Source organism: Lithobates pipiens, unplaced genomic scaffold, assembly GCF_037356315.1.
Source record: "Lithobates pipiens isolate NorthernLeopardFrog02 unplaced genomic scaffold, aLitPip1_a1.2 Scaffold_1, whole genome shotgun sequence".
NCBI classification, from domain to species: domain Eukaryota; kingdom Metazoa; phylum Chordata; class Amphibia; order Anura; family Ranidae; genus Lithobates; species Lithobates pipiens.
This window is the reverse complement of record NW_027507685.1, coordinates 206,929,747-207,073,925: the sequence shown is the minus strand read 5'-3', so window position 1 is coordinate 207,073,925 and position 144,179 is coordinate 206,929,747. Positions and strand designations below refer to the sequence as shown.

Here is a 144,179-nt window from a genome sequence, read left to right as displayed (position 1 = left end):
TTACTCTATATTCAGTCAGTGCAGGCATTGTATTAATATGTGTGTGTGTGTGTGTGTGTGTGTGTGTGTGTGTATATCTATCTATCTATTTATATATATATATATATATATATATATATATATATATGTATATATATATATATATATATACTGTATATACACAGACACCTCAACCTGCAAAAACTCTTTTCAGGGAGGTGGCGCTTTGTGCCCACAAACGCACCCAACCCCTCCCCACCCTCCAACCCCCGCGGCAAAATATTACTTAAACCATATAATAATAGATTTTTTTACATTTTAATTTGTTTTAAAAAAAAATTCACAATGCTTTTTTACTTTTTTTTTTTACACTTTTTCATTTTTTAGAATTTACAATATTTTATTTTTTATTTTTGGGGGGCTTTGGTGAGATGTCAGGGGTCTAAACAGACAAACTCGCTCATTGTGTCCTATTACTATTTCCCCCCACAGCTGGCGGAAGAGGAGGGAAGCCGGTTACGGGGGACAAGGGGTGGCGTAGAAGGGCACGGAGGTGGATGGGGGAGGAGTACACAGAGAAGCTGGGGATGATCGGTGCAACGTTTTCCTGTCGTAGCATTTTCCTGTGTAGCTTTCATTTGTAGCATTTTCTGTGCAGCTTTCATTCATAGCATTTTCCTGTGTAGTTTTCATTCGTAGCTTTTTCCTGACGTAGTATTTTTCCTGTCGTAGCATTTTCCTGTGTAGCTTTCGTTCGTAGCATTTTCCTGTCATCGTTTTTCTTTTGTAGCACTTTCCTGTCGTAGTTTTTCGTTCGTAGCATTTCTGTTAGCTAGTGCTCAGATCCAGGGTCTGTCACATCTACGGATCCATACAGCCTGAGGTTTTGTTTCAAATTGATTGTCGTCTCACAATCTTCTCACCCGTATACCATACGTCATACATGCATGTTCACCATTACACCTTTACTACTACCTCTTTATCCAGAGTATTCCGAGGGCTTCTACCAAGGGTGGGAAGGTTTCATAGGTTTATGTCTCTGGATTTCGCTGCATATTGCCTCTGCAATTTGGCCATCTGCCAACACTATCAAGTATCCATCAGGTGACCAGCATTTCAGGCCCTACAAACTCCTGTCAGTCTGTCCATTTTTTGCAGCTCACCATCTCCAAGCCATGATAAAAGTTATTCAGGGTAGTCAGGGATGTTCTCTTAGGCATGGCTACCGATTACCGGCCAGGTTTTCGTGGTGTTTCAAACTTCCCGTCTCCTAACCTTGGCGCAGTTAGTGCTCTAGGCAGTTCACTTTTAGTACGCTTACAACTTCCTCATAATTAGAATAGACGGACAAGCCAGGGGTTCATGGTCTCATTACCGTACCACAGTAACCTTCTCTGCAATCTCTGATCAGTTCTTTCTCCCTTTCCCATGCATCCTCTCACTACAAACAGTCCATTCTCATGTCCAAGTTTACCTTCCAAAATTAGGCTTGAATTCCTAAACCCTTTTCTGAATTTTCATCAGGATCGGAGGCAACTTTTGTAGGTCCCGAACAGGGGGTCCCTTTCTTTTATCATCAGGTATATGGGGTGCTGGAGATGCTGTTTTAGCAGTTACATACAGAATCCCCTTTTTTGTAGTCATCCGGGCATTCGCTATTTTCTGGACTGATGGTTGTTGCTGGCCCTTCATTGAAGCTTTCACATCACACCTACTTTGTGTCTCTTTTTTCCCCCTTTTAAGCATACTAACCAGCTAGGCCAAGGCACACATTTCCAAGTGAAGACTCTGACTACAAGTTAGAAGGCTGGCTGCAGGCTAGCCTGGATTTGTAGGAGGAGTCTGAGGGCTATATATCCCTCCTCCTCCTCTATCAGATCCTTGTTGGCTAATTTCTGGGTTCCCAGCCACCCCTTCCCCCATACTTTCATAATTTCATTTACATATTCATTCAGGGTATGCCCTCTTTTAGGCATACTGACCAGCTAGGCTAAGGCACACCTCAGGTCTTGGTAGTTAGGATTATCATATTTCCAAGTGAAGACTCTGGCTGACTATATATATATATATATATATATATATATACACACACACACACACACACACACACACACACACACACACACTCTGCAGTGTAGCCTATATCTACAGTGCATTTTGTGGTGTACTGTTTCTAATACACTTCAGGTGGTGTACACAGTATCTAATACAATGTGTACAGTTTCATCTACACTTCTGGTGGTGTACACAGTACACAATACATTGCAGCTGTAGTACAGTTGCTAATACAGTCCAGGTGGTGTACACAGTATCTAATACAGTGTGTACAGTTCCTACTACACTTCTGGTGGTGTACATAGTATCTAACACAGTGTAGTATGGTGTTGTAAAACAAAATATACATCATGTCCGGAAGCCCACTAAAAGAGGGCAAGCAGCCTCTGTGTCTACAGTAAACAGCGCTGATCATGGACATGGTGCATCCTCTGCAGGTAGCCGTGGGGTATGCTTGTGCTTTTTTTCTGCTGGCCGTGTTATTGAGCCAGAACAAGCAGAAGAGTTGGTGAAGTGGATAACAAAGCCATCCTCCTCCTCCTTATCCTCTGTCACCCAGGCTCAGAGTAGTTTGCCATCCAACGCAGCTGCCAAAGCGGCCTATTCCACCAGCTCCTTGTCCACAGTCACTCCTTCCATAGCCCCAACATCATACATGGAGGAGTCCCCAGAATTATTTAACCACAGTGTCAGAAACATGCAGCTGGAGAATGAGCAGCGATTTGAAGGCTCTAATCTTGGTTCCCAGGTTGGGGAAGAGAGTAACGTGAGCCTAGAGAGAGTGGGTGCTCAAGAAGGACAAGAAACTTTCAGTCATGTTCCCCCCCAGCTGCAGCATACTGCCAAGTTTGCTCCAGTGATGAGGAGGGAGGGGATGATGAGATCACTGACTCTACGTGGGTGCCTGAAAGAAGAGAGGAGGAGAAGGTGGAGGCACAATTCCAAAGAGGCCGGATGTCCTCTAGGGGGCAGCTTAAGGGCAACCACCCTGTTGCATCACACCGCAGAGCTCCACAGGTATTGGGCGCTTCTGACTCCCTGCTAACTTTTAAAAGTTCCTTGGTGTATGACTTTTTCGACACGTGTGCAGCAAATCGCACTGTTGCTGTTTGCAACCTATGTCTGAAGTGGATCAAGCATGGCCAGAACAGCTCCCAACTGTCCCTGATTTTGAGGGACCATCCCTGATTTCGAGCAATGTCCCTCTGTCCCTCATTCCTCCTCATTTGTCCCTCATTTTGTTTTGATCTATATAGATGTATATAAAATACACTTTTTATCTATAAAAAAGTGTTTTCCAGCACCAAACCTTTCATCTGATTTCTAAATTGCTGCATTTGTAAATTCCAAAAGCCAATATAAAGGAATAGTAGTGGTAAAAAAAAGCACTTGTTGGTTTAACAAATCTTGTTTTTTTGTATAATTATCCATTAAGGGGGTGTGGCCAGGGGTGCGGCCAGGGGTGCATCCTATGCCTGCATACTTTTGCTGATAGGTGTCCCTCATTCGCATTTCAAAAAGTTGGCAGGTATGTATACTATGTGCACATCAGTACTTCACGGCTCACCCTTTTTGTTCTAAATCTTAACCACTTCCTGACCGATGTATGTCGGCAGAATGGCACGGGCAGGAAAGGCGTACAGGTAGATCCATTTGTAATTGCCGCCCTGCCGGTCGGGACCCCCGTGAGTCTGGACGCAGGTCCCGCAGACTCGATCACCGCGGGGATACCCGCAATCATCTCACGGGGAGGCTGAACGGGGAGATGCTGATGTAAACAGCATCTCCCCGTTCTGCCTAGCAACAAATGACACTGATCTCTGCTCCCTGTGATTGTAGTGGAGATCAGTCTTCACTAACACACAGCCCAGCCCCCCAAAATTAGTAACACGCCCCTAGGACACACTTAACCCCTACACTGCCACCCCCTGGTTAACTCCTTCACTGCCAGTGTCATTTACACAGGTATCAATGCATTTGTATAGCACTGATTGCTGTATAAATGACAATGGTCCCAAAAATGTGTCAAAAATGTCCGATGTGTCTGCCAAAACAATAAAAATCACTGATTGCCACCATTAAAATATTAACCACTTAAGGACCAGGCCTCTTTTTCAGACTTGGTGTTTACATGTTTAAAACAGTTTTTTTTGCTAGAAAATTACTTAGAACCCCAAACATTTTATTTAGTTTTTTTCTAACACCCTAGAGAATAAAATGGCGGTCATTGAAATACTTTTTTTCACACCGTATTTGCGCAGCGGTCTTACAAGCGCACTTTTTTTGGAAAAAAATCACTTTTTTGAATAAAAAAATAAGACAACAGTAAAATTAGCCCAATTTTTTTTTATATTGTGAAAGATAATGGTACGCCGAGTAAATTGATACCCAACATGTCACGCTTCAAAATTGCGCCCGCTCGTGGAATGGCGTCAAACTTTTAGCCTCAAAAGTCTCCATAAGCGACATTTAAAAAAATTTACAGGTTGCATTTTTTGCGTTACAGAGGAGGTCTAGGGCTAGAATTATTGCTCTCGCTCTACCGATCGCGGCGATACCTCACATGTGTGGTTTGACCACCGTTTTCATATGCGGGCGCTACTCACGTATGCGCTCGCTTCTGTGCGCAAGCTCGTCGTGACGGGGTGTTTTTAAAAAAAAAAAATTTTCTTATTTATTTTAATTGATTTTATTTATTTTTACACTGTTTAACCACTACAGATCCGCGCTATTGCCAAATGACGGCATTAGCGCGGACTTACATTTCCGGGACTACGTCTATTGACGTCGTCCCGGATACGAGCGGCCTGCGCGCCCCCTGAGGGGCGCGCGCGGCGCGCTCTGTGATCGGCGAGTCCGTGAGACTCGCCTGATCACCGATCCGTGCAAGGGGTCGATCCCGACCCCTTATCACGTGATCAGCTGTCAGCCAATGACAGCTGATCATGTGATAAAACGGAGCCGGAGAAAAAAAAAGCCGATCACCGGCGGCCGTGATCGGGACATCAGTCCCGATCACGGCCAGCAATACAGCTGACCACCTGCCCCCTGCCAGTGCCCACCTGCCCACCGCCGTGCCATCCTGAATAAAAGTAAGTGCCCCCCATCAGTGCCCCCCATCAGTGCCCCCCATCAGTGCCCATAGTGCCTACAGTGCCACCCACAATGCCACCCACAGTGCCATCCAGCAGTGCCACCAACAGTGCCACCCACAGTGCCCACAATCTGCCTCAAAGGTGCTGCGACCCAGTGCCGCCCATCAGTGCCGCCCATCAGTGCCCAGCAGTGCCGCCCATCAGTGCCCAGCAGTGCCACCTATCAGTGCCACCTATCAGTGCCCATCAGTCCCATCTATCAGTGGTACCTATCAGTGCCCATCCGTGCCACCCATCCGTGCCACTTATCCGTGCCACCCATCCATGCCATCTTATCTGTGCCCATCTTTGCCCATCAGTGCCGCCTTATCTGTGCCCATCGGTGCCGCCTTATCTGTGCCTATTAATGCCGCCTTAACTATGCCTATCAGTGCCCACCAGTGCAGCCTATCAGTGCCCACCAATGCAGCCCATCAGTGCCCACCAATGCAGCCCATCAGTGCCCACCAATGCAGCCATCAGTGCCGCCTAATCAGCGCACTTCAATGAAGGAGAAAAATGACCCGTTTGCAAAATTTTATAACAAACTATTAAAACGTGATTTTTTTTTTTTTTTTTTTTTGCATCTTTTTTTGTTTGTTTAGCAAAAAATAAAACTCCGAGCTGTAACTAAATACCACCAAAAGAAAGCTCTATTTGTGGGAAAAAAATGATAAAAATTTCATTTGGGTACAGTGTTGTATGACCGCGCAATTGTCATTCAAAGTGCATCAGCGCTGAAAGCTGAAAATTGGTCTGGGACTGAGGGGGGTTTAAGTGCCCAGTAAGCAAGTGGTTAAAAAAAAAAAAAAATGGATCACTTTTATTCCTATAACAAGGAATGTAAACATCCCTTGTAATAGAAAAAAGCATGACAGGTCCTCTTAAATATGAGATCTGGGGTCAAAAAGTCCTCAGATCTCATATTTGGGCTAAAATGCAAAAAAAAAAAAAAAAAAGAAAGAAAATCTGACATTTAAAAAAAATATACCTTTAAGAGGTATGGGTGGAAGTGACGTTTTGACGTCGCTTCCGCCCTCCTATGGTATAGAGATGAGTGGGGGCCATCTTAGCCTCACTTGTCTCTATGCCCAGCTAACGAAAGGACCCGATCGCCTCCGCCGCTACCGACGGCTCCGGTAAGCGGCGGAAGGTGCGGGAGGGCGGCGGGAGGGGGGGTGGCACCTCTCCCGCCGCCGATAGCGGTGATCTCGCGGCGAATCCGCCGCAGAGACCACCGTTATCGTACAGCCGACCGCCGCCTGAAGAGATGGATATCTCGGTTGTGGCAGCAGCTGCTGCCGTTACCGAGATATCCCTCTTCAAAAATAGGACGTATATTGTCGTGCGGCGGTCGGCAAGTGGTTAATAGAAATGCCATAAAACTATCCCCTATTTTGTAAACGCTATAAATTTTGCGCAAACAAAACAATAATCGCTTATTGCAATTTTTTTTTACCAAAAATATGTTGAAGAATACGTATCGGCCTAAACTGAGGAAAACATTTTTTTTTTATATATTTTTGGGGAATATTTATTATAGCAAAAAGTAAAAAATAATGCGTTTTTTTCAAAATTGTCGCTCTATTTTTGTTTATAGCGCAAAAAAATAAACCGCAGGGGTGATCAAATACCACCAAAAGAAAGCTCTATTTGTGGGGAAAAAAAGGTCAATTTTGTTTGGGAGCACCGTTGCATGACCGTGCAATTGTCAGTTAAAGCAACGCAGTGCCGAATAGCAAAAAGTGGTCTGGTCTCAAGCCAGCAAAATGGTCCGGTCTGAAAGTGGTTAAATATGATGGCAAAGCAATTGTTCTATGGGCATCCCATATTTCCTTTCCACCAACCAAGTTATATCCCCTAATAAATAAAACAAAACAATGCAAATGACTGTTCATTGTCTCAGAAGTGATAGATGGAGGTCTGGCAGCGGGGGGACATGGTGGATGTTAGTTACTAGAAGCAACCAAGTGCTACAAGAAAGAAAAGAAAGAATGGCAAAGAAGAATGGGCAAAAATGTTATTCTCTAGATGTGCAAAGCTGGTAGAGACATCCCCAAAAAGCCTTGCGGCTGTAATTGCAGCGAAAGGTGGTTCTACAAAATATTGACTCGGGGGGGGCTGAACATTGCTTTTGGTGTCCCATTGCTGACCACTTCATGTTCTACTGTTCAAGATACTGTTATGCGAAGTAGCTAGAAAGGGAAGAAGGTCTTCACACTCTTGTAAGTGTTCTAGAGTATTCCACAGCTTCCTCAAACCTATCCAGGTTACTGTGCAATACATTTTAAAAAGGCAACCCCTACCAGACTGTTTATTAAGCCAAAGGAGTCAATGTTGCCATTTGCCTATCTGCTGTTACACAGAAGGAAGGGAATCTGGAACCAGTTTCGGGACAAGGTCATCCAGCGCCCAGGGCAAAGATGCCAAACTGTGCCCCCCTTTCCCTTAGGGTTAGGGTCAGGGTGCCAGCTACCCCTGCAATAAACCATTACGCCAGGGGCAGCCATCCCTCCTGCCCACCCCTTGTCCCAGCCCTGTCTGGAACACACATAATCATCTCCTGAGGGGGTAGTGCTACACCTTGAAAGCTAAGATAGGATTTTCCTCACTTTGGAAAAATATTCCCTCACTTATTGTTGAGTTTACTGGAGAGGAAGTAAAAGCAAATCTCACTTTGGGCCCATTTACAACTTTGCAGTGCCTTTAATGCAATTTTAACACGTTGGATTAGGGTAGCCTATTGAATTGAATGGGCTGCCTAATGCACCAAAGAAAGGCGCATTCTTGGCAGCATATGTTAGGACATTGTAGTACAATGTACTGTTCCATTATGCACATTCAATGGTAAGGTGTATTGAGGTGCTATTCAGAATGAATTGGCAGCACAGCACCAATACATGCAATGTTCACACATTACCGCAACAAAGCAATTTAAATCTTGCTTAGTGAGACACAGATGGCAAAAAAAAAATAAAAAATGGCTCTGAATATAGCAATAGAATTGATTTAACTATTCACTATAAACAAAAATAAATTAATTAAATAGAATATCTTCACTGATGGCTAAAATAGGGTAAGCCTTATTCCGTGTATGGAGTAGGTGAACTGTAATGCCGCATACACATGATGGGAAATTTGGCCAGCAAAAGACCGATGAGAGCTTTTGGTCGGAAAATGCGAACGTGTGTACGCTCCATCGGACTTTTGCTGGTCAAATTTCGGCCAGCAAAAGATTGAGAGCATGTTCTCAATTTTTCGGTCAGAAAAAGTTCCTATCCGAAAATGCATTTGTGTGTATGCAAGTCCGACACGCAAAAACTCACGCATGCTCATATTCAACTACGAGACGGAAGCTATTGGCTACTGGCTATTGAACTTCCTTTTTCTAATCCCGTCGTACGCGTTGTACATCACCGCATTCTTGACAATCGGAAATTGGTGTGACAGTGTGTATGCAAGACAGCTTGAGCGAAATCCCATCAGAATTTCGGCGGAAAACCTTCAGAGCTTTTTCCGCCAAAAATTCCGATCGTGTGTACGCGGCATAAGAAACAGTACACTATTCATCTATAAAAACTTGCAAAAACTCTGACAGAACAGTAACAATAACTAAGTTGGCAATCTGCCTCTTTTATTTTACACATTATTATACTTAGGCTACTTTCACACTGGGGCGTTGCGGGTGCTGGCAGTAAAGCAGCGCTATGTTTTAACCCCCGCTAGCAGCCGAAAAAGGGTTAAAACCACCTGCAGCGGCACTTTGCAGGCGGGTTTGCAGCGCTGCCCCATTGTTTTCTATGGGAAGGGGTGCTTTAGGAGCGGTAAATACACCGCTCCTACAGCGCTCCAAAGATGTGGCTTGCAGGGCTTTTTTGACCGTCCTGCAAGCGCACCGCTCCAGTGTGAAAGCGCTCGGGCTTTCACACTGGAGAGACAGCAGCGGCTGTTTCAGGGCACTTAGCAGGCGCTATTTTTAGCGCTGTAGCGCCTGAAAAGCACCCATTGAGAAAGGGGCCTCAAAGTCAACAACATGATGTGAAAGCGGCTGTGTGCTGGCACTGGCAGCCCCGCTACTCTGGGCCACTGCTGACTATGCATAAATCTGTCCCTAAACACAATTCAACATTACTGGATACAAATCACTACTGCTACGACCACCACTGAATGAACATCCTTGACCACTGGACAGATAAGCACAGCTCTAGTCCTGTTCATTTTAACACTGGTTGAATTTAGATAATCCTGTCCAAAAGTACCTATTGGCCAACACATCACAGATCTGTTACAGTGTACTACATTGGACACCAGTCACAAAAATTCATTTCGATTAAATATATTTATCAATAGTCTCTAAAAGCTATGAATCCATTTTTGTGTGTACCAATGCCTTTCCAAACCCTGGTATTACCTAGTACAACATACTAATGACATCACTGTGCTGTGTATAGCCTGTGCAGAGGGAAAAGCTGTGGGAGAGACCCAGCTGGCCCCATCCACTAGAGGCTGCTTGCAGCAAACAACCGGAGGGGGGGGCGGATTCAAGGCCAGTCACCCTGCACAAGTAAAGAGAGCACCAATGGCCGGTCTTTATTACAGGAAGCTCCCACACAGAGGCAACGTTTCACACTGAATTACTGCACAGACCTGAAAGAATTACACAAAACATGCCAGCATGCACAAGTTTCAAATATAATAGATACTTGCATTGAGACAATGGGGGTTATTTACTAACGGAAAATCCACTTTGCACTGCAAGTGCACTTGAAAGTGCAGTTGATGTAGATCCGAGGGGGACATGCAAGGAAAATAAAAAACAGCATTTTAGCTTGCACATGATTGGATGATAAATTCAGCAGAGCTTCCCCTCATTTCAGATCTACTCCTCAGATTTAGAGCCACTGCACTTCCAAGTGCACTTGCAGTGCAAAGTGGATTTGCCTATCGTAAATAACCCCCAATATTTGCTTTACCTGGAGTTCAGCTCTAAGCCCTTGTACACACAATCGGACATTCTGACAACCAAATCCGTTGGATTTTGTCCGACGGATTTTGTCCGAAACTGTTGCATACACACAGTCGGACAACGTTGTCAGAAAATCCGATTGTACATAACGTGATGACGTTATTTTGTTACGACGGGACTATGTTCAGGCTAGTAGCCAATAGCTTTGGTCTAGGAATTTGATCTGAGCATGCGTGGCACTTTGTCCGTCGGAGTAGGCTATAGATGATCGGAGTATGTCCGATCGGAGCAGTTTGTCGGAAAATATGTCCGGCAAGTTGGAAAATTTGGTCCGACGGATATTCCGACAGAAACAGTCCGATGCAAACCACACACAGTCGGAATATCCGATAACACGCTCCAATCGGACACATTCCGACGGAATCTCCGACCGTGTGTACAAGGGAAAAGTCTGTACAGATAGTATATTTCAGTTTTTCTTAAAGTGGTTGTAAAGGCTGAATGTTTTCTACCCTAACAACTTTAGTTCCAAAGATTTACCCCCTCCCTTCCTGACCAGGTACGTTTTTGAAATACGGCACTGTTACTTTAACCACTTCAATACCAGGCACTTTCGTCCTTTCCTGCCCAGGACAATTTTGAGCTTTCAGTGCTGTCGCACTATGAATTTTCTTCCCACAAATAGAGCTTTCTTTTGGTGGTATTTGATCACCTCTGGGTACATTTGATGGGGGCTGTGCTGATAATCCCTGTCAGTGCAAACCAAGGAATGCAGTTTATTGGCACTTCCTGGTTCACACGATGATCAGCTGTGATTGGTCACCGATGATCACATGGTAAGAAGCCTCTGTCAGAGGCTTCTTATCATGATCGGAGTGTCAGGATGACACATCGCACTCGCGATCGCCGAAATGTGCGCCCACCGGCATGTTATCCTGCTGGACATCATATGACGCCCAGGCAGGATACCAGAACCACTTCCCGGCCGTCATTATGTTATAGGCCGGGCGGGAAGTGGTTAACTTAAAATTGTGCAGTCGTGCGATGCTGTACCCAAATAAAATTTGTCCTATTTTCACCACAAACAGAGCTTTCTTTTGGTGGTATTTCATCACCTCTGCAGTTTTAATTTTTTGTGCTTTAAACAAAAAACAACCAACAATTTTGAAAAAACAAACAATATTTTTTACTTTCTGCTATAAAAGATATTCCATAAAAAAATGTAAAAAAATCTAATTTCTTCATCAATTTTAGCTAATATGTATTCTGCTACATATTTTTGGTAACAAAAAAAAAATCCCAATAAACATATATTTATTGGTTTGCTCAAAAGTTATGGCCTCTACAAACTATGGGTTAGATTTATGGAATATTTTTTTACTAGTAATGATGACCTATAGCGGGACTGTGATATTGCGGCAGGACAAATTTGACACTAACTGATACTTTTGACAATTTTTTGGGGACCAGTAACACTAATACAGTGATCAGTGCTAAAAATATATCACTGTACTAATGACACTGGCTGGGAAGGGGTTAACATCATGGGGGTTAACTGTGTGCCTAGCTGGTGTTTTGCTATAGTGGGGGAGGTGCTTGTACTAGGGGTAGTCATAGATCCATGTTCCTGCTTTGTAGGAACTCTAACCAAAACCACATGAGAGCAGTAAAACCTAACAAAGGTTCCAACTTATCCTCATGCAATCCAAGATTTTTGGGATGAAGTTAGTCTTCATTGATGAAGTACAAAGTATAAACAGAAAAGTCAGTGCTATTACCCATATAACACATAGATAGCAGAGCTCCCAGGTGCTCGATCCACAGCTGCCTCAGTAGAGTAATGTGGAAAAAATTATCCGCACTCTGGTTGTTGCTCTTGAAATTTCTTAATTTTATTGATTAGCCACAGTGGACAAATGCAGATTAAGTCAGGTGACGCGTTTCAGCCTATAAGGCCTTAGTCATAACCACCAGTCTTTAAGGTACACCTGCATCATTCTAAACCTAAACTACCAGCAGATATGAAAAACAGGCACCTGGTATGGTTCTACTTTTACCTAGCTTGTAGGATTCCCTAGGACCACCCAGAGCCTCATTAATGCAAATTTTGACCACAACATGGTCCCTTCCCAACTCACTACTAGTCCCTCTGTGTGATGTTTGGCCTTAATGACCAACAGTGAAATGCAGGAGGTAGTGGGGGGTTGCCAAGTTCAACTTGATTATGTACAAACAGTATCTATAACAGCCTTTCTCAACCCTTTTAAGACTGGAGGAACCCTTGAAATAACTGTCTAGTCTCAGGGAATTCCTGCCTATAATTACTATATCTACCGCTCAAGGTACATTAGTGTGATGGTCAGTGGGAAGAATGGTCCTTATATTTTTTGTCATTAGGAAGAATTCCCCCTTAGGCCGGCCATACACAGAGACAGCTAAAAACATCATGACTGTCAGTGGTTACATATCTGAGAGGTCAAAATTTCTCATAACTCAACAAAACCCTAGTAACCTCTAGAGGAACCTTAGGGTTCCACAGAACCTGGTTGAGAAGGGCTGCTTTAGAAGCTATGAAGCAGTATCAGTTGACACTTCTTCATTCTTGCTTCTCACATCTGCTAGCGGTATAACATTTAGGATGAGCTTAGGTGTACTTTACAAAATCCTTCATTCTCATATTCAGCAATACATGACCTATAGATATGCGCATAATACATTGCTATGTTTTATACAAAGGCAGTGCAGCCTCCTCTCAGAACATCTTCTCTGGTCCTGATGATCATGATACAGTATAACTATGTTTGGAACACCTTGCTTTGAACTGAGTAATCGTATCTCACATTCAGCATACAGAAGAGATACTTTGAAGTATTTTTCTGTTCCCCAGCATGAGACGAGGAATGGTGCACTTGTTAAAAATCAAGGACAAATGTTTAAGCGTTGCAAAGTGTTCCCAGACATGCCTTGACAGCTCTGATGAAAGGTACGTAGTGGGTACTTTCTGTGTTGTTCTGTATTTACAAGCTCCATCAGCAGGCTTAGGAAGGGTAATTGTCTATGCAGATCTCCACAGTTCTGGAATATATGCTAATGTATACATTTAGTGAGTGCTCTCAATTTATCTTTTTGGCATTTATTGCATTGTACCTTTGTTTATGTAACCACAGACGTAACATGATTACTATCTAATAATGCCGAGTTACAGATTTTAGGGGACCAATAAATTTTGTATTCTGATAGCTTGTGTAGCTTGTGATGTAGTTAATTCATATATTGAGTGCCTATAGAGTGCCTCCGCTATTCTATTTATTATCATTATTATATTTTCTCCTAATTCTCAGTTTTATCATTATTGCATTTTCTCCTAATTCACATAAAGGTCAAGCTGCCCCCCAAAAGTAAGGCAAACTATAACTTGAGCAGTTGCAGCAATACTTTAAAAGAAGTGACGTTTTAAAGCATATCGAAACCCAAGAACAAAAGTTGATCGTAATGCAGCTTACTGGTCCTTATGCCGCGTACACACGAGCGGATTGTATGGCGTACTTAGTCCATTATACAATCCGACGGACAATCCGTCATAGTTTCCACTGAACGGACTTGACCACACACGGATACACAAACAGTCCGTCGAAAGCTTGCGCGATGACGTGTACAGCATGTACGACGGGACTAGAAATAGGAAGTCCAAGACACAGCAAAGCACCCTTCCGCTGTGTAAATCCTTTCTGGGCATGCGCCATTCTTAGTCCGTCGAACTAGCATACTGACGACCGTATTGTCCGCTGAAACCAAAGTACGACGGACAGATTTTTGGAAAAACCGAAATTCTTAGTACTCCGGACTGCACGCTGAAAAAGTCCGCTGAAGCCCACACACGAGCGGATTGTCCGCTGAAATGTGTTTCAACGGACTAAGTACGTCAAACAGTTCGAGCGTGTGTACGCGGCATTAGATACACTATATTACCAAAAGTATTGAGATGCCTGCCTTTACACGCACATGTACTTTTATGGCATCCCAGTGTTAATCCGTAAGGTTCAATATTGAGTTGGCCCACCCTTTAGCCCCTTACACACTATCAGTTTTTCTGCTGAGTTTTTTCTTCAGGTTTATCAAAACCATGTAGTGCAAGGGCCTGCCTGATTACATACAAACTGAAACTCCTAAGGTTTGACCTCATATTATATGGTTTTGGTAAATCTAAAGGAAAAACTTAGCAGAAATAATGATAGTGTGTATGGGGCTTTTGCAGCTATAACAAAGTCAACTCGTCTGGGAAGGCTGTCCACAAGGTTTAGGAGTGTGTCTATGGGAATGTTTGAACATTCTTCCAGAAGCGTAGTTGTGAGGTCTGGCACTGATGTTGTATGAGAAGGCCTGGCTTGCAGTCTCCGCTCTAATTCATCCCAAAGGTGTTCTATCGGGTTGAGGTCAGGACTCATTGTGAACCCCACTGTCTCACTGCCTAACCTACTAGAGAAACTATCAGCCTACAGCCAAGTCACCAAATTCCAAATTAATTACACCAAATCAGAAATCCTGCCCGTTACTGTATCTCCAGAGATGGCCTCTGCCGTGAAAGGGTCATTCCCCTTTACCTGAGCGTCTTCCTCCATACGATACCTCAGCATACACCTCACGGACAACCTAGATACCCTATACACATACAACTATATACCTCTACTTAAAAAAATCAGTATAGATCTAAAGTCATGGGACAAGGAGACCTTTACGAGGATGGGCCGCACGAACGTCATTAAAATGACAATCTTGCCCTGTATATTTCTCCTGCAGATGGTGCCTGTCCATCTACCCTCACGCTTCTTTAAGGAGCTTCGCAGCCTTTTCATTCGGTTCATATAGAGAGGTAAGAGACCACGATTAGCAATGGCGATGTTGCAGCGGTCTAAGCGAAATGGGGGTCTGGACCTTCCTAACATCTACCAATACTATCAGGCAATTGCGCTACAATGTATTCTCAACTGGAGGTTTCAGAAAAGCTCTAAAATGGGGGTGCAGATGGAAAAGGTCATTGCGGTTTGAAACTTAGCATACGCTCCCTGGGTTCCAAAGGGGGCCCTTCAGAGTGGGTATCCCCGTTGACTGCACATACCCTTAAGGTTTGGGATAGAATGATCAAGGCCTTTGCTCTGCCCCCCCCCCAACTTTGCCATTGGCCCCCTGCCCCCCCCCCCCACTGAGAATAATTACAAAATACTTTCATGGTGGTATTGTGTACCGGTGATCCTGTCTAGTATCTATCCATCAACTTCGGATTTGTGCTAGAGGGGTTGTAGACAGAGAGGAATGCTTCTCCACATATGGTGGTATTGTCCCATACTGAAACCCTTTTGGACTATTGAACTATGGATGGTAAGCATATTTCTGATGGAATTGGGGTGGAGATCCCTGACTTACCAAGGCACTTCCTTCTTCACATCCCCCCCATGCCTCTATTACGCTATAAACATAGTGCTCTCCCCCACCTGCTCAACGTGGCTAGATACCTAATCCCAATTTATTGGAAAAGTCCATGCATACGGAGTGAGGTGGAATGGATTGAGAAGGTGGGGAAGTGGAGGGGTGGCTGGCCACCTGCAGGGGTACCCAGAAAAGATTTGACCCCACTTGGGCACCTTGGAAGGACTAGACTTCTGGGATATTCCCAGTCTCACGCAGCTTGGACATGGCCTTGCTAGCATTGGCTGACCCCAAATTTAAGCAAATTAGCTCTGATGAGCCGGAACCCTTTGGGTGATGGCCCCTTGGTGGCAGAACCTAGCTAGACCTCGAACCAGGTATGAACAGGTTTGAACACAGCGAATGAAGTGTCCGCATTGAGTGAACAATAAGTTGGATCCTTATTATTTCTGTTCATCTGCATCACAAGTTTAACAATATGTAGTGGGTTCTGTCCCAATTGGGATACTGTTTGATACTAACGGGGCCGTCCTGCCACTTCCCTTTTGAGGGAAGGGGGGAGGTCTTCAGGGATCGATTATCCAGAACTAAGGAGGACCCTTATTGGTTTACTGGTCCAAGATAGGATCTATACTGCTCACTGGTTAACGATATAGTATTTTGTAAAATGTTAAAGAAGATGACTAATTTAGTTATTTCTCTATGTTTTATTACTTCTTCTTTATATATATATATACATATATATATAAAACTATATATTGACCCCTAGTGGAGTTATAGTTTATTTCAGCCCCTCTCACTGTCATATTTGCTGGACAGATCGGGGGGCATCTAAATGTGGAGAAAGTTGTAGATGAAGGCATGTGAACTTAAAAAAAACATTCTGATTGGTCACATTGATGGCACTTACCAATCAGAATCGTTCTGGTCTGCGGGGAAGAGGGAAAAGAGTGGGGATTTAAATCCTTGACCTCTGGAGCAGCTGCGGGAGCACTGATAACTCAGCAACCTCGGAGGTAAGTACAGTGGGGACTGGTGGGGGAGGGTCCGGTGTTAGTTCACCTTTAAATTTTTTCTGTAAAGGTGAACTAACTCCTTAAGTATATCTATAGCCAAAGTTTTTTGGCTATAAGAATTATAGTCATAATACTCTGGCCACTCCCCTCCTTTAATGTGTGCCTCAAGCTACCTATGGGATATTGTAGTAGGCACCTGCGATGCATACAAGCACATTATGCACACAGTTTACTACGGCTTTAAATGTAAGCCATCTATGCCCATCTTTAGTTAGGAAAGATTTATAAATTATGCCACAGTTTGCTATGGCTTTAAATGTAAGCCATCTATGCTCGATCAACTTGGGTACAACCAGCATGTTGGATTTTCGGCGCGCGATTATTGGCAGTGGCTATAACCACTATCAATAATCGCTGTGTTCTCCCGGCAGTGATGGCTGTATATGTATATATGTATATGTATATTCTATACAATATTATTTTTACCATTAATGGGGAATTTCAGTTTGATGATAAAATATAATGATACAATTATATAGGTATATATGTTATTAAAATGTAATTTTCATTTCAATCTGAAGTCGCTGTAATTTTCAAAAACTGGTAATGCATGATTTTTGATGAACACTGTGACGGAACCGATCCCACACTCCGATTGAGTGCTTCCGTCAGTATACCGCTTCCTAAGTCTGAATATAGATATCAGATATTCCAACCGCTCACAAGCACAAAACAAGATGACACTTGCTTAGCTGCTCAACATGGCACAGATTATAGTGGGGTTCTCATTCACCCTGTGCCCCTTAAAATCCAGGGCCCATAATCAGTCCGCAAGAGGCTCGCATTCAGTCCTCTCAAAAAGCCTGTGTCCTGGCTAGGTCTGTCACAAACACTATGGGTTATCTAGGGAGATGCCACAGCAGTAGCTGACTGCTTTGCAGCTGACTTTCCCTGATTGAATCTGGGGACTAAGCATCCCGATAAAGGATGAATCATTGGACTTTACATTTGATCTACTGATTTCTGTAAACAAAAGGCTAAGCAGAATCATATCAAAAAGAGATTTCAGCTCCACCTTCTGACGTAAAAAATACAAAATATTCATATGCAATATTTTGAAATATACCTTGGAACAGAAAAATATTGAAAAAAACTGTAATTTTTTATCCTTACCATAATATATTAATAAAACACAAACAAAATATATACAAAAAACCATTGAACATTCTGCATGCACACTCAGGAGCTGGGAGACGGTGGGGGTCATTTACTATAGCGCTGTAGCGCTAATTACCATGAATTAGTGTGATGGTATTTATTATAGCGCTGTAAAAAAATACTCCAAAAATCAAATTTACTATAGTTCCCTGAAACCAAATAGGGCCCAAACCCTTACTCTGCTAAAACCTGGGGTAGTGCACATGGAAATAAGGTTTAGAGCATGATATAATTGCCTAGAATGCACTTTTTATTATTTCCAAATAATCATAATTTGAGCCCAAAAAATGTGATATGTGTACCAACATCAGAAATCAAAATGTAATTCCCAAAAATTTGAGGGTAATATCACTATTCTGCACTGACCCACAAAGAGCCACCAAATATTGCAAAATACATCAAGAAGAATAACTCTTGTGTAATGTAATTCCATCACCTGTATGTCCAAAGAAATTCTGTATTTATGTGTATTTATTTGTAGGAATTGTCTAAATTGTCCTTAGTATATATGAATGTGTATTAGCCCTTGTACACACGGTCGGAGAATCTGTCGGAATCAGTCTTATTGGACCGTGTCGTCAGATAATCCGACTGTGTGTGGTATGCATCGGACTGATTCTGTCCGAATCTCCGTCCGACCCAATTTTCCAACATGTTGGAAATATTTCCCGACCAACTGGGCCGGACGGACCTAATCCGATCATGTGTAGAGCATTTTCATCGGACCAAGTGCCACGCATGCTCAGATCAAATTCCTACATCAAAGCTATTGGCTACTAGCCTGAATGTAGTCCCATCGTAACGAAATTACGTCATCACGTTCTGAAAGATCAGATTTTTCGCCAACTTGGCCCGACCATGTGTATGCAACAGTTTCGGACACAATCCGTCGGACTAAATCCGACGGGCAAAATCCGACGGATTTGGTTGGCAAAATCTCCGACCGTGTGTACGTGGGCTTAGGGACCTTAGATTGTAAGCTCCTTGAGGGTAGGGACTGATGTGAATGTGCAATGAATATGTAAAGTGCTGCGTAAATTGACAGCGCTATATAAGTACCTGAAATAAATAAAAATAAAATAAATAGTAGGAGGTGCTCACATGTGGCAACTCTGTGGCTTAGAGGCTAGAACTTATGCTTAGCATCCCTGAGTGTTTCATAGTTTCATAGTTTCATAGTAAGTAAGGTTGAATAAAGACACCAGTCCATCCAGTTCAACCTGAGTGAGCCACAATCCAAGGTCCCCATTCATATTCTATGGACAATTTTGGACAGAAGCCAATTAACCTACCTGCATGTCTTTGGAGTGTGGGAGGAAACCGGAGTACCCGGAGGAAACCCACGCAGACACAGGGAGAACATGCAAACTCCAGGCAGGTAGTGTCGTGGTTGGGATTCGAACCAGCGACCCTTTTTACTGCTAGGTGAGAGTGCTAACCACTACACCACTGTGCCGCCCGAGAGTGTCTGGGTTCAAATCTCAAACAAGCTGTCTAAATGTAGTAATATATAGGAGGGTTCCACCACCATTGTAAATCTTTCAAGATACACTACCTAGCCAAAAGTATTGGGGTGCCTGCCTTTACACACACATGCCCCTGGAAGACGTTATCTCTAACGAAACGGCGTAGGGAGGAGCGGCGTGCTGACGTCACCGCGATCTATGCTGAACCCGGAAGCGACGGGCAGCGTTGTATGAAGCCGGCCGGCAAAAGCTTTTATTGAAAAACGATTACTTTTTATATCTGATGTAAGTGCAGCTCTTTTTATTTTATTAAAATTTTTTACTATATCACACTATGGCGATTCCTCTTGTTTATGCATGTGCTGGGCAATGAGCGGTGTGGCCGTAGGAACATACCATCCACTTGAACAGAGCGCTTAAAGAGATACATCCTCCATGCAGTCCATGTTCAGAGGGAGCGATTTATTAATGGCGATATCTGATCTCTGAGATGGGATCAGTATAGCTGGTAAGCTTTAGTATTGTTGGTGGTGGAAAGCCTTTTCTCTGCAACTTTGATGACACTTCTTTCCATTGGTGCGGTGTGATAAAACACGGTGGAGATGATAAGCAGAATTTCTGTTGACCGGGAAATGGACTAATATTTGAATATTTATATATAGATTCCTTTGTCTGTATTTTTGGATCTCATTTTTTAATTTCATTTTTTCATTTGTTTCACACATTGTTTTGATTCATTATAGCGCAGCTTTTTTTGGAAAAATTAACATGAACTTTAATGGCAGCCCAGTCTTAGTCTGTAGGGTTAAAATTTGATTTGGCCCACCCTTTGCAGCTAGAACAGCTTCTAGGAAGTCTGTCCACAAGGTTTAGTGTGTCTATGGGAATGTTTGACCATTCTTGCAGAAGCGCATTTGTGAAGCCAGACTTGCACTCTGCTCTAGTTCAGCCAAAAGGTGTTCTACTGTGTTGAGGTCAGGTATCTGTGCAGGCTAGTCAAGTTTCTCCACCCCAAACTCACTCATCCATGACTTTTTGGGCCTTGCTTTGTGCACTAGTGTGCAGTCAAGTTGGAACAGGAAGGGGCCATCCCCAAACCATTCCCACAAAGTTGGAAGCATGAAATTGTCCAAAATGTTTTGGTATGCTGATGCCTTAACAGTTCCTTTCACTGGAACTAAGAGGCCAAGCCCAACCCCTGAAAAACAACCCCACATCAACCCTTCCACCTAATGATTTGGGCCAGTGCACAAAGCTAGGTCCATAAAGACATTGATGAGTGAGTTTTGGGTGGAGGAACTTGACTGGCCTGCACAGAGTCCTAACCTCAACCTGATAGAACACCTTTGGAATTAATTAGAGCAGAGACTGCGAGACAGGCCTTCTCATCCAACATCAGTTGACCTCATAAATGCGCTTCTGGAAGAATGGTCAAACATTCCGAAACCTTGTGGACAGCCTTCCCAGAAGAGTTTAAGCTGTTATAGCTGCAAAGGGTGGGCCAAAAGAATTTTGGACCCTTTTACTAAGACTGGGATGCCATTACAGTTCATGTGCGTTTTAAAGGCAGGCGTCACAATACTTACAATAGGCCAATATAGTGTATATTGCTTGTGACACTGAACATGGCTATGGACTTAGGGCTTGTTCACATCACAGAGATGCAGACAATGTGTGTGAGGTTACCTGCTGGCTAAGTGGGTAGTAATTATGTCTAGCAGCACTGGGGTTTGCTGGTTCAATTCCCCAACATGCTAATGCTTGTGTTGAAGTTTATATTTTCTTCCTATGAGTTTTTTTTTTTTACCACAAACGAAACACAAGCTGGAATTTTAATTGTCTCCTGTCAAAATAGTCTCTAATGTAAGAAAATTAGTTTTGGACTTTAGATTGGAAGCTCATTGCAGCCAGGGACTGATGTTAAAGGGGTTGTAAACCCTCGTGTTTTTTCACCTTAATGCATCCTATGCATTAAGATGAAAAAACACCTGACAGTCACCAGCCCCCCAGGCCCCCCGTTTTACTTACCCGAGCTCCTTCATCTCCTCGGCAGGGACGTGCTGTCCCTCTCTCAATGGGGTCCCGGCTTTTGATTGGATAGATTGATAGCAGCTGAGACATTGGCTCCCGCTGCTGTCATTAAAATCCAATGAGGCATGCGCCAGGGGTAGGGGCCGAGTCTGGCATTTGTGTTTGTGGACGCAAATGCTGGACTCAGGAGCGTGCCTGCAAGGTAACCCCCTTGGGAGAGTGCTTCTCCTAGGGGGTTATCTGATGTGGGGAGGAGCTGCGAGAGCCACCGGAGGACCCCAGAAGAGTATGTTCAGGGGCCACTTTGTGCAAAACGAGCTGCACAGTGGAGCTAAGTATGATATGTTTGTTATTTTTAAAAAATAGAAAAACGATCCTTTAAAATCATTTTAATGTTTGTTAGCACTAATCATGCCCAGGGACTTGGACATTTAAAATTGTAGGGTTTACGCTGCACAGGTATCAATGCTTAGAAAATTGCTACTTTGTTTATGTGCATGCAAATGGACTTTGATCTTTGGCCTGTAGTTGGAGATTTGATCGCCGTCATGTCCGGTTCCTCTCTCCTCTCGCTGTATAACAGCTGTGGAGAATTGCAAGTAATGAATTCAGCTGGTGGATAGTCAGTGTTGTATGTGTCAGCCCTGGTTCACATTGGTGCGATTTGACATGTCAAATTGGTGGCAATTGCAGCTTTCTAATTGGTGTGGTGCCACAATTTCCAAAAGTAGTTTCTGTACTTCTTTTTGGCGACTTTGCGTGCGATTTTTATTGATATCGGTGCAGAAACCTGCACAGATGTCTCTGAAATTCCCCCTACAGTTGGGACTGATATGCGATAATGAAATCATGTGAGTTCAGCTGATCTTGCACAATTTCCTCCCGCTGTCGATGTGAACCAGGGCTCAAACTGGGCCTTTGTAATTCAGCTTCTGCTATCCCAGGGACACCATTTCTTATTGAATTCCCTTAAGTTTACCTTCAAATATGATTATATGTAGAAATACAGATTTGCATATCTGCAAATATACAAAAACAAAAAAATTCGAATTGTGGTTGCGATCAAATATTCGAGCTGCAATCAAAAGAGCGTAGTTTCACCTTCTGACCCGGAAATTAGTCATTGTAATCACCCGGTAGTTCCTGTGCTGGTCAGGATCTCCATCTAGGTGGAGATGGCAATTTAGCAAAGAGGAGGTGCTGTTCATTTGCCGGGTAGGTGTAGGATATGTACTTGTGCTTACTAAATGTGGGGGGTGCATGTGGTAGTTAGATTTAGTGTGGATGGGGTTCATTGATTTGTTTGGCATCACCACACATTTGCTTCCATCCCATGTGCACACATCACTTTCATAGTTGCCAACTGTCCCGAATTTCCCAGGACATTTCCAGGATTAAGACTCTTGCCCCAAATTAATTTTGTCCCGGGAAATTTGGTTTGTCCCCGTTAATTTTGCCGCCGGCCACTAGAGGTCCGCGGCCGGCGGAGATAATGTCTCCGCCGGCCGCCATTTTAAAGAAGACCAGAAGCTGGTCTATAGAGATGCTGCGACATCTCCAGACTCACTCTGACTGGCCCCCGACATCCTCCAGACGCCGTGACCGTCGTTGCCGCGCGGAAAGACATAGACTCTGGCAGCGGGGGTGGGCGGCGCCGCAGTTCAAACTCTTTCCGCGTGGCAACGACGGTCACAGCGTCTGGAGGATGTCGGGGGCCAGGCAGAGTGAGTCTGGAGATGTCGGGGGCCAGTCAGAGTGAGTCTGGAGGATGTCGGGGGCTAGTCAAAGTGAGTCTGGAGGATGTCAGGGGCTAGTCAAAGTGAGTCTGGAGATGTGGGGGCCAGTCAGAGTGAGTCTGGAGATGTGGGGGCCAGTCAAAGTCTAGAGGATCTGTTGGGGGCCAGTCAGAGTGAGTTTGGAGTATCTGTCAGGGGCCAGTCAGAGTGAGTCTGGAGGATCTGTCGGGGGCCAGTCAGTGAGTCTGGAGGATGTCAGGGGCCAGTCAGAGTGAGTCTGGAGGACATCGGGGGCCAGTCTGGATGTCGAGGTCACGGCTTCTGGAGGATGTCAGGGGCCAGGCAGAGTGAGTCTGGAGATGTCGGGGGCCAGTCAGAGTGAGTCTGGAGGATGTCGGGGGCTAGTCAAAGTGAGTCTGGAGGATGTCAGGGGCTAGTCAAAGTGAGTCTGGAGATGTGGGGGCCAGTCAGAGTGAGTCTGGAGATGTGGGGGCCAGTCAGAGTCTAGAGGATCTGTTGGGGGCCAGTCAGAGTGAGTTTGGAGGATCTGTCAGGGGCCAGTCAGAGTGAGTCTGGAGGATCTGTCGGGGGCCAGTCAGTGAGTCTGGAGGATTCAGGGGCCAGTCAGAGTGAGTCTGGAGGACGTCGGGGGCGAGTCTGGATGTCGAGGGCCAGTTAGAGTCTGGATGTCGGGGGGGCTAGTCTGGATGTCAGGGGGGCCAGTCTGGATGTCAGGGGGGCCAGTCTGGATGTCAGAGGGGCACCAGATGTTAGGAGGACTGATGGGGACACCAGATGTAAGGAGGGGCTCCGCTGATGGAGACACAGATGTGAGGAAGGCTGCTCTGATGGAGACACAGATGTGAGGAAGGCTGCTCTGATGGAAACACAGATGTGAGGAAGGCTGCTCTTATGGGGCACCTGATGTAAGGAGGGACTCTGCTGGGGACACCTGATGGCATCTGGTGGCAGGCAACGTGGCTAGTGACACGCTCATGGCTCCCATTGATTCTCTATTATGGTGAGTTGAATGATTTCATTTTATATTACAATGTAATAATATAAATAATGCGCTTCAATCATCCTGACAACATAACAATCATGACGCCAGGATAATTGAAGAGCTAACACAGGGTATTTGGAGTATCTTTATCTGCTGATTGTCAAACTCTGGAAAACACATATTGCTATTGTGGTGTAGGATCGGGGGCTGCTGTCCCTCCATCCCTCCCTCCCCCCCCCCCCTTTCCCTCTCCATCCCTCCCCCCTTCCCTCTCCATCCTGCATTCATCTCAGACTCTAACCATACCGTTCGAGCCACGCCCATGTAAGCCCCGCCCATTATTTTATGTAAACCGCGCCCATATCTTGACGCCGCGCGCTGCGCACGTCGCATTTTCTCCTTTCCCTGTGCCACGCCTATAGCCGCATGCCCCGCCCCCTAATTATAATACAACTCCGGCTACTGCCAAAAAGTGTCCCAAATTTTTTTTTTTACAACGTTGGCAACTATGCACTTTCTGCACTTGTTCTGCTGATGTTAATCAGTAAGGACTATGCAAGTATAAATGAGAGCTCCTTTCTATTAAAATATATATGACTTGTTTCACAGTTGGGCGACTTTTCCAGCGAATTTGGACCTCCGAGTTGCATGACAAGTTGTACCCAGTAAAACTAAATGATAACCATTCGTATGTGTGCTACTTCAAGTTGCAACAACTTCAAAGTGGTCCCTGTACTACTTTAGTGTGACTTGAGGCACATAGGGTGCAATATTACACAGGCATTCCCAGAAGTTGGGGCCAAGTTGCAGCAGCAAAGTGGCAGCAAAATAATGTGACTTTCAGGTCGCAGCAGTGTGAATGAGATTCATGGTCACTACCTTTGAATTAGGCCCTATTCTCACTTGTGCATCCTGCAAGTGGGTCAAATTCGTCCCTGCATGACTTTGGTTTGACTTTGATGCAACTTGAGGTCCATATACAGCAAGATTACACAGGCATTGGTCGCACAAGTGCAAATGGGGCCTAATTAAAAGGTGTTATCAATGAATCTCATTAGGTTCCTTTCACACTTGGCTGACTTTTCATACAACTTGAGGCCCATAAGGCCCCTTTCACACTTGTGCGACCTGAAAGTCCTGCGATTTTGCAGCGCTTTTTGCCACAAATTTGATGTGATTCGAAGCAATGCCATTGTAATCTTGAGGTCTATGGATGCAGGAGTCACAGGACAAGTCGCACAAGTGTGAAAGGGGCCTTAGGGCCGGTTCACACTGCTGTGCTGTCCGACATTGGATGTGATTTGCCCCACACTGCAAATCACATGCGATATCTGTGTGATGCAAACTCAGCCATACAGATTGTATGGTTGAATTTGCATTGCATTTGGACCAAACTCGCACAGGACCCTTTTTTGGTCCGCAGCAGAATCGGATCGCATGGATGTTGTCTGAATTTGCAGTTCGCTCTATGAAATGCAAACTGATTTGGGGGTGTCATTATCTTTCTTCTGACACTCCCAGCAGTTTGCATATGGCAGTGTGAACTGCCTGCGAGTTGTATGCGATGCGGGAACCCGCACTGGATTCACAGGGTTCTCGCATCGCTCCAGTGTGAACTCGTTTGTCCCCTCCCTTTCCTGACCTGTCAGGGTGCTTGCTCGGATAAGGGTCTGGAATGGATTTTGGGGGGACCCCTACGCCATTTTTTAAATTAAATTTTAATATCCATACCAGACTTAAAGGAACTGGTATGGACTGGTGGGGGGAACCTACGCAGTTTTTTTCTATTTTTGTTTTTTACTATTTTTACTGAATCTGCAATTCCTTACAGCCGCAAGCAATTTTAAATTAAATGCTTTCCTTTAGAAATGTTTTGCTGCGGTACAGTAATAAACATGGGAAAGGTGTGCTACTTTACAGGTATACTATAGACACCCCCCAGGCACGATATTTAAAGGCATTTTTATTTAATAAGCATTATTAAAATCACTGCTCCAGAAAAAATGTCCGTTTTAAAAAAAAATTCCCAATTGATACATGTCCCCTGGGGCAGGACCCAGGTCCCCATACACTTTTTATGGCAAAAAACTTGCATATATCTTCAGTGAGAACTTTGGATTTTGAAGGTTTGAGCCCCATTGACTTCCACTATTCTCGCATACGTGATCTGACAGGCATGTTTGCCGGCAATAGCACTGCTTTCCATTTGCATTAGCGCCCAGTTTCTAAGAGTTGAAGTCTTAATTGGGCGCTATTTTCTGGGACTGCAGGATCATTTTTCAGCACTATAGTATATGACCCCCAGTGTGTAAAACTATGTAGGGCAGCAACTGTCAGATGTCAGGTGATCCCTCACCCCTGAGACTAAGGCTGGGTTCACACTGCTGCGGTGTACGAGATCGGATGTGATTCGCACCGCACTGCAGTGCAAATCACATGCGATCTCTGTGCGATGCGATTTCAGCCATACAGATAGTATGGCTGAATTTGCATCGCATCCGGCCCAAGCTCGTACAGGACCCTTTTTTTGGTCCGCAGCAGAATCGGATCGCATGGGTGTTCACACCATGCGATCCGTTTCCTGTCCGAGTTTGCAGATCGCACTGCGATATGCAAACTGATTTGGAGGTGTCATTAACTTTTCACTGACACTCCCAGCAGTTCGCATAGGACAGTGTGAACTGCCGCGAGAGGCATGCGATGCGGGAACCCGCAGTAGATTCGCAGCGTTCCCGCATCGCAGCAGTGTGAGCCCAGCCTCAAGCTGAAGAGGTAAACACAAACAATGTAGATACAACTAAATGACAATGCAAAAAATAAATCTTTATTAAGCCACTCTGCATATTTTAAATATTCAGATTCTTGCATAAGCTCAGTTCTGACTTGTTCACATTAAAGATATAAAAGGTAGCAGAAGCACTAAAACATTACAGAAATAATATCAGCAGGAGTCCATGGTGGCCGATCACATGACCAAATGTCTGGGTATTAGATCACATGATTTCTACAGAGGATGAGCATCAGCGTTCTAATTGGGCTTTCTTTTGCCGTAACAAAGATCATGCAATCTAATACAAACAGTTCTTTGCATCGATCGTAAAGCCAACTGCTTGCAGAGAATGGTATTACAACAAGTTGGAAAATCATTTTTACCTACATCTCAGCAAACTTTACCTAACATGCTGCAATTGTCTTTGGGTTCTACTGTAGAATTCTTGTAGAATTATCTGAAAAAATGTCCCTTGGAAGACCAACCTCAAGTCCATGTCAAACCAGTGTTCATGTTGCTGCCAACACTCTGCCAGTAACAGAATGGCTAAGGGAGCAACAAGAACACTCAACAGTTCCTGTAGCATGTTTGCTCTTTTACTGATGAGCAGCTTTTTGGCCACCAAGGGAGCAGCGTCACTGAAGCTGGTGAGCTGCTGCCACCAACCGGTAATGTGATACGGCCCTTAGTGCACACATGTCTAACATAGTGGTTCTCAACCTTCACCTTACATAGGTTCATCAAATCAATGTCAACAGTTTGGTATTTATGAAAGCTATTTTATCTAAGGAAAGTTTTGAAAACAAGGCCTGCTGGGGGTACTTGAGGACTCAGGTTGGGAACTACTGATCTAACAGAACTGTTCGCACCCCGTAAGTTGGGATACTACTGAATGATTTCCCTAATTGTGACAAATTTGTCCAAGGCTACATCCGCATTTACAATACCTTACGCAGCCCATAGACAATTTAATTTTCCTTACTTCCACAATAAGTGGCAGGAAAGATAATCGTTTGATTCCCTCATCAGCATAGTCAGTGTCAATGGGGGAATCCCTCCCGCAGCACTATTGTGTTCTGCCAGTGGGGGGGCAGCCTGCCATAACAGAGTGATTACTGCTAGCGGGCAGTAATCACATGTCAAAATCTGACTGGCTGGTTGTACCCAAGTCGATACATGAATCAACTTGGGTGCAATCAGCCTGCCCGTACATGGATTTGGCTGAACAAACCAAATTTCGATCCATATATGACCAGCTTTAGGCAATCATGTATGATGCACCCTTCTATACAGACACAACTCCTTTTTAACCAAATATGTTATAAATGATAAAAAAAGTCTTATTTGAAGATGGATACTTTCTGTGCATGGACCCCACTGTATCCTACTTACCCCCTATAGAAGTCTTTCTCAACCCTTTTAACACTTAAACCCTTAAAATAACTTTCTCAACTCTGGGAGCCATTGGTAACAATTACTATATGTACAACTCATGGTACATTAGTGTGATGGTCACTGGGAAGAATGCTTCTTACATTTGTGTGGTCACTGAAAAGAATACCCACCTTCCTAAAGCCGCGTACACACGGGCGGACTGTATGGCCTACTTAGTCCGTCATACAATCCGACGGACAGTCCGTCATACTTTCGAATGAACGGACTTGACCACACACGGATGCACAAACAGTCCGTCGAAAGCTTGCGCGATGACGTGTACAGCACGTACGACGGGACTAGAAATAGGAAGTCCAATACACAGCAATGCACCCTTGCGCCGTGTTTATCCTTTCTGAGCATGCGCCATTCTTAGTCCGTCGAACTAGCCTACTGACGAGCGGATTGTCCGCTGAAACCAAAGTATGACGGACAGAATTTCGAAAAATCCGAAATACTTAGTACGCCAGACTGCACGCTGAAAAAGTCAGCTGAAGCCCACACACGAGCGGACTGTCCGCTGAAATGTGTTTCGACGGACTAAGTAGGCCATACAGTCCGCCCGTGTGTACGCGGCATTACAGATACCTAGAATGATCATCGGTGTCAGTGATTACTTATCTGAGAGGCAGAAATTGCTAATTTCTCAAGGAACCCCTAGCAACCTTTGGAGGAACTGTAGGGCTCCACTGAACCTTGGATGAGAAAGACTGCCCTACAGAGCAAGAGCAGATGTCTACATGCTGCTAGATCTATAGAGAGTCTTGTCACTCCCCCAAAACTTATGTTGTATTTAAATGTTGCCCACTCTTATGCTGGCAGTCAAGGCTCAGACCCACAAGTGTCTTTGTAATTATGACCTTAATCTTATTCCTTGGCCACCTTCATGTGCTTGGGTTGTGCAGTCATGTCACTGTCAGCGGGAGGAGCTATGTGGCATTAGCGTTAAATGATGTTAAGCAAGGGCGCTTAATAAATGTGCCACATCTGTCCAGAGGGGATACAGTGCCTGACATATGGATTACAAGGGATTAAATAGAAGAGATTTGTATGGGCAGGATTAACCCTCTAGCGCGTAGGAGAGCTTTTAAAAAGCAGCCACTTGACATTTTTAGGCAAGATGTTGTCACAGGCTGTAAAAGATGAACAAATCCATTAGGAGTATGTGTGTTAAATTCTAAAGGGCAGGTCACTTAGAGAAAGACATTGAGGGTTTGATGAACCCTTCAGAAGCTTGCAGTGTTTATCAACAGCAGTGCAGTATGGTAAAGAAAGGGTTAGTAGCAGCAGCACCAGCGCAGCATCTTTTGCTCCCTCCCTCCTTTGCTAGCAGAGAATCAGAGACACAGAGAGAGGAGAACAGAGTACACAGCAGATCCCAGCATCTAGGTATGTGACGGGGACCCACACACAGGTGAGGAGGGGTGAGGGATGATGAAGTCTGGGTTCTCTTGGACTCAGTTGGACTTGGGCAGAAAGACTAGATATGTATTCTTCAATGTTCTGCACAGTCTTTATATTCTGCACTTCTTGACCCTACTGATAAAGGCAAGACTTGTTCAGTTAACTCTCAGTTTGTTCCTGACTGTTAATCCTTCATTGTTGAGTTTAGCTCTAATATTTAAAATGTTAACTCCAATATCCTGCATTGCTTACATACCTCACCACCGCATACAATGTTGTCATACTTAACCACTTCCTTCTGCCTTGAATTATATTGTAAGATCTTATAGTTTTTCATGTGACCACTACTTACTCCAGCTCCAAAGACCTGCCATGCCACGCCTAGCCCTTATATATAAAACCTAATTGTTAAATCCTCCAATTTTACATCTGACTGTTACATCCACTTAATTCACTGGAGTATATGTTAATTAATTCGTAGATGCTGTACTTCAGTGAAGAACAGCCAGGATTTCTTAATCCAGCTACTTAATTTTATTACTGTTCTGCCCAAGCCTTACACGGATTCCAACTTAACTTCTACTGTATATTTTGCAATATGCAAGACCATTATATCCATCGGTAGTCCATTTAAACCATTTAAAGATGATCCTATTATCCTATGCTGCGATTCTTAGTATAGTGGTTTTGTCTACCATGTATAGAAGTTATCATACTTCCTAAATTGTGTATGTTTCTTAATTGTGAACTCTTCATCTTGCAAGTGTAGGTATTGTCTACCTCAACCCTATATATCATCCACAGTTTGGCCATTTAAATGTATTTGTTTGCTATGTAACACAATCCATTTTAGTCTTCTATGCCCTAAACAAAACTCATATCCCAACCTATAACTAATAGCACTTTTTTTTTTACACCAGCAATTAGTAGATTGCGTACAATTTATCTACACCCAACATTTCTTCTGCTCATCCATTTCACAACCTTATGGTTAGAAAGATTTTATCATCTGTTGTTTTGTAAAGTATATACGGCACTTGACGTATAATTCATGTGTATTCATGTAGATTATCACTCTCTACAAGGGTCCGCGCTGTTTTTGAACTATACACGTCTTAGCCTAGCTCCCGGTATTCAGCACCTGCTCAGATGTCAGATTCCTTGTTACATGTTAAACTTCAGTTCCTCCTAAGCGTGCTCTTGTCAGTGTATCTGTTCCGTGGAGCTCACTCTTGTTTCATCAGCCGTTACAGAGTAGGAAATAATTGTCTCTTCCAAGGTCACAAATGGGGGACAACTGAAAACAGAAGCAGAATTAGGTTTTATTGCAAGAGTGTCAAAGCTGTTGATTCATAACGGTCTTCTTCAACAAGGGGTGATCATTCTTTTGTATTATAATCTAATAATATACAGCTATGTATGAATCAGACAAAGGCAAAGATGTCACAATCTGCTATTTTGCTTTATTGGGTTAATAAATGATCATATGTGCTTCGCATTCCATAGTTTCATATCAATTTATCTTATATTGTACACATCAGTCTTCATTACAATGATATACTGAATGTGGTAATGGTAGACCTTTGTGTCATTGCTGGCTAGAGGACAATAATAGTGTTGTATTGTGCTATTGTCTCAGATTTGGGATTTTATTTTTTATCTCCAAATGTGTTCTGTCTGCTCAGTTATTCCACTCAAACCCCTTAACTATCCTCTGTGAGTGTGCATTTCTTCAACCTTCTTTATTTCATGGTGTTTTCCCACTTTTTCCTGATGATCCCACTTGCAAATTCCATCCACCATCAATGAGTAAGCCTTAATTTGCATAATGTGTCTTTCCAGTCATCCCAGAGTGTCTAACAGCCAACAGCCACCCTCTCTGAGTGTGCCTTCACATCTTTGTTCTCCAATTAGCTTTTACTCAAGGAACATAGTATAGCAACCCATAGCAACCAGAATCTTCTTTACTGGTGTCAAACTAGTACAAATAAGATTCACACTGGTTACTATGGTTATTAAACTTTGCACTTGGTGTTTTTTATACCTTGCATTGATTTATTGAATAGGCTGGAGTGTGAAGCTTAAGACTTTCAATTATAGTCCATCCCTTCCCTTTCCATCATTATCATTGATGCTTTCTTGTTCCCTTCAGTGAGATTGTCACATCAGTCGTTTGCAAATGTTTTACTCAAAACCAGGAACCAAATACACTAAGCCTTTCTCAACCAGGGTTCCATGGAACCCTAGGGTTCCCTTCTGGAGGTCGTTAGTGGTTCCTTGAGCTGTGAGCAATGGGGAATTGATCTTCTACCTTCACAGACTATCACTGCAAGGGAAAATATCTACAGTAAGCACTCATTTTAGAGACACCAACATTTTTACTTTTTGCATTTGTTTTCTGTTATTATTATTCATTGAATTTCCAAAAATGTTGTTGCATAGAGCAAGAGAGTCTAAAAATTATCTTACCAGGGTGTCAAATATGCTAGGTATGCCATATTACCTATTTTTATACTTAAAATGTTCTGCAATTTAGTGGCCATGCTGATGTACCCGAAACTGTAGGTGTATATATATATATATATATATATATATATATATATATATATATATTAGCAAGGATACCCTGAGATTCTAAAAATATTTCAAGGTTTCCTCCAGAGTAAAAAGGTTGAGAAATGCTGCACTAGAGCATGCCTTCCCATTTCCTTTTCTGTTTTAATAAATGCTTATGGATTTTCCGTGCTTAAGAGGCAATGTTGTTGCGAAAGACAGCTGGATAAACAGGTCTCAAACAAAGATTCAGACAAATGAGTTATTATAAGTGGAGGTAGAAAGAGAAGGGCACAAAAAATATTGTTTTCAGGCAAATGTGCAGTTAAAATTGAAATAACAATAATAATTGGAAAAAAACATGACACCTGCAGTTGGGTTCCAGCCAATAAGAGAGTCGATTCAATAATTGCAAGAGGTTTCATGGATAAACATGGTGCTAAGTTAAAAGAAGGAAGTTGACCCCAGGGTAGCAATCTCATCTCCAAATTCTATTTACTCAACCCTTTGAGTGTTTCACTCACATACCCCAATCTACTTGAGTGTCTCTGCTTTCTAGCGTATCTTCTGCCTCTTCATTGCCCATACATCCACTTCTTAATAATCCTGCTTTTGTTTTTCTGAATATGTCTTCTAAATCCTTCCCAAATGATTCTTTCGCAGCCAACAGGAATTTTGGAAGTGCTTCTTTGCTTGTTTTATTGAGTGTGTCTTCCCAATGCTTGCCAAGTATTTCACAGATTTTCGATAGAGAAAATGGAATTGCTCAGTGTTTGCATACATTTTTTTTTCAATAAGCTAAAAGATTTCCACAAGCAATGATGAATGCTTGTAAAGGTTAGTTATAGCTCACAAGGGGACCCGTAGTATAAGTACAATGCTGACACTATCCCATGTATAGACAGGCTGTAACTCAGAAATTATTGAGCCCATCAAATCAGCATGACAACTTGTATTTTTAGAGGAGGAAGTCAGCAAAGGCAGTCTACATATTCTTTCAGCACAGGTTTCTTTATACACAATGCATGTCTGGTATGGACAAGCCCTCCGTTTATATATTTAAATTCTCCAGCTTCTAGTATGTGCTGCCTTCTCCACATTAATTAAAGTTTCATCACATCATATGAGTGTGCCACCGGGGCTTCAGTTTATTATGTTTCCCTACAAGCCTGCTTTACACTCATTGAGTTTGTCTTGATCTTCTTTGATTACTACATTATAATTGATAGAATTAGTAAGGTTAATTTAAACCACAACATCCTGGTATATACATAATTGGTAGGGAAAGAGGCACTGATCATCAAATTGGAACAATTTTGCCAGCAAGTGGTAAGTGGTAAGATATTAATACTGAATTTCGGGGCTGCAGAGCTTGGGAAGTAACTCATCGTATTTTTATACGAGACAAGACATCTCCTGGTGACACAAACTACCATCTGCCAATGCATCTGCCTGCTCTCCATCGCACCCATCACCCTTCACTCAGGTGTGTCATCATATAAGTGTTCCTTATATTATTACAGGGTGTCAGTTGTCACCTTCTGTCTATATCTCTAATATCCTACCCATCTCCCACTATTATTATTTATTGAGTACTTAATCCCCTCTCATTTATAGTGACTCAGATACTTGTCATTCCTCTGTACTCCTACTCTCTCTGCTCATTTTTTAGGTCTTTATAACATTCCATTATTTCATATATTCACTAGATGACACTTGGATTGTGTGTTTCTGATGAAGTCATGTGTACATTATCGTTCCTTTATCCAAAAATTATTTATTAATTTTTTTATTCTTAAAAGCAATTTATAGCTTTACCCCTATAAAAGTCTAAATTAAAATAATATGTTGTAATTTTTATGTTTTACTGCTATCTGACTGAAATAGAGGACTTTTCCTTAAGGTTTAAAAAAGTCTGCAGAGTACAGTACTGCACAGTACTGCAGAGAGCCTCTTTTGACTTTGCAAACAGCCACAGGCCCACTGGACAGGGAACCCACCAAGATACTTACAAGTAATAGACTTTGAACCTTAATAAAAAAAAAAAAAGATATATATATATATATATATATATATATATATATATATATAGTCCGTAGAGTTCAATATTGAGTTGGCCCACCCTTTGCAGCTATAACAGCTTCAACTCTACTGGGAAGGCTGTCCACAAGGTTGTGAGGTCAGGCACTGATGTTGGACAGGAAGGCCTGTCTGTCTCGCAGTCTTTGGTCTAATTTAGCCCAAAGGTGTTCTATCAGGTTGAGGTCAGGACTCTGTGGAGGCCAGTCAGGTTCCTTTACCTGAAACTAGCTCATCCATGTCTTTATGGATCTTTCTTTGTACACTGGTGCACAGTCATGTTGGAACAGGAAGAGGTCACCCATCTCACAAAGTTGGGAGCATGAAATTGTCTAAAATGTCTTGGTATGCTGATGCCTTAAGAGTTCCCTTCACTGGAACTAAGGGGCCAAGCCCAAACCCCTGAAAAAACAACCCTACACCATAATCCCCCCTCCACCAATTGATTTGGACCAGTGCACAAAGCAAGGTCCCTAAAGACATGGATGGGCGAATTGGGGTGGAGGAACTTGACTGGCCTGATTCCTGACCTCAACCCGATAGAAATCCCTTTGGGATGAATTAGAGTGGAGACTGTGAGTCAGGCCTTCTCACCCAAAACATCAGTGCCTGACCTCACAAATGTGCATCTGGAAGAATGACCAAACATTCCCATAGACACACTCCTAAACCTTGTGGCCAGCCATCCCAGAAGAGTTGAAGCTGTTATAGCTGCAAAGGGTGGGCCAGCTCAATATTGAAACCCTACAGACTAAGACTGGGATGTCATTAAAGTTCATGCGCATGTACAGGCAGGCATCCCAATACTTTTGATAATATAGTGTGTGTGTGTACTGTATGTATGTGTGTATATATATATATATATATATATATATATATTAGCACCCCAATATGTTTTAAGCAAATAGTGTTACCATTTTAAACATTGATTGCAAAAAATAGGCTGTATGCAGGAGCAATTAGTATTGTATATAGAGATTTTGCAGCCTGAAAAAATAAATCTTTGCATTCAGTATGTATACAGTACTGTGCAAAAGTTTTAGCCAGGTGTGAAGAAATGCTGTAAAGTAAGAATGTTTTCAAAAATATACATTTTAATTATTTACTTTTATTAATTTACAAAATGAAAAGTGAGCAAACAGAAAAAAAAATCGAAATCAAGTCAATATATGGTGTGACTACCCTTTCACTTCAAACCAGCATAAATTCTTACACTTGCACACTTTGTACACTTAAACATGAATGACCAATTTTACCAAGCAGATGTTAATGGTCATAAGTTGTTTTATGTAGGTTGAAACACAGTCATTAACTGAAACAGAAACAGCTGTGTAGAGGGCTTAAAAGTGGGTGCGAAACAGCCAAACTCTGCTACTAAGGGGAGGTTGTGGAAGACAGTTTCATGTCACAGGTCATACACCATGGTAAGACTGAGCACAACAACAAGATGCAAGGTAGTTATACTGCATCAGCAAGGTCTCACCCAGGCAAAGATTTTAAAGTAGACTGCGGTTTCAAGATATGTTTTTCAAGCTATTTGAAGAAGCACGAGGAAATGAACAAAATTGAGAATTGTAGACACAATGGTTGGTCAAGAAAACTTAATGCAGCAGATGAAAAACAATCATGCTTACTTCCCTTTGATATCGTAAGAGCTCCAGCAGTGCCACCAGCACAGAACTATCAGAAACCAGTGGGACCCAGGTACACCCATCTACTGTTTGAAAAAGTTTGGCCAGAAGTGGTCTTCATGGAAGAAGTGTGCACAAAAAGCCATACCTCTGACCTGGAAACAAAGCTAAGTGACTCAACTATGCACGAAAACATAGGAACTGGGGCGCAGAAATCTGGCAGCAGGTGCTCTGGACTGATGAGTCAAAATGTGAAATATTTGGTGGTAGCAGGAGGCAGCTTGTTCACCAAAGGGCTGGAGAGCAGTACAATAATGAATGTCTGCAGGCAATAGTAAAGCACGATAGAGGTCCCTTGCAAGTTTCGGGGCTGTATTTCTGCAAATGGATTTGGAAATTTGATCAGGATCCAACTTGTCCTCAAACTGAGAAATACAGGCAGATACTTATCCATCATGTCATACCATCAGGGAGGCCCCAAATGTATTCTGCAGCAGGACAATGGCCCTAAACATACAGCCAATGTCATTAAGAACTATCTTCAGTGTTATGAAGAACAAGGCATTCTGGAAATGATGGTTTGGCACCCACAGAGCCCTGATCTCAACATCATGGAGTCTGTCTGGGATTTAAGGCAGCCTACATCCACAGAACAGATGTTTGAAACAATCTATCTGCTGAGTTCCATAAAAAACTGTGTGCAAGTGTAAATAGAAGAACTGATGCTGTTTTGAAGACAAAGGGTGGTTACTCCAAATATTGATTTGATTTGGATTTCTCTTCTGTTCATTTACTTTTAATTTTTAATTGATAAAAATAAATTTTTAACACATATATTTCTTAATTTACATCATCTCTTCATACCTGCCAGACATTTTTGCACAGTAGCACAAATACACAACAATGTTAAACCACTTGTATTTCAATGCAGGCATCTGGCATGCTTCCGTACCCTGGCAAACATATAAACCTAAATAAGTACAGGGGTCCTGGAGCCACTAGAGGCACAGGTACACTTTCTTTTTTTTCCTTATTTAACCTTGTGAAACGCGAGAAACATTAGACCAATGGTTTAGAGTGCCCCGGCCTTTTCTTAGGTCCTGTCAATGTGAGAAAGGGTGGGGACACCCAAAACAGTCATTCTAATGTATTGGCCACAGTAAACCATGTCCAAGACAGGGACACCCAAAAACAGTCTAACCGGGTTTTATTTAGCAAGGCAGAAAACACAGTTTTTTCGTTTTATTTATTAATTTATTTGTTTATTTTTAGTGTTCTGTCAGTAGTCAGCCCTTTCTTCAGGCAGCAGGCTCTCACAACAAAGTGAGGGGGAGAGAGGTAAGGGTCTGTGGACAGCCGTCTAATATTGAGGTCTGGCTACCAGTTAAGTTTTAAACCTATGGATGAAGGTTTTATCCCACCCAAAGCTCTACAAAGCTTCTGGGTTCAGCTATCTGTCTATCAATACTTAGAAACTTTACCCAATATTAACAGTTCTGAGACCTAACTCAGCTTTTTGAATATAGAAACTGTCAGATAAACACAAGATCTTTTTTTTTTTATATATAAAGGTGAAATTTTGATTCAGAGAGGTGCTGGAACCACTAGAGGAATCTTTGTACAGGATCAGTTAATATCTTTGAACAGCCTCAGCTTCGATGTAGAATATTGTAAACCCTCCCTACTGCAAGAAAACATTCATTTTGTACCCTTTAGGGGTTTGTTTCATTTACAGAATATACATGTAAAAAATGACTAAAGATTTATTATTGATGGGTTATTGTATACTAGCTGAAATTGAGCTTACAGTTTAAAGTAAATGTTCTATTCGGCGTCAAAATCTGAGCACATTCAAGGAAATGTATCGTCCATTTTTACATAAAAAAAAAAAAACCCTGCCTAAAGAGCAGGCACCGACCACAAGGTGTCTATTGTTACTTTCACCAGCCAATAAAATCTCCTCCATTTGCTTCCCTCATTTAGCTTCACTTTGTTACATAGGGTCTGGGTTTCCTGACCTCTCAGTTAAGCACTACCCTGCTGCCATTCCACTGCCCAATGGGAGAACTTCAATGACTATTAAAGACTAATGCCGTGTACACACGACCAGACTTTTCGACAGACTAGGTCCGATGGTCTTCCCAAAGGACTTTCGGCGGAGGTCTGACAGACTTTCCGAACGAACGGACTTGGCCACACACAAGCACACGGATTCGAACGTGATGACGTACGACCGGACTGAAATAAGGAAGTTCATAGCCAGTAGCCAATAGCTGCCATAGCGTTGGTTTTCGTCCGTTGGACTAGCATACAGACGAACGGATTTTTCGACCGGACTCGAGTCCGTCAGAAAGATTTGAAACATGTTTTAAATTTAAAGTCCGTCTGATTTTTGAACAGCAAAGGTCCGATGAAGCCCACACATGATCTAATTGTCCAGCGGATTTGTTCTAATTGTCCGTTGAGTGTACGCGGCATAAGAGTGGTCTAAAAAATGTAACCCTAGCCAAACCTCTAGACCCCCCGTTTTTTCCTGCTGTGGCAACCAATATGCTCTTGGCTGTAATAGTAACTGGGATGTCTCTAATTTATGGTGTAATCCTTATGGACGACCTGTACTGTGGAATCTGTGCCCAAAAATTGGCAGGCAGAGGGCAATGGACTAATTAACAGTATTGCCTGTGGCATCTGATATTTTCCTATTACTGACTTACAATGTTTTGTACATGGTGTCTGTGTGGAAGTGGCCATCCTGGTATAGTCAGCAAGGTGAACAGTGAGCATTCAACTATGGTCTGTAAATGGGAACTTATTTATGCTGTTGAGGGTGAGGTTGCTGGGCATTGTATCCAGAGTCTTCTCTTACTGGATAAACTGCAGGCAGATGGGCAGGGCTTAGTACACAAATCTGGGAAGTCAAGCCCCTAGTAACAAAGGGAAACAAAATCAGAGAGGTGCAAAGAGGATCATCTTTTGTCTTATTAATAGGAAAAATCCTGCAATGCTTTATCTTAGGCAGGATGTTTCACATAAAAATTTACAGTGTATGGCAAAGGACATCTACACCCAATAACAAATATGCAAATATTGCAGTTTACCAGTTCTTAGACTGGGTTTCTGCATTTGTTTTCCTTGTTTTCAGGATTGTTTCTTTTAAATGTTTCCTGGTGATCCTAACAGTAACACTCTTCCCATCCTAGGGGATGGTGATTATTATGTAGTTCACAGAGGTGAACTGAGAAAGACTAATAGCAATGGAATTACTTTACCCAGAAAGTATCTGCCAATCATGGATAGTCTAACACCCTGAACAGGGAAACAGCACATGAAAGGATCTTTTTCTTTATTAAAGTGTATGTAAACCCTAACAATGAGCTTCTCTTACTTTGGCCCCTTTATTCTGTTAAATATATCATGGAAAATATCTTGTTATATCTATTTGATTAGTTAAAAAACATTTGATCTTGCAAGTGAATTTAAGGAAAAAAAACTTGAATAAACAAAACTAATGCAGCCCCACCACCAGAGGTTGGAAGGACCAGAGGTTGTGGAGGGTTATTTGAGCAATGGCTAAAGCCTACTACACACAATGAGAAAATCAGACGAGAAACTCAGTTTTTGAAACAGATGTACAATAATCTGATCATTTGTACACAGCTTTTCAAGAGCTGATCACAACAGTTCATGAGAAATTATTTAAAGGGACAAACACAAAAATGTTTCTTGTAGGATACCAGATTGTACGATTTTCATTTAATCAGCACAGTATTCGTCTGGAAAAAAAATTGGAAGACCAAGACCACGCAGGCTCAGAAATGAAAAAATACATTACAATACAATGCAATACATTACATCACTTCCAAAGTTGTATTCTGTCATATGAGAATTTTTCTAACTTGAGTGACGACTTCATTTTTGATATAAAACCAGCATGAAAAAAATCAAAACAAAAAAACGGACAATCATTGGTGTGATATTCTCATTGTGTGTATGAGCCTTGACCTCCCATTTGAGGGCACATGCATAGTTCCAGGGCCATTGCAACTTGGCAAAACCAGCAGCATGACACAAATTATATTTTTAGCTGTAGGCAAGGTTGGCATAACCATTGTAATTCTTCCCAGTAGCAAAGACAGGAGAGATCCAGAACACTAGAAGTACAGTCCCAGGTGATAACTAGAAAAAGGAGCATAGAAACAGTCAATGGGGATGTATTAGCTACAATAGAGGCAGCCACTGCTGAAGAGGTAGAAGACACTTTGTAAAAGGAAGGGAAGAGGAAGCAGTGCCATCTAATTGTAGCAGATAGGTGTTTAATAACAGCAACAAATAAGCAACTCACAGAAGTAGCTGGCCAGGGACGAGTGGTTGGAGTTCCTACACACTGGGGGACCAGGTGGAAGCTCAGTAGCTGGTATACTTAGATGGCACTGCTTCCTCTTCCCATTATTACCAGTAGCCAGCACTGTAAGATGTATTTTCCCACTAACGCCTATTGAACGGGTTTTAGCAGGAGTTCCCCAAGACCTGAAAATAATTTCAAGGGTTCCTCTGGGGTAAACATATTTTGGCTTGTAAGCTGCATTATATTATTATTTGTGGATTAAGATAAGCAATCCCACATGATATTCGAATCAAAGAAAACTAGGATCTCCACACATGGTATTTAAAAATATGAAAGGATAAAATACATGTAAAAGTGTGAATATAGCTAAATATAATGTAGATGAAAAAGTTAATTTCACTTTGTATATTCTTAAACTGGAAACCAACTATATATATATATATATATATATATATATATATATATATATATATATATATTTTTTTTAAACTAAATTTAGCAATAGTGAGTAAACGTGTAAGTTGCCCTATAATTCTAGAATTATCATGAGTACAAATGGTAGAGACTGATGATCATTTTATAATTAGAAGACCATAAAAATGTTTGTTTCAGTTGCTAAGTACTGCTGTTGGTTTTGCTGCCACCTTCAAACCTACGTGCAGTATGGCTCCTTGCTGGTTTGTTACTGAAAAGCATTTGGCTTTGATATACAAACAAGCATTTGAACATCGAACTCTAGTCCATATGTGTTTACTTAGCTATTTGGAAGGACAGAGGTCTGTTCCAGATCTTTGTGGTCTCTCCTTTTACAATCCCTTCATAGAACCATCACACAAGCAGCTTGCTCCACATTTTAGCTTACGCTGATTATTCTCTATTTTTCTGTTTAGTCCATGTCACATATTAGCTCTCAACATTCAAAAATCACAAACCTTGGCGGGAAGTCTACTTTCTAAAGACCTAAACAGCGGGCCGTCTTATGTAGTATCAGGACCATAAGAGGGGTCAGATGCCCCCTGAACATATAAACATACTCCTATATTACCTGGGAAAAAATTTAAGTGGTCATTTGAGAAACACACATATAAGTTTTCATCGTATAATCAATTTGCTGAATGTTCCAATTACCAGCGTAGATAATTAAATCAATTCTCTTGATTAATAGATAGATAGCAGATAAATGCATTAATGAAATGTAGCACCACCCTCACCCCAAAGCATACAAGGTACCTCAGAGGCGGTGTGGGCAAGCATTTCCCCTCAGGGTTTAGTCATTGGCAATATTGGAGCAATATGAACAGAAGGATGCCAGTCATTATAAGTGCAAGAAATTGAGTTTATTGACTTTTACTCAACAATTCTGGGAGAGAGATCTAGGGCACATGATACCCATAGACTTGGCATATTCCAGATGATGGAAGAGAGAGCTAGGGCACAGGATACCCATAGACTTGGCATATTCCAGATGATGGAAGAGAGAGCTAGGTCACAGGATACCCATAGACTTGGCATATTCCAGATGATGGAAGAGAGAGCTAGGGCACAGGATACCCATAGACTTGGCATATTCCAGATGATGGAAGAGCGAGCTAGGGCACAGGATACCCATAGACTTGGCATATTCCAGATGAGGGACAAAAATTACTTACAGCCTTCACAGATGCAAGACCTTCAGGCCCACCTGAGGGTGGGCTCCTAAGCTCCTAACTCAAAGACACTATTTGGCTTAGCTACAGACTCCTTAGAGAGAGAGTCTACCACACTTCAGTTGAGGACCAACCTTCTGCCTAATATCTCAGATTCTCCAATGTTCCAACTTGACTGAAATCCCTCCATGGTGCTTCAGTCTGCTTTTTTACCATACAAGGCTTCGAACCTAGGGTTTTATCCAAGCACATGGTCACCTCCCTCAGACAGCAGGACACCCATATACATCCTTCCCCAGGCCGGAGGCCCAGGGGTATACTGACTTTCCAAGGTCATTCCTGAATACTATTACCCTCTTCTAGCCTGCACCACTGGCAATATACCTCCTAGTGTTTGGCCAGCGAGATATAAATAGATACCTAACAACTTTTTGGGATGGGAACAAGGGACACCTATTACCAAAAGTATATAACCATAAGGACACACACCCTGCCATGCCCCCTTAAAGGAGAATTATACCAAAAAAATGATTAGTTAAACCCACAAGTGCTTTTTTTTTACCACTACTATTCCTTTATACTGGCTTTTGAAATTTACAAATGCAGCACTTTAAAAATTGGATGAAAGGTTTAGCACTGGGAACAATTTGAAAAGATAAATAGTGCATTTTATATACAACTATATAGGTCATACCAAAATGAGGGACAAATAAGAAGGAAAGAGGGACTTTATTCAAAATCTGGGACAGTCCCTCATAATCGGGGACAGTTGGGAGCTATGTATATATTCAAATTCCCCACCGCAGGTAGAAGCAAACAATAACCAGAACCCAAGAGAGACCCAAGAGACGATCTATTAATCCAGCTCAGGCTGACTACAGCCTAGCAAATATTTCATTTAGATAGACAGTCCTGTTTAATGTGGAATTTCACTTTCCCAATCAACATTGACCATTTTTAATCCTCATGCTGCTAGCATTGGTAAATAGTTAGGAAAGTATGTCATATTTACCGTATTTATTGGCGTATAACACGCACCGGTGTATAACACACACCCCAAGTTTAGGAGGGAATTTTAAGGAAAAAAACCTTTAGGAGGGAATTTTAAGGAATAAAACCTTTAGGAGGGAATTTTAAGGAAAAAAATAACATTTAAATGCCCATCAATGCAGCCTTATCAGTGTCCATCTGCAGCCTTGCCCAGTGTCTATCTGCAGCCTTGCCCAGTGCCTTTGCAGCATTGCCCAGTGCCTTTGCAGCCTTGCCCAGTGCCTTTGCAGCATTGCTAGTCTCTTTGCAGCATTGCCCTGATTTAAAATTGGCACCGATCTCCGCTGACTGAGCGGAGAGGAGCGAGCGGGGCCGAGATACACAAAGCCGAGTGTACTTCGGCTAGACTCGGCTCTGCTCACAGTCTCGCCCATCTCCACTGATTGCGAGAGGAAATGAATGAGCGCCGCCGACATACAGAAAGCCGAGTGTACTTTGGCTAGACTCAGCTCTGCTCACAGTCAGGGGCGGGACTCTGAGAGGAGCCGAGTCTAGCCCAAGTACATTCAGCTTTCTGTATGTTGGCGGCGCTCGCTCCTCTCCTCTCTTCTCGCAATCAGTGGAGGTGGGCGGTACTGCGAGAGGAGCCGAGTCTAGCTGAAGTACACTTGGCTTTGTGCATTTCGGCTCCACTCGCTCCTTTCCTCACAATCAGCGGAGGATCGGCGTATAACATGCATCCACGATTTTCCCCTGATTTTAAGGGGGAAAAAGTGCGTGTTATACGTCGATAAATTTGGTACTTGTTTTAAAGTTTGTTTTTTTACATTTATTTAATTACTTCCTGGTTTCCAGGTCTAGGCAAATGATATTATACATCCCAGGAGTCTTCAGGAGGGAAGGAGGGTAAGATAGGTTTTCTTAGCTAAGCACACCCTCCTGCCTGCATGCCTGAGCTAAGGGCAGATGGATACCAGGAAGTACATGCTACATGGATCACCTGTCCTTACTCAAAAGGGCCATTGCCCAAAATGCTAAGGGGGTGTTTTTCAAAGTGATTTTTCATCAAAATAAAGCATGGCTGGATGGGGGAGTTTGCTTTGAATATTATAAATTAATTAAAAAGTGTTTTGGTTTGTGGTGCTCAGATACAGTGTAGTTGCACTTTAAAGGAAGGGTGACTACAGAAAGGAAAGGATAAAATGTAAAAAAATAAAATAAAAAAATAGTCAAGAGAGTAAGAAAGAACAAAAGGTAGAAAGTGGTAGGGGAAAATGGAGAAGGAAGGAAAAGAAGGGAGGGGAAAGAATTGAGGAAGGAAGGTTTGGAAGGAGATGACAAAAAGGGGTCTAACGAGAGAGAAGGATGGAAGGAAATGAGGGAGGGAGGAAAGAAGGGCATGAAATGAGTGGAATGGAAGGGAATGGAAGGGAAAAAAAGAGATAGAATAAAACTACCTAGGCAAAAAGATACATAAATAAATGAAGGAAGGCATCATAAGAGGAAGGACAGAAGGGGAAAATACTGGGAGAGAGAAGGAAGGAAGGAATATAAGAAGGGTGAAAAGGAAAAAAAGTGAGACATTAAAGAAGTAAAATGTAAGTAAGAGGGGAAGAAAGGAATGAGGGAAGAAAGGATGGAAGGAACAAAAGGAAGGAAGGAGGAAAGAAAAGAAGGAAAAGAAAAAGGAAGGAGGGAAGTAAAGATGAAATGAAGAAAGGAAAGAGGGAAGGAAGAAAAGAAGTAAAAGAAGAAGGAAGGAGGGAAGAAAAGAAGTAAAAGAAGAAGTAAGGATGGAAGAAAGGAAGGAGAGAAGGAAGGATGGAAGGAACAAAAAGAAGGAAGGAGGGAAGAAAAGAAGGAAAAGAAGAAGGAAGGAGGCAAGTAAGGATGAAAGGAAGAAAGGAAGGATGGAAGGAACAAAAGGAAGGAAAGAGGGAAGGAAAGAAGGAAAAGAAGAAAGAAAGGAGGGAAGGAAGAAAAGAATGAGGGAAGGAAGAAAAGAAGAAAAGAAGGAACGAGGGAAGTAAGGATGGAAAGAAGAAAGGAAGGAGGGAAGGAAGTATGGAAGCAAAAAAAGGAAGTAAGGGGGTAAGATAAGAAGGAAAAGAAGAAGGAAGGAGGGAAGTAAGGATGGAAAGAAGAAAGGAAGGAGGGAAGGAAGGATGGAAGGAAGGAACAAAAGGAAGGAAGGAGGGAAGAAAAGAAAGAAAAAAAGAAGGAAGGAGGGAAGTAAGGATGGAAGGAAGGAACAAAAGGAAGGAAGGAGGGAAGAAAAGAAGAAGGAAGGAGGGAAGAAAAGAAGGAAAAGAAGAAGGAAGGAGGGAAGTAAGGAAGGAATGAAGAAAGGAATGAGGGAAGGAAGGATGGAAGGAACAAAAGGAAGGAAGGAGGGAAGAAAAGAAGAATGAAGGAGAGAAGGAAGGATGGAAGGAAGAAAGGAAGGAGGGAAGCATGGATTTCTCAGAAAGACAGACCAACAAAAGGCTGATTTTCCTTTCTTATAAATGCAGTACAAAGCAATAAGAAATTGTTATCGGGTATCAGATGCAATCATAGCTTTGCTTATGTAATGGGATTGTTATTGATTGTCCAGTGCTGGGAGTGTAATAATGAGCTGTGGCAGCGATGTAGATGTGAGGTGCTGCAGTCCCGCTCACATCTGTATTCCTGGGCAGAGAAAGACGACTAATGGATTATCTGTAATGAAGCAGAAAGTCGAGAGGTCAGCTCTCTATACATCCTCCTCGCCTCTCTGCCTCCATCGTTCACAAATCCCCCGCAGATGCACGGTTAAGAATAGTAACAATAAATTGGATTTTTTTTCCCCTTTTTTTTTTCTTTTCCTACATAAAGCAGATGAAGTCGGTGAAGGAATATGGGATAAAATGAGGCTTATTCTCCAAAGACAATTGAGTTCTCTCCGTATCCTAAAACTATGACAAAAGAGCAATTTACAAAGATTAGGAGAAAATGAGGCATTGCAAGGGACTTCTATAGATCTATCCTGCTGCCTACGCAGCCTTTGTAGTCTGGACCGGAGGGGGGACCTGGGGCTTTGTCTTCCCTACAGAGATCACATTATATTGATCTCCTTATGTTACAGAATGCAGAAGGGGGCTTATCCTATTAAAGTCTATTAGGTGAAACGGCATTACGTTGTAAAGATCAGGAGTTAATGTAAAGGTATCCTATTTAAGCTCATGTTGGTTGTACTGTGTTAGGAGGATGGCATGCTATTCAACCACCTAGGGGCAGAAGTGAATGTGAAATGTGCCATCCTATTCAATGCCTAGGGGCAGCCGTGTATGTTAGTGACTAATGTACGGAATGGTTTTCGAACTGTAGCTGTGTATACAGAAATATAAATCCAATAAAACACCTTTTTTGTAGAGGCTCAAAAGAAACATTCTATTTTAGCTCCTGAAAGCAGCGGTGTATATGGTATGGAATGTGCTATGCAAATAATTATGCTACTGCAAGCACGACACATATAAGAGGAGCCATTTTTTTTCAGTGCTTATTGAGAAGGGTGTAGGTAGGAGGCAATGTTTTTCAAGAAAAGCAATTAAAGGTGTTTGTAAACCCTTACATATACCCAGTGAAGTGACCGGCCTCGGTTCTACCTGTTTGTCTGCAGTCTTCTCTTCTCTACATCCATTAAAATTTGAGTTTTTATAAAACTTGTCAGAGTTGTCAGAAAAGAAGGGGGTGGGGAGCTGAAATTACACTCAGTTGGGAGGGCTCTGAGAGCTGATTGGAGGGAAGCCCACATATAACATACCATCTTTCCCCAAAAGTAAGACATCCCCCGAAAATAAGACCTACTTCCAGTTTTGCCTCTCACTGTAATATAAGGCATCCCCCCGATAATAAGGCCTCTCTGATAATAAGGCCCCTGAAGCTACCGTAAGGCGTCTGACTCCTCTGGACCATAGCGGTGGGCGCCGCCACGCAGCTCTCTGATTAGCCGCAGCGCAGCCGGAGCTGTTCAGGCAGGTAGGTGCGAGGTCTCTTTAAATCAGTGAGCTGCGGCCGGCTCTCTAGCTGACGAGTGATGTCACCCATCATCAGAGAGCCCGTCCCGCCACCTTCTACCGCCTGCTGCTCGCTCTGCCCTGACGGAGTCTAGCTGACTCACAATTAGACAGTGAGTCGCGCTGGTCAGGAGTTGGGCACATTGTGTGGAATCTGGCCTCCACAGACACACAGGAGTAACTGAGGTGGGGGGGGGTGCCTGGTAAAGGGTGGGGGTGTCTGGTAAACGGGGGGTGTCTAGTGAAGCTGGGGGGCGGGAGAGACTAAATAATCCACTGGCACAGAGGTGGGGGGAGGGGGACTCACTTAAAATGACACAGGGTGGATTTAAGGGGGGGGGTCAAAATGGCACAGGAGGATCAGAAGGGGGTGGAATCAATAAATGTGTACCATATTCATCTTCATAGAAAAATAAGACATCCCCTGAAAATAAGACCTAGCACATCTTTGGGAGCAAAAATTAATATAAGACACTTATTTTCGGGGGAAACAGGGTAGTAGCTGGAGCTGGAGGTCCCTCCCCGTCACCTTTTTTCTCTTGGTGTCAGTAAAACCTGTCAAAAGCAATTCATGCTGATAGAAGAATGGGGCAGCAGACAGAAATCTGCTCTCTCTTGGTGCTTTTAATTAAGACAAATCTATTTTACAACCGATAATGAATAAGTGCAAACATAGTGCAGACAGGCTAATTGTTGATCATTACTCCACAGCCCCTTCTCAACCATGTAAGAATTGTTTAAAACAAGTAAAAAGCACCTAAAAAGGTAACTAGCCATTTCTATTTTTTTTTTAAGTTATGCTAATGTTAATGGGAACATGTTATAAATAATAAGTAGGTCCACTTTTGGCTGTAAAAGTTGAAATACCCTTTAACATAGTGGTCTGTTGCACACTGCTTCTATGAGTTTGTCTTTGAAAACCTTACCACATATTTTATTTATTTTTAGACTTAAAGTGGTTGAAATATCTCCTAAACCTCCACGGTTTAGGAGATATTTACAAAAAAGCCGATCGCCGATGACTACTGCGCATGCGTCGATGTCTATGTACACTTTAGAAAGGGCAGATCATGCTGTTTTTAATAGGGGTCATGCCAAGACTGTCGGCTCCCGCACGCAAGCGATTGAAGATGGACTTTCGCTGATAGTGGGGACAGCAGTGACATCACAAGCTTAGGTTTCAGGTAAGTGACACATAATGGGCTACTATGCGATGCCCAGTAGCCCATTATGCTTTACCTTTGCAGCGAAATAAAGAAGAAGTAAAACCCACCAGGGTTTACTTCCTCTTTAAGGATAGACCTGCTTCAAATACCTGTGCAGGGACGTCCAAAGGAGAAGGATTTGCATTCAAGGCTGTGCCTCATCAATGCTAATACATGGTGGCACAGGGGACCAGTGCTGGGACAAAGTCATCTAGAGCCCAGAGCAAACATGCCAAACTGCGCACCCTCCAAGATGTATGAGCATTATATGTCAGCATAAATCCCCTCTCCCCACAAAAAATGTTGCGCTAATCTGCATTCTTACGCATAAACACCCCCTTTGCCCAGTACAAATCTACCCACTTGCTGAAATCCCCTCTCCCAGCACAAATCTTTGTTCCCCCATCTCCCAAAATCCATCCCCAGCACAAATCCCCCACCCGAAAAAAAAAATAACCCCTTGTAGCACAAATTCTCTGCCCCTCAAATTTCCCTGATAGCACAAATTCCCCACCCCCCAAAGAATGTCCCCTCCTAGCACAAACCCCCCCCCCCACCATCATCCCTACTAGAACACCACCCCCTCTTACAAAAAAATATTTTCCTCCTAGCACAATTCCCCTGTCCCTCTACCATATCACCTATTTTAGCACAGACCACCCCAAATACTCCTCCCCCCAGCACAAATACTCTTCCCCTATCCTCCTCCCAACACAAATTCCCCTAAAACATCACTATTGACAGGCCACGCCCCCCATTTCTCTTCCTAAAACAATTCTTTCTCCCTCCCTGCCAACACAAATCCCCTCCCCCCAATCTATTTCTGATGCCCCTCCACACTTCACCTCACATGATACCACAGTGCCCAGGGCAGCCAACCCTCCTGCCCACCCCTTGTCCCGGCTCTGCTGGGGGCTGTCCAAGGGGAGTTCTTTGGGAGGCAATGTAAGCAAAAGGAGGAAATGTATGGAGCCCTGTATATAAACTGAATATAATAATTCTGCACTGGGGCAGCCATGTATATAGGTACTGAGGTTTAGAACATATTTCCAGCTGTACCCTCATAGAAACCTGTGAGCGTAAGAAAAAGAGTAAGAATAAAAATTATTTTTAGAAAATTCAGTTTTTGATCACGATGCTCAGAATGGCTGTAAAGTAGCAGTAGATACGGTCCCCCGGAAGGCCATCTGAACATCAATGATCTGCAGAAATAATGTATGGAAATACATAAACCCAGTAGGCAGTTCTAGGCTGGCAGGGTACCAGTGCAGCTGATGTGAGTACCCGGAGATGCTTTAGAATTATATTGGAATTCTGTTGTGTTCAAGCTGCTACAGGATAGAAAGCAGAGAAGCAGTTGTATACAGAACATCTGGTACAGGAAATACATGACTTCCTTTATATGAATATTTTATAGAAATTTACAAGGTAAGTGTTATCCTGTGCTGAGCACAGACAGAGTGACCTATATATTCCCAGCATCAGGGACACCATATTGATAGGTTATCTATATTAATGGGTTCCCCCAGGGCTGCTGTCTGCATGGATTTTACGCATCACTGAAGTCCATTTCACACTAAGGTGCTTCATCTGGAATGAGAAAGTTTAGGAGGACAACCAGTATTTATGCAGCAGATAGAGTGCTAACTCCTCTGGCTTCTGAATTGTACCTGATTGTTTCTTTCTATCTTTAAAGCTGAACTCTAGGTAGGTAAAAAAAAGACACAAATCAAGGCAGCTCTGTGCTAATCAGTACATCATTATATGTACAGTGCCTTGAAAAAGTATTCATACCCCTCGAAATGTTCCACATTTTGTCATGTTACAACCAAAAATGTATTTTATTGGGATTGTATGTGATAGACTAACACAAAGTGGCACATAATTCTGAAGTGGAAGGAAAATTATAAATTGTTTTCACATTTTTTTTACAAATAAATATCATAAAATTGTGGTGTGTGTTTGTATTCATCCCCCCTAAGTCAATACCTTGTAGAACCCCCTTTCGCTACAATTACAGATGCAAGTCTTTTTTTGGGTATGTATCTACCAGCTTTACACATCTAGTGACATTTTTGCCCATTCGTCTTTGCAAAATAGCTGAAGCTCTGTCAGATTGGATGGAGAGCGTCTGTGAACAGCAATTTTCAAGACTTGCCACAGATTCTCAATTGGATTTAGGTCTGGACTTTGACTGGGCCATTCTAACACATGAATATGCTTTGATCTAAACCATTCCATTGTAGCTCTGGCTGTATGTTTAGGGTCGTTGCCCTACTGGAAGGTGAACCTCCGCCCCAGTCTCAAGTTATTTGCAGATTCCAACAGGTTTTATTCTAAGATTGCCCTGTATTTGGCTCCACCCATCTTCTCATCGACTCTGACCAGCTTCCCTGTCCCTGCTGAAGAAAAGCATCCCCACAACATGATGATGCCACCACCATCTTTCACACTGGGGATGGTGTGTTCAAGGTGATGGGAAGTGTTAGTTTTCTGTCACATATAGCGTTTTGTTTTTAGTCCAAAAAGTTCAATTTTGGTCTCATCTGACCAGAGCACCTTTTTCTACATGTTTGCTGTGTCCCCAACATGGCTTCTCGCAAACTGCAAATGGGACTTCTTATGACTTTCTTTCAACAATGATTTTCTTCTTGCCACTCTTCCACAAAGGTCAGATTTGTGGAGTGCATGACTAATAGTTGTCCTGTGGACAGATTCTCCCACCTGAGCTGTGGATCTCTGCAGCTCCTCCAGAGTTACCATGGACCTCTTGGCTGCTTCTCTGATTAATGCTCTCCCTGCCCAGCCTGTCAGTTTAGGTGGACGGCCATGTCTTGGTAGGTTTTTCAGTTGTGTCATACTCTTTCCATTTTCAGGTGGTGGATTGAACAGTGCTCCGTGAGATGTTCAAAGCTTGGGATTTTTTTTTTATATTTTATAACATAACCCTGCTTTAACCACTGCTTTAACCACCGTATATGTGCATTGGCCGGGTGGGAGCCGTTTACTTCTGATAGGACGTTCAGGAACGTCCTTCAGAAGGAGCGGGATCACGCGCTCTCGTGCCCGCGCAGCGGCGCATTCCCGATGTGCTCATGTCACCCGGACACGGCGCATCTCAGATCGGCAGGAGGGCTCTGTGATTGGCCCTCCTGATCACATAACGGCCGTGTCCAATCATGGCCGTCATGTGATGTAAACAAACAGCCGGTTGCTAGGCAATCGGCTCTCCTCTCCTCACACGGAAGTCATCGCTGAGGAGAGGAGAGCAGATCGCTGCAGCCGGCTGATGATCAGTGAGTATGAGCTGTTTTTTACAGCTTTTTACTCACTGATCACCAGTCTAGTGTAAACACACAACACAGCACACAGTATAAACACAGTCCCCACATATGTCCCCAAAACACACATGTCCCCAAAACATACATGTCCCCAAATAATAAAAACCCATGTCCCTAATAATAAAAACATGTCCACCACATATGTCCCACTAAAATCACATGTCCCAATGATTATCTGCACACATATGTACGTGATCACCTGCACACATATGTACATGATCATTTGCGTACATATGTCCCTGATCACACAAACCAATTATTATACACTTAACGGATTTTTTTTTTACCAAAAACATGTAGCAGAATACATTTTGGCTTAAATTTATGACAAAATTTTATTTTATTGGATTTCTTTTAAAATAGAAAAAAGAAAATATAGTTTTTTTCCAAATTTCCGCTTTTTTGCGCTTATATCGCAAAAAATAAAAAACGGAGTCGTGAATAAATACCACCAAAATAAAGCTCTATTTGTGCGAACAAAATGATAAAAATTTCATTTGGGTACAGTGTAGCATGACCGCGCAATTGTCACTGAAAGCGCTAGAGCGATGAAAGCTGAAAATTGGGCTGGGAAGGAAGGGGGCGAAAGTGCCCTGTATTGTAGTGGTTAAACATCTCCACAGCTTTATCCCTGACCTGTCTGGTGTGTTCCTTTGCCTTCACGATGCTGTTTGTTCACTAAGGTTCTCTAACAAACCCCCGAGGGCTTCACAGAACAGCTGTATTTATACTGAGATTTAATTACACACAGGTGGACTCTATTTACTAATTAGGTGACTTCTGAAAACAATTGGTTCCACTAGATTTTAGTTAGGTGTATCAAAGTAAAGGGGGCTGAATACAAATGATCGCCACACTTTTCATATATTTATTGGTAAAAAAAATTGAAAACCATTTATCATTTTCCTTCCACTTCACAATTATGTTCCACTTTGTGTTGGTCTATCACATAAAATTCCAATAAAATACATTTACGCTTTTGGTTGTAATGTGAAAAAATGTGAAAAATTTCAAAGGATAGGTATGAATACTTTTTCAAGGCACTGTATAATTTAATGTGAGCAGTGCAAGTATATGAAATACAGTCCCTGGACTTGCAAAGGAAGAAGCAGTTAAATAAGTTCGTCTGCCAACAAGAAGCAGCTGATGGGAAGAGAAAGAGAAAGCAGAATGACCAAAAGAGGACCTCATCAGTCATCACTGTTCTGCTTCTCCTTTCTGTGTCCAGTCGCAAACAAGGGTAGGTCAGCCATCAGACAGAGGACATCTAGTGGTAGTAAAAGAGTACTGCTGGGGAAGCCTCTGGCATTAAAATAAATTGGGCAGCAAATACTTCTTTATTTTCTGTTTTAATAGACTGTTCATTTGTATTTATTTATTTTTTGTAAATACATTGTGAAAATTAGTGTCTGATGTATAAAAAGAATTACAGTAAAAACACAATTTATAGCTTTGATCAAACTTCTTTCTCCAACTTCCCTTCACTGTAAATTACAGGGTATAGCAGGCTTAGGTGGCATAAATTATGGAAATATTTTCATTTAAAAAAGCTATCATAAGGTTTTGGTAGATTGGCAAAAAACATTTTTGCTCACGACACTTCATGCAATATAATATATATATATATATTGTAGACATGTCACTGGAGAAGTGATCGAGGGGGTGTACATCTCACCTAGGTTGCTACACAGTGTGAGATGGTAAATCCAGGATGGATCAGTTTCTCAGCAGCGATATGCTGCTGAGTTGTTATTTAAATTTTGCCGGGCCTGGGTTTATATGGAATGGCAGGTAGGTTTGGTAGAGGGACCTGTCATTCCACATCCCCCGATCCAGTTCTGGGTTTGGGATCAGGTGAGCCTTGATCCTAATTAGCCTGGGAAGCTAAAGGCTCTGCAGAGTCTGCAGGTGATTGCTCAGCCAGGGAATGAACAATCTGTGTGTTGAAGGAAGCTGCAAGCACAGCCAGTGCTGGAGCTAACATCCACCCTGCGATATCCAGGCGAAAGACGCTGCGTTTATAAGTGTCAGATAGGTGAGAAGAACCTGTTAGTAAGCGCCCAGCCGGGCTAGGTTGTTTTGTTTTTGTTATTATTTTGTGCCTGTTATACACAAGAAGCACGGTGTTGCTGTATACTTTGTTTGTTGGACTGTTTGTACCACGAATAAACGCCAAGTTCTACTTTATAAAGTCCAAGTCTGCTGTGAACTGTGTCCAAACACACCCTACCCCGGGAAGATCCCTTACAATTGGTGGAGGTAGCGGGCAACGTGGTTGCTAGGGGCAACGGTGTGGACAGACTTGGCTACAGCTGCTGATGTCCTGGGTGAAAGCTGCAACTACACTCCAAAAACAGTCCAGCAACATGGAGGAGATGCTGAAGCAGTTTATGCAAGTGAGTTTGCAACAACAGCAGGCTCAGACAGAGGCCAATAGACGACATGAACAGTCCATGGCTGAACAACAGCAGATGATCGCTGCACAACAGCAGGCTCAGATAGAGGCCAATAGACGACATGAACAGTCCATGGCTGCACAACAACAACTTATTGAGCACCTGATAGCAAATCGAGAGGCGCCTGTGGTGATGGGAGCCGCTCCAGAGATTTTTTCTGGGAGAAGGACTGTGCAGAAAGCGCTGCAAAAGATGACTGCTGAGGACGATGTTGAGGCCTATCTAACAGTATTTGAGCGCGTGGCTGAGCGAGAGAAGTTACCAGCCGCTGAGTGGGCAGAGGTAATTGCGCCCTATTTAACAGGTGAACCTCAAAAGGCCTACTATGACCTCAGTGAGCAAGAGGTTAAGGACTATACTCGGCTAAAAGAGGAGATACTTGCCCGACTAGGAGTTACTACTGCAGTCCGTGCCCGGAGGGTACGCAACTGGAGCTACAGTCTGGACAAATCAGCGAGGTCCCAGATGTATGACCTAATCCATTTGGCAAGAAAGTGGTTGGAGCCAGACACTTCTACTCCTGCACAAATCCTAGAGAAGGTCGTGATGGATCGCTACCTCCGAGCCCTTCCTACTGACTTGCAACGCTGGGTGGGACAAGGTGATCCTAAGAATGCAAACGAACTTGTCAACCTTGTGGAGAGGTTCCAGGCGACTGAGGACTACCTCCGTGATGTTCCTGCAGCATCTTCACCTCCCCGGAGCGCCAGATCTGTGCCGTCAGCTGGTAAGAGACTTCCATCTATTGGGGGAGTGTGGAGGGGTGCTGATGGGGGGGAAAAGGGCTCAAGTGGTGTCTCAGGGACAAAAGACTGGTGATGGTCCCGGGTGGCTAAGGGGCTCTGAAAAGGACTCCTTGCCAAAGAGACCAGGCCCTATCCAGTGTTGGAGATGCCATGAGGCGGGACACGTGTCGGCCCATTGCCCTCTTACCTCTGAACCCATGGAATGTGACGCTAGCCGGCGTCAGTCGCTATTTGCGGAACCATCTTGTGCTGCAGTTCCTGGACTAGAGACTGAACCGCAAATCTGCGATATTACAATCAATGACTTTCCTGTTAAAGCGTTAATGGACTCAGGAAGCCTTGTAACCTTGGTGCATGCTAGCCTGGTGACTGGGGACTTAGAGTCTAAAAAGCATATGAGTGTTGTGTGCATACATGGTGATACAAAAATGTACCCTATAGTGCTGGCTAAAGTCGGGACTGAACAAGGCACCGTACAATATGAAGTGGGTGTGGTTAAAAACCTCATGCATAATGTAATATTGGGGCGCGATTTTCCATTATTCTGGGCTCTCTGGGAAAAAAGAAAAATCCCCAAAAGGAGTGAGGATACCTCTAAGGGGGTTGCCTTGTCCACTGTGAATGATAAAAGTATGCAGGATGAAAATGATTGTTTTCCTTTACAGGTCCTGGCTGGGGAGGAGGAGGCTCCTCCCACTGAGCAAAATATACTAGACTTAGAGGTGTCTAGAGATAATTTTGGGGCTGCACAATTACAGGACCCCACTCTCAAAAATGCGAGAGAGCAGGTTGCTGTAATGAATGGGGTACCTCAGGAACCAGATGCTGAAAAAAGATTTCCACATTTTTCGGTGACTAATGATCTTTTCTATAGGGTTAATAAGGTTAAGGATGAGATTGTGGAACAGCTTCTGGTACCTAAGCCGTACCGGCGTCAGGTGCTTGACATGGCACATAATTATGTTCTTGGGGGACACTTGGGGACTGACAAAACGCGAGAGAGGGTTCTCCAGAGGTTTTTTTGGCCGGCCATATATGATGACATTAAAAAATACTGTGAGTCGTGCCCCACATGTCAGGTTAGTGCCCCAGTGTCACATTTTCGCAGTCCCTTGGTTTCGCTCCCTATTATAGAGGTGCCTTTTGAGCGTATTGCCATGGATTTAGTGGGTCCCATTGTAAAGTCAGCTAGAGGACACCAGTATATTTTGGTAGTCCTGGATTATGCGACCCGCTATCCTGAGGCTGTACCCTTAAGAAACACTGCATCTAAAACAATTGCACGTGAGTTGTTTTATATGTTCTCTAGGACTGGGATCCCCAAAGAAATCCTAACTGACCAAGGTACGCCATTTATGTCGAAAGTAATGAAGGAATTATGCAGACTATTTAAAATCTCACACATCCGTACCTCTGTGTACCACCCCCAGACGGACGGATTGGTGGAGAGATTTAATAAAACTTTGAAACATATGTTGAAGAAAGTGGTGGCAAAAGATGGTCGTGACTGGGATCATTTATTACCCTACCTCATGTTTGCTATTAGGGAGGTGCCCCAAGCGCCCACAGGGTTCTCACCATTCGAGTTGGTCTATGGTCATCACCCTAGGGGTCTACTAGACATTGCAAAAGAGACATGGGAGAATGAGTCCACCCCATACAAGAGTGTTATTGAGCATGTAGCACAAATGCAGGACCGTATAGCCACTGTAATGCCCCTGGTAAGGGAACACCTCCAGAGAGCTCAAGAGGCCCAAAGTAGAATTTACAACCGGTCCGCAAGAATCAGGACATTCAACCCAGGCGATAGGGTCCTTATACTAGTCCCCACTGTTGAGAGTAAATTCTTGGCGAAGTGGCAAGGTCCTTATGAAATTGTTGAAAAGATCAGTGAGGTGAACTACAAGGTGCACCAACCAGGTAGAAGGAAGCCTTTCCAAGTTTATCACATAAACTTGATCAAGCCCTGGAAAGACAGGGAATCCTTGGGGGCGACAAATACTGTTAATAATTTGTCACAACCAATCCCTCCAGTCAAGGTAGGTGATACTCTATCAGTGTCACAGAAACAGGAGGCTCAGGAATTTTTACAGAAAAACAAAAACAAGTTCTCTGACCTCCCAGGGCGTACACACCTCATCCATCATCACATTGAAACTGAGCCTAGAAGCAGAGTAAACCTTAAGCCCTATAGGATACCCGAGGCACGTAGGGAAGCCGTATCTGCCGAGGTAAAACGTATGCTTGCTCTGGGGGTAATTGAGGTGTCACAGAGTGAATGGTCCAGCCCAATTGTGCTAATCCCAAAGCCCAATGGAACTTGGAGGTTCTGTAACGATTTCAGAAAGTTGAATGAGATCTCCAAGTTCGATGCGTATCCTATGCCCAGGGTAGATGAGTTGATTGAGAAGTTGGGTAACGCCAGGTACATAACCACCCTCGATCTCACAAAGGGCTATTGGCAGATTCCACTTTCTGACGAGGCTAAAGAGAAAACTGCTTTCTCCACCCCTGATGGGCTATTCCAGTATGTAGTGATGCCGTTCGGGTTACATGGAGCGCCTGCAACTTTCCAGAGGTTGATGGACTTGATTCTGCGACCACATCGTGATTACTCAGCCGCCTACCTCGATGATGTGGTCATTTTTAGCCCTGATTGGGAAAGTCACCTCTGTAAGGTACAGGCCGTGTTGGATGCCATAAGTGATGCAGGGTTGACCATAAATGCCGAGAAGTGTGCTCTAGCCCTAGAAGAGGCCAAATATCTGGGCTACATTGTTGGAAGAGGATTGGTTAGGCCACAGCTAAATAAAATTGAGGCAATACAGAATTGGCCTAGACCCCTGACAAGGAAACAGGTTAGAGCTTTCCTGGGTATTACGGGTTATTACCGTAGATTTGTGCCGAACTTTGCCTCAGTTGCTGCTCCGCTAACTGACTTGACAAAGGGCGGAAAGACAGCAATGGTCACGTGGACCCCAGAGGCAGAGGAGGCTTTCCAAAGCCTTAAGTCTGCCTTGTGCCAACCACCTGTGTTAGTCACCCCCGATTTCAGGCGAGAATTTCTGGTCCAGACAGATGCCTCTAGCACAGGCTTAGGTGCAGTACTCTCACAAGTAGTGAATGGTGAGGAGCATCCGGTGACGTACTTGAGTAGAAAACTAACCCCGGCCGAGAAAAATTATGCCATTGTGGAGCGAGAATGTTTGGCAGTAAAGTGGGCCCTAGAATCGTTAAAGTATTACTTGCTAGGCAGGAAATTCAAGTTGGTGACAGACCATGCCCCCCTAACATGGATGAAGTTAAACAAGGAGAGAAATGCAAGAGTGACTAGATGGTTTCTCTCCCTACAAAACTTTAATTTCACTGTGGAACACAGGCCAGGGAAATTACAGGCAAATGCTGACGCATTGTCAAGGGTAAGTTGTCTGTGGGGACAAAAGGCTCAGCCCTCCGGTCTGAAAAAGAGGGGGGGGATATGTAGACATGTCACTGGAGAAGTGATCGAGGGGGTGTACATCTCACCTAGGTTGCTACACAGTGTGAGATGGTAAATCCAGGATGGATCAGTTTCTCAGCAGCGATATGCTGCTGAGTTGTTATTTAAATTTTGCCGGGCCTGGGTTTATATGGAATGGCAGGTAGGTTTGGTAGAGGGACCTGTCATTCCACATCCCCCGATCCAGTTCTGGGTTTGGGATCAGGTGAGCCTTGATCCTAATTAGCCTGGGAAGCTAAAGGCTCTGCAGAGTCTGCAGGTGATTGCTCAGCCAGGGAATGAACAATCTGTGTGTTGAAGGAAGCTGCAAGCACAGCCAGTGCTGGAGCTAACATCCACCCTGCGATATCCAGGCGAAAGACGCTGCGTTTATAAGTGTCAGATAGGTGAGAAGAACCTGTTAGTAAGCGCCCAGCCGGGCTAGGTTGTTTTGTTTTTGTTATTATTTTGTGCCTGTTATACACAAGAAGCACGGTGTTGCTGTATACTTTGTTTGTTGGACTGTTTGTACCACGAATAAACGCCAAGTTCTACTTTATAAAGTCCAAGTCTGCTGTGAACTGTGTCCAAACACACCCTACCCCGGGAAGATCCCTTACAATATATATATATATATATATATATATATATATATATATATATATATATATATATATATATATATTATTCCAGTATATAAAAAAATGGCACATGACTGGTTCTGACATACTATTAATGGGCCATGCAGTATGACTATACACAAGAAAATCTCATACTGAATCAACATATAGGTGTGATTCTTTTCTACGGTAATTGTTCTAATCACCACTCCACCCACTGATTTTTTATTTGCAAAATTGGTCCAATAAAAAAAAGGGGCAGACGCCTTTACATTTCCATGCACTCGGGAGGAAAGAAACCTAAAGCCATCCACACATTTTACAGCTTGATGGTGATGGTATAATCTGTGCTAGATTTACAGCGCAGACCAAGGGCCTACCTGACTGGATATACAGTGAATATAATATTTAAGACCCTTGCACTATATGGTTGCCAGAAAATCTAAAGGAGAGTGTATGAGATTGTTACTGGATACTAAAATTTATAGGTAAAGATGATCCAGGAAATATCTGATTGTCTCTTTGGGCATCAGGAATGAATTTTTGTCCCCCGCTGGAGCAAATTGAACCATGCTTTATTGGGGTTATTTTGCCTTCCTCTGGATCAACTTTGTGTATATGGAGGTTTTCGATTTGTGTGTGTTTTTTTTTTTGTTCTGTGTGTTGAACTGGATAGACTTCATTTTGCAACCGAATTAACTATGTAACTACAGTATATGTAACTATGTAACATATTTTATTGGATAATTTTAGAGACTCTATATATATTGGGTATGAATTTCAATTTAATACGTTCTTGACTTCTTTAATATCTCAAATCTTTTTTTATTGCATTTGAAAGTTATCTAGGTATACAGTACATATTCTCATAATTTAAACAACTATACATATATTTGAGATCTTGAGTTTCTTTGACATATAGTCATCCTAACCTTTTGTTACAATGTATTTGTGCATAATAATTGTTAATGTAACCAAATTTTTTTTTTGTTTTTCTGTACTATATATATATATATATATATATATATATATATATATATATATATATATATATATATATATATGTGTGTGTGTATATATATATATATATATATATATATATACTGTAAATTTTTTTCATTGAAATTGTGAATAAAAACAATGAAACAGAAGCTGGCTGTAAAGCAGGTGTGGGCTTTAAGGGCCAAATCAAGCTTTTGCATTGCTGCACCATACAGTACTGTGTGTTTGGTGTGATGAAGTGCTATTCATTTTGAAGGACATCCCAATGTACCTTACCCAACACACCAACGTTGTAATGCGACACAACTACAGTCAATAGATGGTCAGGCTTTGTTGTGCTTCACATTACAAATATGGGCCAGATTTTGGACATGCTGGGGTGCTTTGGAAGCCCATTCAAAATGAATATTATGCAGATGCATTGGGGCACGTCATGAATGCACATTGACCTTTAAATTGGACAACTTATCAAAGCATTGCTCTCCCTATTTACAGGAAGATCTCCAAATCTGTAAGCTCCAAGACCCAAGCAAGATAATTGGGTTTATTGTCGTTGAGAATCTCCACTTAATAATTTGTGTGACTGGTTATTTTAATTATCCAATCACATTAAAAGCAAAATTCTATATACTTATTTAATTTGCACATGTTTCTTTTTTTCAAGTGAAAAGGAATTTGATTTTCTTATGATTGGATAAAAGTGAATATTCACACAATTTATCAAGCAGAGATTCTTGACTCAGCATGTCATCCCACGTTTCCAAAGAAAGGCGTAAGGAAAAAAACAGGCTACGTATATCTGGCCTTGAGTCACAACAATTTCACTGTAACACGTATTTTTGATTCCCTGTGATTCACAGATTTTCTCTCTATATTGCCCTCCCTGACATTACCAATAATCTCTCTTTTCCTATAATTAAAGGTGTTTTCACACTACCCCACCCCCTGCTGCAACTGCTTCTTGTGATCCTCCATCTTCTCATTAGTTGCCCTCTGTTGTAAGGCATTCCATCTTCAGGTGATAGATTTACCATTAATAATTACTCTCATTATCTCCATCCCCTCTCCCAATGCCATTAATCACATCTCTCTACGTCACTTTTCCATTATTATTAATGAGGATCTGTCCCTAACCACCAGCACTGTGCCGCATAATTAACCCTTATTGGGGCAGAGAGTTATCTTAGTTCATATATAATATCACTTAAAGGAAACCTGTTTGAGGAAACCAGGTAGGCTGCCATGGCTGCCTGGCTGTCCTGCTGACACACTCGCTTCAATATAATAAGTCAGAGGCCTTGAAAATAAGGCAACTAAGGGCTTCTCACTTTACCCCTGCAAACTTGTTCCAGGTCAGTGCCTCAGGAAACATTGAACCCACAAGCTGCCAGGCAAGTGACATTTCTACTTGCAATGCCAATAATAGAGCCAGATCTCAGGGATAATACAACCTGAATGATTTATATGAAAATGAAGACCCTGTCATTAACAGAAGAATCTCAGAACAGGGTGGATTGGGTATTCCAAGTTGAGATGGCTTGGTGGCTAAGTGATTAGCATTTATGCCTTTGGGTTTGTGGATCAGATGTCAACCATGTCACTGCATGGAGTTGGCATGTTCTTCCTGTGTTTGAATGGGTTTCCACTGGGCACTCTAGTTTCTTCCCATGCTCTAAAGACTTGCTGGTAGGTTAATTGGCTCCTGTCTAAATTGGTCCTAGTATGACATGTGCACAAATTAGCTATGTGCATAGGTTTACTACATTCTGCATGCCTGTTCCAAGCCGAGCAATTAGAAAGGGTTGAGGAAAGAGTTCATTAATACCTTGAACCTTGTAAAAAAAAAAAATTACCCAATTTTTTTGCGAAAAGGTTTTCATGCATCGGCTTATGCATGTCAGTCCCAAGCCAACCAGTTAAGGAGAATTAAGAAAAGATCTTGTGAACTACCTAAAAAAAAAAAAAAATTAGGTCAAGAAAATTCTATGGAAAAGACTTTAAGGATATTAGACATTTGCCCACAGAATCACAGAGAGACTTATAGAACTGAAAAGGTATTGGCTATGTATATGCCAGTCCCAAGCCTAAGCAATTGGGGAGGGTTGAGGGAAGACCTAGTGACCCACCTTCTAAACAAATTTACCAAGAAAATTCTACAGAAGAGCCTTTCAAACATCATATTCTGCATGCAATTTCCAAGTTGTGTAATTGAGAAGGATGAGAAGGGCTGGAGAAAGACCTTGTTGCCAACCTGGAAAAAAAAATTCCAGGAAAATTCTATTGAATGTTTTTCAAATATTACATTTTGCATGTCCCAAGTTACAAAATTGGGGAGGGCTGTGGAAGACCCAGTGAAAAAACCTACTTTGTAAAAAAAAAAAAATAATTGTTCTAGAAAATTCTATGGAAAAGGCTTTGGAACATGATGCCTGAAGAATCACCAGGAGTTGTACACAACTGGATGGGTATTGGCTGTGTACATGTGTTATCCCATTCTGCATGCTGTTCCCAAACTTGAGAAATTGGGCAAGGTTGAGGAAAGACCTGGTGACCCACCTTTAAAAAAAATAATTCCCCCAAAAATTCTATGGAAAAGGCTGTCAACATTATATTCTGCATGCCAGTCCCAACTTAAGCAATTAAGGAGGATTGCAGAAAGACCTAGTCATCTATGTTATAAACAAATTGGCAAGAAAATTCTATAAGAAAAGGCTTTTAAACATCACACTCTGTATGCCAGTACTAAATCAAGCAGTTGGAGAGGGTTGAGGAAAGACCAAGCAATCTACCATCCTATGAATGAAGATAAAAAACCTTCTATGTAGAGCAGCCCCCCCAATTCTTACCCGAGCCCCATCTTGATCCAGCAATGTGCACAAGCAAGAGCAGCGGCTCTCCCGGGTCTCTTCCCCCTTATTGGATGAGACAGCCAATGGCTGTCAATCACCGACAGTGAGCCAATGAAACTAGAACAGAGGCGGGGTCAAGCTGCACTCCATGTTTGAATGGACACACAGAGCAGCGGCTCAGGAGCAAACCTGCTTGAGTACTCCTATAGCAAGCTGCTGGCTATGGGGCCACTCGGCAATAGGGAAGGGTCAGGAGCGCCAACAGGAGATCCAAGAAGTGAAGGATCAGGGCTGCTCTGCGCAAAACCACTGATGATTTTCCGTTTCCACAGTGGTCCCATAGGTATAGAATATGCATATAAGCTGGACTGGACCTACAGTAACTATGAAATAAAATCCTCCCTAAATATCAGATTCAACTCAATTTTTAATGTGAAGAACAATATAGTTTTAACCAGTGTTGTGTTCTTTGTTTTAGTCGTTCTAACACATATTTATTACTGCCTTTCAAAAAGACCCCTTGTCAGTTGCGATTTTGTTTCACATCTTTTAAACCACAGACAGACTCTTCCACTAATGGATTTCCCTGTGGTGTATAACCCATGACACTACATTTCTCCACTCGCTTTTTACCTTCTTTTTTATTACTATTATGCACAATTTATATAGCGCCAACATTTTACGCAGTGCTTTACAATGTAGAGGGGTAAAAAGCACAACTACAGTACAGTTCAATACAGAAGGGACAGGAGGGCCCTGCTCATAGAGCTTACATTCTAAAGGGAGGGGTTGGTGGTACAAAAGGTAATAGATGCAGGGAATGATTTGATGGGGGTGGCTCGGGACAGTTGTTAGGTGGGATAGGCTTCCCTGAATAAGTGAGTTTTCAGGGATCTCCTAAAGGCGGACAGGTTAGGGGCTGATCAGATATACCGGGGAAGGGAGTTCCAGAGGATGGAAGAGGCTCTGGAGAAGTCCTGAAGGTGAGCATGGGAGGCGGTAACCAGGGAGCTAGAGAGAAGGAGGTCCTGGGAGGAACGGAGAGGACGATTTGGGCGATATCTGCAGATGAGATTGGTGATGTAGCTGGGGGCAAAGTTGTGGATGGCCTTGTATGTTGTGGTTAGCATTTTGAATTTTATACGGTGGGGTAGGGGAAGCCAGTGAAGGGATTGGCAGAGAGGGGTAGCAGTCATGGATCGATTAGTGAGGTGTATTAGTCTAGCAGCAGCATTCATAATAGACTGAAGGGGGGATAGCCTGCATAAGGGTAGGTCATTGAGGAGAGAGTAGCAGTAGTCAAGGTGGGAAATAATCAAGGAGTGAATAAGTTGCTTTGTGGTATCATTAGTCAGGAAGGGTCGAATTCTGGAGATGTTGCGGAGGTTAAGGTGGCAGGATTTAACCAGTGATTGGATGTGGGGGCTGAAGGAGAGGTCAGAGTCAAGGATTACACCCAGCACCCTGGTCTTAATGGTAAAGTCATGGGGGGACCGGGAAGGAAGAAATATAACAAGCTCATTTTTAGAAAGATTGAGTTTAAGAAAGTCGTGTGACATCCATACCGATATGTCATTCAGTAAGTTTGAGATCCGTGAGGAGATCGAGGGGGTGAGTTGAGGAGTGGAGAGATAGATCTGGGTGTCATCGGCGTAGAGGTGGTATTGGAAGCCATGGGAGGTTATCAATTTGCCCAGGGAAGAGGTATAGAGAATAGGAGGGGCCCAAGGACGGAGCTTTGGGGTACCCCAACAGAGAGAGGAAGATTAGCGGAGGAGATGGAGTTGTAAGCAACACTGAAAGTGCACTGAGATAGCTAGGAGGAGAACAGGATTAAGCAGAATCACAGAGGCCAAGGGAGTGTAGTTTGCTGAGGAGGAGCAGGTGCTAAACTGTGTCGAAGGCAGCAGACAGTTCTAAGAGTATGAGTATTGAGTAATGGCCATTGGTTTTAGCATTTAGCATTGGTTTTAGTAGGTCATGGTGAGTTTTAGTAGGGCAATGTAAGTGGAATGTTGTGGACGGAGGCCGGACTGTAGGGGGTCGCAAGGATTGTTTTCCCTGAGGTAGCGACTCATTCGGTCATGGACTAGGCATTCGATGAGCTTGGGGGCAGATGGGAGCAGGGAGATGGGTCTTAAATTTACTATTTTTATTATTACTTCATTATTCACTGCTTGTCTCTAACTGTCACTGAGCATTTGCACACCTGACTGTAAGTGAGGTGATGATTTACATCTATCGATCATAATGTCAGATTTAAAGTATTCTAGGAAATTTGTGTAAGGCTTCATGTACATGGGTCGTTTTTACAACCTCTCCTGAATGAATTAACCCCCCTGACGGTATTCCCGAGTCTGACTTGGGGTGGATTTTTTATACCAAAAGCGGTATCCCCGAGTCAGACTCGGGACAGCGTCGCTGGATCCAGGAGGAGGTTTACTTACCTTCTCCTTCTGCTCAGTTTTCACATCAGTTTGCATATATGGTGTGAACAAGCCCTTCAAGTTAAAATAAACCCTCCTATCCTTTTTAGCCAAGGAAGCTGCCATCTTGGCCTCTGTTTGATCTGCAACTGCCATGGTTCTGCACATGTGATCAGTAATGACACCAGCCATTTGATGGTTTGACAGTTTGGTTGAGAGCACAAACAAATGTGACAGTTAGCATTCATGGGAGGCAAGGAATCCAACTGTTTTTTGGAACCCTTAAATCTATGGGTTTAGTTCCACTCAAAGGCCTCATGCCCACTGGATATTTTTACAGCTGCTCCAAGAGGTATCAGGTGTTTTTTTTTTTTTTTTTACAGCTTAAAATGCCTCTCTATGTTATTCTATGTGTCCATGCACACAAAGGCCTTTAGGAGTTAGTGGCATAGCAATGCATTTTCAAGCTGCAGAAGGAGCAGCAGTGTTACAGCTATAAAAATGCCTGATGGGACCAATCGCATGTTAATGCTTTATACAGCGTTAAGCTGCATTTAAGCTGTATTGATTGAATTTGGAATGGAAAATAGAAGGCAGGGAAACGTTGCTTAATACTACCGTGGCTAAACGCGCATTAACGCCAATGCAAAAAGTGCTGGCATCTGGGCTCCTTTTTTAAAACGTCCATTGTGCATGAGGCCTAAAGTGGAACTAAACCTTCCTTTACAGCTATCTTAGCTTCTGTTTGATCTGCAGTTGCCATGACCAGTGCTTGGACAAGGTCATCTAGAGCCCAGGGCGAACATGCCAAATTGCGCCCCCCCCCCCTCAAGATGTATGAGCATTATGTGTCAGCAAAAGCCCCCCCCCCCCAAAAAAAAGAAATTGAGAACCAATCTTGCTCCCTAAGCATAACCCCCCCCATACAAATCCACCCCTGCTGAAATCCCCTTCCCAGCACAAATCTTTGCACAGATCCACCTCACCACCTAAAAACATTTTCCCCACTTTTTACAAATCCTCTACCCCTCAATTTTGCCCTGTGAGTACAAATCCACACTCCAAATGCCCCTCCCAGCACAAATTCTCCCCAATCCCCCATCCTAGCACAAATCCCTTCCAAATTTTCACTCCTAGCACGAATACCTTCAATCATCTCTGCTAGCACAAATCCTCCCCCCTCCCAAAAAAATAAAAAATTTCCCTCCTAGAACAATTCCTCTCTCATTCACCTTTTTCAGCACAAAGTCCCCAAAAAATTCCACTCCTAGCACAAATCCCCTCAAATCACCATTCCTAGGAGAGGATATTTAGGGAGGTGTGCTAGAACAATTCTTATCCCCTGCCAACCCCCAAATTCCCCCTCTCAACACAAATCCCCTTCCCCCAAACTCATTGCGGTGCCCCCCTCCATCTGACATGATACCACATTGCCCAGGGAAGCCGCCCTTCCTGCCCACCCCTTGTCCCAGCCCTGATCATGATGCTGCACATGTGATTACTTACGACACCAGCCAGGGCCAGATCTAGGGGGGTCTCATGACTGGCTTCTGTCAAACGAGAACCTGATCAGCGCTCAAAGCCAGTGGCTGCTCTGTGTGTTCTGGCGGGAGGGGGAAGTCCCCTTGTCAGAACACAATAGCTCAGCAGGGGAGATCGCCACACTAACATCGATCAGTAAGTACAGCGATCTATCCATTTTTTTTTTTCATTCAGCCCTCTGAGTTGAACAAAAAAAATTACTTTATGTAAGTACCCAGCATAAATCCTCATATTCCAGTTTTGCTAAATCTAAATGATCAATTTATTTTCCGATCGATCTCTTCTGATAGAAATAATCGATCTATGGTTGACAAAAACATTTGAGTGATATACAACGCACAGGGAAGTGGATTTCAATTTATAGTAACTGTAAGTTATAATCGCATTTCTGTTTCCACTATTTAACCTCCTAATCTGATCATTTTAAATACAATCATTTCCAAGAGCAAAGTATCTCAGTGGTGCTGATCGCTGCAAAACTGTCCATAATTCTCTGCCTTAGCTGAATAATTCAATTTGATCAAATCTGATCTAAATTGAGTCTAAATCCTCGCACACATGATCAGATTTTCGGGCGACATTTTTTGTTGCATGCTAGTCTCATGTCCAAAGTAAGTGCAAAATCAGGCTCAAGTCTGCATAGAAACCAATGAGCTTGCAGGTTTTATTACCAAAGCTTAATTGAACAAGCTGGGGTTAGAAGCTCATTGGTTTCTTTGCAGAAGTGAGCCTGATTTTGCACTTTCTAGCTTTAGTAAATAAACCCCCTTGTGTACTTAAAAGTGGGGTATGCCTGTATAGCCTGCACATCAGGATTCTTTCGTCCGAAAAGTCAGAATCGACTGTCAAAAGGACCATACTAACGGTAAGAATATCGGATGATCGGGCGTTGTACGAAAATTACCATATGAATTTTCCGATCGTGTGTATGGTGCTTTAATCCATTGGAAAGGAAGCGACAGCTATTTGATTGTTTACAGATTCAATCACACGTCAATCGGATAATAAATTCAAAGAGGGTGCAGCCATTCGTGTGGTCAATTTATCAATGTTTTCAGGTAAGTTACACACTGCGTTCACTCCAAGATTCACACAAAATTGAATTAGAAAATGTGTGAAAGCTGTGTGAATGTTGGATGAAAACATTGATAAATAGAAGACCCCTCAGAAGCATCAAATGACTAAAATCTTATAGAGGAGCCATTCTGGAGCTTGCAGCATAGGAATTATGGAAAAGGGGGTTAAAGAAGGAGTTTTCCTTTTAATTATTGTGCCACTATGATTAGGGGGGGGGGGGGGGTGCAGAATGGTGCGGACTCCCGAGGCACGCTGAGCGATCCTGGGAGGATTTGAACCCATGTAGAGATTTAATGGCCTGCCCTGCACACTAATGATGAATGTGTGAGGTATTAAACGCTGCTGACACAACAAAGAGAATATCTAGTGAGAGAGTGAATGCTGAATTATCTCATGGAACGGTATTAGAGCCGGGGACAGTGTGGGGCCAGCATTCCCCTACATCCCCCCCACCATCCCCGCCTGCGTGGCTCTGTCATATTCCAGCAGTGAGATAGATGTTATGTGCCCACTTGCAGTTCCACGCACTGAGGAAGCCAGGGAGCCGGAGTTTCCATCACTCAGACAGCTGCCTTAAAAGCCTATTAATATTTTATTACATGGTTTGCTTGCTCTTTATGCTCCCGTGCTCTGCCTCTGACTGACAGATTATCATGTGCGTTCCCTCCCCTAACAGGGGCAGCCCCAGGGACCTCAGAATTTCCTTTGTAAGCTCTTTATTTCCACCGTAGAATAAAGCATACTGGTTTCATCTAAGACCACCACTTCTTAGGCATGTTTATATTGCCCTTTATGTGTTATGGATGGAATATTTTAGGATTAAAAGTAGAACAAAACAACCATTAAGGTTGATGAGGTGGTTCCAAAGGGACCAAAAAGCCCACTTCTGTCTTCTTTGGAAGGCAATAATAGTGAATTTCCTGCGAGAAAGCTTTATTATTGTAACCTTTAGCTGAAAGTCTTTCTTTAACCCTTCCCGCCAACTTGGCGCATATATATGGCCTCTCGGCGGGCAAGGCTGCTGATAGAAATCACAGGGCCCATACAGCCTACCTGACAGGGCCCCACTCCCCCCCTGAAAATATCAGAAGATATTTTTGCTACAATGCAAAGCCCATGATGCTATGCCAGAAATGATAGCCCCCGCCAAACAAGACCCATTTAAGTGAATAGCGGCATGTAGGCAATATCTGCAACTCCACAGTGAGCAATCAGTGGTGTGTTGAATAGTTACATAGTTGGTAAGGTTGAATAAAATACACTATCAAGTCCAACCTGTGTGTGTGTGTGTGCGCTTTTATATCAATATTACATTGTATATCCCTGTATGTTGTGGTCAGGGCAGGACTTATGCTAATGTATAGAAGGTAGGGCCCGAAAGTGACTCAAGCCCAGGGGCCCCCACTACCCTATTTATCGAGTCCTGTGTATCTCGGCGGCTCTCACGTCCTCTTGGCAGCTCTCGGTCCTCTCAGCGGCTCTCGGGTCCTCTCGCAGTCCTGAGCGGAGCCGAGAGTAGCCGAGCGTACTCGGCTCGGCTCACAAAAACGCCCAGTCCCTGTGTTATGTCCATCGTAGGGCAGGACTGGGCGTGACTGTGAGCGGAGCCGAGCCGAGTACACTTGTCTATGTATCTCGACAGGGCCCCCCTATTGGGCGGGGCCCATGGGCTTGAGCCCAGTCAAGCCCAATGGTAAGTCCAGCCCTGGTTGTGGTCATTCAGGTGTCTATCTAATAGTTTTTCAAAATTATTATCTATGCTCCCTGCTGAAAACACTGCTTGTGGAAGAGAATTACACATTCTTACCACTCTTACTGTAAAGAACCCTCTACGCAGTTCCAGTTAAATCGATTTTCCTCTAATTTCAGTGAATGGCCTTTTCCGGAAACGTTTTATCCCTATTGTGGGGTCACTAGTACAGTATTTGTACATTGAAATCATATCCCCTCTCAAACGTATCTTCTCCACAAAGAATAGGTTCGGTACTCATAACCTTTCCTCATAACTTAAATCCTCCAGTCCCATTATTAGCTTTGTTGCCCTTCTCTGTACTCGCTCCATTTCCAGCACATCTTTCCTGAGGACTGGATCCCATAACTGGACAGCATACTCCAGTTAGTCTTGTAGAGTGGGAGAATTATCATTTTAGCTCTGAAGTTAATTCACTTTTTAATGCATGCCAATATTCCATTAGCTTTGCTGGCCACAGATTGGGATTGCATGCTGTTGCTGAGCCTACTAGGACCCCCAGGTCCTTTTCCATCCTAGATTCCCCCCGGAGGTTCTGCCCCTAGTGAGTAGATTGCATTCATGTTTTTGTCACCTAAATGCATTATTTTACATTTTTCTACATTAAACCTCATTTGCCATGTAGCTGCCCACCCCATTAATTGAAAAGTTATTGCCCTGCTTAGCTTAGTATCATCTGCAAATACTGATATTGAGCTGTTTATCCCATCCTCCAGATCATTTATGAATAAATTAAATAGGATTGGTCCCAGGACAGTACCCTGAGGAACCGTGCTTTCCACATTGGACTATTCCGAGTACTCCCCATTTATCACTACCCTCTGAACTCGCCCTTGTAGCCAGTTTTCAATCCAGGTACTTACCCTTTGGTCCATGGCCTCAGGCCTTAGCTTGTATAGTAAACATTTGTGGGGAACTGTATCAAATGTCTTTGCAAAATCCAGATACACTACGTCTACCGGCCTTCATCTAGATAGCAGCTCACCTCCTCATAGAAGGTTAATAGATTTGTTTGGCAAGAATGATTTTTCATGAATCCATGCTGATTACTGCTAATGATACTGTTTTCATTACTATAATCTTGTATATAGTCCTGTAGCACCCCCCTGGGTTTACTGAGGGCAGGGAGGTACCTCCAGAGACAGGGAGCAGACTTGCATTCACCCCAGGCTGAGTCCATGGCTATAATGGAAAGTTAGAACAGAATTTAGGCGCCAGTCACTTTAGGTATTTTTCAATGCTTTAATGAAAACTTGAGAGAAGTAGTAGGAGAGAGGTTAGGGGAGGTTTCAGATACCCTTGCAGATTACTTACAGACTCCTTGAATCCAAAGGCAAAACCGCTTTCTTTTGTAACATCTTGGATACCTGGATAGGTCTCTCCCACAGACTTAGCAGCCAGTAGAACTCCTGGATAAATCTCTCACAGACTTAGAAACCAGGAGCTCGTTACCATGTTTAGATTGTAGAACAGCTTGACAGTACCAGAACCTTTAAGCCGACCCGGTGATACTGCAAACAGGATTAAATATAGGTGCATCCTCCAAACGAGTCACCATGTCCTCCTGAGAGACCAGCCTTCATCCTGGCTCTCTCCAGCAAGGGTCCTCCCCTGGATCCAGCTTGGCTCGGCTTCTTCCACACAGGCAAGACACCCTAAGTACCGGCTTCTGGGCCTACTTTCAGAACTTGAAGCAGCACATCCTCAGGTCAGGCCCGAGGTAACAAACTGACTAAGAGCATATGGCATCTGTACAATACGTATCCCCTCCCAGAATCCACAGTGGCCAGGAACCTCCTACTGGGCTGTTTCTGGAAAAAAGAATATTCATTACAGCTCAGCCTAGTTGTAATTCTCATACTGTCCTGTGGTACCAGTGACACCTACTGGCAACAGTGAGAAATGCACAACTCAGTCAAGTTTAGAACAGAACCAAATATACAATCAATTCTGAGCTCTTTACAGCTCAGCCAAAATCAAAATTTACACTATAGCCCCATTTTAATGAACAGGGGGCTACAGTACCTTATCATTCCTTCCAAGAGCTTGCATACTATTGATGTTAGGCTAACTGGTCTGTAGTTCCCAGGGATATATCTTGGTCCTTTTTTAAAGATTGGTGCTACATTGGCTTTTCTACAATCAGCTGGTACCATACCAGTCAGTAGACTGTTCATAAAAATTAGGAACAGTGGTCTGGCAATTACTTGACTGAGCTCCTTAATAAACCTCGGGTGCAATCCATCTGGTCCCGTTGTGTTTCTTAGTTTATCCTTTGTTAACCATGGACATGCTTCCTGTGATGTGTCATGAGGATAAACATTGCGGTTTTGTTTACTGAAGCCCCCGTTTCCCTCACTGAGGAGATGAAAACATTCAAAACCTTCGCCATCTCACCATCCTTTGAATCCAGAATCGCTTCATCATTCCTTATGGGGCCAATATGATCTGTCCTCTAGACTCGTGCAATTAGTTTCATAACAAATCGAAATTTGGCCGAATTTTGCATCTTTTGGACATTTGGATGCATCCGAATGTCTGAATAAAGAATAACGAATTTCAACTAATAAGAAAGAAATTATAGTGAATATAACAAATTAATTCGACATGATTCGGTAATTCGTTAAAGATCTAATGAAACAAAAGGTCAACTCAGCTGATTAATTTTGTGTTGGAGGTTGGATTACTGGCAAAGTGCATTCCTGAGAACTAAGCGAGAAGGGTGTTGTACTGTATTTGAGCAGAGGAGAAAAGATATTGTCATTGTGTGTGTTAATAGATTCAATAAACAAAAGACTTTCCAAACTATGAATCATTATCACGAATATATATATTTATATACAAAAATCTCGAATTTCAACTAATACAAAAGAAATTATAGCGGATATAACAAATGAATTCGACATGATTCGAGACACTCTACAGAAATAACGAATTATCCGAAAATGACTTAACGTAACTTAACGAATATAACAGAACGAAATTATGTATTTTACGAATGACAATGAACCGAAACTAAGCAAAATTTTCCATTGTGCACAAGTCTACTGTCCTCCCTCTTTTATTATTTATTTTCTTAAATAATTTTTGTGGATTTTTCTTACTCTCCTTCACTATGTGCCTTTCGTGTTCTATCTTAGCCACCCTGATTACACCCTTATATTTCTTATTGTATTCTTTGTACAGTTGAAATGCTGATGATGATCCCTCAACCTTGTATTTTTTGAAGGCCTTCTCCTTTGCTTTTATATGAATTTTTACATTGGTGTTAAGCCACCCAGGGCTTTTATTATCTCTTTTAACCACTTACAGACCGGACCATTTTGCTGGTCAAAGACCAGACCACTTTTTGCGATTTGGCACTGCGTCGCTTTAACTGACAATTGCGTGGTCGTGCAACGTGGCTCCCAAACAAAATTGACGTCCTTTTTTCCCACAAATAGAGCTTTCTTTTGGTGGTATTTGATCACCCGTGCGGTTTTTATTTTTTGCGCTATAAACAAAAATAGAGCAACAATTTTGAAAAAAACACATTATTTTTTACTTTTTGTTATAATAAATATCCCCCAAAAATATATAAAAAAAAAAATTTTCCCTCAGTTTCGGCTGATACATATTCTACTTATTTTTGGTAAAAAAATCGCAATAAGCGATTATTGATTGGTTTGCGCAAAAGTTATAGCATTTACAAAATAGCGATAGTTTTATGGCATTTTTATTAATTATTTTTTTATTATTTTATTTTTTTACTAGTAATGGCGGCCGTCAGCGATTTTTTTTGGGACTGCGACATTGCAGCGGACACATCGGACATTTTTGACACATTTTTGGGACCATTGTCATTTATACAGTAATCACTGCTATATAAATGCAGTGATTCCTGTGTAAATGACACTGGCAGTGAAGGGGTTAACCAGTGGGTGGCAGTGTAGGGGTTACGTGTTCCTAGGGGTGTGTTACTAACTGTGGGGGGGCTGGGCTTTCATTTAGTAAACACTGATCTCTGCTCCAATCACATTGAGCAGAGATCAGCATCACTAGTTGCTAGGCAGAATGGGGAAATGCTGTTTACACGCCCCGTGAGACGATCGCGGGTATGCCCGTGGCGATCGAGTCCGCGGGACCCGCGACCAGACTCACGGGGGTCCCGACCGGCACTGTCCTGATGGCAGGGCGGCATTGAAGATTGGACGTACTTGTACGCCAATATGCCTGCCCGTGCCATTCTGCCGACGTACATCAGCGTGCGCCGGTCGGGAACCGGTTAAATGTATCACCCTTTGTGATACACTGGCTAATACCCTTATTTAGTATGCTCCTAAAGCACACCCATTTTTCCTCCGTGTTCTTTGTTCCTAGGATTTTATTCCATTTAGTATCTTCTAGCAAGGAGCGTAGTTTCTGGAAGTTGCCTCTTTTGAAATTCAGTGTCTTTGTATTCCCTTTATGTTTCCTATTTGTGTGATTTATGCTGAAACGAATTGACCTGTGATCGCTGTTACCTAAGTCACCCCGTATTTCTACATCCGCGATCAAGTCTGTATTGTTAGTAATCAGTAGGTCTAGTAACGCATTGTTTCTTGTTGGTACATTTACCATCTGACCCACGAAATTGTCCTGTAAGACATTTAGGAAATGGCCAGCCTTAGATGAATGCACAGTTCCTTTCGCCAAGTCTATGTCTGGATAATAAAAATCCCCCATTATAATGACACTTCCCATTTTTGCCGCCATTCCAAACTGTGATAGGAGGTCCGTCTCCCCCTCCTCCCTCAGGTTAGGGGGCCTAAAGCCCCACTATTACTTTCTCCTTGGTTTCCTCCCTTTGTAACTCTACCCATAAGGATTCCACCTCTTTCCTTGCTCCATTAGTGATGTCATCCCTCACATTCACCTGGTATATTATTTTTGATATACAGGCAAAACACCTCCCCCTTTTTTTACCATCCCTGTCCCTGCGATATAGGGAATACCATTGAATGGTTGTCAGCCAATAATGAGAGCTTGTCTCCTGGCATTAGTGAACATGCCTTGTAGTTTTGTCCGGATGCATACTATCTCCTTATTGGGTGTTCTAAGGTTGCAAATAGGACTTGTTACTATACTTACAATGGGTTTAGGTGTTTTAGCCAACCTATCACTAATGCCCCGAATACTACCCACTGAAATATATGTTTCACACTGGCTCTCTCTATGTCTGGACCCTTCCCCCCATCACCTAGTTTAAAAGCTCCTCTAACTTTTCGGCCATCTTCACTTTCAGCAGATCTGCACCCTCCTCATTCAGGTGCAGTCCGTTCCTTCTATAGAGCTGGTGACCGACTGAAAAGTTGGCCCAGTTCTCCAGGAAACCAAACCCCTCCTTTCTACACCAGTTTCTCAGCCTCTGGTTTACTGCCCTAATCTCCCGCTGCCTTTCTGGTGTGGCTCGAGGTATCAATAGTATATCTGAAAATACTACCTTGGAGGTCCTCCTCAATTTAGCTCCTAAATCTTTAAAATCGTTTTTTAGGACACTCCATCTTCCTTTGACTTTGTCACTGGTACCAACGTGCACCATGATAGCCGGGCCTTCCCCAGCCCCCCCCCCCCCCCAGTAATCTATCCACCAGATCCATGATGTGCCGAACCCAAGCACCCAGTAGACAACATACAGTTCAGCGCTTCAGGTCCTTTTGACAGATTGCCCTCTCTGTCCTTCTTCCTTTCCCTCCCCTTCCTACCCCCCCCCCCGCTCTCACTGAAGGAGTTCTGACCCTGGTAGCTAGGGGCGTCACTCTGCTCCAGCAGTGCTGGTCCCTGACTGGTTTCACCAACGTCATGCAACGAGGCGTACTTATTGGTATGTTCCAGCCTCTGGGCTGACTCCTGGCCGCACCTGCTGGGTACATCCCTAGCTCTCCTTTGGGATGGGGATTCTTTTCAGTGTTGACAGTTGATTCCCTAGATTCGAACCTGGGCTTCCAGGGATACAATATATATTATATTTTGCACAGCAGAATTCACCCTCAATCAGATGATCAAGGAACACATACCGCAAGATGTACAACGAGTCGCATCTCCAACTCCGCCGGTTCTCGTACCTACTAATGTAATAGGGATTGGGGATTATGCTCTGTCCAATTAACTAACAACTAGCTTCCTGACATTAATACTCAACAATACAATACACAGGTACTCACATACACAGTACTCACAGCACCCGTGCACTCGGGTACTAACAACACTCGTGCATTCGGGTACTCACAACACTCGGGTACTCACAGCACACAGGTACTCACAATACACAGGTACCCACACTACACAGGTACCCACACTACACAGGTACTCACAATACTCAGATTACTTACTCACAGTACTCAACAATACACAATGTCCCCACTACACACAGTCAGTCCTTCCTGTTAATTATGACTTGATCGCTCTGTACCTGCTAAAATGCCCCTGCAATCTGACAATTGCAGGGCTTGTCAGTGTCTACAGTCTCGCCCAGTCAGCCTGCCTGTTTCTGCTCACTCTGCTTCTCTGTCTGTCTTTCATTCTCCCCCTGTTCGCAGCACACTAACCAGCCGCTTCCTGGTCGGACCTGTCGCCTCGCATTCTTCTGGCACTGATACTGTCCCAAGTGCCTTCCGCTCCCGATGGCCCGCTCCTGACGCCGCTCTCAGTCCCCTGGGTCAGCTGCCTTCGCTTCTCCTGTCTGAGGGGGGACTTTGTCCGGTCCACACTTACACAACACACACAGTTCCTCGGGTACTCACAGCACTTGTGCACTTGGGTACTCACAGCACCCATGCACTCGGGTACTCACAGCACTCCTAACTCAGGCACTCACAGCACTCTACGCAGGTACTCACACCACACAGGTACTCACAGCACTCGTGTACTCACAGCACTCGTGCACTTGGGTATACACAGCACCCATGCACTCGGGTACTCACAGCACTCTGCACAGGTACTCACACTACACATGTACTCAAAATACTCAAGTACTCACAATACTCAGGTACTTACATTACACAGGTACTCACAATACATAGGTATTCACAATACTCAGGTACTCACAATACTCAGGTACTCATAATACATAGGTATTCACAATACTCAGGTACTCACAATACTCAGGTACTCACAATACTCAGGTACTCACAATACTTAGGTACTCACAATACACAGAATACTCAGGGACTCACAATACACAGGTACTCACACTGCTCAGACTACTCACAGACTCAGTACTCAACAATACGCAGTGTGCCCACTGCACACAGTCAGTCCTTTCTGTTAATTATGACTTGACTCGCTCTGTACCTGCTAAAATGCCCCTGCAATCTGACAACTGCAGGGCTTGTCAGCGCCTACAGTCTCCCCCGGTAAGCCTGCCTGTTTTTGATCATTCCGCTCCCCTGTCTGCCTGTCACTCTACCCCTCTGGTTTGCAGCACACTAACCTTCTATTTCCTGGTTGGACCTGTCACCTCACGGTCTCCTGGCACTGGTACTGTCCGCAGTGCCTCCTGCTCCCAATGGCCCTCACCCCACCGCTCTCAGTCTCCTGGGTCACCTGTCACCACTTCTCCTGCCGGGGGGGGCTTCGACCGGTCCGGTCCACACTTACACAACACACACAGTTCCTTGGGTACTCACAGCACCCGTGCACTCAGGTACTCACAGAACTCTACACATGTACTCGCAATAATCAGGTACTCACAATACTCAGGTACACACACCACACAGGTACTCACAATACTCAGGTAATCACAATACTCAGGTAATCGCAATACTCAGATAATTGCAATATCAATTATGACTTGATCGCTCTGTACCTGCTAAAATGCCCCTGCAATCTGACAATTGCAGGGCTTGTCAGTGCATACAGTCTCCCCTGGTAAGCCTGCCTGTTTCTGCTCACTCCACTCCCCTGTCTGCCTGTCACTCTCCCCCTCCGGTTTGCAGCACACTAACCTAAGGCTTTCCGGTCTGACCTGTCACCTCATGGTCTCCTGGCACTGGTACTGTCCTCAGTCCCCCGGGTCACCTGCCGTTGCTTCTCCTGTCTTGGGGGGGGGGCTTGGTCCGGCCCGGTCCACACTCACACACACAACACACAAAGTTCCCAGACACCATGCTGCTCAGCTCTGCTGAGCTCCCCTGCCCCTCTGCTGATTTGGATTTTCACACGATCTAAGCCGGATGTGGGAGCGGGTACCGTGAAAACCAGATACCAGCTCCCCTCACCCCCCCCCCCCCCCCAAAAAAAATAGTCAAATGTGGCAGTGGAGGGTGCAGACAAGCAGAGCTTTAGCTTTTTGGGGGGAATCTCTGCTTTAAAGGGCCAGGACTTTCACAGTCACACTGACAGCAGTGTGCAGCAGCACAGATGACGATGAGACCTCACTGACACAACACGTCGTCCCCTCCTGAGTCACAGTGACCATCTCTCTCCAAGCCAAGCGCTCCGTCTAGTCCACTCCAGTCTATACAGCACTGATGGCCACGGTCCCAGCTTGCCTTGCTCCCATACCGCAGACCCGCACACGAAGCTCTGGCCGCTCTGCTTGGCTCCATTGCCCCATGACATCACACAACATGCTCAGGCACTGCCTCCGCCAGAGCCACCTGATTACACTGTAGCAGGCACTGGGATGATCTCAGCCAAATCCGGACCAAGCCGAGCATCAGAGCCATATTTTTTACTGGCAACCTTTTACTTTTACTGGAGAAAATTGTCTGTTTTTTACTTGCTGCCAGTAAAAATACTGACGGTTGGCAACACTGGTTTAGACACTCCAAAAGCCCCAAAGCTCCTCTCAAAAACGCACCTATGATTTTTATTTGGTGGTAATGTTTTTTTTTTTCAGCTTGTAAATGCACGTCTACAAATATGCCTGTAAATGCCCAAATGTGCATAGACACATAGACTAACAGAGAATTGCTCCCACAGGCTGAAAGAAAAAATGGCAAACGTCTGTATAAGTAGCCATCTTTAAGCCCAGTGTGCATAAGGCCTAAAATGTTAGTTCACCTTTTCAGAAAAAAATGAAATGGTGAACCACTGCTTCCCCCCTTACAGCTTTACTTAACCCCATGGGTTATGAGCTGTCAGTGCCTCCAGGATGGATCAGAACGATTCTGATTAGTCAAAGCATCATCGATTGCCATATCAAACTTTTGAATTCTACATTCAATTTCAGGCTGCACTCGTGAATTACAATAAGTAACATTTTTCCACAAAAACCACAGAGAAGATTTTCCATCTTTCTTCCATCAATCTTGTCACTGCAGTCCAAAACAATTGTGGATTAGATACCATTAAAGGCTACGTTCACCTTTTTGAAAGAAATATTTAATGTACATATTTTTGCAGGATAAAATGTGCATTTATAATTTTTTTCAGAGGAGCCTGCAGAGCATTGCACCAATGATCAGTAGATTGCGTGTGCAATGTCAGGCTCCTGCAGACGCAGCCTCCAACTTTCCTGCCCATACCATATAAAGTTTTAGAAAATCTATTTTTCAATTCAACATTTCATTCAAGATTTTCAATTTTATGGTGTGAATGAATGCAATGAATGAAATACTTGTATAGTCGCCTCTAGGTGTATGGCTTAAAAGAGTGCTTAGGAACCCTTATATACCCAGATGTGCACTGTTATTTTTCAGGAGGAGTTCCAGACAAATGCCGCGTACACACGATCGAATTGTCTGGCGTACTTAGTCCGACATACAATCCGGCGGATAGTCTGGCGGACTTTCTACCGAACGGACTTGGCCACACACGGACACACAGAAAGTCCGACGTTCGCTTGCGCGATGACGTACAGCACGTATGACGGGACTAGAAAAAGGAAGTTCAATAGCCAGTAGCCAATAGCTTCCTTTTTCGTACTTGCTTCTGAGCATGCATCATTCTTGGTCCGCCGTACTAGCATACTGACGAACGTATTGTCCGCTGAAACCCAAGTCCTACGGGAAGATTGGAGTGCAAAAATACTTTCTTAGTCCGCCGGACTTCACGCTGGAAAAGTCAGCTGAAGCCCACACACGATCGAATTGTCCGCTGAAATGCGTTTCGGCGGACTAAGTACGCCGGACAATCTGATCGTGTGTACGTGGCAAAAGGGTACATTTTTAGGATATTGCTTAGGCGCAGTTATCATTTCTAGATGTTCCCTATAACATAGTAAATTTTCACTTTTCAAGTTCAGTTCCACTTAAATGTATAAAAAAAGGAGCGCTGCAGTTTAATGTATAGATTTTTTTAGTGTTTCTGTATTCGTGAGCAGAATAGGGACAGACGTCACATAACATATGTATGAAGGCAATCTCAATCACACCATGTACTAAATATAGTCTGTGGCTCTGTACTCCTGAATATGAAAAGTGGAGCTGCCACTGTTACATGATGAACAAAACACTCTCACTGAGAATATCATTACCCAGCATTATGGCTGTGTACAGGGAGAATATTGGTGTAGAATGAGCACCACAAGAAGTGTTGGCTAGCCTCATAGAAATTCTAATTATTATTATGAATACAATTTTGGACAATAAAAGTAGAATGAAAATTGAAATATTTCCAAAATATAACTGGTTCTCCAATAGCACAGGAGACCTGTACTGAGATAAATACGAAGGCTGCCTTGCTGACCTTCTGAAATTCTTAACCCTTGTACACACGGTCGGACATTATGATGGAAAACCGTGTTGTCGGATAATCCAACCATGTGTGGGCTTCATCTGACTTTTTCCGTCGGAATGTCCGACCAACAAAGTTTGAGAGCTGGATATAAAAAATTTCCGACAACATGATCCGATCGGACTTTGTCCGACCGTTTGTAGACAATTCCGATCGGGCAAAGTGCCACGCATGCTCGTTTCAAATTCCTAGACCAAAGCTATTGGCTACTAGCCTGAACGTAGTCCCGTCCTAACGAAATAACGTCATCACGTTACGTACGATCGGATTTTCCGACAACTTTGTCCGACTGCGTGTATGCAACACCAGTTTCGGACAAAATCCGTCAGACAAAATCTGACGGATTTTGTTGTCGGATTGTCCGACCGTGTGTACAAGGGCTTAAGGAAATCTGAACCTTGGTAGTCACTAATCTATAAGCAGCATCTAAAAGCTGAGGTCCGGGGAGCATGACAACTCCTGATCTGCATACTTGTTCTGGGTCAGGGTCTCAAAGTATTGAAGCCTTTTGATCAATAAGAGCCAGGCAACTAGCACTTTTGAAAGGAGAGTTCAATAATGCCAGACTCCACATTTTCTCTTTGCAGCTTTTCTTGAAACAGTAGTAACATCACATTAGATGGGGAAAGGGAAGGACAACAAAGGATGAAGGGGTGTCAGAGGAGGGCAGGTGGGAAAGTGAGGACACTTTGATCAGAATAGAGAGAGTATTAGCTGGTCATACACTGTAAATTTCTCTCTTTCCATACCCTGGGCTGATTGAGAAAGATCTTTTGATTCCCCCATCCACGCTAACCAACATGGATGAAGGAATCTGCACTGCCGGTAAAGCCAGCACCCATGGCTGTCAGAATACCCCAGCAATGTCTTAATCTGTTTAGATGCAGCTGCTGTTCGGCTGATGATTTTCTACCTGGCTCCCTCAATTTTCAGATCAAAGAATATCAGGTGGGAGGGTGCCGATGAGGCCACACACAGTTTGAATTCTGAAAAGTTCACCAGGAACTAGCCGAAATGTGATCTGTTTTTGGCAACTTTTACATAGGGAGGGGAGGATGGGTGCAATGAATTGGGGAGGCAAGTAAGAATTTCATCAGAACATGTGCAATGGAGAGAAGGGTTTCCAACAGCTTAAAAAGATTTGCTGATGTTTGAGGGGCCCATACAGTATTGTAGTTTCACAATCAGGCTGTTTTCATTATATCTACATACCTGCAAAAAACGCAGACTTCTAAGGGAAATAGTTCTTGGACAGGTTGGAAAAAGCTTGTTCCAGGTCAGTGATTGGCTAACAGCCCTAAAGTATGCGCCTTACAAAAAACAGGTCTGCATTGGCAACACACATAATTCTGTCCTGACAAATTCCCTTAATTCATGTCTTGGCCTTCTTGGCTAGCCCCAACCATCCTAATTCATTAACACCTTCTTCTCCTTTTATTCAGTAGCCCAATGTCTTTGGTAACATAGTCAGAAGTAATTTCTTAAAACATAAATTTTTATCATTCCTTGCACTGCCTTTTTAAAGAGTCAGGTAGTGTTCCAGCTGTCACTCTGTGCCTCTCTGCAATGGGCTCAACCCAATGGACAGATTAAGCTTTGGCTTCTTATTTGTTTCTACTATGTTAATTGCTCCCTTTGTGCCTAGGATAGGAATAGAATACTAACACTGTTTTTATTCTTTTCTCACAGAAAACAATTATATGAATTGCTTTCTTGGGAAGCCTGAAGTGACTATCTGTTGTTTGGTCCAGAGACCAATCTGTAAAGAATCATGAGGCATGAACACAGAAGATGTAGAAGCTGAGGTCACTTCACAGACCAGACAACACCCAAGCTTTGCTTCATGGACAATGGCTTTGACCCAAATCCCTTGGATGCAAGAGTAGGATAAATCAACAATGGAGTGCCTGCATGAGTTACAGCACCCCCTACTGGACAGGTCTGTGGGGTCAGGCATGCTGACCCCTCTCCTCTCCAAAGACAGCGGAGGAGGAGGATTCATTTGGAAATGTCTACCACATCGTTCCCAGCAGGGAGCAGAGCTCAGCCAACAATTCCTGGACCCAGGAAGCCTGCGCAGGACTGTAGATTCTGGAAGCGGGAGTTTTGCAGATGTGGCTTTTTGGAGGTCAACTGATCCCCGAATCTGGCGGGGAAAAGACTATTCTGAGACCACCTTTGTGGACCCTCAGCGAAGCCCTGATATGTGTAAGAAGTTACTGTTTACCCCAGAAAAGGACATTCACACTGTATCATGTGACGTGAAGGAGGACGATGTGCTGGACCTTGAAGTAAGTGATTTTAACGGTATACGTTTGTAGGACACACAATCCTGCATCTAAACCAATTGAGCCTACATGCTGAACAGTTCTTACATTTATCCTTAAAACGTATCCTTTATTTGCCACTGGCTGCTCAGTTAACTAAATCCCAGTAGCTGTTGAAGCTCTATTTTCAGTATGGTCCATATTCTGAGAATGTAAACAGTCTCCCAATTGTGCCCCTGTGTTGTTAACCTGGTAGAGACTTTAAGTAGCCATGCTTTCACCCATTGCACACGCATGATCTATTGTTGTCACTATCAGTGGTGGCTGGTGCTAAAAATATTTGGGGGGGGCGCAAACAAAAAAGCCAAAAACTCACTTACATCGGTAGAAGAACAATTGCATGCAATTCACAGTGTGCCACTGCCCGGGACACCTTGTGTTCCACTGGGCTGAGAAGCTGGAAACCAGAAGAGCCACGATGGCACTCAAAGCCCCACACTACGCGTTAAGAACCATCAAACACTCACATGAGAACAAAAATGAAAAAAATATATAGATTTGCTAAAAAATCTAAAGTGGGAGGGTTTGGTGCGCAGCGCTCTTTGCCCTAAAGACAATCTAAAACAAGCCAATTAGAGCTCTCAGCCTCAATCACATGCTTTTCAAAACTTTAAGGACCTAATAAACACTGATTAGTTTGGCGCCCCACCCAACTTCATGAACAATATACATTTTTTTTTTATTAAATGATAATATATATAACTAACAGTTTTTTAACATATGAAAACTTTGGAGGGCTGCGCCCCTTATTGACAGGCCACCACTGGTCAGTGGTCGCTATAAGAAAAACAGTCAAGAAAATGATGTTCAGATGATGCTGCCTGTAGGCAGGTAGCTGAAAGAGGCTGGAGGAGGTCATTAGCACTAAAGCCCCATACACACTATCAGATTTTCTGCTGATTTTTTCCTTCAGATTTACCAAAATCATGTAGTGCAAGGGCCTGCCTGATAGCATACAAATTGAAACTCCTAAGGTTTTACATCATATTATATGGTTTTGGTAAATCTGAAGGAATAAATCAGCAGAAAATCTGATAGTGTGTATGAGGCTTTAGATGTAATAAATGATGAAAAAAAGAGGGAAATAGAGTTGTAGACTCTACCGCGTAGTGTTAGCTGGCCTCTTATTTTATTGCTGCTTGGAAAACATGATGAACAACAAAAAGAGATGAGATCTTTATTTACAAAGAGGTGACAGTTATTTTCAGTCATAGCTCCTAACTGTTCCTTATTTGGAGAGACGTTCCTGCTTTTGGAACCAAAAATTCTCTGTCCCTCTTTTTTCCTTTAGAGAATGTGATGTATAGACTTGTATAAATAATGTATTCTTTAAAAGTTTAATACTTGTAGGAGAAAATGGGAATCTGAAATAGAGAGGCCAATATTATCATCAGCATTTCTTCTGACACATAAATTATCATTAGCTGCTCAACACCAGGAAAGAAATGATAAAATTACAATAAGATGGTATTGGAGTCCAGTTGAGTTACATAATATAAATGGAGATCATTCGGAAACATGTTGGAGATGTTTTAATGATAGAGGCACAATGGCACATATTTGGTATTATTGTTTAATGGTGAAGGATTTTTGGCTTAAAGGGGTTGTAAAGGTAAATGTTTTTTCACCTTAATGCATTCTATGCATTAAGGTGAATAAACATCTGACAGTGCCTGCGCCCCCAGCCCCCCCCCCCCCCCGTTTTACTTACCTCACCCCTCGAAAGTCCCGCGCTCGTCCCCCGACGTCCTTTCCACCGTTCAGCCTGGCCGCTGATTGGCTGGAGTGGGTGGATGGAAAGCAGCGCAGCCATTGGCTCGTGCTGCTGTCAATCACATCCACTGACGCGGAGCGCCAGGGGGCGGGGCCGTGTGATACAGCGAGCAGCTATAGCCGCCGGCTGTATCACGGGAGCGCACCCGCAGATGCTTCTCACTCAGGGAGCTCGCATGAACGTGAGAAGCATCCACGGGAGGAAGCCGAGACAGCCGCCCAGGGACCCCAGAAGAGCAGGTTCGGGACCACTCTGTGCAAAACGAGCTGCACAGTGGAGGTAAGTATAACATGTTTGTTATTTTAAATAAATAAAAAAATTTCACTTTACAATCCCTTTAAGATATTTTGTATTTATCGGAAAATATCAAAATCTGAAATATAATCAGATATCGGTTTTTCAATATTATCAATGATTCCAGGATCAGTGAAAACCATTAAGGCAGATATCTTACGCCATATGATAATAGCCTCTAGGGCAATAATAGCTCAAAACTGGCGAAAAGCAAAAAGCCCTACAATAATAGAATGGGTTTGTGAGATGAGCAAGCTGCAATCCATGAAGGAAATTATGTTTGAGGAGAATTTAAGTAAACATACGCAAAAAACATGGCAACAATGGGAAGAGTTTCAGGCCTCTGCAATTTTTATACAATATCTATGAATATGTACCCCTTTTTTTTTCCTTTTCCTTTCTTTTTTTTTTTTTTTGTGCTGTCTGGATATTGTAGTTATGTCTACTGTTGAATGGTGGTTCGATAGAATAAGGAATAGAAGGTAATGATATAGGAATATTTTATATGTAAATGATGTAAGATGAATTGAAAGATATAGAATTGGAAAAGTAGGAATCATTATGGGATATTGTTCTTTGACAATGTAGAATAACATCCAACCCCATAATGTGACTAATATGCACGTGTATGTATTTGTTTAAACTGTTTTAAAAATGAATAAAAAAAGAGACTGAAAATAAAAGTTTTATACTTCACTAAATCTTTTTTCTAACTGCCAACTTCCAACCTAAATTATTGCATTTGTTATATTTAAAAGCCAGCATAAAGGAAGTGATTGTGATTGATGATTGATGTGATTGAACAAAACACTTGCTGGTTAAACCTGTTCATTTTTGTGTATTTCCAACTAAGACCAATGAGATTTTCAAATTGCAGTCACGTGGCTAAAAAGAAAATCCTAATACTTGTGTTAAAGCTGTGTGAATTAAAATGAATACTTATGCAATACTGATTCTTTTGCCGCGTACACATGATCAGAATTCTCGTCGGAAAAAGCTCTGATGGTTTTCCCTTCGGAATTCCGACAGAATTCCGCTCAAACTGTCTTGCCTACAGATGGTCACACCAAATTCTGACCGCCAAGAAGGCGTTGGCATACAACACGTATGACGGGACTAGAAAAAGGAAGTTCAATACCTAGTAGCCAATAGGTTCCATCTCATAGTTGAATCTGAGCATGCATGAGTTTTTGCGGAATTACATACACACGATCGGAATTTGAGAACATGCTATCAAATTTTTGCTGGTGGGAATTCGACCAGCTAAATTCCGATGGAGCATACACACGGTCACATTTTCCGATGAAAAGCTCTCATCTGTCTTTTGCTGGCCAAAATTTCGATTGTGTGTACGTGGCATTAAGTTTTAAAGGAATGCTCAGTGGTAGTTACTCACTTACGTTGTATTTCTGATGGGGGGTATAGTGCATACCTCTACACTGTGGTCTTTATTTAAAAGACTTATAGGCAACTGAGGGCAGTCAAATGTGAATGCATGATCTGAAAGCTCTCAGGCACCCCTATTCGGTCATCCCTCACTCGTAAGACAATTTTAAGGGTCAATAATCATGTCTGATGCTATGCAGAGATGGGGCAGAGATGGGAAAATTCCAATTCAGAAATTGGAAATTTTGAAAATTGGAAAATTTTAAAAATTGGAAAATTCGACATTTTAGAAATTCGGAAGTTCAAAATGTTAGAAATTTGTAAGTTCAAAATGTTAGAAATTTGGAAGTTGGAAAATCCGGACATTCAAAAATGCCAAATTTCGGGAATTCAAAAATTCAAAAATGTGGACATTTTAAAATCCGAAAATATGAATGAAAGTCTGAAAATTCAAAAGAATGAAAATTCGAAAAACCCGAAAATCTGAAATAATAACTAACCAGTAATAACCATAAAATTATAGGTATTGGAATTTCCTTTCAAATTTGGCTGTTAGTGAATGTAATGTGTACGAATTTATCCAAAGCTACAAATTATCTGAAATAACGAATGCCGTATCTAAACAAATGGAACGCAACAATCTAATAATAATAAATAACAATAATAATAATGAAACCTTTTTTATTATTATTATTATTTATTATTAATTTGTTCCATTCCATTTGTTTAGATGCAGCATTCGTTACTTTGGATAATTCGTAAATTCTGATAAATTTGTATTTGTTACGTTCACAAACAGCCAAATTTGAAAGGAAATTCCAATACCTATAATTTAATAGTTAGTTATTGTTAGTTATTATTTTGAATTTTACTGATTTTTCTTTCAGATTTTTGAATTTTCAAATTTTCTCATTTGCGAATTTTCTAATTTCAAAAATTTGAAATTCGTAAATTTGAAAAAGTTTGGGACCATTTGCGTCCCCTTTTAAAGCAGACAAAGCACAATTGGGTGATTGTGTCAGGCCCCTTGAAGGATTCATTCCAGCCTGACTTTATCTGCCTGTTTTGGATCAATCCCTTTCTTCAGAATGATCTGATGCAGAATCCGGTCCACTTTAACAATATAGGCAGATAGTTTCTCCCCTCTATACTGATGCATGTGCTCAAACTTGTACATCAAGTCAGGGATCTTCTCTACCCTCCCATAAACTGCACACAGAGCTTCAATATAGTCCATGGCTATACAGTCAAGCTTTCCGCTCTTTAAACATCCGAATGACATTGGCTGCAAGGCTTCTGAGGCTTTCACTTATTCTCTGCCTTTTCACTGCCTTGGGCACACTCCATTCTTCCACTGGTTGAATGGCCTGATCCATCCAGTTTTCAAATTCCTCTTCACCTTCTGGGGTTGGTATGCGACCCGAGAAGAACTGTAGCTTTTGGTAGCCTTCAGAGATATTAGTGTTTTTATCACACTCTCAACCAGCCGACTCCATTTCCATAGGGATATTCTGTCTGTTGCAAAGATTTAGATATACACTTAGCACCTGCAGTTAAACTATTAGATCATAGGAATACTTACATAATAGTGTCTTCTGGTCTGGATGAAAACACAACAGCAGCAATTCGATGGACAGAACATGGTTTACTTCCTGGAAACTCTTTCTGGAGATAACAAAGACCTTCAATCTGGGGTTTCTGACCCAGCTAGCAGGGACAGGAAGTGATTACATAAAAAACTATATGACAGTAAGATGTACGACCACTTACAGTTACAGACAGTAGAAGGCAAAATATCCCTACAATAGCAATAAAAACATATCTTCTAACCTGCTCGGTTGCTTTATTTAAGTGTTATAGTATGTCAGTTGTGCTTGTGATATCTATAGTTACAAGATGGTTGGCCAGTTAGTCGAAAAAAGGAAACTTTACACAAGCAATTCTCATTCCTCTTGATGAATTCTACAAAAGAAATTAAGCTGAAGCTAGGCATCCTGTCTGATGCTCATAGGTATGACCTTTAAAGGACACCTGTGTTTTGTCTATGTAAAGCAAAGCAACAGACTCACGTTAAAGGCAGCACCATGAAAGCCCATACTCTCCATCCCTTAGCTCCCCTTCCCACCCAAACACACACAGACTTATACTTCTACTACTATCAGGCATGGTAGCATTTAACTCACTGGTCATATTTTCTTCTGAAGGTTGGCCACCCAGGAAGCCCAGAACTAATGTACAGGTGAAACAAAACAACTTGGAATACCTTTCTCTTCTAATAAAATAGTAATAGGCCTTGTTTTATATCCAATGTCCGTTGTATCCCAGTGTAACGATGTGTTATTTACAGTAAACCTGGATCTTTCATGTGGCTTCCTAGCCATCTACATCCTCCCATTTTATGTCCCACTTTATCCCACTCACTTGCTGTCTGGGACAGGGCAAGGCACCGTTGGTCTTTGTCTTCCCTGCACACCCCATTAGCACATGTTTTTTTGTAATAAACCAGGGCTGGTACCTGCACCATTTCAATGTTGGCTCAACAAATGTCTCCTACGAATAGGGGACTATATTGATGGTGACCAACCATACTCCCGACAATATTTTAAGGATAAATTGCAGATGCCTCCAACCAAAATGTTTCGCTATAATCAAATTATATCTTGTATAAGATCTAAACCTAACTTGTTAAACACGCCTCTTACATTTACGACCTTTGAATTATACAGCCAGGTTTTTGAAGGGACCAGTATCTACGGTATATGCTTCCCTCACTAATCCAAATACCAAGTTTCCTTACATGATCCAGTGGGAATGGGACCTAAATCTTATTTTTGAATTATCCGACTGGTAAGACATTGCTTATGCTCTGTCTAAAATTTTTATTACTACAACTTTAATAGAATTTAATTATAAAACACTATTGTAGTGGTATTTGGTCCCTACCTGGTCGCATTGCCTATCTGTTTCTGGAGGTGTGGACAAATGGGGACCATGCATCATATCTGGTGGCAATGCCCTATAGTGACCAGATTTTGGATTCAGATGTTCAAAATAATTTATGGCTCTGACTGTGTTTATACTTTCAGGCAGGTGGGCATTAGATTTCCCCTATGTCTCTCACCCTTTGCCCCCTGCCGCCCTTCCTCCCTTTTCTCCCTTCAGTGTGTGAATTATCACTTTAATAAATTTCTATAATAAACCTGTTGCTTAGGTTTGCTGTGTTCTTGGCCCCTTGTGGACCAGATGTATACCTTCTGCCTCTGATCATAACCATTTTTCTATATCAGAGTCCTTATCTATGGACATTTCCATGTTATGGTTCAATTCTCTGATGATTATTTGCATTGTTATTTTTAGCTGTATTAAAGACCTCATGCTGCATTTATGATGTTGGCCTTTATTTTTTCATTTGCTGCATTTTTTACCATTGTGCTTTCTAATTTTAATAAAGATATTGAAATATACAGTAAACATGTGTTCTTTTGTCAGGTTGAGATATGTTCACATACTTTTCAGAACAGCTTGAAAATGCAAGGGGTGCCCTAATATGTAATTAGTAGCTTCTGGTCCACAAGACCACCCAATTGTACCTCATTACTGGATCATCATTACAAAGAGCATTTAACCGATGGGGCGGTGTGAGAGGAGTACAATTAAGCTGTTTGCATAATAGAGTGCCCAGGATTTGGTAAACATGGGAACACTTTGGAAGGTATGTGAACATAGACATAGGAATCAGTAAATGTATGCTGTTGACATGTGTCTGAAATGTGGATTTAAACCAAACACAGGTCCACTAACCATATCTTTATGGAGGTGGCTTTGTCATTCTGGAAGAGAAATATGGATATAGTCATGCTGGAATAGAAAACAGTCTCCCTCAACCTGTTGTCAAAAAGATGGTAGCACACAGTTGTTTAAAATGTCTTTAAATTATGTAGCATTGTTAGTACCCTTAACTTTTAACAACTGGACTCAATACAAGGGATGACCTTATAGTATACCATTCCATCTCAACCCTGCTGCTTATAGAAGCCTGATACTTTTGGGTATGGGGACTCACTCTCCTCCTCTCATGTCTTAGCACTGGTGCTTGGTGATTGGCCCAGTGATGTCACATGGGGACAGTCAGAGAGCTTCCATACCCATTCAAGTTTCAAGTGGCAATTTGGAGCTTATACAGGACTTCCTCTCTTCTATCCTGCTGGTCAAAAAGAGTGGCAGTGGAGCGAAGGGTAGGCGAGGTTATACAGCTGGTTGGCCAATTGGTAAAGTTATCTTCTAGCGTTGCTTTGCGTAGTCAAAGCAGAGTTTCTTCTTCTTGGTTTACAACAGTTAATCTGTGGCGCCCATCTTTACCTCCCTGGCAATTTTCACGGGGGAGTTTTTTTTTTATTCTCTCCCTAATGTCCAATCCAATATGTTGACCATAGATGTGCGTTGTACATGTTTTTTCATATTTTGAAGTTCCAAACCAGTGAAAGAACAGGTAGATATTTATCATATTGCTCAGATGCCAGTTTTTTACTTTGCATTTATACATAAATGCATTTATTCTGCAGACTACATTCTGTTCTTGTTCCCTAAACTCTCACTGGATGTTTGTTGGTCGTTTTAGGTAGCTCTTTAGATTGTACTGTCAATATGCAAAGAAGGATTCTCTATTTTGAAGCACTTATTATAATCCTCTGTATTTGTTAAAAACAAATAAAACTTTAAGGCCGCGTACACACGCGGGGACTGTTCGCTCAACTTTGTCCGCTGAACAGTGTTTCAGCAGACAGTCCGCTCGTGTGTGGGCTTTCAGCGGACAGTTTCAGCGGACAGTTTGACGAACAAAGTTTTTTGGAAATCCCGAAAAACTGTCCGCTGAAACTTGGTTTGAGCGGACAGTCCGCCCGTGTGTGGGCCAGTCCGCTGTACTTTCGAAATGAGCGGACTGTTCCCGCCCGGAGAAAAGTCTGCTCATTTCGAGCGCGTGTCAAGGTGGGCGGGGCCCGCGACGGAGACGTCGCGGGCTCCGCCGCCTGGAATGGACTTAAAGGGGAACCCCAACGCCGAAAAAAATCGGCGTGGGGGTCCCCCCAAAGTCCACAACAGACCCTTGTCCGAGCACGCTACCCGGCCAGCCAGGAAAGGGGGGCGAGCGAGCGCCCCCCCCCTCCTGAGCCGTACCAGGCCGCGTGCCCTCAACATGGGGCGTGCCTTGGGGAAGGGGGGGCCGCGCGGCCCCCCCACCCCAAAGCACCTTGTCCCCATGTTGATGAGGACAAGGGCCTCTTCCCGACAACCCTGGCCGTTGGTTGTCGGGGTCTGCGGGCGGGGGGCTTATCGGAATCCAGGAGCCCCCTTTAATAAGGGGGCCCCCGGATACCGGCCCCCCACCCTATGTGAATGAGTATGGGGTACAATGTACCCCTACCCATTCACCTGTAAAATAAAAGTACCCAAAAAAAAACACAACACACGAGATAAAATATTTTATTGCACAGCTCCGGGGGTCTTCTGTCTTCGGGGGTCTTCTTGCCGGACTCCTCCGCTATCTTCTTGTAGCTCTTTTGCTAGCGGAGGAGTCCGGCTTTCTTCCTCCCCGCCGCCGGCCTCTTCTCCCGACTTCGGGGGTCTTGTCCCCCTCTTCGGTTCTTCTGCCGGGCCACCGCGCCTTCTTATAGCTCTTTTACAGGCGGTGGCCCGGTCTTCTGTCGCCGCTGTCGTCGCCGCCGCCTTCCGTTCTTCTTCTTCTTCTTCTTCATCTTCTTCTTCTTCTTCTTCTTCTCCAGGAGATGTTGACACGTCGCTCTCTCCGGCCGGAATGGCAGAGCCGCGCTGCGCGGCCACTTATATAGTGACAATGGGGCGGTGTCACATGGTATATGTCACATGGGTTGGTCACATGGTGACCCCGCCCCCTTACGATGTCATAGTCCCCATGTGACATCAACCCATGTGACCAACCCATGTGACATATACCATGTGACACCGCCCCATTGTCACTATATAAGTGGCCGCGCAGCGCGGCTCTGCCATTCCGGCCGGAGAGAGCGACGTGTCAACATCTCCTGGAGAAGAAGAAGAAGAAGAAGAAGAACGGAAGGCGGCGGCGACGACAGCGGCGACAGAAGACCGGGCCACCGCCTGTAAAAGAGCTATAAGAAGGCGCGGTGGCCCGGCAGAAGAACCGAAGAGGGGGACAAGACCCCCGAAGTCGGGAGAAGAGGCCGGCGGCGGGGAGGAAGAAAGCCGGACTCCTCCGCTAGCAAAAGAGCTACAAGAAGATAGCGGAGGAGTCCGGCGAGAAGACCCCCGAAGACGGAAGACCCCCGGAGCTGTGCAATAAAATATTTTATCTCGTGTGTTGTGTTTTTTTTTGGGTACTTTTATTTTACAGGTGAATGGGTAGGGGTACATTGTACCCCATACTCATTCACATAGGGTGGGGGGCCGGTATCCGGGGGCCCCCTTATTAAAGGGGGCTCCTGGATTCCGATAAGCCCCCCGCCCGCAGACCCCGACAACCAACGGCCAGGGTTGTCGGGAAGAGGCCCTTGTCCTCATCAACATGGGGACAAGGTGCTTTGGGGTGGGGGGGCCGCGCGGCCCCCCCTTCCCCAAGGCACCCCCCATGTTGAGGGCACGCGGCCTGGTACGGCTCAGGAGGGGGGCGCTTGCTCGCCCCCCTTTCCTGGCCGGCCGGGTAGCGTGCTCGGACAAGGGTCTGTTGTGGACTTTGGGGGGACCCCCACGCCGATTTTTTTCGGCGTTGGGGTTCCCCTTTAAGTCCATTCCAGGCGGCGGAGCCCGCGACGTCTCCGTCGCAGGCCCCGCCCACCTTGACACGCGCTCGAAATGAGCGGACTGTTGCCTTGTGTGTGGGCGAGTCCGTTCATTTCAAAAGTTGCGCGGACTTAGTACGACGAACTTAGTTTGCCGTATTTGTCCGCTCAAAAAGTGCCGTGTGTGGGCGTGTTCGTTCATTCAAAAGTTTGAGCGGACTGTTTGACGAACTTAGTTTCGGCAGACAGTCCCCGCGTGTGTACGCGGCCTAAGAGGAAAAAAAGCACAGTTTCACTTCAAGTACTGGGGTTGTAGAGGTACATGTCTTCTTATTTTAGTGTTAGAATAAGGATGCTGGAACTAATTTTTGAACTAAGTGAAGGTATATACTAGACATAAATGCAACTATTTGATGGATGGTATTTCTAGGGCATTTACGTTAATGCTGCCAAGAGTGTTTAGAGCACATTCTTGCCAAGCTCTCCTTGGCACCCGCTATACTAGATCTGTGTTAAGCCTTATGGCTCAATGCACAGGGACATTTAGAAAAGTACTAGTTTTGCTTTGCACTTCATTACACTAACATGAACCTGGACCTGCTGCACATAGTCAATTAACACCACAGAAGCATTAACCCATAAGTTCCTTAAGTGCCGGCCATACACGGTTCGAATCTCGGCCAGTTCAGCAGAAACCGGTCGAGATTTGAACCATTAATGGGTAGACTGAATGTACCAAGTTGATCGATCGATCAACTTGGGTACAACCAGCCTACCGTATTCTCTTGCGATTGTCGCTAGAGGATGCTATAGCCACTAGCAATAGTCACTGACTTCTCCTGGCAGGGACAGCCTCCCCCGCCCACTCCCCCCACCGAGAGAAGACAATTGCCGATACCCCTGTCATTACTGTCTATATTGATAGGGGAATCTTGCAAATTTCTTTCCTGCAACTTGCGGTTGCAGGAAAGAAATTTGCACCGTGTATAGCCTACCTTACAATATAAAGTGAGGGAGAAATGTTCACAATAGGGATAATGCAGAAAAAAAACAAAAATGATATGATACATTGCGCTTGCTATACTTATTTAATGGACTTTTTTTACACACTTAAAGTAAAACTGTGAGCAAAACTTTTTTTTTTTTCATTTTGGATAGAATAAGGGAAAGTTATTACCCCTATCAGATTTTTTTTGTTTGCCATTTGTGTCCCATTTCGGATATTTACCTTAATTTACTGTCCCATAGCCAAACAGGAAGTGAGAAAAATCCCCGCAAATGAAGGAGACCCCTTGGGGACCAAGGGGTCTATTGGAAGATTTCCCCTCTTTTCTGGGGACAACCCAAAATTTTGGATTTTCTTTACTTTGACTTTCAATGATAATGGTAAACAAGATAAACAGAGAGGATGAATCTCATTAATGGAGGGTACAAACAGCAATGAAGTGACAGGGGGTCTAATCCTTCTCTACGCTATCCAAAAAAAAAAAAAATGCATTTAGTTATACTTAAAATTCAACTAAAATTCAACAAATTCTATATATAAAAACTTTAAAATCCCTTAAATGTTTTAAAATCTGTTAAAAAAAGCTGAGCTTTAGTGAATATACAAAACTTCCCAGAAAGCAATGAATGGGATTTCTACTTTAAATACATTTTCATGCAATAAAATGTGTACTTTATATAGGAACAAGACAAACGTGAATAGGTCCTTAGTTAAAGGAAAGTTAATTATTTTTGGAAAGTTTATAGTTCAGATTTATATTATTTGTATAAAATATTTATTTTACAAATAAGCATTCAATATAAGATATATACCTGTGTTTGCAATGAAGTAAGAAAGCCCAGCACTAGTTTTTCACTATCTAGCAGACTGTGTTAATCCACTAATGAAAGCGGTTCTGAGGGCTGAAGTTTATTTACCTTCCCGCATTCTATGCATGATGGTAAAAAAAAACTTCTGTGTGCTGCTCCCCCCCCCCCCACCCCCCACAGCTCCTCTCTCTTACTCACCCAACCTCCCTCTCCACCCAGCGATGTGTACGGGAGCCTCGGCTGTCCCAGGTCTCTCTTTCCTCATTGGCTGAGTCATTGGCTCCCACTACTGTCAATCACAGCCAGTTAGCCTATTAGGAGTTAGTGAGGCCATGGCTCTATGTGTCTTATGGATGCATAGCGCGGGACTCAGGAGTGAGCACGCACCAGTGCCCCCATAGTAAGCAACTTGCTATGGGGGCACTGGATAAGGAGCCCCGGGAGGGGACCTGAGAAGAAGAGGAACCTTAAACTACCTCCCGCCTGCCGTATAGTAAAATGACAGCGGCATGATCCCCTCCAATTCTGACGTTGCCCCAGTGTCACTGATGTCGCGGGCCCATGGGGGCACTCAGCGTGGCAATGACGGTTGTGCTGTGTCCCTAGAACACGTCACAACCCCGATCTCGGTAAAGAGCCGGTGACGCGGCTCTTTATCTATGTGATTGGCTGAGCCTAATCACAGTCGATCACATAATAAAAAAGAAAAGGAAAGCAGCGCAGATCCAAAACAACTATAAATAGCACCCTCTAAATATTTCTCTACAGTGAAAAAGATGACCATAAATGGCACCAGCAGAGCCTATTAAAGGGACCAGGAGTGATTGTCTTGTTTGCAAGCTCGTATGATCTCCCTAAAAAGAGATCTTGTCAGCTGGTAAGCCTTATGCCGCGTACACACGAGCGGACTTTTCAACATCCAAAGTCCGAAGGACTGAGTCCGTCAGACTATCCGATCGTGTGTGGGCTGCAACGGACTTTTGACTCGCCAAAGTCCGAAGGACTTTAGAATATGGAACATGCTTCAAATTTTTCCGAAGGAACTCCGCCGGACCCGGTCCCCTTCGAAAAATACGCTCGTGTGTATGCTACTCCGACGGACTAAAACCGACGCTAGGGCAGCTATTGGCTACTGGCTATGAACTTCCTTATTCGAGCCGAGTCGTACGTCATCACGTTCGAATCCGTCGGAGTTTAGTGTGATCGTGTGTGGCCAAGTCCGCTCAGCCGAAAAGTCTGTCAGAACTCCGTCGGAATTCCAGCAGAACTCCGACGGAACTCCTTCGGAAGTCTGTCGGACATAAGTCCTCTCGTGTGTACGGGGCTTTACTGAATCTGGTGGTGGATGAACCTCTCTCTCTGGGTGCACCTGCTATATACCTGAAGGGTGTTTTACGGAGTCACTTTAATGGACTGAAATTCAATATCCTTGTCTCTCTCCCTCCTTTTTTGGACTGTTTATGTGTTTTTTAAATTAATTTTAGATAAATTTTTGCACTATTTGCGGTCATATAAATTTTTTTTAAATAGGATATGTTATGTCATATTATTATTCTGGCACTTTATAAGTTCTAGCGCAGCTTTACTTTTGGATGATTTACACAAGTACATTTTATCGACTCTCCTCGCCTCACACTGACAGGCATGACTGTCGCAGGGGAGACTGTACAGGTAATCAGGGCACTGATCATCATTGCCCTGATTATCAGTGTAGCCCCAGCAGAGCCCATCAGTGACACCAATCAGTGCCCATCAGTGACACCAATCAGTGCCCATCAGTTACACCAATCAGTGCCCATCGGTAATGCCAGTCAGTGCTGCCTTTCAGTGCCCGTCAGTGCCTTCTCATCAGTGCCCATCAGTGCCACCTATCTGTGCTGCGTATCCAGGGCTCGCTCTACCATGGGTCTTGCTGGGTCCGTTGGATCCACGCAGCACTTTGAGAGGGCTGGCAAATTGATGCTCAAGAAGATTTATTTTCCAGAAGTTTCGTGCGCACTGTCGACACCAGTTCAGATGGCCCAGCAGGCGCGGCAAGTCTGTCCATTCCATAATATCGCAGCACTTCCCCTCCCCTACCTTATTTTCACAAGGCCGGAAGCATGGCAAGTCCGGATAAAGGGGAGTCTGTGATGGAGTGGTCTGTGATGAGAAGAGTCTGTGATAGGGAGGGGGGGGGGGGGTATCTGTGATGGGATAGTCTCTGATGAGGAGAGTCTGTGATATGGAGTTTGTGGTTTGGAACGGAACATAATGGTTTGTTATATAATATTGCATATAGACAAGGTGCTGTTGCATGTACATCTGTGTTCCATCCTGATACATTAAATGTTTGTATTTTTTATTATCATGATATAAAATAATGGATGTGGGGGCCTTTTTGTGGGTGTGATTTTATTTTTTCTGAGGGGGGGGTGAGGGGCGGTGTTTCATTCTTGGATCCAGGCAGCATAATATCTTGGGCCAGTTCTGCGCCTATCGTTGTCCATAAGGGCTGCCTATCAGTGCCACCTATCAGTGCTCATTAGTGCCCCATATCAGTGCCACCTAATCAGTGCCCTTCAGTGCCGCCTCATCAGTGTCCATAAGTGCAGCCTCATCAGTCCCCATCAGTGTGGCATATTAGTGCCACCTAATCAGTGCCCATCAGTTCAGCTTATCAGTGCCACCCCATCAGCACACATCTATGAAGGAGAAAAATGATTTATTTACAAAATGCACTGACAAACTAAGAAAAAATAAGGGAAAATACTTATTTTTCAAAGTTTTCAGTCACTTTTTCGTTTTTTTAACAAAGAATTTAAAACTCAGAGGTGATTAAATAGTGCCAAAAGAAAACTCTATTTGTGCAAAGACAATTATAAAAATGTAATTTGGGTACAGCGTTGCATGACCGCGCAATTGTCACTCAAAGTGCACCACTACTGAAAGATGAAAATTGGCATGGGCAGGAAGGGGACTGTGTTAGGACTGTGCTGTCTACAGAAGGTTCCTTCTCTGAGTGATTCATCTGTTTATGGCATTGGCTGCTTTCTTAGAAATTACCTGCCATCTTATACTTGCATAGTGCTCCTCCTGTTAGTTGCAAGTGGTAAGCATGTTAAATTCCTTGGGTTTACAGAAAGTGTGTAGAATGAGAAAAAAAGCAGTGCTGGATCATAACGTCTTCAAGAGACAATTCTGAAGATAAGGTGAATATTGTAACAGCAGCTCCTGCCTTATTGTAACTAGTACAGGGCAACTAACTATTTAAGGCTGGAATAGAACTTGAATTATATTAGATAGCATAACAAAAAGCAACCCATAATACCCTGAAAATCACAAATTCGGTTGAGCATGGGGCCATTTGCAATTTACTGGCTTGTTGCTGCCATGTATACATATTTCAGGCACTGGGGGATGAAGAGGGAGATACTTAGCCGGGCTTACAAAAGGGCAGGGCATAGGGAAGACCTTATTAGTAGGGGGGATGGTTAGCCGAACTGATGCATGCAGGCTGACATAGGAAGCTACGGATCTGCAGATTTTGATTTGGTGTCGTCACCATCTGGCTATGCAGCATGTGACAGAGTTGTGTGAGCTATAAAATCTGCCAAACAGAATTTTACAATGATTTTTCCATTAATTCAGATTACATTCATGTGTTTAACCTGCATGATAAGCTTCTTGGAAAGAGTTTTTCTTTAAATGTCCTAGGCATGTATTGGCATCCACTGATGTGTGCAGGAGCTCTTAGGTTGGTCAAAAGAAACCTATCAAGATAAACATCTAAAAACTGCCATTGCGTAGGATAGTGCAAATAATTTCACCCTCGCTGGCCTGTCATCCGACTAGTCCACACACTGGGGGTGATTTACTAAGAAGAAGGCACTGCGCCAGTTCACAAATTAATTGGTGCGCCGGAAAAGTCATTAATTGAACGTGCAAACCGGCGCACATTGAAGCGCAAATAACAATAATAAATACCCGCATATGTAAACTGCAACTGTAGCTAGGGTAACTGCTGTTTTCACATTGATAATAGCGCACGCCCAATACAATTGGTTAATTTCATCTCATTGGATGTGTTTTGTTAGGCAATTAGTAGGTGTTCTCTGTGAATTAACCCTTTTGATGCTAATCTCATTCCTATCATTTCTAATATATCTTATTTTTTCCTTTTATGCCCAAATACTTCAATGCATTACAAAGAACTGAGAAGTTTTCTAAAACAGCCGTGATCAGTTTTAAATTACTTTTTTCCTTTAGAAAAGTCATTTTGCTGCGGTATTGTTCTAAAAACAGGAAAACTGCGCCACTTTACAGGCATACTATAGAAACCCCCCAGGCACGATATTTAAAGGAATATTTCATTTTTAATGTTTCACTTTAAGCATTATTAACATCACTGCTCCCAAAAAAACAGCTGTTTTTAGAAAAAAACATTTGCATTGATACATGTCCCCTGGGGCAGGACCCAGGTCCCCAAACACTTTTTATGACAATAACTTGCATATAAGCCTTTAAAATGAGCACTTTTGGTTTTTCATGTTAGTGTCCCATAGACTTTAACGATGTTCCGCAGCTTTTGAATTTGCCACCAACACTGCATAATGTTCGTTGTTCGCCGAACGTCAGAACAACCAAAGTTCGGCCCGAACTTATGCTCAGGCTGAACCGTTCGCCCATCCCTACTAGTCAATTAAAAAGAAAAAAAAAAAAGATGTCACCCGCTAGTGATCTTTGATCTCTTCCATGTTGTCCAGGTAGATCTCCACCTCTCAAAGGTTGACTATCCCTGTTGTAGGGGCTCTTACTGCTTCTTCAGCTAGCAGTTTCTATGTGAGTCTAAGCATCCAGCAGCACTATATATACCATCAACTGGAGCTCAGCAGCCAGAAAACAGTAGGCTTCAGTGTGTCTCCCTTCCAGCTTTTTGACTCCAGCAGCACACTTTACCCCACGTGACCTCCAGGCACAAAGCCTGCATAGAGAGGATGGATACAGTCTAAGCCCAGGCTTCAGCACTGGAGCCTCTTCCACAGCCTACTCACAACAGCACCTATCCACAGAGGGAAAAGGCTAACAAGGATCTCTACCAAGGTGGGAGGGATTTCTAGAGAACCTCCCTGAATACTGCCTCTCCATTTTGTCAAAGCCTGGTCCTACTCACTGATAACAAACTCATCAGGAGTTTGCCAGCTAACAAGACAGCCAGGACTCTCTATACCCAACCCTGTCATAGAACTCTGGAGGCTTCCCAACAGAGTATGGCAGATGGTCTGGTACAAACAATCGCGGGATACAATGGCGGAGATGTCAAAGCTTAATTGAGCATGCTGAAGTTAGAAGCTGATTGGCTACCATGCACAGCTGCACCAGAGTTTGCACTCTCCAGTTTTGGTAAACCATCCTCTACGTTTCACAGGAATACCTGCAAAATGCTAAACAAAATCCAGCAAGGCTGTCAAGGAACACATCCCTACATTAGGAAAGCACAAGACACATACAGCAAATAGAGAAGTGGTTCTCAACCTTGTAGTGCCGTGACCCCTTGATAAAATTTCACAAATTGTGAGGACCCCTACCAGTAAAATTATTTTTGTAGCGTGGCTTGTCAGCACCTAAGGCAAGACAAGTAATTTGCGCCCCTAACCCACGGACATTTAGAGTCCCTGAGTCCTTTGCACTCCTACAGTATTAAAACCCTTTATGGTACATTTTAGGATGTACCACTCTCTCTTTGTTCTGCTTTGTTTTGCTTTTATCTCTCTCTATCCTAATTTCTTGATTTTTTTCCCCATCCCTCTCTCTAGCAGTCTTTCTTGATCTTTCTCGTATTCTTTCTCCCCCTTTTTCATTTGTTCCTCCCCCTCTTTTCCTCTTCCTTCCATATATTCTCTATTTTTATTCCTTCTCTTACTCCTTGGTGGGAGGGTGGGGGAAATGTGATGATTAGCAGTGCTGGCGGGGGAGTTGGGATGAGTGGCAGTGCTGGTGAGGGGTTGGATCAGTGACAGTGCTGAGGGGAGTTCTGATCAGCCAACTTAGGTGCTCTTGATCAAGGTCATCTGCTGATCTGAGAACTATAGTGGGGACTTTTAATGGAAACTCTAATCACAGGTAGTGTTTCTCATTGTGTCTCCAGCTCTGTGGTGTCTCGCAACAGTGACACCAATGCCGAAATCAGGAGATGGGGTCTCCTCCAGCCTCTCCCACTTTACATTCCTCACCAGTCAGCTGACCTATAGTCTCTGTCTCCCACCCATGCCGTGAACTTAATGGGCAGCTGCGAAGAGGCTGAGTGGGCGGCTGCAGGCTCCAGGAACAGTCCTGCTGGGTGGCCACCAAAAGGCTGGGAGAGCGGTGCAGGCTTCAGGAATAGCCCAGGATTCGGTGACCCCTGGAAAATCGTCATTCGACCCCCAGGTTGAGAACCACTGAAATAGAGACTTAGCTGTTCTGTTCCCACAAGACACTATTTTGTAAGCCCAATTGACAGTTCGTGCCTTTTTATTTTTACTTGAACTAAGTGATGCATAGTAATTCCTTAGATTTTGCTCTTAGTGGAAATTGGCTTTCTCTCATCCCTTTCCAGTATTCTATGCTGGTCCAGTCCTTTCAGATTGTCCTGCAACTCTGGCTCAGGGAGTAATCCACATCGGCTAGAAATTCCAGAAGCCATGAGGTCACCCATAGGCACCCAGGGCCCAGGCTTTGCTGGTGCTTCGGCCTCTTTCCTGCAGCAGCTGCTCACTGGCATAGGAGAGCTGGCACTGCGGGATTACATGACCAGACTGGAGTGGATTAAACATAAGTACACAGATGTTTTTATACAAGTTAGGCAGGATAGGTATAAGGAGGGGTGAGGAAACATTTTTAAGAATAGTTAGACTTAGCCCTTGTACACACGGTCGGACATTCTGACAACAAAATCTGACGGATTTTGTCCGAAACTGGTGTTGCATACACACGGTCGGACAAAGTTGTCGGAAAATCCGATCGTTCGTAACGTGATGACGTTATTTCGTTATTACAGGAATACGTTCAGGGTAGTAGCCAATAGCTTTGGTCTAGGAATTTGATCTGAGCGTGGCACTTTGTCCGATTGGAATTCTCTACAAACGATCAGACAAAGTCTGATCGGATCATGTTGTCTGAAAATTTTATAGCCCAGCTCTAAAACTTTGTCGGTTGGATATTCCAAAGGAAACAGTCCGATGGAGCCCACACATGGTCGGATTATCCGACAACACGATCCGATCGGACATTTTCCGTCGGAATGTCCGACCGTGTGTACAAGGGCTTAGGCTTTTCTTAAACTTTTAGGTAGCCCCTAGCCTGTGTATCGGGCACCTCCATTTTCAGTGGATTTGCAGAACACTCCAGGTGCTCCAAAACCGGGGGGGGTTCTCTATATTCAGATTAAAAGCACAATTGTCACACTCTGCACACTTCCATTCTCTATTGGCTGGTTAGGTATGATGGGCAACTTACCTGACCAATTGGGAGGATGAGAACACTGGTTGCTTGGTCAGTGTTTGCATAACAAGACACTTTTCTTTAGTTCTTTTTACCCCAGTTGTAAATATCTGTGCTTCTCCATACAGTGATAACGTAGCAGAAACGAATTCACTTACATGTGTTAATGCTTTTTTTGTGTCGCAGTGCTTGCTGCATCTATTTGTGTGTTACTGGTGTGTAATGCTCTGCACTGGCATGTCATTTTGCAGTATGTTGTGCAGCGTTGTGTCTGACAGACTGTATTTCCACGCTCGGCTGCCTGACAATTGTCAGCTGGTTTACAGACTCATTCCAAGCAAGCGGGGAGCCCAAGAGATGCAGATGGGGGGAGGCGGCCGTCGCGCACTTCCTTTCACTTAAACATTTTTTTTTGCTGCGTTCAAATAAAATACCCAGAGGGCCAGCTGTATAGGGTGCTAGTAATGAAGGGCACGACAAACGAGATATATCAAATGCTTTTAAATCAGCCTTTAAATCTTATTAAAAAAGGTTCATTGTTAAAATTCATAACAGGATTGCTAACACTGTTAACATCAGCACACCTGGAGGTAGGTCACACTACAGTGATCAGACTATTTTATAACCTTCACGTATTAATTGTGAAGATAGGTGGAATTTTCTTATGAAGAGTGAAGAGAATTGACTGTGGTTGTCGGGCATCTAAACCCAAAAACAAAAAATTAATACAATGCAGCTTACTATTCCTTAGATGAGATGGCTGCCTTTTTTTTTAAAGGATTATTTTTCTTTTTTTGAGTGGCAACGCTCATTCACTGCACTGTATCTATGGAGGAGCAGTCCTGTCATCTAGGCTTCACTCCTGTTTTGCTCCAGAAAAACCCTTCCCCTCTCCTTATCGCTATACGATAGAGTGCAGGTGTTTTGTAGTTCACAGAAGATCACTGGGAAAGTTAATAATAGTCTCAAAGTTACTAAAATAGAATTTGGAAGGGGGTCATTGAGTGCATTGAGGAGGTTACTGCTATTCATATACAGCCAACAGTGGAGGTGTGTCTTTTGGGACTAGATGATGCTCTAGCTTCGACAAGAGTGACCCGCACTTTGTTGACAATTCTACTTTATTCTACTAGAAAACTAATAGTGCTTTCATGGAAAAAGTCTGTCCCTCCGACTACTTTAGCATGGAAGGCTCTTGCCAACAAAGCTGCCCCACTATATAAGGCTACTTACATAAGTAGAGGTATACCACAAAAGTTCAATAAGGTTTGGGGCAGTTGGGTAAATAGTGCTTCCACGGCTGTCTGATTCAGTGGCCATTTATGAGATAATATATATATATATATATATATATATCGCTATCATTATTTGTGTGTAATGGACTTGGGGAGGTGGCAACTTGCTTGTTCTTCTCGGTGTGACAGGGGGCTCTTTCTTCATTCTATAGGGCAAGGACGATGTTATAATAGATGATGGGTGTACATTTTGGTTGGGCCAAGGAGATATTTGCTTTCGCAAAGCAGTATATATTTTGTATATGGGGTTTTTGTAATCTCGTTCTGATATTCATGGGTTTGAATCTTGAGGTTATACAAGGAGCCAATTTCCGAAGAAGTGTATTTTTTTAAGTTGTGTGTGGCCCATTGGGCTTTTGTTTTTCGTATTTTTATATCTGTAATGCCCTGTACACACGATAGGATTTTCCGATGGAAAATGTGTGATAGGACCTTGTTGTCGGAAATTCCGAACGTGTGTATGCTTGTATCTGAGCCCCGCGCTGTGTGTCCATTGACACACAAAGCGGGGCTTGGACATGCCCCCCACTCCCCCCTCACTGGCTGTGGTTGACAGCAGCAGTGGCACCTGCAGCTGTCTATGAGCCAATGAGGAGGGAGAGAACCTCTACTCTCATGCACATCATCGTTGGATTGAGATCGGGCTCAGGTGAGTATAACAGGGGGGCTGGGGAGATGCATTCAGATGCATTAAGGTAAAAAAATATATACTGCCTTTAGAACCATTTTATATAAATGACTATGTTTTACTTGGAGTTTTTTTTATTGTAATCGGCATCTGATATAGAACAACAGAGAGACAACTTCAGTAAACAAAACAAAGAAACTCCACAAAAAAAATGACCCCTATAGAGTCCCCCCCTACATTAAGGTCCCATTAGAGTCCCCACTTAGAGCCCCCTTCAGAGTTTCAATTGGAGTCCGCTATACATCAAAGTCCCCATCAGAGTCATCCCTTACATCAGCGTCTCCTCTAACATCAGAGATCTGCATAAAATCATGCCGCAGGCTCGATTTGGCCTGCGGGCCGGAGTTTGGAGACCCCTACAATATACAATTGCCAATAAGCTTCCAGACGATATATGCTCACTATCTCATTGGCATTATTTTGTGTAACACTGGCCAGACATACAAGATATTGTACTATTAACAGCTATAACATTTAGCTTTTAGACTTTGTGCCTTTGATGTTAGATTATGTGTCTCATGGAAGCTTGAGGACAATTGTCTAAAAAAAAGGTTTATGGGTATGAGCATGGCAAGTTGACCCTTTTTTTTTTTTACCTTATTTTTGGTATTTTTCTTTGGATTTAGATATACTTTAAATAAACCAATCAGGTATTACCGTAGCTGTCACTTTTCCCCTATATGTAAAAAAAATAAGAATTTATTAGGTTATTATCGCCAACCTATTATGTTTTTTCTGTGCTTATACTCAAGAGCATTGTATATGAATAAATGATTCCATTTTATCAGTTCTAAAATGGCTATTAAAACTCTACTCTGTTCTTGATACATTTGCCCCTAATTTACCCACATAAGCAGCCAAAGGCAATTAATTAATATAATAAATAATGTATCCTAGGACTTTCCTTTACAGCCAATCTCTAAAATATATATAAAAAAAAGAAAAGTATACTATGCATTCTGTATATATTGCTAAAATTATTTATGCTAATGTGTTGAATTTATACGGGGCTTTTTGTGTGTATTTGTCATGCCGATGTATAATTAAATTTTAATATGTCTGTTCCATTTTAGTTTTTGACTACCCTTGTGAGAAATACTGTACATGTATTTTATGATATTCTACATCAGCGCTAATTATAACCTAGCTTCATTAAAAAATAATTAGACATTTTTGCATTTTTGCAGATTTTTTTAAGCCTATAATGCACTTGTTTATGTGTTTTATTTTTCCCCTTACAGTAATGTAGATGCTAATTGCATACCAGGTAGTTCTGCTCATCTGCAGTGTGGAACTATCATATAATATAAGCCTGACACATCAAGATGAGTTATCGCATATTTTATGCAAAAAAATGGCATTGCAAGCATTGTAATTACTAGTGACAATATTGCTTGATTCATTGAACCATTCATGGATAAGTGATCAAAGTGCTCATCATTAAAACTGAACTCTAGGCAAACAGCTAAATACACAGTTGATACATTGTATCTATACAGTATCTGTGAGATCTGTTCTGATCTGATCTGTTTTACCTGCCAAAACACAATTGGTGTTATGATCTAGGAACCCCAGCCGGACAGCATGGTATGGTTGGTGACCTCAGGTTTCTCTTCTGCACTTAGGTAATACAGCTATATACAGACCTGAATGGCTACTAGTGCTGCCCTTTTCTCTCCCATTTTAAGTCTTGCGGTTCAAAGGATAACTGGGTCATGATTCATTTTTGGGTTTTTAATTTTTTTTTACACGCGTTTAAAAAACCTATTTTAGGCTTGAAGATTAGTTAAAACCCCCAAAAACCATTTGCAACTTCAACTCTCCAGGGAAGGCTGTCCACAAGGTTTAGGAGTGTGTCTATGGCAGGGGTAGGCAGCCTCGGCCCTCCAGCTGTGGTGAAACTACAAATCCCATCATGGTTCTGCCTCTAGGAGTCATGTCTGATTTTTAGGGTCTTGTAATGTCTCATGGAGCTTGTAGTTTCAAAACAGCTGGGGGACGAGGTTACCTACCCCTGCTCTATGGGGATGTTTGACCATTCTTCCAGAAGCGCATTTGTGAGATCGGGCACTGATGCAGACAAGAAGGCCTGGCTCACAGACTCCACTCTAATTCATCCCAAAGATGTTCTATTGGGTTGAGGTCAGTTCCACCACCTCAAACTCACTAATCCATTTCTATATGGACCTTTCTTTGTGTACTGGTCCAATCATTTGGTGAAGGGGGGGATTGTGGTGTGGGGTTGTTTTTCAGGGGTTGGACTTGGCCTCTTAGTTCTAGTGAATGGAACTCTTAACGTGTCAGCTTACCAGGACATTTTGGACAATTTCATGCTTCCAACTTCGTGGGAACAGCTTTGAGATGGCCCCTTCCTGTTTCAACATGACTGGGCACCAGTGCACAAAGCAAGGTCCATAAAGACATGGATAAGCGAGTTTGGGGTGGAGGAACTTGACTAGCCTGTACATAGTCCTGACCTCCACCCAATAGAAATCCTTTGGGATGAATAAGAGCGGAGACTGCGAGCCAGGCTTCTTGTCCACATCAGTGCCTGACCTCATAAATGCACTTCTGGAAAAATGGTTAAACATTCCCATAGACACACTCCTAAACCTTGTGGACAGCCTTCCCAGAAGAGTTGAAGCTGTTATAGCTGCACAGGGTGGGTCAACTTGTTATTGAACCCTATGGACTAAGACTGGGATGCCATTAAAGTTCATGTGCATACAAAGGCAAGGTATTATAGTGTATTTTCTGAAAGTAGAGACTCTGGAGAATAAAATGGTGATATTTCCAATGTTTTATTTGCACAATAGTTTATCAAGTGCAAATTCTCAGTAAATAATACACTTAAAGTGTTACTAAACCCACAACAGTAAAATCAGTCTGTATATGCAGTAAAGCAGGCATGTCCAAAGTCTGGCCCACGGCCTGGATTTTAACGGCCCGCCTGGTTATCCCTCTCTCAACCAGTGCGCCGCGGGATCAGGGCTGTCAGATGAGCCCGATCCCAGCACTGTGAGCAGCTCCGTCAGCTTCAAAAATGAAAGTAAAGTGCAGAGGAGTGTGCTGTGCTCTCTGCTTCCCCCTACAGTGCAGTACCCGGCTGTATGAGGAAGCTGGAAAGGTACTGTACTATGCTAAAAGCTAGAGTAGTGTTAAAAGGGGCTTTATTCATGTGTCTGTATATGTGTGCATGTGTATGTATGTCTGTATGCATGTGTCTGTATGTATGTGTATGCATGTGTCTGTATGTATATGTATGTCTGTATGTATATGCATGTGTCTGTATGTATGTGTATGCATTTGTCTGTATGTGTGTGCATGTGTCTGTATGTATGTGTATGCATTTGTCTGTATGTGTGTGCACGTGTCTGTGTATGCATGCGTCTGTATGTGTGTGCATGTGTCTGTATGTATGTCTTTATGTATGTGTGTGCATGTATCTGTATGTATGTATGTATGTGTATGCTTGTGTCTGTATGTATGTGTATGCATGTGTCTGTATGTGTATGCATGTGTCTGTATGTGTGTGTGGCGTGCATTTGTCTGTGTGTATGCATGTGTGTATGTGTCTGCATGTGTTCCTGTGTTTGTATGTATGTGTATGCATTTGTCTGTATGTGTGTCTGTCTGTATGTATGTGTATGCATGTGTCTGTGTGTGCATGTGTCTGTATGTATGTATGTCTGTATGTATGTGCATGCATGTGTCTGTATGTCTGTGTTTGTGTGTGCATGTGTCTGTATGTATGTATGTATGTCTGTATGCATGTGTCTGTATGTGTGTGCGACGTGCATTTGTCTGTGCATGTGTGTATGTGTCTGCATGTGTGTGCATGTGTCTGTGTGTATGTTACTTTTAATACCTCCCCCCATTCTTGTACCATCAGAACTGCTTTTGTAGGGCTGGTGTGTGATAGCAGCCAGGATTTATGCTCCTCTGAAAAGCAATCCATACACAGATCGCTTTTCAGAGGCGTTTGAAAGGCGGTAAAGAGGCATTATGTTGCCTCCTCACCACCTGTTTTAAGCCCGTAAATGCAGCATCACTATACCGCAACTGTGCAATCCACACAGTTGCGGGGTAGTTGCAGTGCAGGCCCATGGGTATACCTCCAGCTGCAGCCACAGCATGTGTACACCCCCAGCTGCTCCCTCTGCAGCTAAAGGAGGAGAAGTTGGGGTGGTAAAAACAGCTTAACCATGTGGTTTTACTGCCCCTCCAACCTGACATTTGAACAAGCCCTTGGTTCACATCTGTGTGGCTGCATCTAGGGCAGCCCATTCATTTCAATGGACTTCCCTACTCACAAAAATACAGGGAAAGAAGTCCCCGGGCTTTTTTTTTTTTTTTTTTTTTAAATTGCACTGCACCAAAAGCACCCCACGTTTTCCAATGTGTGAATTAATTCTTAATGATACCCCTAAAGAGCAAAGCATTCGTCTGTGTGTCGGGAACGAGCACGACAAAGGCAAGAGAATTCTTGTTGGGCAGTGTATTAGAGCTTGCATGGACACACTTAGACCGAATTTTAATGGTTCAAAGAATGTCAGGCAGAATGGTCGGCCCTCGTGCATGTTCACTTCATCAAATATGGCCCTCTTTGAAAAAAGTTTGGACACCCATGCAGTAAAGCATGCTTGTTATACTCACTGTGGAACCTAAGGGGTTAATCCTCTGCACTGCGTAGAAAGGCTGCTTAATCCTGTATGCACAGATGCTCCCCTACCTGCACTGTCCCCCTGGAAGAGTCCGGATAAGACAGAGCCTCCGGAGTCAGGCTGCACATGCTCAGTTTGGTGTGTATTGCTAGAGAGTTTTTTTTTTGGGAGATTGCATGTTATCAGCACAGGGCCAATCGGCTCTGTCCAGACATGTCCACACAGAGGATCAGGAGCCCTGCAGCCTCATAGGACAGCTCAGTGCAGAATGAAAACTCCTCCTACAAGCTTCACGAGGAACTAAAAGAAATCACAAGGCTGTTGTATACTGCAGATGAGAAAAGGTATTTAGCTGTTTATATTTGCTAAAATAATTGTAAGTCCATGCTCTGTGTACCGTGGGAGACCAGATATAGTTAATGTTAGCTCCTGGATTTAGTAATGTGTCAAAAATAATAGCGCCACAGATATGTGTTTCAATGGGCAGCTGCAACTCTAATTATTGTGAAAAACAGTAAAAAACAAAATATACTGTATAGTGAAAAGAGTAGCGCTAATCTGCACCTAAACTAAAATGGTGAACATATGTATCTATGTACATATAATGTCACATATGTGATACCAGCATTTATACAAAAATATATGTAACATATAAAAGTGCTAGTGCATAACCAAGTGCAAAACAAACATACATATTGTGCAATATTATTAAAGTGCAAAAAAGCTAATAAAGAGAAAGAACAAAAATAAAAAATATGACAAAATATTAAATTTATAAAAAAACGTCTCTATTTATAAGTGCATCAAGTGCTCCACTGCCGTGTGAATCCTTCACCACTCTCACCAAAATGGACTCACTAGATCGATGAATTAATAAAATTTTAACCCCACAAGAGGATTAATAATATCTTGAAATGATCACCAGTCAACATTTTATGGTCAAATTCCCCTTACACAGGTCACGACGAATCATGGAGAGAACAAAACAGAAGAAAGTAGGCTCCCATAGCATGAAAATATCTCGCAGGTAAGTTCAAAAATTTCCTCTGCAATCCAAGGTGGTCCCTGTAAGAGATAAATGTTCTGTTGATTACAATAAATAAACGTGAGGCCTCTGACGGTGTCCTATTGGACGAAACGCGTAAATTTGACCCACGAGGCACAAGCACGCTGAGAGTCGTGGCATTTAAGATTTTACACATATCTGTTCATTTTTAACATCATTGATGTAAGTACAACTTTAATAAAGCCTATTCATCTATTTGTGCAGGCTTCACTATGAGCTGTTTTATCATTAGTCCACTGGTGTCTTCATTCTCTCGGAGAGAACAAGCCCTTGATTGTCCCTGGCTGCTGGGAGTCCTGGCTGGTGTAACTAATAAGAGTGGAGATCAATGTATTCCATCCTGTGTGATTCTGCAACCTCAATTGTCCATTTAGAGAGTGGAGTTGGAGTTGATGCTTTGTTTTTTGATCATATGCCTGTTTCTATCCTTTATCTGGTAAGAAGATTAGATTGGCACTGTGGTGTGGTGTTCTTTTGTTTACACACTGAAGTTGGTGCAAGGGTTCTATCTATCCCTTTCCTATAAAAGACTGTTTATTATTCATGATTTTAGCAGTGCATGTGGACTTCTAAACGTATAGATATGATTATTAGATATTTTATAGGCAGATTTGTTTTAAATGACATGAGGGAAGTAGTGGGGGTTACCTCTTTAATATATCAAGTGGCCGCTTGTTAGAGCTGGGCTCAGCCCTTCCTTCTCTGAGCTGTTGGCTAGTTACCAGCTCCTATCTCTCCACAGTGACTCACCTGTTGATGATATCCTGCTCGTCAGTCCTGCCTACTTAAGCCGCCCAGCCCAGATAATTTCTGCCTTCGCCTTGGTCACATCTCTAGAGACGCTCTCCTGTGTTCCTGTTAAAGACTTGCTCGGCTGACATTCCTTCTGGCTCCAGATCCTGCTTGCTGTTCTACTACGCTCATCTCTGGTTCCCTGACGTTTTGGCTTGTCTGACTATCAGTTTCAGTTCCTGAACTCTGGCTATGTTTTGACTATGTTTACTCTGTTTACCGTTTTTTATTATTATTATTAAAAAAGAGAGATTTAACTGTACTTCTATTTCAGTCTGATTAATGGTTTCTGACACCCCTTTAAGAGATAAATGTTCTGCTGAGTATAATAAGTAAATGTATGGATATGATTCATAGGTAGATTTGAATTATATTACATGAGGTAATATATATATTGTATGGAATTGGAATTTTTAATCTATATGTATAAATGATTTAGCATGCTGTATTTTATGAAATACTTTTCCACTGATGCAAATGTCGTGGATAGGGCAAAATAAGGCAGATGCCCTCTATAAATATGGTGTGGTGTCTTCAGACGTCCTGCGCTCCTTGAAGACGTTGTACGACGAAACGGACGTAGGACGGGGCAAGGACGCTGTTTGATTGCATATACCGGCTCGCGCTTGTGGCTTACGTCAGGTCCAGAGGCGAGCAGCTATTGTTAGCTGAGCGTGATACTCCTTAGTGCCGGGTAGGCACTCTTCAAATGTGCAAGACAGTATGCCCAAAAAATTGCGCCCTATTTGAACACAACTCAGCGCCTATGGATTAATTTATACAGATAACCAGTTTACTTAAAAATAATTTAAAATCAATATCTAAATCAAGCAGCTGCTTTAAAATATAGTATACCTCTAAAAAAAAAAAAAAACAATATAAAAAACAATACTTAATAAAAAGTCCACTTTATATATAGCAGCACTTATCACTTTTCTCTAAGTGAAAAAAGTCTCTGTCTGAATTTCAAAAATGATGTAAACATGTTAGGAGTGATTGGTAAGTTCTTATTGTGGTTGATAGAGAAAGCTTCCACCCAAATTTTCACCACTTGTGGCTCGGGAATCCCCTTTGGGGATGCACTCACCAAAACATCAGAAATAAAAGACCTTCAGAAAATCATCAATCCCTTGTTGATTCCTCCTTATCCACTAGATGTCACTATTAGCGGGTTGGGACATCCCGATCCTGATTACCGGATAAAGGCACAGTGCACTTGATTTTTAACTGCTGTTTCAATAGATAATTTCTGATACGCTTAATGATTATTGGGGGGGCCATTGTATCAATAAAAGGGTAAAACAGGATTACACTATGGTTCTATGTTTTATTCCTACCACATGGTACACTGGAGCCCCAACCCTCTAATAGTGACATCTAGTGGATAAGGAGGAATCAACAAGGGATTGATGATTTTCTGAAGGTCTTTTATTTCTGATGTTTTGGTGAGTGCATCCCCAAAGGGGATTCCCGAGCCACGAGTGGTGAAAATTTGGGTGGAAGCTTTCTCTATCAACCACAATAAGAACTTTCCAATCACTCCTAACATGTATACATCATTTTTGAAATTCAGATAGAGACTTTTTTTCACTTAGAGAAAAGTGATAAGCGCTGCTATATATAAAGTGGACTTTTTTTTACTCTTCAAATGTGAGTGGATTACAGAGGAAATTTTTCGATGTGACCTGTGTAAGGGAAATTTGACCGTAAACCAGTGACTGGTGATCGTTTGAAGATATTATTGATCCTCTTGCAGGGCGGTGAAGGATTCACAAAGCAGTAGAGCACTTGATGCACTTATAAATAGAGATGTTTTTAAAAAATGTAATATTTTGTCATATTTTATATTTTTGCTGTTTCTCATTATTATTAGCTTTTTTGCACTTCAATAATATTGCACAATATGATTGTTTGTTTTGTACTTTGATATGCACTAGCACTTTTATATATTACATATACAGTCTGTCATCATACAATTCCCTGCCGAAAATCTGATCTGTACGAGGCTTAAGAGTGGAAGCTGTGAGGTTAATTTACTAAAACTGGGGAGTGCAAAATCTGGTGCAGCTCTGCATAGAATCCAACCAGCTTCCAGGTTTTTTTTGTCAAAGCTTAATTGAACAAGCTGAAGTTAGAAGCTGATTGGCTACCATGCAGAGCTACAATATTTTCTTTTTTTAACCACTTCAGTCCCGGACCATTTTGCTGGTCAAAGACCAGACCACTTTTTGCGATTTGGCACTGCGGCGCTTTAACTGACAATTGTGCGGTCGTGCGACGTGGCTCCCAAACAAAATTGACGTCCCTTTTTTCCCACAAATAGACCTTTCTTTTGGTGGTATTTGATCACCCCTGCGGTTTTTATTTTTTGCGCTATAAACAAAAATATAGCGCCAATTTTGAAAAAAACGCATTATTTTTTATTTTTTGTTATAATAAATATCCCCCAAAAATATATAAAAAAACATTTTTTTCCCTCAGTTTAGGCCAATACGTATTCTTCTACATATTTTTGGTAAAAAAAACGCAATAAGCGATTATTGATTGGTTTGCGCAAAAGTTATAGCGTTTACAAAATAGGGGATAGTTTTATGGCATTTTTATTAATTTTCTTTTTTTACTAGTAATGGCGGCGATCAGCGATTTTTATTGTGACTGCGACATTATGGCGGACACAGCGGACATTTCTGACACATTTTTGGGACCATTGTCATTTATACAGCAATCACTGCTATATAAATGCAGCGATTCCTGTGTAAATGACACTGGCAGTGAAGGGGTTAACCAGTGGGTGGCAGTGTAGGGGTTAAGTGTTCCTAGGGGTGTGTTATTAACTGTTGGGGGCTGGGCTTTAATTTAGTGAACACTGATCTCGGCTCCAATCACATGGAGCAGAGATCACCGTCACTAGTTGCTAGGCAGAACGGGAAGATGCTGTTTACAATGGCATTTCCTCGTTCAGCCGCCCCGTGAGACGATCGTGGGTATGCCCGTGGCGATCGAGTCAGCGGGACCCGCGACCGGACTCGCGGGGGTCCCGACCACCACATGAGCGCGCCGCGATGGCAGGGCGGCATTAAAGATTGGACGTACATGTACGCCAATATGCCTGCCCGTGCCATTCTGCCGACGTACATCGGCGTGTGCTGGTGGGGAACCGGTTAAGGGCCCTTCTAGACAAACCTCCTCCCATAATGAAGGCTATATGGTTTGGTATAAACAAGTCAGGTGGTTCCCCCTTACCATGGAAAGATGCCAACCACCTGCATTTCTGGGGTTCCAGGATGGTAACATGGGGAGACGTACATTTTTTAAAAACAAGATAAGAAAAAAAACGCCCTCCCGGAGGTTATCCTGTAAAACACAGAATCACTTTCCTGGCCTGCATGCAACTTCCTTCTCGCCCTCTACCCATTGACTGTCGCGCACGATGGTGGATGCTGGTGAAGAGGAGAATGAAGATATGCGAGCACTTTTATTAAAGATACAACTCAGGACAACGCAATACACAAATGACCTTTATAGCTCTACTGGCAGTGATTTGTTTTTCCCAGGCGGCCCCTTCATTTTACTCATTTACTGTTCCATCCATTCTAGTTTAGCAGGTTTACACTGCCTACGTCAATATAAAATTTAAAGGAATCAATGGGTCCAACACATTTATAACAATACCATTTTAATGTATTACCAATCTCAATATCATATTGTTGTTTTAAAGCTGTACATTTCTGGTGTGGTTAATTATTATTATAGTTAATGTGTCATCTGTACTACACTTATGATTTTTATTTAAATACGCCTATAAAGGCAATGATAAATTCCTTTAGTGTACAAGTTTACCAAGTCATGTGGTTTAAAGTGTATTTCTACTTTGCAGTTCAAATTTGAGAAAAGCCCACTATATGTTTGTTATATCTCTCATTCACACAGAATGCCTTTTTTTAATAGCTCTTACTTTTCCAGGAGTTTTTTTTAGAGCAGGCCTTGGGCAGACTGCAAGCTACTTTGAACAATTTCAAATGAGAGGAAACTCCACTAAAAAGAGGGACACACACTGAGTTCCCCCTCGTTACAATGCAGAAGGTCACATTCTAGATCTTTAACTCGGAGAACAGACAGTTTTCAATTGATAATGAGGTCTGCCAGCATAGTACATACATGATTAATTATGGTAAACATTCACTCCCCAGCCCTCTCTGCTCAAGGCACCACAGCCTAAAATGCACAGAGCATAAATGTTACTTTTTTTAACCACTTCAATACAGGGCACTTAAACACCTTCCTGCCCAGACCAATTTTGAGCTTTCAGCGCTGTCGCACTTTGAATGACAATTGCGCGGTCATGCTACACTGTACCCAAATGAAATTTTTATCATTTTTTTCCCCACAAATAGAGCTTTCTTTTGGTGGTATTTGATCACCTCTACAGTTTTTATTTTTTGCGCTACAAATAAAAAAATACCGAAAATTTTGAAAAAAATTTTTTTTTTTGTTTCAGTTTCAAAACTTTGTAAATAAGTACGTTTTCTCCTTCACTGATGGGCACTGATGGGGCTACACTGATGGGCACTGATAAGGCGGCACTGATAGGCACCAATGATGTGGCACCAATGAAGTGGCACTGATGAGGTGGCATTGATGGACACTGATATGTGGCACTGATAGGCGGCACTGATAGGCGGCACTGATGGGCGACACGTATGGGCGTCACGGATGGACACTGATAGGTGGCACAAATTGGCACTGATAGCTGGCACGGATTGGCATGGATGGGCAGCACAGATGGGCATGGATAGGCGGCACAGATGGGCATGGATAGGCGGCACAGATGGGCATGGGTGGGCACTGATAGACGGCACAGGTGGGTACTGATAGGCGGCACAGGTGGGCACTCATAGGCGGCACAGGTGGGCACTCATAGGCGGCACAGGTGGGCACTCATAGGCGGCATTGGTGTTATACTGTACTAATGGATGCCAATCAGTGCCAAACAATAATGCATGCCAATCAGTGATGCCCATTGTGGGCACTGATTGGCATCCATTATGGGCACTGATTGGCATCCATTATGCTGACTGGCATCCCTGGTGGTCTAAGGAGGATTACCTTTTCCCTGGTGGTCTGGTGGCATCCCTGGTGGTCCAGTGTGGGCATCCTCGGGGGGGCTGTGCTGATAATCGATCAGCACAGACCCCCCCTGTCAGAGGAGCAGTCGATCGGCTCTCCTCTACTCGCGTCTGACAGACGCGAGTGAGGAAAAGCCGATCACCGGCTCTTCCCATTTACACTGTGATCAGCCGTGGTTGGACACGGCTGATCACGTGGTAAAGAGTCTCCGTCGGAGACTCTTTACCAAGATCGTAGTTGCCGGGTGTCAGACGATCGCCGCGATGCACGCCCCCGGGGCGCGCAGCGGCTCATAATCCTGAGGACGTCATATGACGTCCAATCAGGATTATGCAACCACTTTGCCACCGTCAATTGCCTATAGGGCGGGCGGCAAGTGGTTAAAAAAAAACTGAACCTGGGGCATTGAACACAACTGCCTTGATTAAATACATTTCACACCATAGCCATCCCTTTTAACATCAGAGTCCGCCCTTCATGTCAGAACCCCCCCTTCAGATCAGAGGTTCCTCATCATATCAAAGTCCCCACTATACATGCCCAATTTTTTTCTCCTTTCAACACTTTAACGTCAAGGACAACATATTTACTTGCTGCCTAATATATCCCACGACTTTCAGATGCCATTGTAACAAAATAATGTTATTCACTTGCAGCCAAGCCCCCGTAAGGGTTGCTGAATGTTGTGGTTCACCTGTCACCCTGCCCAGCCTGGCATCTATCTCTCTCTCCAGTCACTCAGAGGCACAGACCAGTCCATAGCTTTGTTTTGTTTTTTGTATTTTATTAAGGGTTGAACTTGGATGGGAATAGGAAATTATGGGATGCCCAGAAAGATTCAATGCAGCTTTCTTGGGACTTCTATATACACACTCCTATATATACATGCCAGTCTTCTCTCCAGCACAAGTCTTGCTTAAGACCTCTTTCCCCTATTCATCTAGCACTTCACCTGTTGCAGACCGTTACTCCTCCAGCATGTCACTTTCTGCAGACCGCTACTCCTCCAGACTAAGGCCGCGTACACACGAGAGGATTGTCCGTCCAACTAAGTCCGTCAGACAATCCGACAGACAGTCCGTCCTACTTTTGAATGAACAGACTTGACCACACACGATGAACAGACAGTCCTTTGAAAGCTTGCACGATGACGTGTACAGCACGTACGACGGGACTAGAAATACGACGTCCAATACACTGCAATGCAACCTTCGGCCGTGTAAATCCTTTCTGAGCATGCGCCATACTTAGTCCGTCCAACTAGCCTACTCACGAGCGGACTGTCCGCTGAAACCAAAGTTGGACGGACAATCCTCTCGTGTGTACGCGGCCTAACTAGCACCACATGGTTAGGCCTGACACTAACTCAGCCAGGCCTCAGCAAATTGTCTTTTGCAGGCAGGGACCACAGGCCCCTAAAGTGTAGCAAATAAAAAGTCCTTGGTGCTAGCTGTCCTCTTGCTAGCTACTGACCCCAGATAGCTTTCTTAAGGCCCTGCCAGCCAGCCTGGCTGCAATAAGCTCTCTCTCCACTGCCATTCCCACCATCCACTAGTACACTAGTTCTGCACCCATCTCAAACTGCAATCTCCCAATTCTCTCAGGTGTGCCTCCCCAGTCCTCCCAACTGTACTTCACTCACCAGCCCTCCAGGCTGCAACCAGTTGTCCTCCCTGGAGTCTCTTAGCAGTGTTCTCTCCTGCTGTCCTCTCCTTGCTCTCTCATGTGCTTCTCCTTCCAGGATCTCTTCTCTCCTCTTGGATGCACCTGAGCCCCGGCTCAAGGTCACCCCCCCTCAGAGAATGCGTGAACTTTTGTGCGACTGACTTGTGTACACATGATTGGACTTTCCGACAACAAGTTTTGTTGTCAGAAAATTTGAGAACCTGCTCTCAAACATTTGTGTGCGGAAATTCCAAAAGCAAATGTTCGATGGAGCATACACACGATCGGACGTTCCGGCAACAAGCTCACATCGAACATTTCCCTTCGGAAAATCCAACTGTGTGTACGTGGCTTTAAAGTTATGGCTGATCAGTGTATAATGCTGCTTTCAGTGAACATATGCAAAGGTGTTGGTCTAATAAAACTGAAGAGTACAAAATCTGGTGCAGCATGGTAGCCAATCAGCTTCTAACATCAGCTTGTTCAATTAAGCTTTGCCAAAAATACGTGAAACTGCACACTATGGAAGACGTAGTTATGAACAATCCCCATCGGTCTTCCACATGTTGCCAGGTACGGTGTGCTGATCGCTTTTTTTCCAAGTTACCATCAAAATAAACCTGTAAATACAATCAAAACCTTCAGTCAAGTAAAAATCAGAAAATGAAAACTGTGCTCCATCAATTATAGATAATACTGTCACTGCCTCCATTTTTGTAGAATAACAGAAAGAGATTCACAGATGGTTAATACAATATCTGGTTACTATGGGCTACAAGACATTTCACCAGATGCCCGTGCTTCAGTAAGCCTTACATGTTTTCCTGTTGCTGAGGACAGTGAAGCATGACAAACGTTAACTGCGGCGGCGGTCACTGAGTCTGAGCGACAACAAATCAGCATGGCAAAATATTATGCCATTATCAGCTCAGCATGTTCAATGTACAATGACTTGTTTATAAAATGCCCTTTACCTCCTGTTTCTGCACTTTATCTCAGTAGAATATAATCTTATACAAGTACCAATTGGTCTCCTAATGTATTTTCTTACTCTTGTATCAGTTTTACTACACAACTCTATATATGCCTCACCGAAAATATTTATGTGCTTTTATACTATCTATGGCACTCATCTTTGTTTGTACCCCAGAGGGCTCTTTGTACCCCAGGGGGCTTTGCTTGACATTAATATGTCATTAAAGCAAACCTGTGGGCACATCTTATTGGTTAAAAGAGAAGTATGGAGTTTATTTTTCATTAAGAATCATACTTACCTAGGTAAATGAAGCATCGGTCCCCCATCGACTCTAACATTGAGAACCGAGCAATCAAACACCACCGATCACTCGGTTTTCAGAGCTCCCTGAGCACAGAGATGGTGACTATCAGTCGCCAGCTCTCTGCTCTGCCCCCCCCCCCCACTAGAGTTCTGAGCTATGGCGGGGATGGGAGCGGCCAGCTCAGGCTCTCAGAGGCTCACTGAGAGGCTGAGCCAGGTGCTAGTCCCAGCATGAGGGCAGATCCTGACTTCCTTGTCACAATCTTGCCCGAGCCTGAACCAGCTCTGTGATGTCAGCTGACCGGCTCTGTAATCTACAGAAGTACAGCCAAGTGAGCTTTGGCTGTACTTCTCCTTTAAGTGTCTCCAGGTCCTCCTAGTAGGCCCCACCAGGCTCCTACAGACCTCCACAGAAGACTTCTGAGATCGGCACAACCTGAGACAATCTAAGGCAGCCTTTCTCAACCTTTTCGACACAGAGGAACCCTTAAAATAGTTCTCCAGTCTCGGGAAACCCCTGTTAAAAATTAGAAGTCTACAACTCATCATACATTGTGTGATGGTCAGTTGGAAGAATGCTCCTTACACTTGTGGTCATTGGGAAGAATAACCTCCCTACAGATAGCTAAAAAGATCAATGGTGTCAGTGGGAACTTATCTGAGAGGCAGAAATTACCCAATGCTAAAGGAACCCCTAGCAACCTTTGGAGGAACCCTGGGGTTCCATGGAACGCTGGTTGAGAATCACTGATCTCAGGCCTCGTTCACAAGGAACAAGTGATTTTCACACGATTCAGTGTGCCGCATTGGGCAGCATATTCACTTGAATAGGTTGCCTTGTAGTTTTATAATTACATACTAAGGATGAAAAAAGACACAAGTCCATCTAGTTCAACCAAGGGGGTAAAAAAAGAAAAAAAAATGAAACAATCCCATATACACAACACAATCCTATACCTTCAGGTACAGAGAGGCAATCGGATTTTCCTTGGATCAACTTTACCTATAAATGTCATTATCCAGTTATATTATGTACATTTAGAAAATAATCCAGGTCTTTTTAAAAGCAATCTACTGGGCCAGCCAGCCACATCTGAAGGAAGTCTATGCTACATTTTCACAGCTCTTACTGTGAAGAAACCTTTCCATATTTGGTGATTGAATCTCTTTTCCTCTAGATGTAAAGAGTGCCCCCTTGTCCTCTGCGATGGCCTTACAGTGAATAACTCAACACCAAGTTCAATAAATGGACAACTTATGTATTTATACATGTTGATCATATGCATCTTATGCACCTTTGTCGCCCAAAAAGAAGCTCCTGCTCCTTTTTGGACGGCAAGCTTCACGCAATTTGTGAAGGCACAGTATCGCAGCAGAGTCCCATTGCGTTTGGGGTGCCACTGTAGGATAATGGAACTCAAATGCATACAGCACGCTGTACTGTAATTGCCACGCGATTTGGGATCCTAGGCAGAATCGCATTGAGATACAAATACTAAATTGTGATCAATCGGCGCAAACAAATAACCCAATCTAAAAAGCCGCTATAACACGCAAGGTCAAAATACAAATCCTCAGTAAAACTTTTTAAAACATAAATAGTGCAGCGCTAATTGAAAACTAAACTGAATCAATAAGGATTAATAAATGTATAATTTTAAAACTTCAGAGAGAAAGTCCATGCATGTAAACAAATACACAGGGAGTAATTCCTAAAAGATACAAAACACATTATTCAGATTTTAGAAAGCCTTAAAGCCTCCCCAGAAAGTTTCTTAAATGTGAATTTGCTGTATACTATTATTAATCATGAAGACACTTTATCTTCGATCAGATGGGCTTTTTGTCACCCAACCTCCCGAGGAAACATTAGAAATTTATAAAAATGACAAAACATCCGTTATTGTATCTCAGAGCATGACGATTACACTGTCTACTACATACTATAATTTCCTTGTATGTCTATGCCTAAAAAGTCCATCAAAGTCAACAGTAGTTGTTCTCTCATTTAGTAAATTTAAATATCGGGACGTGGCATACTGTATAGTGCAGTGATGGTGAACCTTGGCACTCCAGATGTTTTGGAACTACATTTCCCATGATGCTCCACTACACTGCGGTGTGCATGAGCATCATGGGAAATGTAGTTCCAAAACATCTGGGGTGCCAAGGTTCGCCATCACTGGTATAGTGTATCCACAGCACCACTCTGTGGTTGATATACCCTTAAATTAAAACATTAGAAATTTATTTTGAGTTGTCTGAGCTTTTGTTTGTCGAGAAATTACTTTTGGTACAATAGGCAGTTCTTCTTACAGACAAGGGGAGGTTGCGATGGGGGCTCGGGTTTGCTCCCGATTTGGCCAATTTATGGCCCACTGGGAGGAAGAATGTTTGTTTAAAAACAGACCCCCTGAACTAGTATGCTACCACAGGTATATTGACGATTTAATTATGATTTGGGAGGGTGAAAGATCTGGTTTAGAGGTATTTATGAATAAATTGAATGCCAACAATAAAAATATTATTTTATCTTGGAACATTAGTACTGAGTGGACAGTCTTCCTCGATTTAGACATTTTTAAAGAAGGTGATACTTTTAAGATGATCAACCATTTTAAGCTGACAGATCGGAAGTCTTTCATTCCATTAGAGAGTTGTCATCATACCAAATGGCTATGTAACATACCCAGAGGGCAGTTTATTCGTCTGTGACGAAACTGCACCTCAGAGGAAGATTTCATTGTCCGGTCTCAGGTTCTGTCTACCCGATTCCAGGAGAAAGGGTATGACAGATTAGGCCTTGAGAAGGAGGTGGAAATGGTAAGAAAAATGGATAGAAAGATTTTGGTTTCCAACGTATCACATAAGAATGCAAATACCTCTACTAATGTGAAGATGGTTCTAGACTACAACATCCAATATAAAAAGTTTGAAAAAAATTATCCAGAGACATTGGCCAATATTAAAGCAGGACAGGATTTTGGGTCCAGTCCTCCCCGAAAGGCCTCAGTTCATCTACAGGAAGGCACCCACGCTCAGGGATAGACTAGTGCCAGGGGTAATTGACCTCCCTACTCAAGTAGAGAATAAGCTCCTTTTCCTTTCTTACTGGCTTCTATGCATGCGGGTGATGCCCAGCCTGTAGACAGGCCAGAAGCAAAGAAAAGAAAGGATTTGTGGCAGCTGCCACCAGTAAGACCAATCAAAGAGTTGATTACTTGTGCGACTACAGAAGTTGTATATATGTTGGAATGCGAGTGTGGCTTGCAATACGTAGGTAGAACCTCCAGAGCGTTACATGTTAGAATTAGTGAACATGTTAATAACATTAAGAAAGGATTCATAACCCATAACGTTTCAAAGCATTTTAAATTGTTTCATAATTGTGACCCCAGACACCTCAAATTTTGGGGTGTTGACAGAGTTAAGAAACATTGGAGGGGTGGTAATTTTATCCGACAACTCAACTCGTAGAGAATCATACTGGTTATATGAAAGGTGGCAGCGCCTATGGGTCTAAATGTAGAGTTTGACTTAAATTGTTTTATTTTGGATCGTTAATTGATTTTTAGGTCATATAAATATCTATATTAATTTATTATTATATAAATTTTTTGTATATTTTCTATATGAATTTTTGTATATGAATTTTTATATAGGAATTTTTATAAGGTCATTTTTTGTCTGACCATAGAAGCAAATTTCTTTGTGTGGTTCTTTAAAAGCGTTCTTTAAAAACGTTTTAAAAATCTTTTTAGAATTTTAAGTATAAATATGTATTGTAAAGTGGAGGTTGGTTGCTCTGATGTTTTTTCATTTTAATGTGTTTTACTTTTCTATACATTGTGCAAATGGTGAGTTTTATTTTAATCGTAATGATTTGAGCACTATTGAAAGATACTTTTGGTCATAATTGTGCCATTATGACTTTTCTATTTTCCCTTCACATCGTTGTGGCGTTTTTGCAGCGCTTTTCCTGTTTTTTGTGGCGTTAGCGTTTATTTAAGGTCACATGACTCACAAACCATTTTGCCGTACTTTTGAAGTGCTTTATGTGCACTTTTCAGGTGCTTTTGAAGCGCTTCACATTCATTTCAATGGACAGGGGTATTTTGACATGCTCCAAAGAAGCTGGACTTTTTTCACTGCCCCGCCAGCACACCACCCCAGTGTGAAAGGATCCATTGATATTAATGGGAAGCAATTTTTCAGGAGCTTTTCAGATGTTTTTTTTTTTTTGTGTGAAAGCGCCTCTGCGTGAAAAGAGTCTTAGGCACATAGTAGCAGCAGCGATCCAGCCGATAGATTCTATGCATACACTGGCTCAGAAATGCTCAGGGATCAATGTATGTTGGTCAGAAGGCTAGAGCAAAGTCCACATGTGAGGTCAGATGCCAGAGGGTATGAAGTGGGCTTGGCTACGCGTTTTGAGGCTGCTCCACCTATTTCTGTTTTGAGGCTGCTCCTCCTCTTCTGACAGCTTGCACTACACTATAACATATTTACTGAGCTACAGAAATTTGAGTCTACCAACATACTTTTTTTGTCTTTTTTTTACAATGGCACAATATTAATGTGGTTCACCGCATCATTGTTGTGACTATGTTGAAATGTTTCCTATCTGGAGATCCTGCCAGTGACAACACTTCCTGTTGCAGGCTGGCAGTGCTAAGCCACTAACACTCAATTAGGGCAGAATTGTCAGCCCCGTGTGTTACACTGGAGGTGGATCTATACATGTGATCTCTCGTAAGCCACACTCCTGGACTCCGTTTCCCTTCCTTCCCCCCCCCCATTTTTGGGTGGGCTACAGCGACAAGGGCCTATTGTGTGATCTTTGGTGCATCTATGCAGGGCAGGAGAGGAATGTCTCGGGCTACATGTGCTTTCTAATGAGGATCCCCACTGTGGACCATATTTTTTACGGCGTGTGATGCACACTAACTGGTAATTATACAACATTGTGATGATAGATGTATATATTGCTTACAGCAAATTGTTCTTAGTACATTATGATGAACAATTTCTTTTTTTCATATAACTATTTATAGTTGTCTTTTTCTTCCATAATAGACAAATCCTCCAAAGAAGACCCCTGTGAGGGTCGAAACGCGTCAGTGTCATTTCTTCATTGTATATACAGGTGTACAGTGTTTATGTGACATAATTAACTTTGTCTATATATGTGCATCCATAATATGTTTTTATTGTCAAGTGGAGTTCAATTCTTGACTATCATGTTAGTCATTTAAATCCTCTGTTTTATTCAATAAATATTATGAAATAATAAATTCTCCCCATAGCTTAAACTCTACTCGCATATATATGTTTTTTACTATATTACAGAAATATTTGCTGCCCAAAAAACCCCACCATAGGGGATATCTTTTTTCCTTTTCAGAATTGTTAGCCTTCCTTATTAGCATGAAGACAGCCCAATGGTCATTTTAGGGAGCACGCATTGCAGGCTGATGACACTAGCTTAGCATTGTCAGGCTACAATAGGATGTGTTACTGGCAGGATCACCAGAAAATAAACTTTGCAAGAGATTCACAAAAATATGATGTGCTTAAGAAAAAAGAATATAGTAAGGCATGATTCCAAATAAAAATCTATTTATTCTGCATTGACACTACAGTAGCGCGTAATTCCATGCAAAATCACATGATTTTTCGCATGTTTACAAAACGCACATAAAAAAGCGTGTCTGTTAAAGGCAAGCTAAACGCACGGCTAAAAAATGCTCAAGGCTCAAAATGTATGGAAATTAATGGAGTACTCTATGCGCAAAGCACAAAAGCTCATTACAGGCAATGTGCTACATATAGTGTAAAAAAGGACTTTCACCCCATTAATGACCAGGACAATTTTCAGCTTTCAGAGCTGTGGCACTTTTTATGACAATTGCACGGTCAACGCTGTACCCAAATTACAATTTTATCATTTTTTTAAGACAGATAGAGCTTTCTTTTGGTGGTATTTAATCACCGTTGGGTTTTTTATTTTTTGCTAAACAAGCAAAAAAAGCGGGAAAATTTTGAAAAACAAACTTTTTCTATGTTTCTGCAAATAAGTAATTTTTCTTCTTCACTGATGTGAGTTGATGAGGCTGCACTGATGGGCACTGATGAGGCTGCACTGATGGTCATTTATAAGGCTACACTGATGGGCACTGATGAAACGGCACTGATAAGCTGCACTGATGGGCACTAGCATGCTGCACTGATGGACACTGATATGCTGCAATTAAGGGCACTGATTGGCTCTACAGGGGCTGCACGGATAATCAGGGCACTAGTGATCAGTGCCCTAATTATCAGTGTAAATGTCCCCTTTCACAGGAAAGTCGGCATTTGTTTACATGTGATGAGCTGTGATTGGACACAGCTGATCACATGGTAAAGGGCCGCTGTGATTGGCCCTTTACCTCGATCTGTGATCAGCTTTGTCTGAAGGTTTACAGAGCATGCTCCATGTGCTCCCTGAGGGTTGGCGGGGGGGAAGGACGTCAATAGGCGCCCACCCAGAACTGGATGACCGCACTGTAGCCATCTTTCGGCTATAGCATGGTCAGCAAGTAGTTATATATACTTTGTCTATCAGTAGCAAAGAATGTATCTACTAAAGTACTCTGTACCCCTGTGAAGGGGATGATAATGTCGGGTCTAGTCATGCCACCGTTGTTGTGATGTAGCCTAAGGGCCGATTCACACCAGAACGGAGTGCAGGAAAGGGGCATTCTGTGCGCGTTTCCTGTACTGTGCTCAAAACACACTGCCTTTGTGATCTGCTGCATGTACATATACAACAGGTAATGGCACCCCAAATAACACTGTGTTTGCGAGCACAAAAAGGCACGGTACCGCAGTACCATGCAATTTAGTGCAGAGCATTTTTGAAAAGTAGCGCATGCAATACTTTTACTATGTTCCGATGTGATTCATTTCAATGGGCTGCAAAATTGCACCGCACAGGAAATTGTGAATTAGTCCTTATAGTTAAATTGATCTTAAAAGCTTGGCCTTTAAAAAAAAAAAAACATGTTATACTTTCCTGCTCTGTGTAGCGGTTTTGCACAGAACTGCCCCAATCCTCCTCTTCTCGGGTCCCCCACTAGCACTCCTGTTCCCTCCCTCCTGCCGCTGCTCTGTGTGTCCATTCACACACAAAGCCGCAGCTCAGCCCAGCCCCACCCCCTCTTCTCATTGGGTCACTGGCTGTGAATGACAGCTGCAGGAGAAAATGACACCTCGTTGCTGTTTTAGCCAATGAGTAGGGAGAGTCCCCAGAGAGCCGAGGCTCTCTTGCACATCAATAGATTGCGACGGGGCTTAAGTATTGTGCCCCATACACACAATCGGATTTTCCGACAACAAATGTTGAATATGAGCTTTTTTTTTTCGGAAAGTCTGACCGTGTGTATGCTCCATCGAACATTTGCTGTCGGAAATTCTGCCCACAAATGTTTGAGAGCAGGTTCTCAAATTTTCCGCCAACAAAACTTGTCGGAATTTCCGATCATGTGTACACAAACCTGTCGCTCATGCATGCTCGGAATCAAGCAGAAGAGCCGCACTGGCTATTGAACTTCCTTTTTCTCGGCTCGTCGTACGTCTTGTACGTCACCGCGTTCTCACGCTCTGAATTTTGGGCCAACATCTGTGTGACCGTGTGTATGCAATACAAGTTTGAGCCAACATCCTTCGGAAAAAAATCCACGGTTTTGTTGTCAGAAAATCCGATTGTGTGTATGGAGCATTAGGGCGGCTGCTGCACACAGAAGGTTTTTTATCTTAATTCATAGAATGCATTAAGGTAAAAAAAAACGCTCTGCCTTTAGAACCATTTTAAGCTACACAAGTAATTTCTCATCTCTTGGGATGTAACCACTTGCCGGTAGCCACCTCATTTGGCTGGACCCACACAGGAGATGTTTATTAGTTTAATCGTGCTGCTAAAATCACTAGAGACTAAGCTCTGGAAGTATCAGTTGATTGCTAAACAGATGGAACAAATGGCCCCTTATGGAAAAAGTTGCATGTAGTGGAGATTAATTCAGCATGAATGAACAGTGCATGTGAGTAACTTCTACAAGATGCTAGGGAGCAGTTTGTCTTATTGGTTCACTAATCAATTGCTACTCCTCTATAACATGACTGATCTACCAAAAAATTCCTGCGAATCGTTAGGGGATAATAGCAGTGTGCAATTGAGGTGACTGCCAGCAAGTGGTTAAATCTCTCAGCTAGAGATTAAACTTGCTCACCCCTTTTAAGACAGCTCATTTAAAGTTTTAGCCTAGGTTTTACAGTGGAGCAATTTGTCATGCCATTTGAGAGTTCAAGTTGCAGCCTATTGGAGGCAATGGCACTGTTCCAGTAAGTGCGACACCGATTTTGCGGCGCTGCATCGATTTTCTAAAGTAGTTTCTGTACTACTTTTGCTGATTTCAGGTGCAACTTCAATAGACATATGTGCATGAAGCCACACAGATGTCTATCAAGTAGCACCTGAAATCGCACTGGCCTTGCTACTTTGAAATCGCGCTACTGCAAGTGAAGTAGCGCAATTTCAAAGTAGCATCAATGTGAACCAGGGCTTAATTAAACAAAGCCAGCCATGAGGCAGGGTGCTACTGTGCTGTCATTTTAGCTAGCTCATAGAGCTCTGGGTATCCTTTGTTGTTTATTACACATTTATTGCAATTTGTATAACTCAGACTGTATAAATATAGTAAAATAACAGATATTAAACAGATTAAAAATTCTAAACAAAAAATAAAAATAAAATGCCCCCAAAATGTATTATAGTTTGCTTTAAAAATATAATACGTTGAGTCTAAATGGGGCCCTCTGTATAACATTGTTTCCTTGATATGGATTTAGGGTATGGTTACACTTTTTTAGAAATACAAAGAAGTAATCATAAATTTGGGTTCAATGAAAAAGGGCTTTTGATCATTTTCTTGCTTGTATGGCTCTTATGGAATTGAGAAAAAGAGTAACATCATAATAAAGGAAGGAAAGTAGGATTTAGGGAATACAAATTCACTTGGCCATATTATGCTGTAGTGTTCATAACAATGCTACAACGTTTCAAAATTGCTTCATTATATGGTATAAAGAGTTGTGCGCACATAGAAGCCCAGATCTGTAATTACTCCTTACCTCTTCTGCTTCAAAGGGACCTTTCAGGAAAAAAAAATCAGCCTCCTATCTGAATTGAACCCCCTCCATATGACACCCTATGGCATTATTTAACATTACTTTGCAGCCTGAACGCAGCTTTATTTTATAGCTTCAATACCAAATGTTACAAGGAGGTGCATAAAACTGTAACTACAGGTCACAGGCCTGTTAAAAGAATATTAACCACTTAAGGACCAGAAGGATTTGCCCCCTTAAAGTGTAAGTAAACCCCCCTATCGTTTTCAGCCAAGGAAGCTGCCATCTTTGCCTGTTTAATCTACAACTGGCATGATGCTGCACATGTGATCAGTTATGACACCAGCCATTGGATGGTTTGACAGTTACATGCCGGTGTTCTGCCGAGAACTGTCCCCCCATTGGATAGTGTCCGCCTCATACTGCGCAGGCGCAGCGCTTGCGCAGTACAGAGGACAATGAGACGGCGAAAGTCTCAGAAAGACTCCTGCGCACTTAATAGTACCTTTTGCCCTGAGTGCAGGTTCAAGCCCCACCATCCAAGTGGACATACGCTATGCACTTAGTAACAGGGCCCCTCGCGGGCTCGCCTCGCACACCACGCTTCAGGCACGGCCTCACTTCGCTCGGCAATTTTTTATTCTCAGTATATATTTATATTTTGCAGGGGTATACACTCAATAGCTGATATGTCTACCTCTGCCCCCAGCGCTCATAGGATGCAGTCAACTCCCTCCCACCTGGGATTAGTTCTCAATATTTAGCTGCCGTTATAAAACTAACCTTATCATGTAAATACAAAAAAGTGATTAACCTGAAAATTCAAATCCAACCACTAACAGCGCTAATACCACATCTCCATGTAATTAATAGTTATCTATACTGAACATGTAGTATCTTTAGATCCAAATGTCTTTTGTCAGAGCTTATATCCACTTAACACACAAAAAAAGGTTTAAAGATGAGAGCACACACTGTTCCACGTTAATCAGTCCAGCATTAAAACATACAGTCCTTCATATTCATTTTTATGCTTATCATTATTATTTTTTCTAACTCTATGTCCACTTGGATGGTGGGGCTTGAACCTGGACTCAGTGCGCAGGCGCCATTCATCTTCGGAGACTTTCGGCGTCTCCTTGTCCTCCGTAGTGCGCAAGCGCAGTACAGGGCGGACACTATCCGACGGGGGACAGTATTCGACAAGCCAACAGAAATGAAACTGTTTTATGGATGGGTTTACTTCCGCTTGAATGACCAGGCCATTTTTTGCGATACGCCACTGTGTCATTTTAACTGACAATTACGCGGTCATGCAACATTGTATCCAAACAAGATTTTCCCATCCCACAAGCGGATGGGACTCCGTGGCAGAAACAGCTTGTTTGGTTAGGTATTCTTGTTATATTTTCCATTATTATCTGTATCCATTATTACTTTTAATATTATAAATTATACCATATTTATTGGCGTATAACACGCACCCCAAGTTTAGGAGGGAATTTTGCCCACTTAAGCCCCGGACCAATTTGCAGCAAAAGGACCAGGCCCCTTTTTGCGATTCGGCACTGCGTCGCTTTAACTGACACTTGCGCGGTCGTGCCACGTGGCTCCCAAACAAAATTGGCGTCCTTTTTTCCCACAAATAGAGCTTTCTTTTGGTGGTATTTGATCACCTATGCGGTTTTTATTTTTCTGCTATAAACAAAAAAAGAGTGTGAATTTTTAAAAAAATATATTTTTTTTTTACTTTTTGCTATAATAAATATCTCAATTTTTTTTTATATTGGAGTTGGGGCAGGGGTGGACCAGGAGGTGGGGATAATAGCAGCATGCAAAGTGCGCCACACCCCATGTTGGTTGTGGCCAAATTGTGTTGACAGTGGGAGGGGCTTAAAGGGGTATAATGTAATAAAACCTGAGCCTAATTTGCTCTAGCCAAAAATGTATGTCCGGGAGTGCACTGAAGGTCATCATCACATGCAAGAGAAAGGTGGCAAATAATCTACAGTATATCTTCACCTCTTGCAACAAACTCTGCACAAGCTAAGAGAGGAGGAAATAGGAAGACCACATAATATTGGCATGTGACATCATCAGAAATGGCCAGGAGCAGACACACCCCTCCCCTCTCTCCTGCTCCAGACCAATCATAGAAATGTTAATGTTATTGTTAAAGATGGACTACACTGCAGCCACCCAGGCAGGGGACGCCATTACTAAAGCTGTTCTTTTAACAGGAGAGAAAATCAAGATTTCTTTCCCCCAGAACAGCCCCCCCAAAATTGTGGACTGCCCCAGGAAACCAGTGATATCAGGTCACCCCACTCTACACGCTATACTATACAAGACCTGTATGAGAAATCATATACACATAAAGATGTCTGCACACATTTCAGTCATATTTATTAATAGTGGGACCATTTGTGGGCTTAATTCACTTTCACTCAATTTTCCTGACACCACCTTGAAAGGGAAGCAATCTCATAGATTTAGAGAGTTTTCAATAAGGTTGTAGCATGTGTGCTTTAATAATTTTTTCCCATTCAATATTTTTGTCATACATTGCGATCCCACTGACTTTTACAATATACCTGCCAGGATTCTTATGTCAGCCTAGATTATGATCTCTCATTTAATATATGACTCCATTGTAAGTATTGTGATATCATAAGTATCGTTGTGACAGCGTATTCAATAATATGATACTATGATAGGTATTAGGATGTCAAAGTCAATATATTCATGGTGTAGTATGTATTTTAATGTAAAAATGTGATGGGATTTTTCCAGCATTGTGATTGTGAATATTAGGATAGCACAGCTAAAATATAATCTGTCATAAAGTACTATACATCGATCAGCCAAAACATTAAGATCCCTGACAGGTTAAGTGAATATAATTATTATTATTATACAGGATTTACAGTGCCTTGAAAAAGTATTCATACCCCTTGAAATTTTTCACATTTTATGTTACAACCAAAAACATAAATGTATTTTATTGGGATTTTCTTTGTTTTACATTTTATGTGTGTAGCGCTGGCTCCTGATAAGCATGCGCTATATGTTTTTCAAAGTTAAACTTCCTGAGACCACAGTTTGGTTTTGGGGCTAATTTACTACATTTATGGTTTCAGTATCAGTCCAGTTGGGTTGCACTGGGTTCTCCTTGGCTGCATGTGTCGCTGTCACCACCGGCAAGAGTAGGAATGCAGTCTAGCTGGGCGTATTGAATGCCACGTTTCTTTCGGAAACCAGCCCAGTGGGAGTGTTCTCCTGCTGTGCATTCTGGGAGGTGGTATTTAAGGTACCGACATCACGTTGTTTGGGGGTTCTGTTCCGGAGATTATTTCAGTCGGTTTGGTTCTGGTCCTCCTGACCAGCCCCCATGGCCCTCTTGGCCTGAGGTGAAGAACCATGCATTTCCAAGTCTCGGGGTTGGTTAGCCCGAGGCGATGCAACTGCAGGGACAGGCCTGAATGGATCTCGGGGGCCTATTGATTCAAAGGTGGTCCGGTGCTGTCTCATCTAAGGGAGAGGCCTAGCAACTGGAGAAACCCCAGGGGAGGACTCTTCAGGAGAAGGCTATGTGCACAAGGCTGGCTTCTCTGAAGGAGCCTGGAGGCTCAGTTGAAGGACACTTCATGGATCTACACTCATACGGTATCGCCGGACCGGCTGAGAGATACTGGTACCGTATGATAGCTCTTTAAATTTGTCTATGTCCCTCAGTAACGCTCAAGTCTGTGCCAGAGACTTTCTTAAGTATTCTATGCTCAAGTCTGTGGCAGAGACTTTACTTAACACCCTACCGGCTGCTAGGCCTAGTGAGAGGAGGTCTATCCGGGGGTTGTAAAATCCAGCTGTGAAACGGTTGCTATTCTCTGGATTTTTCCTATAAAAGACTTTCCATTTTTGCAGTCCAAAGTACCTGAACTTATTCCTAACCCTCTACCCTAAACTCAGAGACTCTGTTCTGCTTTAAATAAATAACTGAAAAGAAGATTAAGTGTCAGTTTCCACATTTCTTTGGGCCATCTACCACGGGAACCCTAGACAGAGAAGCACTCAAGAAGGTAACGGTAAGCCCAATAAAACCAGCAGCTCCTTCAGGGGTCAGTGCTACATGTGATAGACCAACACAAAGCGGTACATAATTGTGAAGTGGAAGGAAAACAATAAATGGTTTTCAAAGTTTTTTACAGAGAAATATGTGAAAAGTGTGACTTGTATTTGTATTCAGCCCCCCTGAGTCAATACTTTGTAGAACCACTTACATCTGCAAGTCTTTTTGGAGATGTCTCTACCAGCTTTGCACATCTAGAGAGTGAAATTGATAAGCAATAAGCAATCAATAACATTGATTATCTCATTACAATCTAAAAGTCAGTGGGATATATTAGGCAGCAAGTAAACATATTGTCCCTGAATGTGTTAAAATGAGAAAAAATGGGCATCACAGTTTGTTCTGTATGGGGCTGCCTAACCGCACACTAGTCAGTGAGCCAAAAAAATCAGGCAAAAAGGTGTGATTGGTTGCTGTGTTTTTACGCTTTGCGTAACATCTCTGATCTTTGCACATCCTTGATGGATAAGCCTGATTGAGTATGCATTGTGGATGTTTGTGTTTTGCTTTTTCCACTAATGAGTTTTATTTCTCTTTTCTAGAACGATTCTTCCAGTGAAAGCGACACAGACAGTGAGAGTCACTTTTCCCTGCTCTTCCCCCAGGATTACTTGGGCCTAGCTGTATTCTCTATGCTCTGCTGTTTCTGGCCCCTGGGCATTGCGGCGTTCTTCCTGTCACAAAAGGTAAGTGGTGGCTGACATTGCCGCAGGCATTGCCTGTCCCAGGTCTGCTGATGGAAGGCCATGTAGAGGCTAAAACTGGAACACTCTGTATATTTCTGAGGGTAGATGGGGGGTGGGGGGCTCGGGGTGAATGTTATTTAAAGGATCAGTCCACTGAAATCCAATATTTCAGGTTTAGGTGGAAACTGATAAGTGATCTTATGATAATGAGGGGGTCCCACTCTTCCCCCAACTCTAGCCAAAACATTTATTTAGTTTAGGATGGAGTGGGGAAGGAGTAAAGCCTCTTAAGTGTTCACCGTTATCAAAAACAGAAATACATTTGCAGTAAAGTGGGGAAGTGTTACCACATCTCACAATAATTGTTATTGTTATCTGTGACTTCCTGATAGGGCGACAACCACAACTCCATTTCTTATATTGGTGTCAGGGAAGAAGGAAGTGAGAGGAAATCCTCTTTAGTGGGGTCCCCTTCTGATAATATAAGCTTGTAGTCCATCTTTGTATTGATATACACTATTTTAGTAAAAGTATTGGGACGCCTGCCTTTACACGCACATGAAGGATATAATTTCTGCTGTGGCTGTAAAGGCCTTTTTTTGGACTGATGGAGCTTGGGCCCGGGACAGGAGGGCTGGCTGTACGGCCTTATCAGTGGCCCTGGTTGTTGGTAAAATGACCATCCAATTGCTTATTTAATTCCTAAACTTTAAAGTGTTACTAAACCTACAACAGTAAAATCAGTCTGTATATGCAGTAAAACATGCTTGTTATACTCACTGTGGGTCCTAAGGGGTTAAAGTGGTTGTAAACCCTTACAACCAACTTTGACCTACAGGTAAGCCTAGATTAAGGCTTACCTGTAGGTCCAAGAAATATCTCCTAAACCTACACGGTTTAGGAGATATTTGCCGAAAGACAGCAGCGGAGCAGCGAGACCCACCGAGAAGATGGATGCTCCGGACTACAGGGGACAGTGGTGACTTCGCTGGCTCCTGTGTCAGGTAAGTGACACATAATGGACTACTATGCGATGCATAGTAGTCCATTATGCTTTACCGTTGCAGGGAATCAAAGAGGAAGTAAACCCATCAGGGTTTACTTCCTCTTTAATGCCCTGCATTGTGTAAAAAGGCTGTTTGATCCTGTCTTCTATGATCTTCACCTTCTTCCAGTGTCTCCAACTCCTCTCTAAATATTATAAATGGAAGGAGTCAGGCTGCACATGCTCAGTTTGGTGTGCATTGCTAGAGTTTTTTTTTATGTTCTTGGGAGAATGCATGTGATCAGCAAAGGACCAATCATCAATGTCCAGACAGAAGGTCAGGATTCCTGAAGTTTTATACAGAATACACAGAATACTTTATTAATCCCAAAGGGAGAGTGAGAGCAGAATAAAAACTTCTCCTACCAGCTTTACCATACAGGGATACAAGTCACAAGACTGGCTTTATACTGCTGATGAGAAAAGAAACAGTACTTACCAGTTTATATTTACTAAAAGAATTGGATTTCTATCTTCTGTGTTCTGTGGGAGACCAGATATAGTGAATGCAGGCTCTTGGGTTTAGTAACACTTTTGACTGTGATTTGAGGAAAAGTCTGTGTAATTCTATTTTTGTAACCAGTTTCTCCCTTCTCTACAGACCAACAAAGCTTCAGCTCAAGGCGACTACCATGGGGCCATCGTGGCCTCCCGACAGACATTCTTGTTGGCGGTTCTCTCGATCTTCCTTGGCATTTGCACCTATGTGGGTGCTGTGGTGGCACTGATTGCCTATCTGTCCAATAGAGCCCCCACCTAGAGGACCAAATGTTGGATTGGACAGCCAGACTTCCCATTATCATGACTAGAGTCCTCTTGTCTGCTGGTTATCCAGAAAACAACAAAGATAAAGAATGGGGGTTCAATGGAAATCTACTTTTCTTCATTTTACTTTATTCAGATGTGAAAAAAATCGGAAGTGTCCTGATACATCTCATACTCCAGCCAGTTCCTTGTGGAAGAACTCTGGGCATTGTGTAAAAAAAGGTCCACATGTATATTCACTGGAAATTTGGAAAGCTTATTTTTAAATTGTGCAATGTGTAATTCTCTGTAATCCTTTATAATAAAGTCCCATCATTCCGTATCCAGCAGCTGACAGTACATGTAACTATAATGGCTGACAAGGGAGAAGACAGACATGAGACCTTCAGTCTCTGCCAGTCCCCTCCTGGGATTTGTTGAGGTTCGCACACTTAAAGGCTATATGGCTCAGACACTCTGGGAGATGCATTTGTTTCAAAAGCAGAGTTCAGGCAGAGTTTAGACATGAAAGAAGGCACGACATGGACCATATATTAGAGAAATAACTGCAGGCTCAGAATATGCTGACAGAGTGCAGTGTGGGAGGCACATAAAACTGAACACAAGGCAGGCCATATTGATTACATTTCATAAGGAATATTTTTTTTCCTGGTTAAAGTTAATCTATAAAAGAAGCCAGGAGAAGCAAAAGACTGTGCGGCCATAATACAAGAGATGGTCAGAGACTGTGAAGACCAGATACAAGAGATGGTCAGAGACTGTGCAGATATGATACAAGAGACGGTAACAGACTGCAGACATGGTACAAGAGATGGTCACAGACTGTGTGGACCTGATACAAGAGATGTTCAGAGACTGTACGGATATGATACAAGAGACGGTAACAGACTGCAGACATGGTACAGACATGATACAAGAGATTGTCAATGACTGTGTGGACCTGATACAAGAAATGGTCAGAGACTGTGTGGAGATGATAAAAGAGATGGCCTTATTATGGTAATAACAAGCAAACACTCAACCCTAGGCAAACCTTTTCCTGGGCCCCTCCCCCCACCCCTAGCAATTTCGCTCTCCACCCAAACATCCCAAAAAACAAACACGCACATAGACTTATCAAAAAAAAAAACTTTAATAATGTAAACATAAAGATCTGGTTCACACTAACTGATTGCTCCAGGCTCACTGATTGGTTGCTAGGTTTCTGCACATCATAACCGCCCTCTGGTTGCTAGAGGTTACTGCACAATATTACCACTCAATATTTGGTTGCTAGAGGTTACTGCACATCATTACAGAGGTGGGAGGTGGTAGATAGATGACATGAGTGGGATGATAGGAAGCAGGCAGAGGGGAACAGGGGGATGAAGATGACATGAGTGGGGTTATAGGAAGCAGGCAGAGGGGTACAGGTGGATTAATATGACAGGGGTGGGGTGGTAGGAAGCTGGCAGAGGGGTACAGGGAGATGAAGATGACAGGGGTGGGGTGGTAGGAAGTTGGCAGAGGGGTACAGGGGGGATAGGGTGAAGATGACATGGGTGGGGTGGTAGAAAGCGCTGGAAGAGGGTACAGAGGGGATGAAGATGACAAGGTTTGGCGTTGTAGAAAGCTGGCAGAAGAGTACAGGGGGGATGAAGATGGCAGGGATGCGTGGTAGGAAACTGGCAGAGGGGTACAAGAGGATGAAGATGACAGGGGTGGGGTGTTAGGAAGCTGCTGGCAGAGGGGTACAAGGGGGATGAAGATGACACATGGGTGGGTGTTAGGAAGCTGGCAGTGGAGTACAGGGGGGATGAAGATGACAGGGGTGGGGTGGTAGGAAGCTGGCAGAGGGGGGCAGGTGGGATGATGAAGGCAGGGGTGGGGTGGTAGGAAGCTGGCAGAGGGAGAGGGGTACAGGTGGGATGAAGATGACAGGGCTGGGGTGTTAGGAAGCTGGCAGATGGGAGCAGGGGGATGAAGGTGACAGGAGGTAGGGTGGTGGAATGCCAGGCACAGGGAGATGATTAGGAGAATAATGATGACAGGGGGTCAGTAGGTGGCCTCATATGGCATACATATCATTAGGACTGTGTGTGTGGGGCAACTGGCAGCAGTAGTTTTTGGGGCACTCTCGGTGATCGCCAGGCCCCAGCTCTGGCAAGTCCTCCACTACAGACGGTCCATCCTGGAGATTGGATCAGAGAGCAACTCAGCCACTGTAGGGATTATCCGAGCTCTCAGCTCTGCACATGGCTGGAGATCAGAGCAGAGCCTGGCAGAAGGGGAGGGGAGTACACAGAAAGATCCACTGACCCTGAGAGCTCGGGCACTGCAGTGCTGAAGTAGTCAGTCCGCTACTGGCAGGGAAAACTAGTTGTGCTAATAAAGACACCAGCCCTGGGGACACCAGCCGGGGGACATTCCCTCCCACGTTAGGAAACTAGGCGGCCGCGAGGCCTCTGGAGTGTGAGGCCTTAGGCGACCAGCCCCTTCTTTCTAAACAGCCATACCGATACTGTCACAAGGCCTGGCATATCTGGGTATGAAGGGGCATGCGACCTCCTCCCCTGTGACAGGGCAGGAATGATTACATGATCGGTGAAGTAATGTCATCACTCCCAATTTTTATCAACACAACTTACTCTAATGCCAACAGTAGAATAAAAAAGTGGAAAGGGTAGTGGGGTAGGGTGAGCATAAGAGGGTCTTTGCCCCACATAGGCAGGATAAAAGCATCTCTTTGAAGAGGAATTTCACCTGGCTATCCAAAAATAACACTTATCAGGTACAAGTACTGTAGACGCCCAATTTTATTTTTGAAGAGCCAAGTGAAGTCCCCCATTAAAGAGATTCTGTTTTTTTCTCCCAACACCCAACAAATCCCTGTGTTATCTTAGTCAGCTGGGATTATACCGCCGAATATAACTCCGAATGTTTTTCCGACGGAGTTCCGCTGAAACTGTCGTGCTTACACACAATCACACCAAAGTCCGATCGTTAAGAACACAGTGACGTACAGCACGTAGGACGGGACTAGAAAAAGGAAGTTCAATAGCCAGTAGCCAATAGCCTCTGTCTTGTACTTGCTTCAGAGCATGCGTTGTTTTTGGTCTGTCGGAACAGCATACATGCGAGCAGTTTGCCCGATAGGAATTAGTTCCTTTGGAAATATTTAAAACATGTTCTATTTCTAGGTCCATCAGAATTTTCATTAAAAAAAGTCAGATGAGGCATACACACGATCGGAATATACGATGAAAAGATTCTGTCGGACATTCCGCTCGTGTGTACACGGCATTAGGTGTGAGCTGACGTTGGAAGCAAGATAGAAACATCCAGCAGTAAACAGAGTGTTTCGATCACACAGAATAGAAACAACATTCGAGGGCATGCCATCGATGGGGAGGGAGAAAATGAAATGAGATTTTGGAAGAAGCTTCTGAGGCTTGGGTGTCTTAGAAGTGATATTAAACTGTGGTTTAAAAAATATATTTTATTTAAGTATGTATTTTTTTTTTTATATATTTATTTGTAACACAGAGTGCACAGCATAGCTATCAATGCCCAACTGATTAGGGTTTGCAAATAAGATAACAAAGGTAAGGGCATTAGCATATATGGCTACAAAAACATAGAGTATAAAGGGTGATGAGAAGGCAAACCGGGGAAAGAAGGTAAAATATAAAGTAACATTGCTAATGCCCTGTACACACACGACTGGACTTTCCAGCAGAAAAGGAGCGACGGAATCATTCTGTCGGACATTCCGATCATGTGTGGACTTCATCGGACTCTTTCTTTCTAAAATTCTGATGGACCTAGAAATAGAACATGTTTCAAATCTTTCTGCCGGAACCAGTTGCTATCGGGAAAACCGTTCGTCTGTATGCTGTTCCGATGGACCAAAATTGACGCAAGTGAAACTATTGGCTACTAGCTATTGAACTTCCTTTTTCTAGTCCCGTCGTTCGTCATCGCATTCTAAACGATCGGACTTTGGTGTGATCGTGTGTAGGCAAGTCCATTTTGGCGGAACTCAGTTGAAAAGTCCTGCGGAATTCAGTCTGACGAGAAGTCTGCTCGTGTGTACGCGGCATAAGAGGAATATCCCCCACCGCACCCCAGGGGTTACCCTGAGTAAGCATTCTGACTGAATAAAACACGAGATCCATGCTTAGGGTCAGCTCCAAAATGCCCAAGTATGTATTCTTAACTCAGAAAAGTCCTTTCTCTAGCTCTTAGCCTCCTCCAAATTTCCAAATTCCTTTTTTTCATGCTCTTCCTGTTAGAGGGTGGCTGACTTCTTTCTCTCTGGTCCCACAGTATGTAGCAATGTAGTCACTCTCTCTTGCCACTGTCAAGATGGACTATGGGATTTGAAGTGCTTACGGAGCAGTGCACATGACCGCAACTAACATGCACTGTTTGTTCCAAACAAATGGAAGTTGGGGGAGGGGGGGGGGGGTTTGGGAGTTCATGGAGGACATTTGAAGGAACCAGCAAAACACAGTAAGTAACAATTTCATAAAATATTGATTACTGGGTCATTAAAGTTATTGTAAAAGTTTTTTTTTTTAAAGTGTAACTTTTGTTGAGAAAAAAACATTCCTCTCTGGGTGATCTATGTACACTGCAAGGATCATAACAACCTTTGTTGCAGATTCCTACCTTTTGTTATTCTGAAGAAATCACTGTGTGTTTCTCTGTGCTTCTGTTATGAGTGGGTCTAATGGGAGTGGTTTCATAATTATCAACCAGCTGTGCACCTGCGTAGCACTAATCAGGAAATCTGCTGGGCCTGCATCCATTTAGACATGTTCCTATTGGGAGTATCTCACCAAAAATGACATTTTTATTGCAGGGGATGCCTGAAATCTGACTTGTATCTTAGTGAAGACTTCTGGGAAAATTGGTGAGCTAATCACACAAGCAGGAAATTATGTTTCTGGGGGGTGGTCAATACACACTCTGTGTACAGAACAGCTCCAGGTAGCCCTATTGCATTGCATTTAAAGAAAATAACAGTGGCTGTAGATTGAAAAGGAAAGGTAATTTTTAATAACACTTAATGACAATATGACTTGAATCTCAATTGTATATGCTACATAATTTTTTCTTTATTTTCAATTTTTTTTCATGTTATACTTACTTGCACTGTGCAGGGGTTTTGCACAGAGCAGCCCGGATCTTTCTTTTCTAAGGTGCCCCGGTGTCGCTCCTGGCTTCTTCTCTTCGGGTGCCCCCACAGAGTGCCTCTTTTCCTAGGGGTACCTATGCGAGCGCGTTCATGAGTCCCGCTGCGGCGTCCATTGACACAGACAGCAGGACTCAGCCCCACCCCCGGATCCCATGTCACTGGATTTGATTGACAGCAGCGGGAGCCATTGGTTCCTAATGCTATCAATCTATCCAATGAGGACCTGAGGCAGTGGCTGGACCCGCTGGGTTTGTGCACATCGCTGCAACAGTCAGGTTCAGGTAAGAAAAAGGGGGCTCTGGGGGCATCTGCAGCACAGAAGGTTTTTCACCTTAATGTATAGAATGCATTAAGGTGAAAAACCATGAGACTTTCCAACCCTTTTAAGTAGTGAATGTGTATGGATTATTTTTGGAGAAAAAGAATATAGTGGAATAATGTTTGGAGAAAAAGGATAGTTTACTGTCACTTTAAGTGCAATGACCCAACACATACACACTGAAACAGCAAATTCATTACAGATTTCTAGAAAATGCCTACAAATCATTAGACATGTTACAAATCGAAATTCGGATGAAGTTTTCATTTTTCGGAGATTCAAATGTATCTGAATCCCTGAATCACAATAGTAATTTCAATGAATCAAGAATAAGTTGTGTTAAAGTGAATGTAAACACGAAAAAAAAAAACTTGATGTCATAATATAGAGTATACGATTTCCAACAATTTGAGCCCAGTCTTGCTACAAAGAGTTAATCCAGCTCTGAGAAATCCTATTTTATTGTTCAGTGAGATAAATCTTGACAAACAGAGAAAAACTTTGTCAAATCCTCCCCCTTGCTGTGAGTGACAGGTGACTTGCATATCTCGTGCACTAGCCTAAGACATGCATTCTTTTTTACTCCTTTCTTCAGCAGCTCTGCAACGATTGGCTGTTCTACACCTCAGCATGATTTGACATGCTGAAGTCATGTGGGGACTTTTCTGGGTTTTCACTGGATGTTAGTGATCATAGCAGAAGTTCAGTGTAAGAAATACACAGGAGAAAATGCATGCTGATAAGGGGAGTTTAGAGGTGGGCGGGGAGTCTACTGACATCACGACTCCACCCTCCGAGCCCTGGAAAACAGACCCACCCACAGAATCTGCAGTTTTTCGGGGCTCATAGCAGACAGAGGGGAGACATTTGACAGATAAGTATACATGCAGGAGGCATGTATATCCTTCTAGATAACCGATATTGCAGTCGTTTAGAAAGGATGAGAGTGGCTTTACATCCACTTTAATGTTTGAATCATTTGGAAAACATAACAACATAACGAATGATCCGAGTGGCTGGTTATTGGTCCGTTTGCCAGTCACTTGCTGAGAAACGCTGTCATGGAGCTAATAAGTTAATAACATGTAATTACTGCGGATCTACCTGTCACTGGGATGGACATGGGTTATTGCAGCGCTGACACTAAATGTTACATCTTCATCTTTCTGCGTCCTGACACGGCATTAGGACGGATAAAAACATTTGTCACTTACACTTTCCTTCCTCCTTCTGCCCTTGGGTGTCTATAATTAACAAGCCGTGGCTTATCCCCGATTATCTGGCTGACAAAACTCTTTAACTCTGATTAGAGAGCGCAGAGTATGCGGAGCGCACACCTCTGTGAGTTGGCGGCCAAGAAATAAACCTGCAAGGAAAATCAAATCAAATGTATATTCCCGGGGAAACTGGAAATAGATGCAGTGGGGAGAGATACAGGTTATGAAGCACAACCCCAGTTTACATTAACCTTGCGTTCTTAAGAGTGTTCGGCAATGGATTATTTTTCAGAGGGCGTTTGGGGGTGGGAAAGCGAAGTCTGGGAAGAATAATGGAAGGGGTGGTTGCGTTGGGGCGTGGCAAAGTCCGGGGGCTCACGGAAAGTGATTGAGTAGCTGTAAAGTTGCCTGATTGCCTTAACAGGCAAAACTTATTTTTTTGTTGTTTTGGATAGGGTGCAGAGGGATTAGAACACCTATTAGGGTTTATTGCTGTCTGGGGGGCTTCAAGGGATTCCCTTAATTTGCAGGGATTTCTTCTCACTTCCTGTTTGGCTATGGGATAGGAAGTGGAGGTAAATCTTCCCAATGGGACACAGATTGCATAAATCTAACAGGGGTTATAAACCTCCCTTACTCTATCCAAAATGAAAAAAAGTTTTGCTCATAGTTCTACCTTATTCTTTTAATATTCCTGAAGTTGGGCTTTAATTTTGGGGGGAGTTGGAGCACTAAACTCTGCTGGCACTGGCTGCCATCTGACCCTAAAGACCGAGGACATCTTGTAGCAGAAAGAAAGTAGTACAGGGGGAAGCTCCAGACTGAGTGGAGATGCATGCATCTACGTAGAGATGCGCTATAATGTTGTGTTTTCTTTGTGCATGCATTTTGAAGTACATTTTTTAATTTCGATTTTAGAGTCAATGAGGTTAACAGCTATTGACCTATGCTGGTAATAACTGTTGCCAACAGACCAAAATGTATGTTATATAGGTATTGACTCCCAATGTACAAAAATGCAGAAATAAAAAAGGTCGTATTTTTCAAAACGCACTGCACTGTACCACTGAGATGATGGCAAAACGTTTATTTTTACTTGATATCATTTTTATTGAGAGGTGTATAGCCAAAAGTAACAGAGCAATCAAAACAATAGCCAGAGCCCTGGTGCAAATTGTTGGATACACAGTAAAATGACAAGAACATAATCATGTACAGATGAAATCAATGGCCAACCTTCAACCAGCTAGGTAGCCCAAACATAGAGCGAATTATAAACTCTGTGTACCTGTACATTTCAAATGTTCAATGAGCCGGTTGACACTGGATACACAAATCATAACGTAAACCAAAGAAACAAAGAAATGTCAGGGCTCATAGTTTCATCCAAGCACAGAGCAAATCCCTATAAGTAAGGAGCACTAGAGATAAAATGGAAAAAGGAAAGAGGAAAACATAGAACAAAGAACGGGAGAGAAAGAGAAGACAGGGGAATCTAGATAGAAGAGGGCCTGCTACAGAGCTAAAAGGGTCAAGTATAACAGGACCAAGAGCCCTAGAACTGAATATGAACATATTCTGCCCAAGGACTCCAAGTAGCCTCAAAACATTTAGTTTAGACACTAGTGAGTTGTTCATCAAGTATAATCCAAGACACTTTCCTCCTATACAGGTGCGTCTCATAAAATTAGAATATCATCAAAAAGTTCATTTATTTCAGTAATTCAATTCAAAAAGTGAAACTCATATATTTTATATATATGTATTACACACACAGTGATATATTTCAAGTATTTCTTTTAATTGTGATGATCATGGCTTACAGCTAGTGAAAACCCAAAAGCCACTCCACATTGATGCAGTAAGTCATGCAAAAGGAGCCCCGACCAAGTATTGAGTGCATATTATACTGTACATGGACACACTTTTCAGTGTGACAACATTTCTGTATTAAAAATCCTTTTTTTTATTGGTCTTATGTAATATTCTAGTTTTCTGAGATACTGAATTTTTGGTTTTCATTAGCTGTAAGCCATAATCATCACAATTAAAAGAAAGAAATGCTTGAAATTGGACACTTTGTGTGTGATGCATCTATATAAAATATATGAGTTTAACTTTTTGAATTTAATTACTGAAATAAATAAACTTTTTGATGATTTTTCCATGTCGGGCTATGGTAAGTATAGCAGCTAGGAACATAAAAAAGATGAATCTTTTGCATTGACTGAGGCAGGCTTTCTATCAGTTCACTTAAAAAGAGCAATACGAGGTTGCTGGGAAACCGGAATTCCCGACACCTTATGTATCAAGGCTAAGATCTTATTCCAAAAACCTCTGAGTTTATAGCACTCCCACCAAATATGATACATAGTACCAAATGAATGGCAGCCACAGAAACACAGGGGTGAGGAATCAGGTAGAGCTTAGATAGACGATAGGGAACCATGTACCACCTTGCCATTACCTTTACATTTGCTTCCATAAGGGAGACATTCATTAAGCCCTTACATGCCGAAAACTCTTATTTTTAACCACTTCCGGACCACCGTACGCCGATATACATCCTTACTTTGAAGGGCGATATTGTTGTAATGGCAGCAGCTAGCTACCATAACCCTGGTATTGTCTTGTTCAGCCGGCTGTCTGGTTTCCGATAATAGTGGTCTCTGTGGCGGATTCACCACGAGATAACTTTTAGAGCCCCCCCCCCGCCAAGCTCTGGTGCCCTCCGCCGCTTACCTGAACTGTTGGCAGCGGCAGAGGCATTTGGATCTTCACCCTTGCTGGGCATAGAGATGAGTGAGGGGAAGATGGCCCCCACCTGTCTCCATAACAATGCAGGGCGGATGTGACGTCAAAATGTCACTTCTGCCCATAGTTCTTAGAGGGACATTTACAAAAAAAAAGTTTAAATGACAATTTTATTTATTTAGTTTTTTTTTAATCATTTAAGTGTAAATATGATATCTGAGGTCTTTTTGACCCCAGATCTCATATTTAAGAGGTCCTGTCATGCTTTTTTTCTTATTAGAGTCCATTTACACAGGGGCAACTTTTTTCATTTTTAAACAACAAGTTTATTCGCAATAAAGTGCAAGAAACATACAGGCTTAGTGCATATGTTACATAACAGAGAGAAATCATTTTACATA

The 144,179-nt window shown here is 42.8% G+C and overlaps 1 protein-coding gene across 2 annotated transcripts; it reads left to right on the top strand.

Annotated features, from left to right (window-relative positions):
• Positions 1 to 29,463: 29,463 nt before the first annotated feature.
• TMEM91 (transmembrane protein 91) lies at positions 29,464 to 134,628 on the top strand. 2 transcript variants are annotated; one of them, XM_077481063.1, is made up of 4 exons: positions 29,464 to 29,621; positions 81,797 to 82,398; positions 132,353 to 132,496; positions 134,143 to 134,628. In XM_077481063.1, exons 2-4 carry the CDS (start codon positions 82,006 to 82,008, stop codon positions 134,299 to 134,301), a joined length of 696 nt encoding a protein of 231 aa, XP_077337189.1. In that variant the 5' UTR covers positions 29,464 to 29,621; positions 81,797 to 82,005; the 3' UTR covers positions 134,302 to 134,628. The 2 variants fall into 2 exon arrangements, with proteins under 2 accessions (XP_077337189.1, XP_077337181.1); XM_077481055.1 differs by having other exon boundaries at positions 29,464 to 29,646.
• The last annotated feature ends 9,551 nt before the right edge of the window (positions 134,629 to 144,179 follow it).

Coding starts and splice junctions, on each gene's coding strand:
- TMEM91 (XM_077481063.1), top strand. CDS start 82,006: ATGGAGTGCCTGCATGAGTTACAGCACCCCCTACTGGACAGGTCTGTG. Junction 82,399..132,352: donor ACGATGTGCTGGACCTTGAA/GTAAGTGATTTT, acceptor TCTCTTTTCTAG/AACGATTCTTCCAGTGAAAG. Junction 132,497..134,142: donor CGTTCTTCCTGTCACAAAAG/GTAAGTGGTGGC, acceptor CCTTCTCTACAG/ACCAACAAAGCTTCAGCTCA.